This window comes from Zalophus californianus, chromosome 2, assembly GCF_009762305.2.
Source record: "Zalophus californianus isolate mZalCal1 chromosome 2, mZalCal1.pri.v2, whole genome shotgun sequence".
Taxonomy (NCBI): Eukaryota; Metazoa; Chordata; class Mammalia; order Carnivora; family Otariidae; genus Zalophus; species Zalophus californianus.
In genome coordinates this window covers 285,689-410,862 of record NC_045596.1, presented here as the reverse complement: position 1 = coordinate 410,862, position 125,174 = coordinate 285,689, and the positions used below count along the sequence as shown (strand labels likewise).

Sequence of the window (125,174 nt, the reverse complement as noted above, 5' to 3'; positions counted from 1 at the left end):
TGGAAGGAACTGGACTCACTTACTCCTTCTTTGAGGGACACTTGAGGTGCTGTGACTCTCAGCCACAGACACGGTGGCAGCCACACGTGCACCCCTCTGAGAGGTGAGCTCAGAAGAGCAGCCCCTGGTGTAAGCCTTGGCCCCTTCCTAGGGTCAGCTGCCCCACCGGAGCTCACCCGCTGTCCTGCTGCATGGCCAGCCCTCACAGGGTGAGGTATGAACTCCTGGGGCTGACCAGCACTCTTTGAGACTGAGCCTCGGGCCCCTGCATATGTGCACCCCTGAATCCCGGAGGGGATCCCTGCCCGAGACCAGAGCAGGCCAGGCTATCCTGACCAGGGCTGACGGGTGGACGAGCCTCCCTGATGGAGAAGCCCAGCTCACCACTGTCATTGGCCCTGGGTGTTCTGTCAGGTTTCTCTGTGGCTCTCCCCAAAGGCAGCGGTCTGGAGCCGGAGTCAGGAGTTGGGGACGGTGCTGGCATTCACAGCCCCCTCCCGGATGGTGTCTGGTACACCTGACCTCACCTGAAGGGATGGCCATTCTACAAGCTGGCCCCAGGGCCCCAGGAGGAGGGGTTCAGCCAGGTGTGGAGGGCAGACAATGGGGCTTTGACCACCTCTTGCTGCCGAGTAGGGGTGTCTGCAGCCCAATTTGGCTTGGGCAGGGAGGGGCCGCTTGGAGCATCCTACAGGCAGCCCCTCTCCTCTGCCAACCCAGGTGGAGACCCTTGACCAGGAGGGTGCAGGGAAGATTTCTGGCCTGGTATCTGGGCCATTGGGCTGCATCCCCGTGGGCAGGGCAGGCGGTGTTGCCCTGCATGGTAATGTTGAGGTGTTGGGTGGGAGAGGGGCATGCATGATCCCCAGCAGCGGCACCTGGGGCCTCTCTGCCTGGGAAGGGTCTGCATTCATGACATTCCATCATGCCAGGGGCTGAACTCCAGCCATATCCCCCCTGCCCAGGTGGACCCGGTGCACCCTCTGGGCTGTGGGCAAGGGCTCCAGGCTCAGGATGGTCCTCTTTCGCAGCCCCTCCAACCCTCCTAGGGCCCGACTCCTTCCCCTCCTTCTCTACCCCCCTCCCTCCCCCGCCAGGCCCACTGCCATGCCCTCCCCGGGCTGGAGTCCAGGTCACGCCCAGGTGTTTGGTGGCACCTAGCTTCTCTGCCTTTGGCTTCCACGTGGGTTCGGTCTATGCACAATCTGGAAGGAGTCCAAGGGCAAGGTCAGAGGTCTGTGGGACATGCCTCTCTTCCTCCCTCACACCTGGGAAGGGTAACAACCATGCCTGCTGCCCTGGCTCCTGCAGGAACCTCCCTTGGGCTCTCTGCTCCCTGACCCACCTCTGCAGCTGGTCCTGCACTAAAGCTGAGCCGGAGTGTGTGTGTGCTCCCTGCCAGGGTCCTGACCGATGGGGCCATCAGCACTTGTGGTGGCCCCAGGACACAGACCTTCCGCATGGGCTCCTGGCATCGGGCGACTCAGATCTGAGGAGCTCGGGGCTGACCCTGTGGATGGGAAGTGGCGTCACGGGTACTCAAATTCCCCGGGTGGTGGCAAGGGGCTGGTTGCTATAGCAACAGCACTTGTAAAGACTGGGCACCTCTCCCTCGAAAGGGAAGAAAGGAAGGTGAGCTGAGGGCACATGGGACCGGGGCCTCTCTGGCCACAGGGCAGGTGTACAGGCCTCACTCTACATGCCACAGTCCGACTCAAGGCTGGACCTGCTGAAGCCTTTATCTGCTGAGGAATAGCAGTTTTCAAGAAGAGGGACACCCTGAGACCTGGGAAGGACTCAGGACGGATGGGCAAGAGACCAAGGCTGCTGGGTCCTCTAGCCGGAGCCGTCATGGCCCCGTGTAACCATATCTTCCCTCTGCCTCCAGAAACAAACGGAGGCTAGATCCTAACATGGCCTCCAGGGCAAGGGAGCATGGAAAGCCTCACGGAGTGCGTCTCAGTCCCCACACAAGTGTGGGACATGCAGCCACCAGGCTGAGCCGCCCTGAGCCCCTGGAAGGGGCCTGATTCTGACCTGCTGCTCTCGTGCACGCTCCTGGAGCCAGCAGCGCCTGAGGGCCCTGGGAATGCTGTCCTGGCCCCCGGCCCAGACAGGCCAGTGAGTCAGAGTGAAGTTGCGAGAAGACCAAGGTGACGCACATATGGGTGTTTCTGAAGTGGGGACCCTCAGGGGTCTTCTGCAAAGAGGTGATGGTGGCCAGGTGGGCAGTTCTCAGACACAACCTGTCACAGCGAGGCTTCGGGGCCTCATGTTCAGGCCCAGAACCCCTGATGGAGCGGGGAGGTCAGGTCCCCTGAAAAAAAGAACTCAGAATCCAGTTACTGTTAGTGTCCCCAAGTATGTAAGGGATCCTGTGGCCATTTTCAGACCTCCTGGAGGTTACTGGATAACGGCCCTGAACTGATAATGACCCTGAAAACCATCACAGTCGCCAACAGGAGCTTGATGGGGGCTTGGCAGTCTGACAGTATGGGGCCCTGGCTGGAGCCTGCGAGCCAAGGACTTTGCAGACCCTTCCTGCCAGTTTCTGTAGTCCCCTGGATGTAGGGAGAGAGGGTTGACAGCATACCACATCAGTTCCCTGACCTGTGCAGGGACCTCCCTGCAAGCCAAAACCACATTTCCAGGGAAACTGCAGAAATCTGCTCCAAGATCAGACACTTGGAAGCTGCCGGAGCGGGGGCGGGGGGTCCTTATGTGTTCCCATAGGACTTTGCCAGGTGCTGTTAGGACAGGTGATCACAATGTATCCTGTGGCCACGCCAGTCATAGCTGAGACTATGTTTCCTGCAGAAAACCACACAGTGTGTCTCTTGATATGCAGCTAACCTGGCAAATGCTTCCTTTTCTACCCTCACGGAAGAAGAGAATCAGAAGCAGCTTGCTTGATGGGGACATCAGCATACTTCCACGGTTTGTCCCGATGGCACCCCCTCTCCCTGGCTTAGTAGGATCCTGGGGCTCTTGGTTTTCTTGAGGACATTATGCTGATCGGACTGGGTGTGGGAACTGACAGGCGCCCCGGATGACTGAGTCAAACCCATGTTGACCACAGGGTGGAAGATAAGCCCTGTCAAAGGCCAGAGTTTCCAGGGGAGTTCTAGAGATCTGATGGGAAATGCGGGGACGTCCTATAAAGTAACATCATGCCACTTGGGAGGACGGCCCGTCAGGCCATGGTGCCTGACACATCTGTGGCAGAGATGTCTCTGGCAAGTGCCAACAAGAAAAACATCTCTGGTCCAGCCTCCTAGCATCCCAGAGCAGGGCCATTTCCTCCTCAACCAAAATCCGTTATCCACTTGACAACAGCTCTGGGCTTCCTGCTGAGGTCTTGGTAAGGTCTAACTTGACTGACCCAAGTGCCCTGTGAGAACCAAGTCTGTTCGGTCTTCTGTCCTCAAGTGTGAATACTGGAGACGGGGCCCAAGCGCATCTGGAGGTGAGCTGTATGAACAAGAGGGTCCAGCTCCCCTTCTCCCTCACCCAACCTGGGGCTTTACAAGGATGCTGGCTGCTGGGAAACATGAGAAGCCTGCAGACACGGTTCATGGGCAAACGTGTACATATACCAGTGTCTCTCAGTAGGCCAAGCCAAGGGGGCACCTAGCCCAAGCCTGGCTCTACAAAAGGTAGCATCCAAGAGGGTGACCAGTTGGCCAGACTCATGAAGACCAAGATGGGAAGCTTGAGGACAAGATCTGGGGAGAAGCACAGAATGAGAGTGCTGTCCCGCAGAAACACCTCCATGGATCTATGGGGTGTCCTCTACATCTGAGACCGGTAAACGGGTCTCTCTGCCATCCCAGTGACAACGCCACGAGCCCAGATACAAAGAGGCCTGCAGCAGGGGCAGAGGCTGTGTGTGGGCCAATCACGTGGACACCCCAACTCTCAAAAAGCCCAACCCCAAATCAGCAGACCAAAGCTAAGCTGTCAGCGTGGTCAGAGAACAGGGATGCATCAGCGAAGTGGTGACAGGCTGGTTACATGGACATCACAGGCATGGTGGAGATGGTGACTGAGCCCCTGGGGGCCGAGGGGTACAGCACAGATGCGTCTCTGCTGTCCTGCTGAGATACCAGCGCTAACTCCCCACTGAGCCACAATCACCTCCAGAGAGGGACCCATCCTACCACCAGGGCAATGGCAGTGGGCTTGTGCCAGGAACTCACAGCGCAGAGGCAGACCACGCGTGGGGCTGCTTTGCCAAAAGCCAGAACACACAGGGCCAGGGTGGAGAGAGGGAGGCAGCCTCACTGCCTGAGGGATCTCTGCTCCGCGGTCTTGAAGGTCTTGGCATCCAAGGAAGGGCCTAGTCCACCAGGGAACCCAGCCCCCCTCCCGTAAGCTGGAAGCTTAGATGGACCTTCAACCATCAGGGGTCCTACAGCCACTAAACCAGCAGGTAGAGAAGAGGCTGCTTTACTATTGGGGTAATGGATCCCAATCACCATGGAGAAATGGAGTCCATGCTTATAGGAGCTGAACTGTATCCCCCCCCCGCCACATTCTTATGTTGAAGTTCTAACCCCCAGTGTGTCCGAACAGAACTGTATTTGGAGACAGGGCCTTTAAGGAGGTGATGAAAATGAGGTCCTGAGCATGGGCGCTACTGGCATCCTAAGGAGAGGGCAGTAGGACACAGAAGGCAGGAGAAGGCCTTCGTCTGCAAATCCGGGAGAGAGGCCTCGGAAGGATCCAACAGTGCCCACACCTTGATCTCAGACTTCACCTCCGGGACTGGGAGAGAACACACTTCTGTAGTGGGGGAGCCTTGGGGTCGGTGGTTCGTTCTACTTCATCATGACGGCCTGGGCTGGCTGAGACAGGGCTTCGTGATAGGGCCGGAGGACCATGCAGGGCAGGGCACCCCCTCTGCCCCCTGTATACTAACGGCAGTCAGCAGGGAACGGCGCCCCACAGAGACACAAGGGCTGGGTCCCCCGGCATCAACTGCGGTACCCACACCGGGAAAGAAGAAAAGCAAACGGGGCTGAATGTGGGGTCCACATGGAAGTGTGACCAAGGTGACTTCTCCCACCTGTGGTAAGGCAGGTGGTGAGACTTGGCAGTCCTTGAGTTTTTCACAGAGACAGGGGGCTGGCAGGTTTGGGGAAGCCAGAGGGGCTGACTGGGCCTTGTCTTCCATCTGCCCTTTCAGACCCCCCTCGTCGCCTCCCCAAGCCCTAAGCCCAAGGTAGCCCTGGAGGTCAGCAGAGGAGGAGAGTGGGGATCGGGGCCTCCACACCCCCCTCCTGCTCACAGGGCCCCCCAGACTGGCTGTACCCCTGGACTGAAGGTCTCTGCTCCTCACCAGGTGGCCTCTCCATCCTGTCTGGACCGCTGAGTGCTCCCTCACCCGTCTGTTGGCCCTGGGGTGGGGGTGGGGGTGGGGAGGACCCTGGGTCCTGCACTTCCCCGTGCAGTGTCCTGCCCGCCGTCACCCCTCTGTGAACAGTCCCCAGTCACTCTCAGCCTGCCATCTGTCTCCCTCGGGCTCCGATAAGGAACCAGGATGGCCATGGGGGCAGACACGGCTCACAGTTGACACTGCTGGCCACAGTGGGGGCCAGACAGCCTGCAAGTCCCACCCTACCCCCCACCTGGTGGAGTGCAAGGCTCAGCCTGCCTGGGCCTCAGGAAGTGGGTCCCCACCTGGGCTCCAAGCTGACCCAGGCGAGCACCCTCGTGCTCTGCAGAACGGGCAGGGGGTAGGAATGGGGCCCACTGCACCCAGCAATGAGGCCAGAGACCCCAGGGAGGCAGGGCAGCCATCTATTTGGCAGCTGGACCTCAGTCTCCCTGTGCCCAGCCTGCTCCCATGGTGGGAGAAAGCACTCTGAAGAGGAGGGAGGTGGGGAAGGCCCCGCTCTAGCCAGGTCCCGAGTCTGCCCTGGGCCCATCCACAAAAGCCAGCCCCAAGACTGATGAGTGAAAAGGCACTTTAACGGCATGAGCAAGAGAACAGGAGAGAACGACAGAGTCGACTGAGGGGCCGTTGGTGGTCCAGCCCATCTCAGCTCCTGACCACCCAGGCTCACGGGTCAGCACAGGCTCATGGTCACTGCACAGTGGGGGCCCTCATGGTGCAGGGACCTCCAGGTATCGCACAGGGTTCGAGAAGGGGCCTGGCCGGGCCCAGTAGTCCACTGCTCGAACCCGGTAGGAGCCGGACGTGACAGCGGAGTCTGAGGATGCAAACATACACATGTGTTCTGGAGTGCCCCCTTGAACCTACCGCAAACTCCTAGAGCTCCCTGGACCCCACCCCATGGGACACGCGCTGAGGCCCAGAAATGGGGCAGCTGAGGTGAGGGCAGACGGTGGCAGGCACACCTGGGCTGAACACAAAGAGGTTAAACGTCGATGGCCTCCTACTGACAGGAGCGTACGCCTCACCATCTGCGGAGAACTGGACCTCATACGTCCACAGGCACCTGGGGAGGGTCACGTGGGAGGAGGGCTGGCGTCCAGGTGGGCTGGGGGGCAGGGCAGACTCACAGCCCCTTCTCTGAGCCCTCCCCGGGTCCCTGGCCCTCTTCCTGCACACCCGCTGCAGAGGGACGAGGGGACCGGAGCCCAGGGCCAGCTGTCAACGTTCCCGACAGGGACCCCCACCCCCGATCAAGTAGGGGGGGCTGCCTCGGGCTGTTTGTGCGGCTGTGAGGGGGGGGCGTGAGAGGCGGAGGTGGGGAGGGGTTGGAGGACCAGAGCGGAGGGACCGGGCACAGGCGGGGACCAACAGCTCCTACAGGATGGGGTTTAGGAGTGAGAGCACGCACGCACTTGGAGCCTACGCGCTCATCCGACCACACCAGAAGCACCTGCCCGCTGGTCAAGGGCAGAGAACGGAGCCGGGTCACCTGACGGGAGAGAGGCTCCGTGACTGGGGGGTTGGAGGGGCCTGGGCGGCGGGGTAGGGGGCTGCCACTTGCCTGGCCTGGCGGCTTCTCAGGGCGTGCGCACACGTGCACCAGCAGGAGCGAGGGCAGCCGGAGCTCTGGGCTTAGTGTCAGGCGGCCACTGGCAGGGAAGGGGCGTGGCGCCTCGGCCACTGGGTCCTGGGGACAGGGACTGGTACTCAGGGCTTGGGATCTCGACAGACGCCCTGCCCCATCCCCCACCCGGCCTCAGACCTCGGCGGCGCGCATGCGCCGGAACTCCTCTGCCGAGGGGAAGACCGGCCGGCCGAGGCGCTGCCACTCGCCATGGGGGCTGCAGAGCTGGTTGTCCAGGTACAGGGTGACATAGACGAGCCCTGCAGAGGTGGACGTTGGAGCCATGCCTCGCCGGGCCCACCCCCTCCAGAGCCACCCCTTCCCCAGGACCCCAGCTCACTCGGGCCCGGGGGCACCCCATGCAGGCGCAGGGTCAAGGCGATGCTGCGATTGGCGTGGTTGCGCGTGTCGTCGCTCGCGTAGACCAGCACCGTGGCGCGCCAGGCGTCAAGGGGGCCAGCCGGGCTGTGGGCGCTGGCTAGGACGCCCACCGTGTGGTTGCTGTCCAGCACCGTCCCGGCTTGCGACACCTCGGCCCAGAGCTGCTCGCTGTCTGCAGGGCAGGGGTGGGTTGTCACCAGGCAGAAGTCGCGGCCTCCCAGGGCTGCTCTCCCGAGGCCTGGCTTCCCACCATTCATTCCCCTCCACGAAGGGTCCTGCACCAGAGGGCCCCACCACACCACAACTTCTGTGACCCACTGAGCTGGGGAAGCGGGGCCGGGAGGGGCAAGGAAGTCCCCCATCCCCAGCAGGGCACATACATCTGCACCTCCCCTGCCATGGGGCCTGGAATGACACCCCTGCCTGACCGAGACCCTGGTCCTGGTCCTGGCCCTGCCCAGGGTGCAGGGGGCAGCCTCGTCTGGCTCTAGTCTGGGCTGGCGCAGAGAAGGGGGGAGGGCATACCCAGCAGGGCCAGCAGCGCCATGGCGGTGAGCACGGGCTTGCGCAGCAGCTGCACGTGTGGCGGACGCGTGTTGTTGACCTGGAAGCGCGCAGTGAGTGTGCGCTGTGTGAAGTAGTGCGGCTGGTAACTCAGGAAGGCGTTGTCATTGCTCAAGAGCGCGTAGCGCACAGCAGAGCTGGAGTTGGCCACCAGCAGGTTCTGGTGCTGGGCAATGACCTGCAGGCGTCCAGGTGGTAGGATCTTCCAGGCCATGCGCCCGGACCCTCCTTCCCCTTAAGGACCGCCGCTCCTGGGGTAGGTGCTGGGGTAGATCCTGGGGGCGGGCCTACCTTCACCACCATGGCTGCATAGGTCACGTCAGCTCTCCAAGGCTGCGGCAGGGACCAGCCCACCAGCGGGTCCGCTTCATCGTTGTAAATGGGGATGTCAGCAAACTTGGGGAAGAGCCGTTGTATCTGCAGCACGGTGGCCTTCTCCTGCTCCAGGATGTAGATGGAGCTGCCCGCGCCCTGCGGGGGTTGGCCTCAGGATGACTGGGGTCAGCTCCCGTGACCGGCTGAAGAGTGGGTGGGGCTGCGGCGGGGGTCCCCTGGCGGGCAGAGGGGCAGGGGGCGTGGGGGGGGGGTGCAACTGTACCTTCTTGTGGAGGGAGATGTAGTCCAGCCGCACACCCAGCTCCCCCGTGAAAAAGTTGGTGCCATTGTGGCAGTGCCCCAGGAGGCCCCAGCACAGCGGCGAGTGTGGCCAGGGGTGGAAGGAGTCCCCGGGGCCGCCCAGGCGCAGCGCCGGGCTGGCAACCCGCAGCCCCTCGGAGCAGGCGTCGTAGTAATTCAGGAAGCCTGGGCGGGCGGGAACTCGGGAGTCCACACGCTGGCGCCTGAGGGGCTGCTCCCGCCCCTTGTCCACTCACAGGACCCGGGAGGCGCCACCCACCTTGCATGGTCATGGACACGTTGTCAAAGTCGTGGTGGTCTGGCTCATTCCATGTCTCGAAGTTCCACTTGGAAACGTGTGAGAGTCCATACCTACCTGCAGAGTGTCCCCTCACTGTCACACATGCCCCCCATGGGGAATGCCAAGCCTATCCCCACTCACAGGGAGGCCTGCCTACGGTTGGACCATGACAAAGATGTTGGTCTCCATATGAGCCCAGTGCCCCCTGCCCGGCCTGCTTCCCCCATCAGGAGACCCTGGCTCAGGGTTTGTGACACAGAAGTCCAAGGAGGTGGCCTGTGTGGGAGGAGAGCCTGCCCAGGAGCACCCCCCCGCCGTCCCTCCAGGGCCTGTGCCCTGCCCACCAATGTATCTCCTGGCCACAAGGGAGACCAGCTTCTTCCACTCAAACACCTGCTGCTTGTCCTCGAAGTTGGTGAAGCGTTTGGAGGGGCTGCCCATCAGCTCAAAGCCTGCAACACATGAAGGTGGCTATCCGCCCGGGCCCCACCTACCCGCACGGCGCCCACGCTCTGCCTGCCCTGGGCCCCACCTGCCCCGCACAGAGGCCAGTCCTCTGCATCTAACCAGTGAGGACCCAGAGGGGGCAGGTCATGGGGAGGGGACAGGACTAGAGGGCAGAGGGCAGGGCTGCTGCTTACCTGGGAGGAGCTGGTTCTCCCTGAGAAGATCCAGGTACCTATCCAGATGGGTGAAGTTGTAGCTCAGGCCTTGCCCAGCTGACTCCCTGTAAGACAGTGAATGTCAGGGCGGAGGAAAGTGGGCCCGGGCTGGAACTGTGGCCATACTCAAGCAGGTAGAGAGCCTGCAAGATACCACACAGGTCTCAGATCCAGACTCCTCAGTGGGTCCCTCCCCTCGAAAACACCAGTGATAAAAGCCTATCAGTCATTCACAGCCTAGTATGAACCAGTGTGCCTGTACTGGAACCCCACCCCCAGGCCTTCAGGAGCTCGGACCAGCCTGGGGCTGAGGGGTGGCACGGGGCAGGTAGATCTTTTGGGAAGGGTACGACAGAATGGAGTAGGGGGGAAACAAGGCACCCTGAAGACAGCTGACTGTGGAGTGGGGAGCCATGGAACGGGAGCCTGGCAGGACCCGGGGGGTGCCACAACCTGCTCCTTCACACCTCCCGGAGGCCAGGACTCCAGATTTGTCTCAATAGTACTCCTCTCCCCCTCCCACACTCCGAAAATGGAGAAGGGCAGCCTCCCCACCCTCTTGTGGCCCAATTTCCTCCAGGTTCACATTCTGGGAGGAGACAGAAATCAGGCAACTATGTGAACCTCGAACGTGGGTACATCAGATGTACCATGCAAGGGGAAGGGAGCAAAGGATCAGGCAGGGAGGGCCTCTCTGAGGTAACATCTAGGACCTAGCATGTAGTGAGACAAAGCCAGCAATGGGAATGCCAGGGAGAGCAGACAGAACAGCATGTGCAATGGCCCTGAGGTAGGAGTAAACTCGCAGTGATCAAGCAGTAGAAAACACAGTGTGGACCTGGGGCAGAATAGGGTGCCGGCTGTGACAGACTAGGTCACAGGAGGCCTTGTACCCAAGGTGAGGATAGGACCCTGACTCAAAGTGAAATGGGGAGCCCTGTCAGAGACCTAAGGAGAAAACTGCCATGACTTTGTTTTTAAGATTTTTTTTTAAAGAGATTTTTTTTTTAATTTTATTTATTTGACAGAGAGAGACACAGCGAGAGAGGGAACACAAGCAGGGGGAGTGACAGAGGGAGAAGCAGGCTCCCCGCGGAGCAGGGAGCCCGGTGCGGGGCTCGACCCCAGGACCCTGGGATCACGACCTGAGCCGAAGGCAGACGCTCAACGACTGAGCCACCCAGGCGCCCCAAGACTTTTTTTTTTTAAACAGTTTTAGGTTTATAGGAAATTGAGAGGCAGGTGCAGAGATCTCCCATTTCCCCCCCGCCTGCCCACAGGCACAGCCTCCCCCACTATCCACATCCGCACCAGGATGGGACATCTGTGACGGTGGACGGGCCTCCACGGACACGTCATCACACCCAGAGTCCACAGATGACCGCAGGGCCCCCCCTGGTGGTGCACATTCTGTGGGTTTGGACAAGGGCATCAGGACAGGGGCCCACCACCGCAGTACCACCCCGAGTTGCTCCCCGGCCCCCACATCCCCCGTGCTCCACCTGCCGATCTTGGTGCTGTCTCCATAGTTTTCCCTTTGGCCATGATGGTTGGAAAGGTCCGCCCGGGGCCGGTGTAAGTGCCAGGACGGGGCAGTGGCTACAAAGGCAGCAGGAAGGAGCCAGAGCAGATGGACTTATGAGGTAGGGTGGGCAACATCTGCGGATGGAGGGGGCAGGTCTTGCACAACCCCTCATACTTCGCTTGAGCAGCGAGGTGGGCGGGGGTACAGGTGGCATCCGAGGGTGGACCCGGCGTTGGGGGCTGGGTGGGGAAGCTGGTGGCCTTCCAGTCAGGCGCAGGCAAGGGGCCGGGGCGGGAAGAGTCGTGCAGGGATGTGCACAGAGCCCGGGGTGGCCCGGGCCGGGGGTGCTGCCTCATGAGGAGCACAGGCCAACGGGCTGGCAGGCCTCTCAGGGCCTCCCCTGAGGACAGGCCTGCTCCGTCTGTCCGTCCCAGGGAGGAAGGCAGCCAAGGGCAGGAGGGCCTGCGGCGCATCCTCTTGTGGCAGCTGGGGCGGAGCCGCGTGGGCCACCACAGAACCTGGCCCCGAACAGCTTTTCATGTCAACCTCCCCACCCCACGCCACCCTGGACACAGGGAGGACATGGAGAAGCCAACACCTCCCCTCTACACCCTTCTCTGCCCCACGCCTCACTTTGCACAGGGTCAAGGCTGAGCCTGGGCCTGGCGTTGAGTCCAACCCAGGGGCCAGGTCAAGCCACCACACACAAGTTCCTCTGCCCCCCCGCGCCCTGCACTCTGCTTTCCCTTGCTGGCCCCTCTGTGCAGGGGCTGCGTCCTTCCATCTCTGGGGCCCAGCAGGACAAGCTTGTGGGCAGTGGGGATCACCTCCCTCACCCTTCCCCTCCCATCCAAAGGTCACAACTCGTAGCAAAGAAAACTAACAAGCCCTTGGGTAAAAATTAAATGTACACAGCAGAGGGTTCCAAAGTCCCACTACTGTGTGGGAGGAGGGTGGGCAGGGGTGATGGGGTGACCAAGTGGAAAGTGAAGGCATGTGCAGGGGCTCCAGGCTTTCCCTGCAGCCCCTGGCGGTGATAATCCCAGCCTGCACACATTGGGTGCACAGCAGGCCTCAGATCCACGCCGCTCCTATGGGTGGTGTCCTCTGCCAGTGGGGTACCACGGGGGAGCCCTAACGCAGCGGCATCCCCAGCCCGTCCCCCTGGATGGAGAGGAGTGTCCCCTGGCCCAGCCAGCCTCCACAGCTAAGGATACCCTGGGGACCAATACACGGGTCCCAGGGGCCAAAAAAACCCACCCCAGAGGTCCTTAGGCACCACTGTGGGTGCCTTGGTCTCCCTCTGCCTGGCCCAGTCAGAGTGAGGATCTGAGAGACCTCATTTAGGGAGGGGGCTGAGCGCTGAGGTGAAGTGCAGAGAGGCTTGGGTCTCCACCGACAAGCATCCATTCCGCGGCCCTGGAACGGTCCGAACCTGGGCGCGAGTCCTCTGGCTCTGGCACGTGGGCCCGGGCTGCGGCGGCGGCACAAAAGGCTCATTCACGCGCGCCTGCGGCTGTCCGGCTGCGCCAAGGCCCCCCACTGCAGGGCCTAAGCGCGTGCGCGGGAGGACAGAGCTGCAGCCGCCTGGGGAGTGCTCGGGTGCGCGGAGAGGGACCCGGCCTCACGTGCGCAGGGGAGTGAGGACGAGGCCGCGGCCGCGGGTGCTCGACGGTGGGGGTGCCGAGTGGGGGGCGCGCACGGAGGGTGCGCGGGGCGAAGACGCGGGGCGCGCGCTCCCGGAGCAGGAGGATCCGGCGGGGAGCGCAGTGCGCGGCCAGCCGGGGGCCATGCGCTCAGAGAGGGAGATGTGTGGGGGCGCGCGCGGCGAGCTCACAGGCCCGCCCCCCCAAGGGAACCCGCAGCCTCGGTAGGAGGGTGTCAGGCTCAGGGCCAGCTGGCGGGAGAGGCCGGGTGCTCTCCATCTTCCCATCCAGCACCCGGGGCCCGTGCACCACGGCGGCGTTTCAGGGCCCTGGAAGCAATACGGGCCATCAACCCGGCAGCCCCTTTGCACTCGGGGTCGGGATACAACATTTCCGTACCAAATAAGCGTATTTGACAATTTAAAACGGGGATTTAAAGACAAATCATAAGGAAATAACCATGTGGCCTAGGGCTGGGCAGAAGCCCCCAGAGGGAGGTTCCAGCAGGGTGAACCCCAAGGCCCCTGCGCGGGTGAAGTCTGCAGCTCCGTGGGCCCACCGCAGTAAGGGGCTGTGGGCCTCAGCAGCCCCTCTGGCAGGCAAGCGCCCAGGGCTAGATACCCGTGTGCGGGAGCGAGACCACAGGTGCCCGATCGCCAGCCTCAATGCAGAGAAGCCGGGGAGGGGCATGGCAGGGGCCGGGGTGCCCTGCAATTCTCCCAACGGTCAGACGTGACCTCAACTGTTACTCCTTCACCTGGTTTAGACACCCAGCCTGGGCAGAGTATGAGGCCCAATCCCTGCTGGCAAGGGAGCCAAAGCCGGCCCCCGTGCTGCATCTGACAGGATAGGGGCTGCGGGTAGGCCCAATTAGCCCCTCCCTGAATATCTCCATCTGCCTCGAATCTCACCCCACCCAGGTGCTTTCCTGCCCAGAGCCTCCAGAAACCGCTGCCCCTCCCCTTCCGAACTCAGAGGAAGGGCCCCTTCCCACACTAGGTCCCCACCCCGAGGAACCCCCTCTCCTACACCAGCACCCAGGCCCCGAGGCCCAGCACCAGCACACGTGTGTATCTGCCCCCTGGCCACCGCTGCTCTGGGCACCAAGGAGTCCTCTGTGTCACAAAGCCCCAAGGGCGCTGAGGTCACCCAGGCAGTTCTGGGTGCCCTTTTGCCAGTGGCTGGGGTAGGAGATAAACCTATATACCCCCCCAATAGCTACCCTCCCCTCTGCACCCCGTGCTGCACCTGATCTGCCCCAGGGAGGGGCCTGAAGCTCCTGATCCGGGCAAACAGCTCCCACCGGGGGCCAAGTGGGTCCTGGGCTGGACTCGGGGGGGGGGGGGGTCAGTGGAGGGAAAACCCTAGGCTGTGTCCTGGGGGGACAGGAGAGCAATAGGGGCTATGGGGCTACGGCGGGACGGGCCCCTTTCCACACATAACCCTTCAAGATCCCAGTGACAGAAGTTCACCTGTTACTCAGTGTAAAGGTGGGGGGTCAGAATAGTCACTGTATCATTGGTGGGTCACGTGGTTAGTCATCTACAGCCATCATGTGCCTTCAAGCCAGTCCTTGCCCACGCCGGGCACCTGCCAGTCACGCAGGTGGTCAGACCCCCACCCCCCACAGCAAGAAGGGTGCACCTGGCTGGTAGCATATCGCGATGCCTGCTGGCCCTCCTGCCCTCAACAATCCACACGCGTGCACACACACACACACTTAGCGGCAGCCTCACACCTGCTTTCCACACAAGGACACACAACAGACGCCAAGCATACAGTGGCCCAGTGCCACTCAGGCCGGTGCTCCAGCGTGGACCAGGCCTGTCTCACGGCACAACAGGGAGGGTGACCAGGGATAGGATGAAGAGACCAGCCCCACCCCCAGCACCGACCCTGGGTTAGTTGTGGGGACCACAGCAAGAGGCCCCCAAGCTGAAGGGTCCCCTCTGCCTGTGCCCTGTCCCAGGACTGGCTGGGCTCCCGGGCCCTCCGCCTCCCCAGGGACCCCAGAATCCAAGCATCCTGCTCCAGCCACTGGGTGCCCTTGCCCACCCTGTCCCACACCTGGGGCCCCACTGGGAGGCTGGGAGCTTATCAAGAGGCCCACACAATTGTTTGTGAGCCTCTGATTACAGTACAACTCCCTGGATTAGCCGCTCAGGTAACACTGGTCTGGGGGAAACCCATGACTCAGCAATCTTTGGGGTAAATAATTTAACTGCAATCCCAGCTGGCCAAGCAGTCAGATGGTCACCACGGAGCACTGCCCGCGGTGGGCGCCAGTTCTGCCGTGGCCTGGCTCCTGGCTCCAGCTCTGAGCCAGAAGCCTGCCGCCCACACTCCCCCACCCGCCAACAAAAGCCAGAGGGCTCTGGAGGTCCAGCTGGCCGGCAGACTCTGGCCCCAACAGGCTGACAGGCCAGCTCCCTCGCTACCCTCCGGTCCTCCAAGCCTGTGAGAGGCCCCCTCAGGTAAGATCATCTCGGAGCCCTGCAGCAGGACCGTGAAATCCCCAAGGCGACAGGAGAGGCCAGCTCCCTGGGTGAAGGGGAGGGCAGGGCGGTTCTAGGGTCTCCTTCGTGGACCCTCCGGCACAAGGCAGATGCCACTTAAACAGTCCTCACTCTACGCACCTGGACTCTGGGGGCTCGGGGGGACCCCTGTGTGCCGAGGTCGTCCCAGGAAGGAAGCACAGCTCAACGTCCCCCTGGAGCTCATGAGGGTTGTGCCTGCCTGCCCCCCGACACACACATGCCATCCTCCACAGCCCGGGGAGACCCCAGGCCCTATGTCCTGGGCCTGGGGTGACAAGGCAAGAGAAGGCCAGCTGCCCTCGGGACACAAGGGGCAGTTGTGTTCCACGGTGCACCTGTGTGGTCTGAGACCCCGACCTGCCTCAGGAGTGTGATCACACACCTGGGAAAGGGTACCCCACAATCCCGGGGGACCGGGCAGAGGACAGATGCCAGTCACCCCAACTTCCCTCCCAGCTGGCCCCCAGAGATCACCCTCCCAAAGCACGTCCCAGGAATTCTGCCACAAGGAGCAGGGAGTGGTCAGTGCTGCCGTCTGAGCAGCCCTCCAAGGTTCAACAGGGGGCATCGGGAGGCCCTCGTGCTCCAAGCCCATGGTACAGAGCTGACTTAGGGGTGCCAGAGGGGACCGTGGTGGTTGGGATGGGTGGTGGAGGGGCCTGTGCCCGCATGGGGAGGTGGACAGGGAGCAGCGGAGCGGGGTTCAGCCACACATAGGTCTGGGTCTCTGTGCGGCCCTCTGACCTCGGCGCTGACGCCCGCCTCCGTTGCAAGTTTCCCCCAGAAGCGTGGCGGGCCGGATGGAGGTGTCCCCTGAGTGCGTGCAGCGGGGCGGGGGGCCGGTGCTGGTCCGCCGGCGGTCCCCAGCGCCCCTGGGCCTGCGTGAGATGCTCAAAGCCAGGCTGTGGTGGAGGTGCGCGTGCAGCCCGCAGAGGGCCTGGACGCTGGTGCAGGACCTGCTCCCCGCCACACGCTGGCTGCGCCGGTACCGCCCACGGGAGGCCCTGGCAGGTGACGTCATGTCCGGGCTGGTCATCGGCATCATCCTGGTGCCACAGGCCATCGCCTACTCACTGCTGGCGGGACTACAGCCCATCTACAGTCTGTACACGTCCTTCTTCGCGAACCTCATCTACTTCCTCATGGGCACCTCGCACCACGTGTCCGTGGGGATCTTCAGCCTGCTCTGCCTCATGGTGGGCCAGGTGGTGGACCGCGAGCTCCTGCTGGCCGGCTTTGGCCCCGCCCAGGACGGCGCTGGGCCCGGGGACAACGGCAGCAGGGTCAACGCCTCAGCCGCTGCCGGGGGGCCCGGTCCGCAGGACTGCGAGCAGGACTGCTATGCCATCCGCGTTGCCGCTGCCCTCACACTGGTAGCCGGCATTTACCAGGTGAGGGGCCTACCGGCTGGGCTTGTGCCAAGCGAGGCGCAGGCCCCTCGGGTGCTCACCGCCCACTCAGAAGGGCCGGGCCCAGGGCAGTGTGGGCTCAGGGCCTCAGAGAACGGCGGGTTTAACCGGCAACGGCAGCACAGAGCAGGCTGAGGCAGAGGTGGGCACGGGACGGCAACCCAGGATGGGGGCCCCCGAGGGCCTGAGGGTGCCCAGGAACAGGGGCCCCGCCCAGCCAGCTGTGGCCTGGACAGCAATAGTTGGCTGGAGTGGGGCCTCAGCTCCAGACACGCCTGACGGGCCCACGCAGCTCCCCTGGGTGTCCCGTCCAGGGGGGGATCCCGAGAGGCTGCCTCCCTTCCTGCAGCGTCCCCACACCCAGGGGTCTCCCGGACCAGGCCTGTCCTGTCCACCCCAATGTCACACCCTCCCAAGGGCCCCGGGTCTCCCGGGTGGGGGGCAGTGCCCCTCGCAGGACAGAAGGGAGCTGCTTTCCGATGCCCAGAGCCGGCATGCGTGAAAGGACCAGAAATGAGCATAGGAGGCCACGTGCGCACCTCCAGCATCCGCTGTGCCTGTGTGCGCACACGTGTGTGCAGGCACTCCAGAGTCCACTCGGGAAATAAGGGTATTGAGCTCTGTGCTGTGGCCACCCCCTCTGCTGCACCAGGCAGCCCGTTGCCCTGACCACACTCTGTCCACAGGTCCTCATGGGCATCCTCCGGCTGGGCTTCGTGTCCACCTACCTCTCCCAGCCGCTGCTCGATGGCTTTGCCATGGGGGCCTCGGTGACCATCCTGACCTCCCAGCTGAGGCACCTGCTGGGCGTGCAGATCCCACGGCACCAAGGGCCGGGCATGGTGGTCAGCACGTGGCTGAGCCTGCTGCGCAGTGCTGGGCAGGCCAACCTCTGCGACGTGGTCACCAGTGCCACGTGCCTGGCTGTGCTGTTGGCCTCTAAGGAGCTCTCAGACCGCTGCCGGCACCGCCTAAAGGTGCCACTGCCCACGGAGCTACTGGTCATTGTGGCGGCCACGCTGGTGTCCCACTTCAGCCAGCTCCACGAACGCTTTGGCTCCAGCGTGGCCGGTGACATCCCCACTGGTTTCGTGGCCCCCCGGGTGCCAGACCCTGGGCTGATGTGGCGTGTGGTGCTGGACGCTGTGCCCCTGGCCCTCGTGGGCTCTGCCTTCTCCATCTCTCTGGCTGAGATGTTTGCCCGGAGCCACGGCTACTCCGTGAGGGCCAACCAGGAGCTGCTGGCCGTGGGCTGCTGCAATGTGCTGCCTGCCTTTTTCCACTGTTATGTCACCAGCGCCGCCCTGTCCAAGAGCCTCGTGAAGACGGCCACCGGCTGCCGCACGCAGCTGTCCAGCGTGGTCAGCGCCGCCGTGGTGCTGCTGGTACTGCTGGCCCTGGCGCCACTGTTCCGGGACCTGCAGCGGTGCGTGCTGGCCTGCGTCATTGTGGTCAGCCTGCGGGGCGCCCTGCGCAAGGTGAGGGATGTTCCAAAGCTGTGGCGGCTCAGCCCTGCTGATGCGCTGGTGTGGGTGGCCACGGCAGCCACCTGTGCGCTGGTCAGTGTAGAGGTGGGGCTGCTGGCCGGCATCCTCCTGTCTCTGCTCAGCCTGGCTGGCCGCACCCAGCGCCCGCGGGCTGCCCTGCTTGCTCAGATCGGGGACTCTGGCTTCTACGAGGACACTGCGGAGTTTGAGGGCCTGGTCCCTGAGCCTGGGGTGCAGATATTCCGCTTTGCAGGGCCGCTCTACTACGCCAACAAGGATTTCTTCCTGCGGTCACTCTGCAGCCTCACGGGGCTGGATGCAGGGCACGTGGCCACCAGGAAGAAGGAGCGGGCCCTGGAGGCGAGGGCCAGTGAGCGAGACCCTGTTGAGGGCGTGGACCTGGGCCCAGTGACCAGCACGGCTGCACTGGTGACCACGGCAGCCAGCTTCCATGCTGTGGTCATCGACTGTGCCCCAATGCTATTCCTGGATGCAGCCGGTGTGGCCACGCTGCAGGACCTGCGCCGAGATTACGGGGCCCTGGGCATCACCCTGCTCCTGGCCTGCTGCAGCCCCTCGGTGAGGGACACCCTGAGGAGAGGTGGCTTCCTTGGGGAGGACCAGGGGGACGCGGCTGATGAGGGGCAGCTCTTCCACAGCGTGCACAGCGCCGTGCAGGAGGCCCGAGCCCGCCGCAGGGCGCTGGCAGCCACGGACTCTGCCCTCTAGCAGCGTCCCAGGAGCCCTCAGCAGATACGCTCCCACAGCCGGTCACCGACCACTCACCACACCCCTCCAAGAATGGCACTGGGCCCCTCCACCCTGGAGGAACCAGGGAGCACACAGAAGCCCCAGACACTTGAACATCCAAGAGCGGCACCTTTGAAACAAACTGCCACGGAGACACCCTGGGCCCGCGTGCTGTGCGTCCGTGGTCCTGCAGGGTCGATTTGACACCAGGTGTCACCTCCTATTTGAACAAGGGCCCAAGGCAATCAGGATGCCTCCACGATGCCCACAGGATACTGGTCCCTTGGCCTGCCCAGTCCTGGGCCCACTGGTGAGAGGGGGCAGCTCTGGCCGGGGGCCTGAGGACCTCCGTGTCTCTGAAGTCTTCCAAACACACACCCAAGTGTTCCTTTGTCCCACGCCTTGGCTGGGCGGAGCGTTGCAGGGCCGAAGTGGGGTGGGACCGACGCAACTTCAGCCCAGCCCTTGGGCAGCGTTCCTGCAAAGCCTGACCCACATGCACATCACATGAGGTATGTGGGTGCACACTTGCTGGTGCTGGTTCAGCCACAAAGCTGGCGCAGTGGGACACCAACCTGCCCCTGTGCCTCTAAGTGATATCCAGCGGGATGTCAGCTGTGCCCAGTGCAGGGGCTGCCCAGCACCCACCAGAGCCCCACACAGGACACTCTGCTGGGAAGTGCGAGGGCAACAGCTCCTCAGAGCAGGATTCCTCTCTTCTGCCCCCGCCACGGCCCTCACACTGCCCGGTCCTGCACACCCCAACACAGTTCTCCCCTTAGCCTCGGTCCTGCTCTCCATAAAGGGGGCTCTGCCGGCTGCCCCATCACTTACCTGGCTGTGACGAGCTCCAGCAGCCAGTGGGTCCGGACCTGCTCAATGCCACCGTGAGGGACAGCGCCCACATAGGCCAGGTTGAGCTGCTGGTCCCAGCTGAGGTCGTACTGGTCAGCCTGGCTGTGAGGCAGTGGGGGGCTGGGGAAAGAACAAGGGGCATGAGTCCCCGTGGACAGGGCCTGGGATTGCCCAGGACACCCACCTCCAGCAGCTGGAGTGGGGAGTACCTGCCAATGAATGTTACCGTCCCTGATGTAATAAAATGACCCCCAACGTCAGGAATGTTATTCTGTCTCACGTTTATGGAAATCAGGGGCACCCTGAGAAGAGAGGACCCCATCCCAATACCCTGCTCCTTCCCCTTCAGCCAGGTGATCTCAGCCAGAAGCAGGCCACAGAGGGGGTTGGAGACACGAGGGGGGCGGGGTCGGAGCCACGGGAGGGGGGGTCAGAGACACAGGGGGGTTGGGAGATAGGTCCCATGACAGGGCTGTCTGACATCACTGTGGCCGCCCCCTTGGGAGGGTCCTGGGCCGCTGCTCCAGGTGACCGCCTGGACGGCCCCAGGTGGCCACCGCGCAAACTCAGGGCCTGTCCGCAGGTCTCCACCACACCGGGCACCCACTCAGAAAACCCCTCGGGGCACCCAAAACACCGCCTGGAGCCGGCCGACAAAGAAAACCCCCAGTCTGACTGAAGGCGGACCCCGAGAGGAAGGAGTAAACCAGCCAGGGAAGGGTGAGGACTTGGGCAGCCTTCCTCACATCAGAGCGCCCGAGCGGTGGGCGCGGGAGCCCAGGGGTCTCTCCAATGCAACCAGGGGGTCCAGGAGCGCGTCCCGGGTTCGGGAGGAGCGCGCGGCGGGATGGAGGGGAGATGGGCCTCTCGGGCCTCCGTTTCCCCGCGTGCAGCGCTCACCAGAAGCCGGTGCTCCTCCAGAAGGGCCGCAGGGGCCGCAGCGCACGCGCCGCGTCCACGAGGACTAGGTGCGGGGCCTCTGCCAGAGCCCGGGGCGCGGCCAGCAGCGCGGCCAGCAGCGCGAGCAGCGGGGTGCGGGAGCCCGGGGGCTGCATGGCTGAGCGCGGGGGGGCGCGGGCGCACGATCCCCGCAGGCCCGGCGGCTCCTCTGCGCTCCGGGAGCCCAGGTCTGCGCCGCCGGTTCCGCCTCCGGGTCGCACGCCACGTGACCGCCGCTGCGGGGCGGGGCCGGGTCTGGGTGGGTTCTCGGAACCCGGGAGGGGCGGGCCGGTGAGTGGGCGGGGATTGGGGGTTCCCCGCCCCCCTGCCGCCGGGCTCCAGACTGGGGAGTCCTGGACCGCTGCCCCTTCCTGGCTCGGTCCTCCCCCGCTGGACGGCGGTACCCGCCAGCCCTGCTCACCGGCTGTGCTCGGACGCCTCCTGTAAGAGCGCTCCGCTGTCCCGGGGCCCGAGAGTGAGCCGTTGCGGCTTCATGCTTCGGAGGATCGCCCCGGAGGCCGGGGAGTCGCCTAATGTACGGGTCAGGCGGCTACTTGATGGCTCCGACCTGCGATGGCTGGACGTGGGCACAGGTGGTCGGATGTGGGACACATTTGGAGGATGAGCGCTAGGACCGCAGGCGGCTTGGATGCAGGGGTGGGAGGGAAGGAGCGGAGTCATAGGTGAGCCGCTGGGGTGTGGGCTTGGCAAGGCGAAGCGACAAGGAGCCGGTGTGGTCGGGGCACAAGCTGGCTTGGAGAAGGCGAGCGGACCTTGCTGACAGACAGCTGGGTGGCCTGGCCTGGGTTTACACTTCACGTTGTACACACGCCAGGCAAGTCGTCCAGCACCGCGTCTTCCACAATCAGACGTTTCGCCACCCTGTGAAAAGTCTCGTGCCTGCACCCTCCTGCCTGAAACAGCACAACCCCGTCCCTGGAGGCCGCCAACGGACCAGTCAGTCCCCCAGGCTGGTGACAGAAACAGGATTTGCAGAGATAAGGGCGGGCGATTTTCTAGAAGTGTTGGAAGATACCCAGCCACAGAATCAAGCAGTGCCGCGAAGCCCACGAAGAAAGGCATGAAGAAAGCCGAACCCAAGCACATCGTGGTGAAGGGCTGGAACCAAAGACCCACAGAGTATCTTCAAAGCTCACTGACTTTTCAACAGAAGCAATTGAAACCAATACACAGTGAAATGAAAACTTCAAAGTCCTGGAAGTACACAACCGGTAAGTTAGAATTCTGAATCCAGCAAGAATTTTCCTTCCAAAGAGAAGGTCAGATGAGGACTTTGCGGAGAACTGGACTCTGGGGACTTTGGTCCCCATTGGCCCTCACCAAGGAGATGGTAACTGGTACCTCCACGCAGAATGGTCCCACACAGCCCAGAGGTACAGAAGACTATGTTGTACACGAATCTAATGAAGAGTGATATATAAAAAAAAAATATTGTAATGTATTCTGGGGGCTTAAATACACCAGAGAATCGAAATGTGTGACAGTTAACACAGAAGTTGTGAGTGGAATAAATGCACACTGATTGGCTGGCCACAGTGGTGTCCGTGGTCCTAAGCCCAGGACCTCTGAGCGTGACCTTCTGTGCTGAAGAGACTTGCAGGTGTGATTAAGTGAAGGGTCTTGAGAGGGGAGATAATCCCGGATGATCTGAATGGGCCCTATATGTCATCACGGCATCCTCGTGAGGGGGAGGCAGAGGGAGACTTGACACGGGAGTGGCCACGTAAAGACCTCAGAAGAGAGAGAGATCTGGAGACTGTTCCAAAACGTGTACTCAGGATTTGTTTTAACCAGTTATGGTGAGACACACATACAGGAAAATGGTTGCCGTGCAGGAAGAAGTTCATACTCAACCGATCCCAGGAAACAGGAGGCCCGGCACTCGGTCCGGGGCCACACAGGGACACAAGGGGTAGGGAGACATCAGCAAAGGGCCTCATGACCAGTCAGTCTCCATTACACAGAGGCTGAGCACATCTCCCCTTCAGTACAGGGAAGGACCGTGGGAAAGCTTTTCAGGTTGGTGTGAGGTGAGAGTTGGGCAAAGGGCCCTCAATTAAGGGAGCGTAAAGCCTAGGGCAGGATGGAGACTCAACTAGGGGCCCATTTATTGGACTGGGATATGAAGAGGAATTGTTCAAGAAGACCAGTATGTCCCTCAGAGAAACGGTCGTGGAACGTGTCGGGGACATGGTGGTTTCAAGTGACATGTGTCTTGGCTACTGTTAGTAACGTTTGTAACTCCAAAGGGTAAGGCTGTCTTAGTCGGGACTCGTATTGTGGCCTTAGTGTATCCAGAGACATGTGTGATTTTAAGTTATATTTCTGGCATCTGTGAGGCAAGAGATTTCCAGCGTTCTTTACTCTGAAGGGGACAGTTTTTAGGCGATGGCCTGACAGTGCATCATCAGTGTGAGGATGAGCCATTATTGCCCAGAGCATCCACCGCTCAGACACCTGCATGAAGTTTGGCTAAAGTGCTAGCCTTGGGTCCTGTCCATGTTCGGGGACATCCTGGCAGTAGGACTCCACTGGGCTCGGTCACACGCGGTGGCTGGTGGTGCTGTTCACACGACCTGCCCGCTCTGAGAATCCAAGTCCCAAGGGGCTCCCAGGCAGCCAGGGGCCTGAGGAGGAATGCGTTGCCAGTGGGACCCAACAGGACTAAAAGCTGTTGGACCCCCGTGTCCTAGTGAGTGTGTCCCAGGAAGCCCCTTGGAGGAAGGCGCCGTCTTGGAGAGAGGAGCCCGGGTCAGGATCTCGTCTGGGGGATGGTGCTGTGGCACACCCACGGGCAGCCTGCAGAGGTGCACCGTGTCCTTCCAGGTGTGGAAGTAGCTGCGGCGGATAGACTGCCAGAACAGGCGCAGAGCTGGACATTTCAGCCCACCAGTAAGAGCAAAATATTTACAAGTTGGTTGGACACAATTTTAATGATCTTGGGTTCTAGGTGTGGGGCCTCTAATGGGTGGCACCACATCATGGGGTTGTGGTAATCTACCACTAGTTGCTCCTAATTTTTCCAGGCGAAAGAACAGGCAAAATCAGGCCTGTATTTTCTCCCGTTTTCTTTTTTTATTTCTTTCTGGTTTTAGGCTTTTCCCTCCTGCCTCTGTCTGATAGGAGGAAACTGGGAGGGAAGGGCCAGCAGGAGCCTCCCCTGGGACAGCTCCAACCACAGCAGCATCCCCTCACCCTGTGTCTTCTCTTAGGGCAGGATCTTATTTTTTCCCTCTTAAACAAAATCTGGCTTATATCTCTAGGCAGGTAACAACTTTTTCTCCCCTGCCTGTATTTGCTTATTTTCTTCATTCTTGATGCTCTGGCATCTGGGGCCTTGGCCCTGGAGAGAGTGCCCCTCCTAGGGCTACACAGTTCCTGGAGAGAGCCCACACCCCCGACCCAGCTTTCAACGCTCTCACACGCCAAGCCAACACCCCCTTGCCGCACATCACCCCAAGGCCAGACACTGGACAACCAGGGACCGCCACTATAGCCTAGGCCTGCCCGATTTTTTCAAAGTACCCGATCCTAAACTTACTCCCTGTGCCGGCTGCTCACCCGTTCCTTCCCGTGGAAACCCCAGTAAAGGCTCTGGGCCACATTCCCTTTGCTCCTGCTTCTCCGTTCTGATTCCGACCGGTGTTTCCCCCGTGGCCCCACATGGTGCGGGGTATCCCCTTCTCCTGGGAAATGTAAGTAATAAATTATCCTTCCAAAGGTGGGTGTTTCCATTTCTGTCACCTTACCATATCTGAGTAAAACAAATCCTGGGGGTGGGGGCGCCTGGGGGGGCGCCGTCGGGGAAGCGTCTGCCTTCAGCTCAGCTCATGATCCCGGGGTCCTGGGATCGAGCCCCGCATCGGGCTCCCTGCTCGGCGGGGAGTCTGCTTCTCCCTCTGCCTCTCCCCCTGCTTGTGTTCCTGCTCTCTCAAATAAATAAATAAAATCTTTAAAAGAAAATCCTGGGTACACATTTTAGAGTAAAGATGCTATGCTCTGATGATCGAGGAAGGGATCATGAGCACAGAACTGCCGAGAGCACGGCTCCAGAAGACCGAGAGGGCCAGCGGCAGGCCTCTGAAGGGAGCACGTCCTGCCCACACCTTGAGCCCCTGCAGGGGCCTCTGCTCTCTTAGATCAGGACTGTGGAGCCCGAGGAGCAGACCCTGCAGCCTGGCCAAAGACAGACACAGCAGGTCCACTCAATGGCACAGGCTCCCGCGGGGCCTTGGTCATATGGTCAGATGTTTTTGTAAACTTCGCTAAAGGAAGATACTAGGACCACAGCAATTCCCACACTGCCTCAAACTCCTCCTGTCACATTTCCCCTCTTGCTGGGGTGGTTCTGGGGAGGTGGGGGGCCCTTTTCAGGACGGAGCCAAGGGGAAGCTGAGTGGTAGAAACTCCAGCTGGGGTTTAATGGACTATATTCATGTTGTCCCCAGTCACTTCCTCGCGAAGTTCATGCCAGACAGCCTGGCACAGAAAACGGCTTCCAGGAACTGCCATGGCAATTAGCCAGAAGGAGTGAATCACACTGGACTTTTGGAATGGGATTAAACATTCTGCTGATTTAACAGGAAATGCCGACATCAACAAGATAATGGAGAACCCCTCACAGCCGATGTGACAAGGACGCGACAGAAGAAGGTTCAGGAGATCTGTAAGGGCATTTGAGATGAGTCACAGCACGAGAAAATGCAATATCCCAGCCTCCCCAGCTTATAAATGAAACAACTTGTCAACGTTCTCTCCAAACCTGACAGCAGTCCTAACAGGATAGGAGTTCTGAGTAGTGAGTGGTCAAGAGAGGACTTTGGTGAGAGATAGTAGTCACGACGTTGTTTTCAATCAACCTTGTTAGAGATACTAAGTTCTCCTCTTTTCCCCTGGAAAGTAATGTTGAAAAATTGTTATAAGAAGAGACGATAAAAGACGTAGATGAAAAACACATCCTAGTGGAGTACCATGCAGTTATGAATAAGAATTGTGGTATTTCCTTGATTTTGTAATGTTCGTGCTATTAGTCAATCTTTTAAAAGATGATGATTTCTTATCTCATTCTGAATACATGTGCACCTAATTCTATGATGACTTGCATTCTTTCTTGAAGAGAGAGGCTGCGGGTCCCTGTGATGGGACCCTGCCTCACCCACACCACCAAGGCGGGCCAGGCAGCCTCAGGAGATAGAAATGTGAAACCAGGAGCACTTCCATGACCTCAGGGCAGGCAGGTGCTTGAACAGGACACAATGGCCCTCCCCAGAAAGGAAAGGCTGATCAGTTGGACGAGGTGAAAACGTAGGAAGGCCTGTTCACCCAGAGCCACACTGAGAGCAAGGGGACCGTCCTGGTGTGGAGGAGGCTGTGCTGACGCAGGAAACTTCAATATTCACAGATTTGCGAATTCACCTGCTCACTGAAACTTGTTTGTGAGCCCACAGTCAACACTCCAGGCACGTCCATGGTCGTTCGGGGACGTGCCCAGCGCAGCGAAGACGAAGCGTGGCCCGAAGTCCCCGGCGGAGACAGGAGGAGGCGGCGCCCTGCCTTCTCGGTTCAGCTCGCTCTGGAAACAAGTGTCCTTTCTGTTGTCGATCTGGTGCCACGTGTCCCGCATTTTTGTGCTTTTGGCTGGTGACTCCGTTGTTTATAATGACCCCCCAGGGTGGTCCTGAGGTCCCACCCAGGGCTCCAAGCACCAGAGGCCGTGATGGGCCCGCGGAGAAAACCGCGTGCTGGGTGGGTTTTGTTGACGTGTGAGGTTCGGTGATGCCGGCAGGATGGGTCCTTGATGACAACTGTATAGTCGATGAGATGCCTTTGAACAGAAGCCACACGACACACGGTTCTGTGTTGATCCGTTGATGAAAACGTGCCCAGAGCCTCCCAGGAAGCTGACCCTGCATTTCCCCAGGAGCCCTGGTTGTGTGTTCACGGACTCCGCAATCCTGCGTTCGCGGTTCCAGAGCTTGGCAGCCGCGGACAGCGAGAATGGACGGTAGTTCACAAAATAATCATCTCCAGAGTATGTGAATAAGCACAAATCGATAAGGAAAAGATGCTCAACAGAAAAATGATCAAGGCACTTAACAAACAGGGCCTTACAAAAGAGCTGCAGAGGGCAGGTGGATCTGTGATAAGGATCTGGCGACTTCCTCACCACCAAAGGACAGAAGTGAAAAACCATACCAAAACCTACCAGAAAGGCTGAAATTGTGAGACCGTGGTTGTCACAAACGTGCAGCAGAGGAAAATCTCCTACGTTGCTAGTGGACGTACACATTAGTATTTTGGTGAGGGTGGGTTTATTTTTCTTTGGGATTCTCTTCTAGAGGTGAACACAGTCTGTCCTATGGCCCAGCAAGGGTACTCCCGTGGACATGTGTATACGTGCACCAGAGCTCCTGGAAGCATTTTTCCTAACAGCCCAAGTCGGGCACCAACGCACAAGTCTGTTCACAGGAGAAAGGATAAACCATGGTGCGCCCACGTCGGGGCAGCTGCTAACGCGCACTGAATGTGCACCAGCGGGAAAGAGACACATCCGTGGCACTCAGAACAAGATGTGGGGCGTCGGAAGCTACTTGCCAGATAACGCACAGCTGGCTTGTTTCTGTGCGAGTCTGACAGACGGGGGTGCCTGTAACAAAGGACCACAAACGGAGGGGCTTGAACAACAGATGTTGATTCTCTCACTGATTCATATGTTGAAACTCTAACCCCATGGATAGTATTTGGAGGTGGGGCATTTGAGGGTCAAGAGCATGGGACAGGGTTAGTGCCCTTATAAAAAGAGACGCTAGACACCTTCTTCTCTCTCTTGCTGTGAGAAGCCAAGTGAGAAGGCCCCCGTCTGCCAAATCAGGACGAGGCCCCCACCAGAACATGACCATGCGCCACCCCGATCTCAGACTTCCAGCCTCCGGAACTGTGAGAAGTAAATGTTGGTCAAGCCCCCCAGCCTGTGGAGTTGTGTTAGGGCTCCTGAGCTTACTGAGACCCGGAGAGAAGAGAAGGGGAGAGGGACAGCCTGTAGACCCAAAGCTCTCTGCAGGAGCAAGAGCGCAGAGCGGGCCACCCAGATCCTCGAGGAGAGCCATGCTCCAGGCAGATGTGTTCAGCATCAGCTAGAAGCTGCTAACTATTTTGGAAGGTGTCCCAAGTTCTCGGGAAGGTTTGATGGCAGTGTGTCTGCCATTTCCGTTGGCATGCCACATCAGAGAGCAGAGTTACGTTTCTGCAGAAATGCACACAGGATACCCCTTCTCCAGGTGTTTCCCCTGCCCTCCACTTTCTCACGCATGGAGAGATATGTCTTTAGGTCCTGTTTCCTAAGAAGTCAGCTGTAGTTTGCATGGTGCGGAGTGGTCTTCCATAGAAACCTGTGCCTTCTCAGGCACCATGGCTATAGATTAGAACCCTCCCAGGGCCAGGAGGCCGGTCGGACCTGGGGCCTGGCCCTCACCTGTGACTTGTGACCTGGCTGAGGGCAGGTTCGGGGAGCTGGGTGGGTTGAAGCCAGAATGGGGGTGCTGAGGAAACAAAGAGAGAGGAGTGGCCCCAGGGCCTTTGCACCCTCTGTTTCCCCTTGCCGGTCTGTTTTCCTGCTGCCCACAGCCCAGCTCCTCCTGGGCACTCAGGCCTGACTCCCTCCATCCACAGCGGCACCAAGACATTAAGTGGCATTTCCAGGCTTGTTTGTTTTTCAGTTTGTTGTCTGTCAGCCCCAGAACTCAGCTCCAGGAGGGCAGACATGCCAGCCCAGTGCTCTGGGTGCGCAGTGAACGGTTTCTGGACAATGAAGAACCCTCCTGGGGAGTGAGGGCGAGAGTCCTCCGGCCTTCTCAGGACCCCGTCTCTGGCACTGCCCTCTCTCGCCCTCTGCTGTCCACACCCGGAATCCCCCCTCAGCCAAATAAGGCACTGTAACCCTCCCTGTCTCTCCCTCCGCAGGCCCTCCCAGCAGGCCCAGCCCACTTCCAGGCATTGCCTTCGTCGCCTTCGTGGTCATTAAGCACCCCCACCGCGGACATTATTCTCCCCTGGCTGCATCCTCCACCCTGTTTTTCTCCTCCTCTGGGACCCTGGGGCTCTACCCTTCCCCGCACGCAGGGGAGCGAACCCCTCCCTGCAGCCCCTGCTTTTCCCTTCTCGGTCCCCCAAGAAGCCCGTTGGGCCACGATTCCCATTTCGGCCACTGGCATCGTAGCCTGCGCTCAGGCCCACAGAAGTAGGGAACCTGGAGTGATTTCTGGCAGGCTGTGGGGTCAAGGTGACCTTCGTGGACACGTCCCCTACCCCCCCAGTGCCGCCTGGACAAAACAAAGCGGTGCGTGCTGGCGTCGCCCCTTTGTAGAGCCAGACATCTCAGCCCGGCTGGCTGGCTGGCGGGCGGAACTCACTGCCTTCCCCGGGGGTGCGGTGGGGGCCGGTCTTTCCTAGCATGGGGGGGTCGAGGATGACCTGGGGACCGTCGCGACAGGCCAGCCCCCGACGGGAACACGAGGCCACGACCCGGAGGGAGGGACGCTGGCCCCTCGGGCTTCCCACGAGAGAGCTGATGGTAGAGGGCACCATCTGCGAACAGGCAGGGCAGCAACGTTGGCGTGGGGTTGGGAGCACTCCCTGGCTATCGCTGACCCGGACCCTCATGACTTCCTCATCCGTGGTGAGGACAGGGGCCGGATTTGCGGGTACTCGGGGGTAAGGCAGGGCCCACGCGTGCGAAGACCGCGCACCCGGCCTTCTACGCACGGCCGGGGGCCTGCAGGGGAGGCGGGCCTGGGTTCTCGACCCCACCCTCGGGCCCCTGGGATGTGCCGCGCGCTCGCAGGGCCTCCCCGCGCAACCACGAACCACCCGTGGGATCGGCGTGTCGCGTGGGAGGTGTCCGTCTGCGCAGGCGCGGGTCTGGGCGCCGCAGGTGCAAACGCCTTGCGCCGGCGTCATCGGGAGGCTGCGTGCGGGGAACCCGGTCCCGATTCCCGGCGCAGGCTGTCGGCCGGAGGCCAGACCCACCCCCCTGCCCGCCAGGTCTCCCCAAGCGGCCCCCAACTCGGCCCGGGCTCGGACCCCGGCTCCGCAGGCCTGCCCGCCGGCCTCCCACCGCCGCCCCGCCCCAGCCCAGGCCCCGCCCCGCCTCTCCAAGCCCCGCCCCAGAAGGCCCACCGCCCCAGCCCGCCCCCAGGCCCCGCCCCCCGGCTGCTCGGCCCCCGCCCCCGAGCGCGCGCCTGCGCAGTGGCGGCGGGCGCAGTCGGAAGCCCGGCGCGGACCGCGGGGTCGGAGGGGAGGCGGAGGTCCCTCTCCTCCGCAGCGCGGACCCGGCTCCTGCCCGCCGCCGGGGCTCGGGCCGCCCGGGTAGGGATGGCGGCGGCGGCCGAGCCCCGGGCCCGTGCCTGGCTCGGCGGTAGCTCGCCGCGCCCGGGCAGCCCGGCCTCCAGCCCCGAGCTAGGCGGCAGAGGCCGCGCGGGGCCGGGGCCGGGGCCGGGGCCGGGGCCGGGGTCTTGTCCGGAGCGGGCGGGCGCCAGGCCCCCAGGCCCCGCCGCGTCTGGCCACAGCTTCCGGAAGGTGACGCTCACCAAGCCCACCTTCTGCCACCTCTGCTCCGACTTCATCTGGGGGTTGGCCGGCTTCCTGTGCGACGGTGAGCGCCCGCGACCCCATCACAGACCCCGGCCCCTGGCCCAGGATGGGCTCCTCACCTCTCACCTCTGCACTCTCAGCAATGGCCTCCTCAGGACAGAACCGCCTGCCCCACGGGGCAGGAGTGTGCTGGCCTCAGACCTTCTCCAGGGAGGTGATAAGGACTGGCTCTTCCAGGGGCTTGGGGGCACCAGGTGGCTTCCCCCAGGACTGTGGGCCTCAGGAAAAAACTGCTCCCCGTGCTCCCTCACTGGGGTTGGGATTCAATGGGGGAAGAGCACTGTGGGCGGCGTGGGGCAGGTGCAGTGGCTGGGGGATGAGTCCAGCCCACCCCGAGCAAGTGGGACTTGTCTGGGCTCCTCAGTCCAGCCGCTGGGGCAGCACGGGGCAGCAGTGTGGTCAGGCAGGGCTGGTCTGGGCTACTGGTTCCTGTAGCCTAGTGCTGGGCCTTTTTTGCCCTGCATGCACACTGCTGCCCGCAGGGCCAAGTGTGGCGTGCCCCAACAGGGCTCCCACCTAGCTGCCAAGCTGGCTGGCCGGGCGAGGAGGCCTTCCCTCCTCTGGCTCATGGGACATCGAGGGTGCAGGCTTCCAAGGCCTGCCCTCTTGTAGTCTTGCTCCCTCTGGCAGAACAGGTGGGTGGGCCCTGGGGACCAGAGCTGCCCAGGGATGTGGAAGGTGGCACGTGGGGAGCCTTTTTTCCACTTGGGGAGACAGGCTTTTGTCTCTGGGGACAGAAGGACCACTTAACGCCAAGCTTTACAGAGAAGGCTTGACCAGGTCTGGGTGGAGGAGGCTGGGTCCTTCACACAGGATGCCTTCTACCAAAAAAAAATGGCATGCTCGATCTGACTCCTTAGTGCTGCACCAGGTGGCCTGGGGAGAGTCACCCCTAGATTCTCTCATATCAGAAACACTGCCCTTTCTTACCGTCTCCCATGCCAAGAGGCTCACCTGAGCAGGGAGAAGTGCTTGTGCAGGCTGAGTCAGCTTTAGGTCTGAGGCTAGACCCAGGATCTCTGCACAGGTGAGAGGTGGTGAAGGCAAGGCTCCAGGTCTGAGGCTAGACTCAGGATCCCCGCACAGGCGACGGGTGGTGAAGGCAGGGCTCCAGGTCCTCCTCACTGCTGTGACCTTCTGCAGGTGGGGCTCTAGGTCTAAAGGGCGAAGCAGCTCATGGAAAGAGGCTGGGCTTGGGGGATGACGTGGAGGCCATCCCTGGGCATCTGTATGGACCTTCTCCCCACCTCCGTGGGGAAGGGGTGGTAATCTTGGCAAGCAGAGGGGCCTGACAAGGGTGTGGGAGGAAGAGCCTCCCCGCCTGCCCCGGAGTACCCGGGATGTGGGATGTGGGATGTGGGGTGATCAGGCCCTATCTCCGTGGGCCAGAGGACTGGGTGCCACCTGCCCGCCACCGCTGCCTTCCGGGACAGAGCTAGTCTGGGTGCCCTGAAGGGGAAGCTAGCTGGAGTGCTCACCCTTCCTCTCTGCCTCCCTGCTGCTTCCATCCGACCCCAGCCTACTGTAGTTCTTCTGAAGCAAAGTCTCAGGCTGTTCTTGCTAGCCTGTGGAGGACCGGTCTGCCTTCTCCTAGGGACGCGTGGGTAGGGCTGCAGTGGGTGGGAAGGGGCTGCCTCAAGGCCCCCCGGGTCACACTTTTCACCAAGGGCTATGTTGCAGTGAGTTCTTCTGCCCCCTGCCCACTTCCCAGCTTCTTGCTGCCTTGTCTAACCCACCCCACCCCAGTGGGGCTCTGCCCAGGCCCCTGGCCCCCTCCCCAGGCCCACTCAATGCTGTATGTGCTGCCAGAGGGCGCTTCCTCTTGGGCTCCTCCTGTCATCATCGTCTCTCGGCCTCCTTCTTAGTGGCCCTCAAGGGCACAGCGTACGTCTGAGTGCTCACTGCCTATAGAGCCTCTGGGCTGTCTACTCCTCTGGGCGGGGGCAGGTGCAACCATCCCTGGGCTTGCCACCCTGCCTGTCTCGGGAGGCCCTGGCCCATTACAGACTGGCTCTGGTCTCGGCAGGCACACCACACGGGAGGGGGTAGTTAGGGGTCTTTAGAGTTGTGGGGGAGTGAGGGAAGGGTTTCTTGGTGAAGCTGGTCTTGGGGGGAGATGCCCACTTACCTGCCTGCACCTCAGGGCCAACAGATTGGAGTGTGCCCCTGTGTGCTAGGGGCAGGGGCCACTCTCAAGACTCCAGGACACAGCATCATCCCCACTCCGGGCTCTCGGGATGAGAGGTGGCGTGGGGCAGAGGATCAGGGTGTCTGTGGCGCTTCTGTGGAGGGAGGCTGTGGCCATGCCCTCCCTCTGCCCCCACGACGGTGGAGACGGTGGGAGTCACTTTCTCCATTGCTCACGCGGGATCGGAGCTGGGGTGGGGGGGGGTGGGCTACAGCGACTCACCCCATGCTGACTCCCCTCCAGCTCTGGCAGAGCGGGCCCACCGTGAGAGGCGCGCTGCCCTGTCAGAATGCTGGCATCCGGCCATGGCCCCTGGTGGTTCTGCTGGCCAAAGCCTGGGGTCGGACGGGGGCCAACTCATGCAGCTCTCATTCCACAGTCTGCAACTTCATGTCCCACGAGAAGTGCCTGAAGCACGTGAAGACCCCCTGTGCGGGTGTGGCCCCTAGCCTGGTCCGGGTGCGTATGCAGTGTGGGCAGAGGGCTTGGGGAAGCTGGCTCTTGTGGCAGGTCCTGGGCTGAGAGGCTGGCTGGTTGGATGGGGTGGGAGTGTTCCATTGTGCTGCCTTGGGTCCCCAGGATGCTGAATGCATCCCTGCTTGTGAGCCCCTCCCAGGACAGCAGTGGGCCTCACTTCCCACTGGTTCTGACCACTCCTCCTTGGGGGTCCCTGGCACCCAGCACTGCTCGTCCTGCCTGTTGGTGGGCCTCTGTCCCTGTGTGCTTTGTCCAGCTTGCCCCAGATGTGTCATGAGGGCAGGGGAACAGGTCTGGAGGAAGCTGGACTGGACTGCACAGCTGAATCAGGCATGGGCAGAACCAGCCGGGGTGTTCCCTGCAGAAAGGGCTGCCTGAGATCACAGCTGGCCTTGGTCCTGCAAGGACTCTGAAGAGAACTGGGCAGTTTCAGCAGGACCCCTAGGAGGCACAGAGGGGCGGGCGAGGATTTAGGGGGACCGCAGGGGTCAGGCAGGGGGTGTGGGTGGCAGTGGGAGCTGTTGGGGATGTAGAGAATGAGGCCTCCCGGCCCCAGATGGGCGCTGGCAGGTAGGCCCCAGGCTGAGGGGGAGCTCTGCTGCTCCCTGCAGGTCCCCATGGCCCACTGCTTCGGCCCGCGGGGTCTCTACAAGCGCAAGTTCTGCGCTGTGTGCCGCAAGACCCTGGAGGCCCCTGCGCTCCGCTGTGAAGGTACTGCTGAGCCCCCCGCCCCCCCCCATTCTGCACCACTCACCAGGGGCCTGATCTCTGCTGCCCAGGGCAGCCCACACCTCGCTGTGGCCAGGCGGCTGGGCAGGAGGTGGGCTGGTGCCCTGGGCACTGATGGGGGGGCGTGTTTGTGGATCCCGAGCTGCCCTCACAGGGAAGCAGGTGCAGGGGGCCACACAGGTTGACAGGAGAAGCCGGCTCCCATCCTCTGAGAGGGGGGCTCCCCTCCTGAGAGCTCCCCACCCCAGGAAGGATCAAGGAAGTGTGGCCAGGACTGGCTGGCCTTGGCAGAGATGCCCGAGAGAAGGGGGCAGGGCTGTGGGGAGCGGCGAGAGGCCCTTAACCCTGCCCGCCCCCCAGTGTGTGAGCTGCACGTTCACCCCGACTGTGTGCCCTTCGCCTGCAGCGACTGCCGCCAGTGCCACGGGGACGGGCACCGGGACCACGTGAGTGCACAGGGCCGGACGCCTGCGGTGGGGGGCCAGGCGGGGGCGGGGCTTGCTGGGGGTGCTGGCTGAGCCACCGGTGACTGCCCCCTCCGCAGGACATGCACCACCACCACTGGCGGGAGGGGAACCTGCCCTCCGGTGCGCGCTGCGAGGTCTGCAGGAAGACGTGCGGCTCCTCCGATGTGCTGGCGGGTGTGCGCTGCGAGTGGTGCGGCGTGCAGGTGGGGCTTTGCGGGGGAGGGGGAGCTCTGGGGGGCGGGGGTGATGCGGCGTGCAGGTGGGCTTTGCGGGGGGGGGGGCGTGCCCTGGGGGGCGGGGTGGTGCGGCGTGCAGGTGGGGCTTTGCGGGGGGGGCGTGTCCTGGGGGGCGGGGGTGATGCGGCGTGCAGGTGGGCTTTGCGGGGGTCCTGGGGGGCGGGGTGGTGCGGCGTGCAGGTGGGGCTTTGCGGGGGGGGCGTGTCCTGGGGGGTGGAATGGGGCAGTGGGGTTCCTGGGGGGGTGGGGTGTCACGGTCCTAGGGGGTGGGGCGGCGTGGATGTACTAAGCTTTTGGAAAGCAGGATAGAGGTCCTGGGAGCAGGTGTGGTGCGTCCTTCCGCTCTCACCCGTCTGCATCGCACTCTCTGGGGCGGTGGGTGGTCCCCGTTGTACAGAGCTGGGGATCCTTCTGGTCTGAGGGTGGTGCCACCCGCCAGTGTGCCCTGTCGTGGGCTGGTTAGGGGCCATCAGTCCAGCGTGGGCCCCTGCGGAGTGGCTGAGGGCCAGTCCATGCCCCCATCTCCAGGCCCACTCAGTCTGCTCGGCGGCGCTCGCCCCGGAGTGCACGTTTGGGCGCTTGCGCACCATGGTCCTGCCTCCGGCGTGCGTGCGCCTGCTGTCCCGAAACTTCAGTAAAATGCACTGTTTCCGCATCTCTGAGAGCGCGGCCCCAGAGCCAGGTGCGTGACGGGCTGTGCTGGGGCCGGGCGTGGGGGCTGGGGGTGGGCCCCGAGTACGAGGTCAGCTGTGCCCCTCCCGCAGGTGAGGGGGACGATGGTGTGGACGGAAGCAGCCCCACTGGCCTGGGCAGAGAGGTGCTGGCCCCGGAGTCCAGTAAGTGCCCCTAGCTGTGGCCTGGCCCGCCACCCTTGTGCCTCCTCATCCCTCACCCCATCCCCTGTCCTGTGCCCAGCCCGTACCCACTCCACAGGCCCATGTCCACTTCTCTGGCCCAGGCAAACTGACCCTGAAGGTCTTTGACGGCAACGATGCTCTGCAGAGAAACCACTTTCGAGTCATCACTGTCCCCCGCCTGGCCAGGAGCGAGGAGGTCCTGGTACGAGAGAGCCCCCACAGGGGCTGCGGGCAGGGCCCACTCCTGGGGGCGCTTTGTGGCATCCGGCCTGGCCCTGGCACCTGTCCACATGTGCCGCCCCCACCCCCCGCAGGAGGCGGCTCTCCGGGCTTACTATGTCACGGAGGACCCTCGAGACTTTGAGCTGCAGGCGCTCCCCCTGCCTGTCCACGCTGCGGACACTGGGGCTCGGGGCAAGACCCGGGCCGGTGGGAGTGCGGGGGGGGAGGACAGCAGAGGCCCTGGATCCCGAGAGGCTGCACCCGAGGCCTGGATCATCCGCGCTCTGCCCCGCACCCAGGAAGTCCTGAGGATCTACCCTGCCTGGCTCAAGTGAGACCCAGGCCCAAGGCCCGGGGTCTGCCGGCGGGAGTTGGGAGGGGTGGGGGCCGTGTGACCCAAGCTCCTGAGATTGTTCCCTGCAGGGTGGGTGTGGCCTACGTGTCCATCCGTGTGACCCCACAGAGCATTGCCCGGACCGTGGTGCTGGAGGTTCTGCCGCTGCTTGGACGTCAGGTGTGTGTGCCGCTGTGGTCCCGGCCAGTCTGGGGGGAGTCCTGGGGGAGTCAGGGGTCCAGGCCTCATGCCTCAAACTCCGCCCCCCACAGGCCGCGGGTCCTGAGAGCTTCCAGCTGGTGGAGGTGCTCATGGGTAGCAGGCAAGGTGAGAGGTAGCCCGCGGTCGATGTCCCCTGATCTGCACCCCCGGGCGCCCTCAGGTCTTCGGGCGGCAGAGGTGGGCACGGCACCGGGTGCCCACAGACCTTGCCTTTCGTTCTTGCAGTCCAGCGGACGGTGCTGGAGGACGAAGAGCCCTTGCTTGCCCGGCTTCATGACATCCGGCAGGTCATTGGGTGTGAATGCTGGTTCCCTGCGGAGCCACCAGCCTTTGGCCGTGGCCGCTGCCTCCTAGTGAGGGAGCCTGTCCCCAGGACACCACGTCCCTCTTGGTTGGCAGTGCCAGCCCTCCTGGGCCTGGCGGGTCTGTCTGCTTACTAATGTCCCCTTTTCCCGGAAGGTGGGGTTGTGAGTCACAGACCCCACCCCCCGGAGCTCCCTGAGTGCAGTTGAGGAGTTTGTCCCAAGGGAGGAAGGCTGTGTTTCCCTTTCCATCTCGGTGTGGTTCAGCCTGGGGAGCCTTTCTGGATGAGGAGGGTGGAGGGGCCGGGCGCTGCGGTGCCCTCCCTGAGTGCTCCGCTCGGTGTCCTGCCTCCCCGCAGACGTCCCTGCGGCAGATGACCCAGGTGCGGTTCTACGTGGCTGAGAGCAGAGTTGTGGTCCCCCACGTCTCCCTGTATGTTGCTGGCCTGCCTCCCGGCCTGTCTGCCCAGGAGTATGGCAGCCTGCTGGAGGAGGCTGTGGCCACCAAAGGTGTGACGGCCTGGCTGACCTGGGAGCAGGGGGAGGAAGGGGGGCCTTCTGAGAGCAGGCCGCGGGGGCTGGTTCTCCTCCCCTCCTCCCCCGCCACTCGGTGTTTGAGCCTCTGCCAGCCTGGTGCCCACTCTGTGGTCTGTGTTCTCGCCTTCTCCGAGGGGCTTCTGAGACTCCTGAGGTCTAGCCTCTGCCTTTTCTGCCCTTGGCTCTGGGCTGGGGAGGGACGGGTTAGGGGAGCTGCCCCTGCTGGGTCGTGGGCCCAGCTACAAACAGTGGCAGCTGGGCGGAGGGGAGGAGGCCATGCCCAGACCCCGTGCCTCCCCTGACGGCAGCCTGTCTTTGCAGCTGGCCTGGTGTCCGTGAGCCACGTCTACTCCTCCCAAGGTGAGCCGCCGCCCTGGGCCGCAATCAGATTTGGCCAAAGGTCGTTCCCTGGAGTTAGCTGGAAAGGCCTGCCCTTCTTGCCTCCATGTTTAGTGTTCCATTTTGTTGAGGACCTGACCTTTTTCTGGGGGAACCCCACGTGAGGGACCCGTTTCTGGTTTTTTTCCTGGCTCACGGCTGTCGTGCTTTTACTAAAATGTGACTGAGTTGCAGAGGACTTTTCTGCCAAACCTGTTCTGCCCTTGGGTTTGCATCTTTTTTTCACGGGAGACTTCAGATCTATCCAGAAGCGGGAGGACATTCCCATGAGCCCCAGGTCCCTTCTGTGGGTTCCCAGCAGTCATCAGTGTCCTCCGTTCTTGTGGGTGCGTTCCTCGCCCCCCAGGGGCCCCAGGGATGAGGGTGTGCCCAGCCACACCGCCCTTTTCCATCCACCTCCGTATCCTGTCTCCGATGTTGGCCGTAAAGGCTCCACGGGGTCGGTGGTCCTGCATCACGTGGATGCCGCTGGATGGCCAGACCCAGGGTCCCTTCTGGCAGTGGGATGAGGGGAGGCTGCGGTCTGAGCTTACAGCCCACCTGCTGCAGGTGCAGTGGTGCTGGACGTGGCCTGCTTCGCAGAGGCTGAGCGACTGTACATGCTGGTCAGGGACACAGCTGTGCACGGCCGGCCACTGACTGCCCTGGTGCTCCCAGACGTGTTGGTGAGTGGGTGCCGTCAGGGACACAGTCCACAGCAGGGGAGGAGCCTCAGGTCCGGGGGTGACAGGCCTGTACCATGGCTGATGGGTGGAGGACCAAGGGTCACTGGGACCTGGCCCCACTCCCCCTGCTTGGGGGGCCTGGGCCACCTCTGGCCAGGAGGTGGGGCTCCCTGACTTTGGACAGCATCTGGAAGTCTGAGCTGGGGGCGAGCCCAGGGCCAGGGTGGACACCACGTAGGTCAGGGCAGGCTGAGTGGCCAGAGCCCCAGGTCCTGCCCTACACTCCATGCCTTTGCCAGCAGCCTCTGGTCCTCAGCCCTGCGGGCCCCCAAGGTTTCACCAGAGCTGTCTGTGACTACTCTGTCCCTGACCCTGGGCCCCTGTCCAGGTGAAACAGAATTAGAGTGGATGAGTTCACTGTCTGTGAGCCACCGGGTGGGCGATGCCTGGCCTGGCCGCCCCCTCCCATCCTGAGCCGGGTGCCCTCCCGCTGTCCTGATGAGGATGCAGCCCCGGGCAGGTCAGGGCCCCGGGCAGCTGGCCCTGTTGGCAGAGCCGGGTGGGCAGTGCCGACGTCCAGTTTTTCTCTCCTGGCAGCTACCTGCTTTGGGGTGAGCAGGTGAGGGATGACTGTAGGAGCTCTGCCCCGTGGGTCACGTCACCCCAAGTGTGTCCTTGGCCTTGAGCCGTTGCTGAGCTTGCGCCTGTTACCCAGCACCGCCCACCATGGGACCCCAAGGCCCCCCGCCATCCTCACCATTGTGGGGGCCTGAGCCCCTGGCTTGCTGTCTCTGGGCACCGTTTTGAGGGTTGTTGGGGAACGGATGACTTCTGCCAGGGGAGGCGTGGGGCCACTCTGTGAGCCCGATTGCTCCTGCTCGCTGCAGTGTGGGTGGGCAGGGGCCCTGAGAACTGCAGGAGGGGCAGCCGGAATCCCGCGTGGGTGTCCAGCCTTGGCGCCTGGGCAGCATGGGTCAGGTAGCGGGCGTGGTCAGGCCACGAGGGTCGCGGTGGACGGTGGCACGGCCCGTTTGCTCAGAGCTCCAGGCCGGCCGGCCTCATCCCCGCCCCGTTGGCTAGCGCCTATGGATGCCTCTTCTGCTGGGGGCGGGGGGTGCCTTGAGTGGTCAGTGGCAAGGTGGGAGTGGCCAGGTAGCCCCCCTGGGCCCCATGAGTGCCTTCCTCGGGCGGGGGGCTGGCCCCAGGTGGGCTCAGGCTGTGTGGGCTCAGGGTTGGAGGACTTGTCACTGCCCCCGTGGGGTGGCCTTGAGAACCTGCACTAACCCAGCCCCCCATCTGTCAGCACACGAAGCTGCCCCCAGACTCCTGCCCCCTCCTCGTGTTTGTGAACCCCAAGAGTGGAGGCCTCAAGGGCCGTGACCTGCTCTGTAGTTTTCGGAAGCTGCTGAACCCTCACCAGGTCTTTGAACTGACCAACGGGGGGCCTCTTCCCGGGTGAGTGTGGGGGCGCCCGCTGTGCCGCTCACAGCCTGACGAGCCTCAGGAGGGGTGCTTGCACGCGGCTGTCGAGAGGCCAGAGGGAACAGACCCGTCCAGGCCGTTCTGTGTGGGGTTCAGGTGCTGCCCCTGGCATGCATGCGTACAGAGCGCTTCCTGTTTGCCTCTCGCCAGGTTCCATGTGTTCTCTCAGGTGCCCTGCTTCCGGGTGCTGGTGTGCGGTGGGGACGGCACCGTGGGCTGGGTGCTTGCCGCCCTGGAGGAGATGCGGCACCGTCTGGCCTGCCCAGAGCCTTCCGTGGCCATCTTGCCGCTGGGCACAGGTGGGGTCAGCCAGCAGGTCGGGGGACAGACCTGGGGGGGGCGGCGGGGGGTAGGTGGGTGTGGAGAGTCAGTTTTCGCTTGTCCCTGACCCAGGGAATGACCTTGGCCGGGTCCTCCGCTGGGGGGCGGGCTACAGCGGAGAGGACCCATTCTCTGTGCTGATGTCGGTGGATGAGGCTGACGCTGTGCTCATGGACCGCTGGACCATTCTGCTGGATGCTCATGAGGCTGGCGGTGCAGAGAACAGCGTGGCAGATGTGGAGCCCCCCAAGGTACCAGGGTGGCAACTCCACACTTCTGTCCGGGGATTCATGCGCATCCCGGCCACCACCTGGTGTAGGTCCCAGGGCCACCCCCTTTATGGGGAAGCCGAGGCACTGTCAGCAGTGGCTTGCTGGGGACGTCCCAGGCTGGCTGGCTCAGATGGTTGCCTCCTCTTGGGTGAAGGGCAATTACAGAACAGAACAGAAGCTGCTCTGACAACGGCGGCAGAGTCGGGTTGGAGAGGAGGCCGGACCCAGCTTGGGGGACGCAGGAAGGACCTGGTGGGGGCCGACCAGGGTCATGGGAGAATGTGTCTTGTCTCTAGATTGTGCAGATGAGTAACTACTGTGGGATTGGCATCGACGCAGAGCTAAGCCTGGACTTCCACCAGGCACGGGAGGAGGAGCCTGGCAAGTTCACGAGCAGGTGACAGAAGATCAAGGATGGGGGCTTGGGAATGCTCTGGACAGCAGGGCTGCCCCCTGGTGACAGCGTACTCCCAGGGATTCACCAGCAGGAATTGGTGGATGGGACTGACACTTGGGGGGTTGTCTTAGGGCAAGGGCTCCGCCTTGACAGTAAGCGTACACCTCCCCTGCAGGTTCCACAACAAGGGCGTGTACGTGCGAGTTGGGCTGCAGAAGATCAGCCACTCCCGCGGCTTGCACAGAGAGATCCGGCTGCAGGTGGAGCAGCAGGAAGTAGAGTTGCCAAGCATCGAGGGTCTCATCTTCATCAACATCCCCAGGTGCCAGTGGGTGGGGCTCCAGGGGGCTCTGGCCTCAGGTGGGGCTCGAAGCCCTGGTCCAGCCTGCCCACTTACCTGTGCGCCCCTCCCTCGGTGCAGCTGGGGCTCGGGGGCCGATCTGTGGGGCTCCGACAGTGACTCAAGGTTCGAGAAGCCACGCATGGATGATGGGCTGCTAGAGGTGGTGGGGGTGACAGGCGTCATGCACATGGTGAGTGTGGGCAGGCGGGGGTGGGCCCCCGGCGTGGGACCGCAGCCCGCTGAACCCAACCGGCCCTCTCCTCTCTATCAGGGCCAGGTCCAGGGTGGGCTGCGCTCTGGCATCCGCATCGCCCAGGGCTCCTACTTCCGCGTCACTCTCCTCAAGGCCACACCTGTGCAGGTGGATGGCGAGCCCTGGATTCAGGCTCCTGGGCACATGATCATCTCAGCTGCGGGCCCCAAGGTACCACATGGGGTGAGCGGGGTGGGGCCTGAGAGCCTGCAGCAGCCTGTTCTTCCTCAGGGGCCCCCTGGGTACACGGACGGGAGGGGCCCACAGGCTGAACCGCCCCCACCCCCACCCCTTCTGTCAAGTGGGCTGAGACCGTGCCTGCAGTATCACCCAGCCCTCTGACCTGACCTATCCTGGGACAGGTCCACATGCTCAGGAAGACCAAGCAGAAGCCCAGGAAGGCAGGGACCCCCAGGGATGCCCGAGCAGATGGGGTGCCTGTCCCCGAAGGGGACCCCAAGTAGAGGAGGGCCCTGGAGCAGTGTGCCTGTCCAGCAGCAGCTGCCGCCAACCAGTGATGGATGGACTTGCCTGCGGCCTCGACTGGGGGCGTCTCCCCCCACCCCCATGCCACATGGAAGCTGCTGGGTGGGTGGCAGGTGTTCCCCCCCTGGCCTCCGATCCAGCGACAGGGTGGGCGCGGGGCTTTGGCTGGCCAATCGTCCCACCCCTGCAGCCCAGGCCACCATCCTGCGTGGCAGGCACTTCTCCCTTTGCGTCCCCCACCACCTCTGAGCCTGTTGAGCTGGGCAGCACTGAATCCTGGGCCAACCCCCCAGATGCTCCTAACAGAGTGTGCCCAGTACAGACCCTGAATGCCAGCCACCAGGTCCTCCGGCCGACTGTCCCACTGAGGGCTGGGTGGGGGCACCTATCGCTTGTGCTGGGAGAAGTTGCCTTCTCTCCCGGCCCACCACTGTGGAGGAGCTGCTTGGGCTGCACCTGGGGGGTGGAGGGGCCCGAGGCCAGGTGGGCTTGGCCAACATCCTGACGGTGGAGCAGGAGGGGAGCTGGGCCCTCACAGGAGTGGGGCAGAGCGTGCCCAGAAGGGACCAGAAGCAAACCCATGGAAGCCTGGGCTGGGAGGCCCAGAGGAAGTTTACAAGGTGTGACGTGGGGAGGAGCCAGCTTTAATCACCTGTTTGTCAACAATCAGCATGCCCGTTCCCAGCACCTGTCGGGCTGACCAGACACCCGGGCCCCCACTACCCTGAGCTCAGACAGGCCCCAGGTCAGTCTGGTGCATCTCCGGAGTCCCCCAGCGAGAGGCCCAGGAACCACGTCTCTCTACTTGTCCTGGCTCTTTGCTTTTGGCACCGTCTGGCTGGGCTCCACCCTGCCAGCCCCGTGTCCCCCAAGCTTCTGCCCAAACTGCACAAACGCACTGCTGTGGCCATTTGTGACGGGACATTCCTACCCTGTGCCTCCAGCACACAAGCGTGTGTCCGCCGTGATGTCCCCGGTGGTGCAGTTAGTGTTTGCTTCGCAGGCCTTGGCGCCGGTTCTGGCCTGTAGCTGCCTGTCCTTCTGTATTTAAGTGAGTCTGTGTGCCCAGAGGGGCAGTGTGGGCTCGGCACCCAGGCCCTCGTGTACCTTGTCACTACCTGAATGTAAGCCTAATTCATGTCCAGGACAAATACAGTGTGGGCACTGCTGGCCTGCCATCTTCTCTGTGCCTGGGGACCCATGCCCCGCCCAGGGTTGACGCCGTGGGCTCCCAGCGGGAGCTCGAGCACCCGCGCGGCTCGGCTTCACGAAGATAGAGAATGTGGGCCCAGGACAGAGATGGACACGCAGACGCCAAGCTCCTGTCATGCTGTCTGCAGAAGCAGAAACCCTCCCGAGGGCTCTAGAGCAGGGCGATGGAAATAAGAACCAAACGGGCCAGGGCGGGCCGGGGCGGGCAGGCACCCGGAGCTAGTAGGCAGAAGGCAGGAGCGGGGCCCGTGCGTCGTCCTCGCTCCCCTCGCTCCGGTGTGCTGGCAGGCTGAGGCCCTGCAGGGCATGCAGTGGGGCCAGGGCCAGGCGTACGAGGAGACGGAGCAGCAGGAAGGCGAAGGGCACAGCAATCTGGGTGAGGTGGAAGATGGCCGCGCTGAACCGGCTCAGGAAGCAGGTGGAAGCGAAGGCCAGCAGGCTGACGCAGGGGTACAGCGCGAGCTTGGCAAACATGAACGCGTGCTCACGGCCCCCGAAGCGTGCCGAGGGCTGCAGCGTCTCCCCCTCGTGCAGCAGGGCCGTGGTCCAGATGGCAAACTGGAAGATGCTGGCAAAGAAGATGATGGCACAGCTGACGCGCACGCTCTCGAGCTCCCGCTGGGGCTGCTGGGCGAAGGCTGAGGTCTGCTGGTAGGCCAGTGGGAGGCCGCCCACGAAGGCTAGCGAGAGCGTGTTGAGCAGCCCCATGGACTGTGTGGCCTTGCGGATGTGCAGGAAGAGCGAGTGGTGGGCAAACCAAAGCAGGCCCACGGTGGCGAAGGAGCCGAAGTAGGCCAGGAAGTGCGGCCCGTACTCGCTCAGCGCTGCCACCAGGCTGCCGTGGAACTTCTCCTTGACGTCCTTGGAGTCCGGAACGTTGTCCTCACTGAGGATGGTCAACACACAGCATCTGTCACAGCCTCGACGCGGGGCGTCGGGTCAGGGCTGCACCCCCACCCCATCCCAGCCTGGACGAGCACACGTGCGTTTCAGAGAACGACATGGAAAAACTGTGGTCAGCACACAGACACCAAGCAATTCCATGTTGTGCCTCTGAAGTGCAGATGTCCCGGTGTCCTATCTCTGCCCAGGCCGGGTGCGCAGCACTGTCCCCTCAGCCCCCCTGGCCTCCACAGCTGGGTGCGCGTGAGGTCTGTCCACTCCCCCCGCAGCTGCCCATCCACTTGGGCGGTGGTCCTGCAGATGGGGCGGGGGGGAGGTCAGCCTCTGTGGTTCTCAGGTTGCTGGCCCAAACGTTGCTGGAAGGAGCAACTCTAAGGCACATCTCGGGATTCTCCCCCCAGATGGATGTCCCCGACTGCACGGCCCAGGGAGCCCGTCCCTGTTCCCAGGCTGGGGGGAGGCACCTGAGACACCTCTCAGCTCACAATGGTGGGCTACCCATGTGTCTGGGGGTGCGTAGGGAGAGCTGCAAGAGTCTGAAGGTATAGGGGCAAGTGCCCCCAGGTGCTGGGGCTGTGGCTCGGGGCAGAGGCCCCCAGCCTCCACTGCTCCTTGCAGCTGGGCCCTGGCGGCAGAAGCAAAGCCGCAGCATTCTGGAACCTTAGGTTCAGGCCTCCGAGATCGGCACCCATGAACATTTGCTCCCAAATTTTAAAAATTTACAAATTACAGTAGGAAAAAGCTATCAAGAGAGAATTAGAAGAACTAACACTTTAGACCATCAGATACAAAAATATAAAATCAAAATGGTGTAACCTGTCCGACAAAATAAGAACACACTGAAACAGGATCAAAGAAACAAGCGGTTCTAGAAAAGAATGGAAAATATGAAGAAAAAAAAGCAAATGAAACACCTAAAAATAAAAATGCAGTAACTAAAATGAGAACTTTGACAGAGACGAGGTAGATCAGGTAAAGCAGAAGAGCACAGAGTGAAGGGAAAACTGAGCAGAAGGGAGGACGCAGGGGAAGCGGGGCAGGGAGGCCTGGGGGGGGGGGAAGGGGCTGGGGGGGTGGGGGCGGGAGGGAGGGGCAGTCCTGGGGGGGAAGGGGAAGAGGCTGGGGGGGCGGGGGGATGGGAGGAGGGAGGCGGGGGGAGGGGTTAGGGGGAAGGAGGGGAGGGTGGGCCTGGGGCAAGGCGCAAAGGGCGAGGCCTGTCCACACCCATCTACCCAGCTTGGGGAAGGGAGAAGTGACCGCTGATGCCCACCCCCCTTCAGCACAGGAGACCCTGAGCTCTGGGGAGCTCTGTCCAGGTCGGCATCAGGAAACCTCGGCACCTGCCTCTGTAGGGCTGGATGATGACAGGCAGGCCGTGGACCCCCTCCCTCAAGACTGGGTCCTTACCAGATGTCCAGAATGAGGAGTGTGGCGACAATGGCATAGACCCCGTCGCTGAAGGCCTCCACCCGCTCCTTGCTGAGAGGTTCATGCAGGTCAAAAGTGAAGAATTCCACGCTGTGAGCTGGGGGCTCTTGGGGGCCTGTGGACGTGCGGGAGGGAGAAGCTGGCCAGGGGAGGGGGCTCTGCAGGGACACCTGGCTGTCATGGGTGCCTGGGCCCTTCCCATGCTCCACGGGCCTTAGGGAGCAGTGCTGAGGCCCCGCACACCAGCCTGCCCGAGCACCTACCCACAAGCCTGCCCTTGCACCAGCTGGAGGCCTTGCTGACGTAGGGGAGGGAGATGACCATCGCCATCAGCAGGTACGACTGTGAGAGACACAGGACGTGTCAGGAGATGATGTGGTGCCTGGAATCCCACCCAGAAGCCATCCGCGCCAAAGGGACGGCAGCACCAGCAACAGAAGAAAACACAGGTGAATTCTACCTCATCAAGCTGAAAAACTTCTGTGCATCAGAGTATTTCCAGAGGAATGTAAAGGCAGCTCACAGAATGTGGGAAAATACCAGCAGGCCACACAGCTGATGAGGCTGTGGTACCCGGGGCAGGCGGAAAACTTCACCTCCACAGCAAAGACACAACACCCAACCCAAAGTGGGCAGAGGCCCTGAGCAGACAATTCTCCGAAGAAGATACATACACAGTGGCCGACCCGCACAGGGAAAGGTGCTGAGCATCACCAACCATCGGGGAAATGCAGGTCAAAACCACGGGCAGACCCCACCCCACACCCCACAGGACGGCTGCTCTCAAAGGAGCGGAGACCGACAAGCCTTGGCGAGGACGTGGGGCAACCGGAACCCCGTGCACCGTGGGGTGCAGCCGCCATGGAGAACACCGTGGAGGGTCCTCAAAACACTAAGCACAGAATGAGCCCGCGGCCCAGCCATTCCACGTCTGGGTGTGCTCCCCGGAGAACGGAGAGCAGGGTCTGGATGAGAGGCCGGCACCCCCGTGTTCACGGCAGCATCATGCACAGCAGCTGAGACAGGGAAGCACCCCAGTGTCCGTGGATGAATCAATGGGTAAGCAAACTGCGGTCCTTCCCATGACCGTCCAACAGGAGGGTGGATTCCTGACTCCTGCTACCGCACGAACAAACTCGAAAACATTATGCTGAATGAAAGAAGCCAGACATAAAAGCCTCATGTTTTATGATTCCATTTACACAAATTACCCAGAAAGACAGTAAGTAGATTAGGGGTTTTCCAGGGAGCAGGGTGTGGTGGGGGTGGAGACTGCTAATGGGGGTGGGGTTTCTGTTGCGGTGACGAGAACATTCCAGAAGTAGGTAGAGTGGTGGCTGCAGAGACAATGCCTCTGGACCAGACAGGTGGCAGTGGACCCGGTGATATAAAGTTTATGCTGTGCGTCCACCATGTTACTTGAGAAAGGGTGCAGGGCTGGGTCCTGGGGCGGCTCAACAGATCTCCTGTCCTGGGCCCTGGCAGCATGAGCCCTGAAGGCCCCACACCACCCAGCCGGCACCCCTGCAGGGACGGCCCTCCTCCTGCTGCCCCTGCCCTGTCCCATACCAGGCCCTCTGTCCTGCACACCCAGTACTTCAAGGTCAGCTGATGTGGGGACATGATGGCCATACACATGGCACAAGCAGGGAGACAGCGGGACATTTCAGATGCGTCATAGATCTATCTGTAAGCCCGTTTTCCATGCTTCAAGAGACCGCATCGCAAGCATCATTCAACAGACACCCTGAGGGAGGTGCCGCCCAGCTGTGACGCAGGTACGCAGGTGGGAGGCGGTGGACCACTGCAGGATCGGCAGGAGGGCTGCCCCAGGAGACGAGGGATCTGAGTCTGGTGCGGGGCTGGGAACACAACACAAGGGGCATCTAAACGGATGCCAGCAGGTGAGGCCCTGGGCCCTGTGGGCATCAGCATCAGAGGAAGGTGGTCCACAGGGAGGACAGGGTGGCCTGGACCAGGCTGGTGAGAAGGGCTTGGATCTGGAAGGTGGACCCGACACAGCATCTGGCTGAGGGAATGTCTGGAAGGACGGAGGCCATGGGCTTGCTGAGGACGCTGCAATGGGCAGGACCTGGGGGTCAGGACGCTCGGGCGTGTTGTTTCACAGGTGGCGGTGGGCATGGGGCTCCAGGTGAGGAGGTGAGGGGGCAGAGGCAAGTGGTCAGAGGGAAGAAGGCTGATGGACAGGTGAGTGGAGGGCGGATGGAGAGCCGACTGATCCATCACAGAGCGCCACGGCCTGAGTGACCCCGTCCTCTGAGGCCCCTGCCTACTGACCACGGGGCCCTCCCACAGTCTCCTCTCCCCCAGTCTGGTGGCTCAGGTGTCCCCTCCCCCACTGCCTTCGTCCCACCGGGGCATGGTCACTGCCCAGCTCTGCATGGACCCGATGCTGTGGCACCTGCTGTCCCCCAGGACACACTGGACACCTGCCCATGCAGCTCGGGCTCCTGGCCCAGGCCCTGGCAGTGGGCACAAACTACCTTGGTCCTCCGCTCGGCTCACCCAGGCCACCCATTCCACACAGCCCAGCTGTCCCTCCGAACCTCCATGCAATGACCTTTGTCATTGCTCAAGCCCTGACTCGGTGCAGCCAATACGTGCTGTCGGCCACCCTGAATGCACAGCCAGGAGAGACTGTCCCAACTTGAAACCAGGACGTGTACACGGCCTCAGACCCTATGCCCTTACTGCTGACTCCTGTCCAATGCAACCCCCTCTGGCCCTGCCCTGTCCACTGGGAGCAACCCTGCTAGAGGCCACGGCCAAGGACGCCCTGCCCGACCCCAAGCACCCCTGCAGCATCCCTCCCACCAGCACCCCTGCACCTCAAACATGCTCAAGACTGAGGAGACCAAGCAGTGTCCTGAGGCCTGCCCTCACCTCACACGCCAGTGTGCACCTTCCCCCGCTCTACCTGCCCGGGCCTGACCTCTGGACGTCTTGGCCGCTCAGCCCCCACCAGGCAGCTCCATCCTCGAGGGAATGATGCTCGGCAGTGGCCCTCGCTAGCCTATCTGTTTCAAACTTGGAGTCTCTTGAAATATTTACTAGACATTTGAAACAACATCAACCATTTTTTCACAGTTACGATGCTTTGGGCCTGAAACTTGACTGCGCTTCACGAGAGCTCAGGTCCAGGTAGGAGCCACGCATAAAGCTTCCACAATCAGCTGTGAGACGGTTGCTTGTTTGTATTTCTCTGCATTCCTGGATGATGGAAGTGTTCTAGAACAACATGCCTATTAAATTAGCTAATGGCTAAGAGGGGACTAGCCGACCTTGATTTCTGTGACCCGGCTGGCACAGCTCCAAGTTCTGGCATTCCCGCGCGGGTGGTAGTGTGGACAGAGCTGTCCATGCGAAGCATCCCGACCTCTGACCTCAGCTGGGTGTCCCAGTCCCCGGCTGGGTCCCCCTCCACTTCTCAGTGGGATCTTCTGCGTTCCCTCTGGGCCGCTCGTACCCTCCATGTGGGTCTTTAGGACAATTCCCCACGGTTTATCACCGTCCTTCCTAAGGCGCCTCTCGCCTGCCGTCGCGGCAATGCTGCTGGACCCTCCCCCCAGAAGCCATCCGGTGCCGGCTGCCCCGGTGGCTTCATGTAGACCGCTTACTCGCCCAGGGAACAAGCACAGCCCAGACTCCGGGCATCTGAGTCTCTCCCATCTCGTCTTAAAGCTTCATCCGCTTGGGGAAAACGTGGGTGGTCATGGCCCGCTGGCTGCCCCCATCGGACCCTGTGTCTCTTCATGCAGGCCTGGCTGACTGCGGTGCCCGTTCACCTGCACAACAGGTCCCGCTGGTGGTGGGGAGGCCCTCTCTCCGGCTGTGCTCCCTGGCACCCTGGGCACCAGGCCACGTGCTGGTGGTCCCCCGAGACCTCTGCACAGCTCTCTCCCCCCAAGGCCCACCCTCCCGGGGGCATCAGTGAGACAGTCCCCCCTCCCCGCCCCTCTGCTCCCCCCCACTCACCAAAGGGTAGAAGAACAGGGAGAAGCCGGCAGCCACGAAGCACAGCGCCGGGCCCCTGAGGACGATGCCCAGGATGTGCTGCCGGTAGAGGGCCCTGTGGGCGGAGCGCTCTATCTGGGGGTGCAGGAGGTGCGGGAAGTGGAAGGCATACACGACAACCAGCGCCTGTAGGAGAGGCAGGCTGCAGGCAGAGGCAGGGGCCTCTGGCCAGGTACCCCTGCCACCATGTCCACGGACAGAAGCCCCGCATGGGTGAGGCTCACCATGCCGTGCTCTGGGGGGTGGACAGGGGACAGGAGCCTCTGCTTGGCTCCCTGGGCCACGTGGGGCGGGGGTCTCCGAGAGGCTTGCCCCACCAGGCACCACAGGGCACCGACCCTCTCTCCCGGCCAGCACAGGAAGCCCAGGCTCTAAGAACCTCTGCATCTTCTGCTGCAGACGTGGCAGGTGGCCTGGGCGGTCACTCTACAGCATGCCCCGTTAGCACAACCCTCGCCACACGTGCGGACGTGTGCTCCAGGGGGACAAGCGCATGGGGGAGGGGAGGCAGGCTGGGGTGTCCTACCTGCACAGCCCCAATGGCGATCACGCACATACAGAACAAGAAGATGCCCAGAGGCACCTCGGGGAAGGTCACCATTAAGGAAAACTGCAGCCAAGAACACAAGACAAGACAAAACCAGGTTCTGCAGGGCCCTGGAGCCCATGAGCCTCCTGCTCTCAGCCGGGCACACACATCTGGCAGTAGACCCGGAGGGTGTGCCTCTCTACCAGAGCAATTCCACAGAATGCTTTAAGCCTTTAAAGCCGAAATGTCATCAAATTCATGAAGAATTCCGTGACACACGGCCCTGCCCACCCAGAGCACAGTTCTGTCCGAACTGAGAGTGGGGGCAGGCATGAAGGGGCTGCTGGGGAGGAGCCTGAGACAGCAGCAGTGGGATGGGGGCCAGGCAAGAGCTGCGAGTGTTGGGGGGGGCACGGACGGGATGCCCCTCGTTGGGCCCGCAAGAGGCCAAGCTGGTGTTTCTGCCATGGCAGGCCCCTTTTGGGGAGGCTTTCCCTTCCTCAACCAGCCTGGGGACCCTAGGTATGCCCCACCCTCAAAGCAGCTGTGACTGTAACTCTGTGCTTGGGCCCTGGATCACCCAGCTGGTCTGAGAGTTTCTGAGGAAGCATCCTGGATCTTGAGTCCTCTTGCCCAGGGGAGGGCAGGCTGGCCCCGGGGAGGAAAGTGCAGGTACTCACGGTGAATGGTAGGAAGGTGATGGTCATCATGCAGGCCTAGAGAGGAGGAGGAAGGGAAGGAGGGGAAGGCAGGCAGGTGGCTCCGGGCCCTGCTGCCGAGGGTGACCTCTGGCAGTGCCCCACCCCAGAGGCACGTCACTGTCTACCTCCTGGACCCCAAGGAAGCTCACACCCTCGCCCGCCCAACAAGGAGGGGAGGGGGCTCATCTTGTCAGGGGTGCCCCCGGGGGAGGACGTGGGAGGAGCCCGGGAGTGGGTGGTGGGTTCCAGGCTCCGTACACCAGAGGTGCCAGAAAGGCCGAGCCCCTGCTTGCCCTCTTCAGAGGATGGGCCTACAAACATACTCGTTTCTCAAGAAATGAAAGGACGACTCACCAGGTTGAGCAAGGCAAGCGTGTCGTCTATTTTCCCAACAACCTGGAACAGTCTAAACCGTGTAAGAAAATCAGAAAGATGTGCTGTCAATAAAGAGACTCTAACTGCATCATACACATGCTCCAGCATTTGCTGATTAAAATGTCAATAAAAGATGTCATTTTGGCAGAAGGGGGAGGGGCAGGGGCAGAGGGAGAGAAAGAATCTTAAGTAGGCTATAGGCCCAGTGTGGAGCCCGACACAGGGCTCGATCTCACAACCCTGAGATCATGACCTGAGCCAAAATCAAGAGCCTGATGCTTAACGGACTGAGCCACCCAGGTACCTCAAATATATCATTTTTAACCAAATTTAAAATTCTACCTACTGTACAAACTTTGGAAGACACTGAAAATATAAACAGGATACCCTAAGTCCCTAGAAACTGCACTGCTCACATTTTCACGGACTCTTGTAACTTGGGGTGCATGGTTTCCAACAGAGCCGGGGTGGGTATGCAGAAGCCACGGAGAGAGCTGCAGAGGGAGGACATGCCCTTGGGAGGCGCCCCAAGTTCTCTGGGAGACTGGAAACCTGAGAAGGAGGAGTTCAAACCTCCAGGGAACTTGTTCTTCAGGTCTCGTGTCCAAAGGCCACTTTTAAAAAAGGAAGTCCTGGACACTGGGGTGGCTTAGTTGTTAAGCATCTGCCTTTGGCTCAGGGCACGGTCCCAGGGTGCTGGGATCGAGTCCCGCGTTGGGCTCCCTGCTCAGCAGGGAGTGTGCTTCTCCCTCTGCCTGCCATTCCCTCTACTTGTGCCCTCTCTCTCTGACAAATAAATACATAAAATCTTAAAAAAAAAAAAAAAAAAAAAAGCAAGTCCTTCCAGGGATGCCATTCACTAAACCTGCTGTTGAAACACCCCACTGAACAGAGAGATGGTTTGATATGGAGGCAGGAAGGAGTGACAGAAAACTAAACACAGGGCCAGGGACCACAAGCAACTGAGGAACTCGCCCAGCTCCTCCGTGGAGACCCCGCAGGGCTCTGACCCTCTGAGGACAAGACCTTCCCCGGGCAGGGCTCAGTGGGCCTCAGTAGCCCCTACCTGGGGTGACTGCATCCAGCCAGGGGCCTAAAGGGGCCCAAGGGGGCCAATACTCAGGGCTGCATCCCCTCGGGACGGCAGCCCCACTGGCGACCCATGGAGCCTGGGGGGACGCGCACAGCTGTGAGGGCCCCGGGCGGATCTGTGCCGCTCTGGGCACTGTGGCCAAGGGTGGCCATCGATGACCCAGCGCACACGTGAGGCTCTGTGTGGCCCTGTGCATGCTGCCGGAGCGACAGGAGCTTAGCCACATCGGCTGCCTGCACGGCCGCCAGCAAAACCAGACAGAGGGTGGTTGTAGCTTCTCACGCTCCGTGGATAATCGAGGTGGAAGGGAAATGCCCTTCCCTAAGCCCTTACGAAGGGCCGCCTGTCCCCGCCAGAAACGGTCAACTTGCTGAAAACAAGTCTGTAACGTAAAATGTTAAGACACTGTCAACGCGAGCGCCCACGTCTGAAGGGCTCCAAGTCTCCCTGTTCGCCCGGCACTCCCCAACCAGAAGTGTTTCCTCTGCAAGGGCAGACCGATAATGGAGGGCATCCGTGCCCACATCCCACCCCAAAGCTCTTCCTGAGAGCCCTCCTGCCCCACCTGGGGGTCAGGGGTCCCCTGCAGCCCTGGCAGATCCCCAGGAACCTTTCCTCCCGAAAAGAAGGCTCTCGCTTGGGAGTGTGCATGGCACAGCCTCTTCCTCCTCGCTGGAGTCCCGGGACCGGGCAGAGGGAGTGTGCATGCATGGTGCAGCGCCACGGGGACGCATAGGGCAGTCTGCTTGCAGTCCTGCCCTTGCCCTGCCCCGTGCTCGGTCGAGGCCCAGCGTGTGTGCCCGTGGGAGCGGGAGACGCTGTGTCATGTGGAGGCAAGCAAGCGGAGGCCTGTAGCCACGGGGCACACACATCCAGGGAGCCACAAAGAAGTGGATCTCGGTCTGGAAAAAGCCCCCAGCCTGACCCCGTACCTTGTGTGTGCTGCCCAGGCCACAGTCACGATGAGAAACGTCATCAGATAAACAGCAATTCTGGTTGCTAGAAGTTTCTGTATACTTTTGTCAAACTGGCAGAACAGAAGAGCGTCAGCATCAGAGACTTGACTTTGCGGCAGCCAGAGGGCGGCCCCATGCAGGGCCTGTGAAGGGTCCTTGGATCGGCCTCTACCCCAGCCCCTCCCTGCTGAGAAGAGGCCCCTCTTCGGGGTAGCCTCCCAGCCCCCTCCCCTTGCTCCACACCACCCATGCCCCACATCCCACAGGTGCCTATTGGGGGATCCCGTGTGGAGCTTCCCCCTGAAATGACAGCTCTTGAGGCAGAGACTCTTTGTCCAGAGCAGAGAGCCAACCGAGCTGCCAGGTATCCCAATCTGACATAGCTATAAAGCCTGGGGAGGTCGTGGAGGCACCTGCCCCAGGTGGGAAGTGACCTGCAAGCATGATGGGGAAAATGGAAATGAGCTGGACACAAAGCTTGGACTTTATCAGCAAAAACTCCAAGTGGAAAACTAATCACTCTACTCTTTTCTCTGGTTCTTTACCTGCAACTGGGCGTCTCACCCAATATCCCAGTACTTCACTGAGGACTCAGAGTGTCTGAATTGCTAGGTTTTCTTGGCCTTGACTGGTCTTTCCCTTCAAGTCGGGAGGAGTGCCTGCTAGCTGACACCTGCCAGCACTGTCCTCTCTGTGGGCGCCCCCAGACCGCCGCACAACTTTCTGGCTCAGAGCTTCTCCACGAACCAGCTAACACACACAGAGATTTCACAGCGACAAGTACTGCTCTCCAAAAAGATGACCCCAACTGCAGGGAAGTGAGGTTTACTGCATACACCTTCCTGTGCCACCTGGCATCTCGTCACACATCCACACCCCAATCTCTCTCTTTTTTTTTTAAAGATTTTACTTTTTTAGAGAGCGAGCACGCGCAGGATGGGAAGGGCAGAGGGAGAGAATCTCTAGCAGACTCCCCCACTGGGCGCAGAGCCCGACGCGGGGCTTGATCTCACCATCCGTGAGTCAGGACCTGAGCCAAAACCAAGAGTCAGACGTCCAACCGACTGAGCCCCAGGCGCCCCTCATCCACACCCCATTCTGAAATTGGTGGCATTGAGGTCTCTGACCCGGCCCAGGCCCAGGCCCTCCCCAGAGAAGGTTCTGGGGCAAGCACAGCTAGGTGAGCACCAGGGCCCCAGTGGGCAGCAGGTCGCCTTTGAAGAGGGCAGCTAGGGAGCAGAGTGGCACCAGGCCCTCCACCTGGCCGCTGCTGCTACCAGGCTAGACCTGCATTTCTACTTAATTCTCTTCAAAACCCTACCAGAGGTACCAGTCACTCTTCCAGAGATGCAAAAGACAAAGTCTAAGCAGCTCCTGTGATTCCCAACAGCATCCAGGCTAAGCGTGCTAGGCTGGGCCTGGAGCCCAGACGGCAGCTGGCGGGCCCGGCAGCCCCAGCACCTCCTACCCTCACTCCTCTGTGCCCCAACCACGCCCCCGTTCACACTGAGGGGCTGAGCGAGGCACGCTCACACAGGCATGCCCGGGGACTTTCAAGAGTTTTCTGAAATCGTGTCCAGCTTTTGAGGTGCTGTGTGTCACCACTTAACTTATAAAACAGAAGTATTCTCTTAATACAAATGGAAACTCTGCTTTAGAAAACCGTTTCCCACTCACTTCTATGATAAAACCCATGTGCCCCTGTGCACTGAGGAGGCCCCTGGCCCAGTAGTCACCAACTACCGTGACAGACACTCCGGGGGAGCAAGGAACAGGTTTCCAGGCCCACAACCAGATGGGCTACTGCACTTTCTATTCTCAGCCCACCCTTAAGGCTCACTTTGAGGGCACTGACCCTATTTGCAGGCCAGGATTGGGGCCAACCAGGGTGGCCAAGGGAGCAGAAGACGACCTCGCCCCAGCCCTCCCAGCCAGGCACATCTTGGGTGGAGCCTAGAATTGAGCTTATGGACTGAGTCTCCTGCACCCTCACCCTCACCCTGGATGCTGCAGACTGTGGTCCCCAAGTACCTGTTCTGGGGAGATCTCCGTGTGGGTCACAGGCAGGATCTATGAGCAAAGACACAAAAAGAACCAAGGGACATTTCTTGGGCCATGCACAGACCACTCCTTGGATGCCATGGTGTCAGGAACTTGGGCCAGTGCTGGACTGCTCCCCCCACCCACCCAGCTGCCTGAGTGGCCGGGAGACCCCAGGACACTGCTGAGACGGGGCAGGGTCTGCACTGGGCCAAGCTCTACCAGAAGACCGTCTTAAGAGGGGGTGGCCAGGGGTCCTGCTGTGAGAGGGGCTCTGGGTGGGGCCCCACACGGACCATCACAGTGGCGATGATGGACAGGAGTGCGTCACTGAAGCTGAGCATGCGGTGTGAGTGCTGGATCCCGTCGGCAGCGTCCTCATCCCTCGTGCCCGTGGGGGAGTCTCCCTGTATAATGAGGGCCGGTTCTGGGCTCTGGGGCTCGGACATGGTGGGGCCTGGGAAGAAGCACAGGTCTGAGCAGGCCAGAGTGCCACCGGGGCCTACCCCTGCTGCCTTCTGCTGCGACACAGGGTGGGCTGGTGCCCGAGAGCAGGATGCCCTTCCCGACGGGGGCTGGGTGGTGGTTGCAAGGACCCACTCTGCCACCAGTCCTCTCCCAGGAGGCCCCTGTATTTCCAGCCTGCAGGAAGAGCACCACTTCACTGCTGAGCACCGTCATCTAGGAGCCACCACGCTCAGTGCCTGCCTCCCCTCTAGAAATGGGAGAAACGAGAGAAGGCACATAGACACATGGTAGGCACTCTACACGCTGTGTCACCAGCCTGAAACTCATGACCCCAACACCAGACCACTGCACTGTTAGACACTTTCATCCTAAATGTGGGATATTCTTGCATCCAAGTACTAACTAGGCCCGACTGTGCTTGGCTTCCGAGACCAGACGAAACTGGGCGTGTTCAGGGTGGTACGGCTGTAGCCTAATGTGGGATGTTCTATAGGACCAAGTCCCAGAGGCTTGGACTAAAACAGAGTGCCAGCCCGTCGCAAGGACAAGACAAAACAAAAATGAGCCCCGCCTCCAGAAATAGATAAAGGAGAGGCTTACTGGCAATTTCTGGACAAGAAAAACAAACTGAGAACAAGCATGTAAGATATTCAGCTTCATTAGCAACTAGGGAAATGTAAGTGAAAACAATGAGGTACCACTAAGGTCTACAAAAGCCTGTCAAGAGTGATGAGGTCGTGGGAATGTAAAGGACGCTACACTCATATGAAGACAAAAATTTTTAGTGAAGTGTGGTGTGCACATCCCTTGTACAAGGTGGGAACTCCATTTCTGGGTGTAGCCTCAGGCGTGTGGACAAGGGAACAGAGACGCACAGGACAGGCACTGGTGTAGTTTATTTTAATAAATGTCAAAAACGCTCTATTATTAAACACTAAATGAGTTGTTTAAATGTGCTAAGAACTGAATGCGTCCCCCAAACTCCTCCGTGGAAGCCCTTACACCCCGCGGGATGGCATCAGGAGGGGGGCCCTCAGGCGGGGGTGAGGTGAGGGATCCCCGAGGTGGGATCCGTGTCCTCACAGAAGAGGAGGAGAGGGGAGAGGTCGCTGGCCTCCTGGCGAGGACACCGCGAGAAGGTGGCCGTCTGCAGGCCGCCACCTCGATGTCAGACTTCAGCCTCCAGAACCGTGAGAAACAACGGTCTGTCGTTGAAGGCCCAGTCCGCGGGGTTTTGTGATGGCGGCCGAGCGACGGAGACAGGAAGTGAAGATAAATGAAATAGATCTAGGCATGTATCAAACTCAGAAACACAATATTGAGAGAAATAAATCATGCTGCAAAAACAATACACGTACTCTTGTACCATTTATATAAACGTTTAGAACACAGCGTGATTATACAAACATGCACGGTAAGAACAGGGGAGCAAGCAAGGCTGGCACTCACCAATTTCATGACAGCACTGCCATGACCTCGGCAAGGAGGGGTGGGAGCTGGGGTGAGAATGGGGCTTTAGCTTTCTGATGTTTCTAGAATTTATTTCTCACTTTGTTCACTTCCTAAAGCTTACATAAAGATCGCCCCTTCTGGTGTACAGGCCTGTATTTGACAAATGCACACAGGTGTGTAACCATGACAAAAGTCACAATGCAGTTCTGTCCCCCAGCACGCCCTCGGTGGTCAAGCCTTCCTCCACCCCAAATCCTGGACACCATTCATGTTTTCTGTTACCATCAGTTTGCCCTTTCCAGACTGTCCCATAAATGGACTCATACCCCATGGAACCTTCCGAGTCTGGCTTCTTTCAATCAGCATGATGTGCCTGAGATTCACCCATGTTTTGGGAGTATCAATAATATATTTTTTACTGCTGTGTAGTTAATTCTACTATATGGGTGGACCCCTTTGTTCATCCATTCACTAGCTGGAAAACGTGGGTTGTTTCTAGTTTTGGGTGATTATAAATAAAGCCACTATAACTATTTGCACACAAGTATTTGTGTAAACATGTTTTTATTTCTCTTGGGTAAATACCTCAGAATGCACCTGCTGGGTAAATGCATGTTTCACTTTATAAGAAACTGCCAAAGTACTCATCCAAGGAGCTGTGCCATTTTGTACTCCTACTGGCAGTGTGTGAAAATTGCAATTGCTCCTCATACTCCCCAGCAATTAAGTTTGGTAGGATTTTTTAAAAAGTTAACTTTTAATTTTAGCTGTGCTAATAGATGTGTAGTGTATCTTGTGTGGCATTTCCCTACTGATAATCGGGTATTTTCATGTGCCTTTTATCTGTGCACCTTTTGTGGCAAAGTGTCTGTTAGAATCTTTTATTTTTGAGGGAGTTATTTGTATTGTTGAGTTTTGAGAGTTCTTTATATATTCTGGTTAAAAGTCCTTTGTCAGGTATGTAATTTACAAATGCTTGCTTGCAATCTGTGAATTGTCTTTCATTCTCTTACCATTGTAGGAGCACAGAAGTTTTAAATTTTGATGCAGTCTAGCTCAACTTTTCTTTTTTTTTTTTTTTAAAGATTTTATTTATTTATTTGTCAGAGAGAAAGAAAGAGCACAAGCAGGGGAACAGCAGAGGGAGAAGCAGACGCCCTGCTAAGCAAGAAGGCTGACATGGCACTCGATCCCAGGACCCTGACATCATGACCTGAGCTGAAGGCAGACGCTTCACTGACTGAGCCACCCAGGCGCCCCTCACTTTTCTTTCATGGATCATTCTTTCGGTGTCATATCTAACCATGCTTTGCTTAACTCAAGATGACAAAGATTTCCTGTTTTCTTCCACAAGTTCTAAATTTTTGGTTTTACTTTCAGTGTACGATAGATTTTTATGGATTTTATAATTTTTATAAATTATTTATTACTATTATATAATTTTTAATATAACGTGCAAGGTATATTTGAGCTTCCCTTTTTTGCAGGTGGATGTTTGATTATTCCAATACCACTTGTTGAAAAGACTATCTTTTCTCCACTGAACTGCCTTTGCACTTTGGTCAAAAGTTAATGGCCACATCTGTGTAGGTCTACCTTGGGAGCGTCTATTCTGTCCAGTTGATTATTATGTACCTATCCCTCTGCCAATATCAGTCTTGACTACAGCTTCATAGTAAGTCTTGATATCTGATAGAGTGAGCCCTCCAACTCTGTTCTTCTTTTTTCCCAAAACTGTTCTGAGTATTCTAGTTCTTTTGCCTTTCCCTCACATGCTTCTGCTTACAGGGGCCCCTTTCCACAGTTCCTCTAGGCAGAAAGGGGTTTCTCAGAGTTTTTGCTGTATGTGCAGCAATTCTCACAGCACAGCCCCATAGTGGATAGCTGGCCCATGGTCAAAGGTCAAATGGGAAAAAGATGTTAAAAAGTGGAAAACTCATAGTTATGTGGTCACTGCTCCAAGTTTCGAATACCCTTCCCAATCTATTGGCTTTGCATTGTTTTTAATATTTTATCCCGAGTTTTTACCTGTCATCAGCAGGAGAGAAAGCCTGTAGGCGGCTTACTCCATCATGGCCAGCACTGAACTCTTAACACTTTACTTCTCAGGAGAGAGGGGATAAGAGAGAGGAGGGAGTAGAAGGGGGGGTGAGCAAGGAGGGTGAAAAAATTCATGCCAAAAAAATAAGACAAAAAGTTACATGTGATTTTTAGGCACTGGCTAAATTCGGAAACATATATCTGTTATATTGTTTTTTAGATTTTTTTATGTTTAAATTTTCTTAAATATTGTTTTTAAATAATCAGTGAATACTGAATATAGACACAAAAATCCTCGACAAAATGTTAACAAATGGAATCCACCAATGTATAAAAAGGACTATACATCATGACCAAGTGGGATTTATTCCAAGAATGCAAGGTTGGTTTAAAATAAAAAATTAGTGACTGTAATACACCACATCAAAGGACCAAAAGACAAAAACTACACAATCATCTCAACAGATGCAGAAAAAGCATCTGACAAAATCCAATACCTCTTCATGATAAAAACAGTCAACAAATTAGGAATGGAAGTCAATTCTGTCAATCTGATAGATGGCATCTACAAAAACCTCATACCAAAATCATACTCAATGGTGAACAACCTCCCCACCCCTGCCCCAGATCAGGGACAACACTATTTAACACTATACTGTCAAGGTTCTAGCCAAGGCACTTAGGCAAGAAAATGAAATATAAGGCATATATACTGGAAAGGAAGAAGTAAAACTATCTCTATTTGCAGGGGATGTGATTTTACACAAAGACAATCCTAAGGAATCAACACAAGAAAACTATTACATCTAATAAATGAGTTCAGTAAGGTTGCAGGAAGCAAGATCAATATATAAAAATCAACTGCATTTGTATACACTAGCAAAAAAACCAATCTGAGAAAAAAACTTATGAAAACAATTACACTTATAGTAGCATCAAAAATAGTAACAAATTAGCAAAGGAAGTGCAAAACATTGTTGAAAGGGATTATTAAAGACTTAAGTAAATGGAAAGATATCCATGGACTGGAAGACTTAATGTTGTTAAAATGGCAATACTTCCCAAATTGATGTACAGACTGAATGCCAACCCTACCAAAATCCCAACTGCCTTCTAATCAGAATTAACAAGCTGACCCCAAAATTCACATGGAAATTTAAGGAACCTTTGACTATTTATGGAACACCCAAAACAATCTTGAAGAAGAAGAATAAAGTTGGACGACTCTCACTTCTCAATTTTAAAACTTACTTCAAAGCTATGGTAACCAAGATAGTGCAGCATAGGGTATACAGATCAATAGAGGAGAACTTAAGAGTTCAGAAATAAACCACTACTTTTATGGTCAACTAGTTTTTGCTAAGGCTGCCAAAACCACTCGATGGGGAAAGAACAGTCTTTTCCACAAATGGTGCTGAGACAACTGGATATCCACATGTAAAAGAATGAATTTGGATCCTACCTCATACCACATACAAAAATTAATTAAAAATAGGTCAAAGACCTAAATGTAAGAGCTAAAACACTGGGAGAAAATCTTCATGGCCTTGCATTTGGCAAAGGACTCTTAAATATGACATCAAAAGCACCAACAAAAATAGAAATTGGGGTTCATCAAAATTTGAATTTTCTGCCTCAAAGGACACTATTACAAAATTGAAAAGATGATCACAGAATGGGAGAAAATATTTGCATATCATATATCTGAGAAAAGTTTAGTATCCAAAATATGTAAAGAACCCTTACAGTTCAACAGTAGAAAAAAAACAACACAATTCAAAAAATAGCCAAAGGATGTGAATATACATTTCTTCAAAGCAGATATATTATTAGCCAACAAGCACATAAAAAGGTGGACAACATCATTAGGTTACATTAGAGAAAAGTATATCAAAGTCAAGAGGTAACCATCCTCCAGGATGGCTATAATAAAAATAATGAAAAATAACAAGTGTTGGGAGGTTGTGGAGAAATTGGAACCCTTGCACGCTTTTGGTAGGAATGTAAAATGGTGCAGCTGCTATGGAAAACGGTATGGTTCCTCCAAAAATTAACACAGAATTACCATGGGATCCAATAATTCCACTTCTAAGTATATATTCAAAAGAATTAAAAGCAGAGACTTGAAGATATATTTGTACACCAGTGTTCATAGCAATATTATTTGCAATGACCAAAAGGTGGAAGCAACCTAAGTGTCTATCTATGGATGAATACCTAAACAAAATGTGGTACATACATACATACAACATATCGTTCAGCCTTAAAAATGAAAAGAAATTCTCACGTTACAATACGGATGAGTCTTGAGGACATTATGCTAGCTAAGTGAAATAAGCCAGTCACAAAAGCATAAATACTGTATGATCCCACTTATGCAAGGTCTCTAGAGTAGTCAGATTCACAAAGCAGAATGGTGGTTGCCAGGGGCCAGGTGGGGCAGGAGGAAGAGTTACTGTTTAATAGGAATAGAGCTTCCGTTTGGCAAGATGAAGAGCTCTGTGGATGGATGGTGGTGATGGCTGCACAAAAGTGTGAATGTACTTAATGTCACTGAACTGCACATTTAAAGCTGGTTAAGATGGTAAATTTTATTGTGTATTTTACCAGGGTTAAAAAAAACCAAAAACCAGTACCCAGCATATAGGTTCAAAACATGTTAGTTACATGTTACTTTCATCATGTTTTTAAGACTCATGGTAATTAAAAAAATACAAGACTGAGTAATGAAGTAAATACAAGACTAAGTAGAGGAACATGGAGTTGAGGGATAATTTTTTTTGTTTAAAGAGACTAAAGAATTTCAAAATCCTGATGGGAATAAGGAAAAGCTGAAATTTCATATAAAAGAGGGGAGGTAACTGAAAGCTTATGACCCCGCAGGGCATTACGCACTGTGCTCGGCATTAGAGGCAAACGTGAAGAGGATAATCTTAGCCGACACACATTAGGGCGCGTAGGGGAACTGAGTCTGGGAAAGCTCTAAGAACGGGACGTGCCAGAGCTGAGTCTGGAAATATTTACGACAAGACGACAGCAAGAATAGGTGACATTGTCAAGCAGTAACTATGTGCCGAGCACCGTCCCAAGTACTTCATTTGTAATGTCTCCTAATCCTCAAAGAATGCTGTGAGAAACAGACAAAAAGGGAGTGGCTGTGTGTGTGCCTGCTTGGTGTGCAGCGAAGTGCAAGGAGTGCGACGAGGCTAGAGCACAAGGTTCAAACTAGGAGGTGCCCCTAAAGTAAGCGGGGACTAAATCAAAGAACCTTGTGTGCCTGCCTGTTCAGGAGTTTGTAAATTACTGGAAGATTATGCAGAGATGATGCACTTTTCTTTATATATCCTCTATATGTGTGTGTTCTGTGTAGATACACACACACACACACATACACACACAAGTAAAACATATATTTTGGATACAAGTCCATTATGTGGTTGTAATACTTTCTCTATTCTGGGCTGTCTTTTCATTCTCCTGACAGTATATTCACACATACACATTTGCATATACTTATATATATGTATTTTAAATTCATAGGCCATTTTAAAATAAATTTATGTATTTTTAGTAGCCCCCCACAACCAATGTGGGGCTTGAACTCACAACCCTGAGATCAAGAATTGCAGGCTCTACTGACTGAGCCACGCAGGCACCCCTCATGGGTTATTTTTTTGAGCAGTTTTAGGGTTGCAGAGAAACTGAGCAGAAAGTAGACTTCCCATGTATCTTTTCACCACTCCCCCTCCAGTTTCCTTTTTTTAGGATTTTATTTATTTATTTGACAGAGACACAGCCAGAGAGGGAACACAAGCAGGGGGAGTGGGAGAGGGAGAAGCAGGTTTCCTGTGGAGCAGGGAGCCCGACGCGGGGCTCGATCCCAGGACCCCGGGACCATGACCTGAGCCGAAGGCAGATGCTCAACCGACTGAGCCGCCCAGGCGCCCCTCCAGTTTCCCATTATTAAGGTCACATTAGTGTGATACAAGGGGCCCCTCCAGTTTCCCATTATTAACATCACATTAGTGTGATACAGCTGGTGCAACTGATGAGCCGTACTGATCTATCACCAACTAAAAGTCCATAGTTCACATTAGCGTTCTACAGGTTTTGACAAAGATATGACTTGTATCCACCATTACACTATCATCCAGAAGTTTAACTGCCTTAAAAATCCTGTGCTCCCCCTTTTTATCCCTCCCTCCCCCAGAAACCCCTGGCAACCATTCATCTTTTGACTGTCCCCATAGTTTCTCTTTTTCCAGAATGTCATGTAACTGGAATCATACAGTATGTGGCCTTTTCTGACTTTCACTTAGCAATATGCATTTAAGGCTCTTCCATGTCTTTCCATGGCTTGACAGCTCATTTCTTTTCACTGCTGAATAATAATCCATTTTATAGATATACCACAGTTTGTCTGTTCACCTATTGAATATCTTCAACAATATATTTTGAAGTTTTTAATTTTGATTAAATCCAGGTTAACTGTTTCTTTCACTGATGTGCTTTAGTGTCATACCAAAATACCTCACTTTTTTAAAATAAGTTTTATGGTTTCAGATCTCACATTTAGATTTATGCTTTGAGTTAATTTTTGTATATAATGCAAGATATCGATTAACATTTTTAAACATATGGATATCCAATTTTTCCAGCAACATTTTTTGAAAAGACTCTTTTCTTCAATTACTTTTATTCCTTTGTCAAAAAACAACTGACCTTATGTGTACTTGTAAGCCAATTTCTGACTATCCTGATGCACTGATTTACTTATGTACCTTCAATCAGCACCATACTAACCTTGATTACTGTGGCTTTATAATGAGCCCGGAAGTTATACAATGTAAGCATATAACTTGTCCTTGTTCAAACTTGTTTGGAGTATTCTACCTCCTCTGCAGTTCCAAATTAATCAGTGTGTCAATTTTTACAAAAAGGCTGCTGGGGTTTTGCCAGGAATTGCACTGAATCTATAGATCAGTTTGAGAAGAATCACTCTGACCCAATCTCCCAATTTATGAATATGGTGTGTTCTCTCTCCGTTTATTAAGGTCTTTAATTTCTCCCAGCCATGTTTTTTAGTTTTCAGTGTCTAAATCTTGCACATCTTTTTCCAAATTTATCCCAAGCATTTAATATTTTTTGATGCTGTTGTAAATGGCAGTTTCCCCTCATTTCAACTTCCACTATCTTGCTGGTTATCCAGAAATAATGGGACTTATCTTTTGCATATTGATCTCGTACCCTGCAATTTTGCTAAATTCACTTACTAGTCCTAGTAGCTCTTTCTGTAGATCCCATTTGTTTTTTTTTACATAGAGCCGTGTCAACTGAGGGTGCTAATGTCCCTCGAGGGACATTTGGCAAGGTCTGGAGACACTTCTGGTTGTGGCAAGTGACATATGTTAATGGTATCTAAGGGACAGAGGTAAGGGTGCTGCTAAATGTCCAACAACGTACTAGACAATGCCACCCCTTCACTTCAACAAGGAATTACCTGGCCCCAAATGTCAACAGTACCAAGACTGGGAAAGTAATATAAACAATTATGTCATCTTCATAAGATTATGTCATCTTCATTATGTCCTCAACCATTATGTCATCTTCTTATTTTCAAACTGGAAGCTTTTTTTTTTTTTTACTTGCCTCATTACACTGGCTAGAATTTCTTATACAATGATGAACAGGAGTGGTAAGACCTGACAACTTTGGCTTGTTACTGATCCAGTCTTTTGTTATTCTGTATGTCAGCTATAGGCTTTTCATAAACGCCCTATTTTATTTGAGAGGGAGAGAGAGAGAGAGAAAATGCACATACACATGGAGGGGAGGGGCAAAGGGAGAGGGAGAGAATCTCAAGCAGGCTCCATGCTCAGTGCAGAGCCAGATGTGGCCCAACCTCATGACCCTGACATCATGACCTGAACTGAAATCAAGAGTCAGATGCTCAACCAACTGAGCCACTCAGGAGCACCACAAATGCCCTTAATATGCTGGTGAAGTTTCATTTCATTCCTGGTTTGCTGGCAGTTTTTTTTTTTTTTTAATTAGGAATAGATGTTGGGTTTTCTCATGTTTTTTTCTGTGTCTAGTAAGATGATCCATTTGGTTTTCTTTTTCACTCTGTTAATAGTGTAAATTACATTGATCAATCTTCAAATGCTAAGCTAACTTTGCATTCCTGGGACAAACCTCACTTGGTCATGTTGTACTATGCTTCGCAGTGTTGGATTCAACTTGCTAAAAAAATGTTTTAAAAGAATTTTTGTATCTAGGTCCACAAGAGATATTAATCTTTTTCTTTTCTTGTAATGTCTTTGTCAAATTTCAGTGTCATAATAATGCTGTCCTTACAGAATGGGCTGGGCTAGTTAATACGTCCTTTCTTCAATTTTAAGTTTATGCAGAATTAGTAATATTTCTAGTTTTTAACTGTAAATTCAATGCTTTAATAGATATGAAGCTATTCAAGTTATCTATTTTTTTTCTTGAGTGAGCGAGCGAGCCATGGTAGTGGCTTCCAAGGAATTTGTTCCTTTAGTCTAAACTGCTGAATTTGTTGGCATAAAGGTGTTCATGTTCTGATTATCCCTTTAGCACCGACATCATTACTCTTATTCATGATATTGTTAATTTGTCTTTTTTTTTTTTTTTCCGGTTCAATACGGTCAGGGATTTCTCTATTTTATTGATCTTCTCAAAGAATCAGCTTTTGTTGTCACTGATTTTTCTCTGTTTTTGTTTTATTTCATTGGTTCCCATTCTGACACTACTTCCCTTTTTGAACTCACTTTGGGTTTCATTTGCTCTTGTTTTTGTTTCTTAAGATGAATGGCTGAAATTATTGGTTTGAGATCTTCTAGTATGGTTTTGGCTACATTCCACAAATTTTAAAATGTCACATGTTTATTTTCTCACTTCAAAATTCTAATTTTCCTTCTGATTTCTCCTTTGACCCATGGGTAATTTAGAAGTGAGTCATTCAGTTTCCAAATATTTAGATTTTCCAGATATCTATTACTGATTTTCTAACTTAATCACATTGAGGTCAGAGAACATCTTTGTTTTGTAGCCCAGAATATGATCCATCTTGGTAAATGGTAAATACACTTGAAAATGTGTACTTTGCTGGTATTGTGTAAAGTGTTCCATAAATGTCCATTAGGTCAAGCTGGCTGACGGTATCATTCAGCTATATTCTTGGTGATTTTCTCAGTATTTGTTCTATCATATATTGTGAAAAGGGTACTGAAACCTCCAACTACAATCTACAACACCAACTTACAATTGGGTTTTGATTAAAAAAATTTTTGGTTTTGCTTCATGTATTTTAAAGCTTTATTATTAGGTGCAAAACTGTTTAAAATTGTTACAACTTTTTGATGAATGTACTGCTTCAATCTTACGAAATGACCGTCTTAATTTCTGGCAGTATTCTTTGCCGTGAAATCTACAGAGGCTTGCAGAGGAAGACCATAAATTCAGTTGTAAACATGTATACACAACATGAGATATCTAACAGCGAAGGTCTAAGAGTTCAGGAGAGAAGCGTGGAGATACAGACTGAGTTAACACGGTCCGTGCGGTGCCAGGATATGAAGGTGCTCCATAAATACTTATGAAATAAAAAGTCTGCGTAAACTCTGGTCTCCAAAGTAAGTACGCTACTTAAAACTCTACCTGATCCTAGATCATACGAGAATAAATTCCAAATTCAAAGGAATCCTGAAACTCCAGCATGCTTTCTCGGGAGTTATGCACGAGGTTTTCCACACCAGCTACTACATATCTTTCCCACATTGCTTAAGCCTCAGCTTTCTTATCTCCCTTCTTGTTTTCAGTAGATGTTTTGTTTCCCTCATTCACGGTGAAGACAGAAGCCACCCGAGAGTTCCTTCGCTTTCACTCCAGTGAACACATAAGCTCACCTGCAACTACAAGCCATCTTCCCTCCCTCCCTCTGCTACGAAAAGCGCGTGTCTTATCCCCAAAGCGATCGTCGCTCTCCTGACGCTCCGCATGTCACTCCCGGCTCTTCCAGAGGGCTTCATTCGTTACTCCTCTCTCTCCCGTGCGGGCGAACTTTCTCGCCCCACTAGCTCCCGCCCATCAGCTTCAAGCCGCTCAGAAATCTCCCATCGTAAAGCACCTCAACCCCCCGCCGTCCTCGGCTCCCACGCTCCCTTCTTCACAGCCCAACCCCGAGCCAGCTCCAGCCCTCCACCCCTTTCCTCTCCTTCCAGCCCACCGCTGCAATGAAGCTGCTGTCGCAAGGTCGCGCGAGAACCTCACTGCTGCTGAACCCGAGGCCCGTCTCGTCCTTCTCTCCCACGTCCCTCTTAGACAGCTTCTTGCCCCGGGAACACCTTCCTCGGCCCTGGGCCACACGGCTCCCTCGGCTTCCTCCCTGTGTCCCTGGCTGCTGCCGCTCCCGTCGCTGGTCTCCTCTCCGAACGTCCTAGCGCCTTCCTAACTCTGCTTTCCGCTCTCCTCAGCTCCTAGGACGGCCGGCGGCCACCGACCTCTGAGGCCATCAAAGCCCGCTCTGCGGCTTGCGCTCTGTCCGGGCGCCTACCCTTGGGGCACCCGACGTGCGCCGCCGGGAGACGCCACGACGTGGGGGTTCCAGCGGCATCGCCTGCCGACGACGGCCAAGGCCTGGGACTGTGGAGCGCGCTCCCTTGTCCCCGAAGGAGGCGGCGGGGCGGGGGGAGCGGCCGTGCCCTCTTCTCCGAGGTAGCCCCGAGGTCCGTCACCGGCACGCACGGCGCGCGCGAAGCCGCCGCTACTCCAAGGGTGACGACGCGCGTCCGTCTAGAAAGAGGTCTGCAATAACCCGACACCCCGGCAGGGCTGCGGCGCCGCCTGGAACCCCCAGGTCCGGCCTCCGGTCTGGGAAGGAGCACCGAGGGGGCCGCCTGCCCGACGCCGGCCGACGACGCCGGCGGGCCGGGCGGGCGGACGGTCTGGCCTCGAGGGGCGGCCGCGGGAGACCGGCGACACGCGCGATCCTGGGTCCAGGGCTGCCAGACCCGACTTCTCTACAGAAGCTGCAGACAGGGTTTCTTCAAGTTTTCAGGCTTTTGGTAGCAACCGACTCGTGTTTTTAGAAAAGACCCTTCAAGCGGGCCCCCCCCCCCAACCGAACCGGCGAGGAGCGTGCCCGCTGCTACCGACCTTACTCCACAAGCCGCGGGGAACGTCGCCGGCTGGGCGGCCCAACGGCGCGTTTCCCAAGAGCTGCGGTCCAGCGAGCCGCTCCCGGCCGGGGGCCGACGCCACCGTAAGCCCGAGCACGCTGAAAAGGAGCCTCCGCAGACACGGCCGCCCGGGGAACGGTCAGACGCTAGGCCCGGGGCCACACCACTCGCCCGCGCGTCCGCGTTCGGGTCCGCCAGGCGCCCGAAGCGCGGCGGCCGGAAGCTCGTCACGAGATGGGCGGTGCCGCGCAGGCGCGATCCGCGACCAGGCATCTACGCACGCGCACGCGCACCGGCCCGGCGCGGCGTTTTCCGGGTTGCGACGCGCCCCCGCGAGCCTACGTCACGGCGTCGGGGCGGAAGATGTTGCGGCTCGGGGCCGGCGGTTGCTGAGCGGACCCGGACGCAGCTGGACCCGAGCTCCCCGTTCCGGCGCCCGCTGCGGGGTCGCAGCCATGTCGCTGCTGCAGTCTGCGCTGGACTTCCTGGCAGGCCCGGGCTCTTTGGGCGGCGCTGCCGGCCGCGACCAGACTGACTTCGTGGGGCAGACGGTGGAGCTGGGCGAGCTGCGGCTGCGGGTGCGGCGAGTCCTGGCCGAGGGTGAGGCCCGGGCCGGGGGCGCGGGGCCCGCCGGCGGCGGCCATCGCGGGGCGGCCGGGCGCGGGGCTGGCCGGGAGGGGGCGGGGTCGGACCGGGCCAGGTGCGGAGCGGCCCCGCGGGCGTGGGTGGATGGGGGAGGGTCGCCGCGATGGGGAGCGGGGGAGGCCGACCCGGCGAGACCGCAGAGGGTGAGTGAGGCGGGGTCTGGGGCTGGGCACTTCTTTGACGGAGGCGCGGCAGATGAGGCAGGTGTGGGGCCGGCCTGCGGCCGCAGGACAGGCCGTGGCAGTGGGGGAGGAGGTGGTGCGCAGGTGAGGGGCCGCGGTGGGGCCGGAAGGAAGGGGACCCATGAGGCTGGGCAGTGCGCTGGGTGGGTGTGAGTCAGGGCCCTGGCCTCGCATCTGGGGCCGTTGTGGGGGTGATGGGACAGCCTGGATCTCTGGACATCGGGCTGACTTTTCTCAGTTCTCAGGATCCTGAGCGTGGGTGCTTGTGCCCCTTGGTGAAGGTGGTTGTCCTCCCTGGATGTTGGGATAGACGGTGCTCCTCTCGCCACCTGTTTGCCTTGCCCTGATCTCTGTTTGTGAGCCCACCCGAGTCAGGGCCTGCCCACAGTCGTGACCTGTCCAGAGCCTCGCAGGTTGGACTCGTCAGTCATGGAGGAATTTCCGGGTCATTCTTTAGTCACCTTTGTTTCTGCGCGCTCTCTCCAGCTTCCTGATGTCCTTTCTCTTCCTCACACAGAGTCTATTGCCAACGTCGGTGTGACCCCATTCTCTCCTCTGGATTTTCCTTACGTTTTGTCGGTGGCGCCCACAGGGGTATGTCACATTTTGCTAGCTGGGATGCTTACTAACTGAGCGTAGCTGGCTCTGGGGCTGGTGCTGGAGCCGCATGGTATTCCCCTGAGTTAGCGTGGGGCGAGGGAGTGGTGCAAGGTGGAACCGCGGACCTGTCGGGGGTAGCCCTCAGGACTGCAGGCTCAGCCTGTCACGCAGCCCGACCCACTGCCAAGTGTGCTCAGTCTGAGTCGGGAGACTAGCGGACCCTTCTGAAGTCCTTATTCCTAAAGGCCTGAGGGGATGTTCTGGCTGTAGCATTATCACACGCTTTTTCTCCACTTGGGTAAAAAACAGATTTTGGGTGTGACTTTCTCACAGAGGTGGGGGCCAGAACCTCTGTTAACATTAACAAGTGTGGTATCTGTTAGAACGAGAGTTCCCTCAGATCAGTTCCTTTATCCCGAAAATACCAGGCAGTTATCTTGGTGTTTTAAGAGATTCGTAGTGGACAGTAGGTGGTTTTTGTCTTCTGGGGTTTAAATTTAGACACACACTCCAATGAGGGAAAGACAGCACAGTCTTGGGGGAGCCTGGGGCAGGACAGGCAGTGGTGAGGGTTCCCACAGGCCAAACTGAGAGGAGATGCGCCCCTACCAGGGCAGGGGCGGGACCAGGCAGGAGGAGGGGTAATCAGAGATGGGAGGTGGGTTCTCTGGAGCAGGAAGCTTACTGGTCACAACACACAGGATAAAGAACAAGGAAATGGGAAGGAGCCAATATGGTTGTGCAAAAGAACCCACTCCTTTTGCTATCTAGACAAGTCAGGATATAAAAATACCCTGCACAGTCTTGGTCTTTAGAAAAGTAACAGAGTCTCGTAGCCTGTAAAGCTTGTAAAGCCTCTCCTGAACTTTAAATGGTAAGAAAGCCATTGAAGTCTTTCAGGAAAAACAGCAACCCTGGAACCTAGGCTGTGGGAGTTCATGCTGTCTTGTTATAAACCTGGGCAAGGTTCCAGACCCTAAACCGTTGGGTAGAGATGATGACAGCTTCACAATTCTTCAGGCTTTGGAAAGATGGCAGACATCCTGTATATTCCTACAAGAGTGGGGAAAGTCTTCAATAATCAAATAAATCATATATCCATAATTAGATGAGTGAGTATCCTCACTGTGGGGTAATGAAGTCTTTAAGTAGCCCCACCTCAGTTCGTGTCAGGTGTTGCCCCCGATGAAGTTAGGATAGATCAGATTTTGCTGTCAGATGGTTTGGGGAAAAAAACATTATTTTCATAGCTTTTTGGAATTTGCATCTGGAGCATGAAATGCGTTGTGGGGCAGAACTGTGGAGCCAGATGGCTTCCTAATCTTTTGAAAATTGGTTTTAAGTTTTCATTAAAAAAAAAATCAGTTACTGGGTGTAACCCCAGTGTCAAGAGATGCTGGACCCAAGCAGATTCTAGAATACATTCTTTATGATCTCTTGTTTTGGATTTTGCACATTCTTGCTTGCTTCCTACTGTCCAGAGAGGTAACAGAGGTGATTGCTCTGCCAAGACAGGTTTTGCCCCGAAGGTGAGTCCACCTCTCCAGTGACTGTTTGACTTTGGCTGCACTGCCAGTGATGTGGACGGGGTGGTGTGTGGGCAGCTCTTCAGAAAAAGAAACAAGTCCGCAGAACTGTCCCGTAACGTATGTGTAACTAGTCATGTGTGTTTGCTGGAACACCGTGTGCCATGCGTGGTGTCAGTGGCCTTTGATGAACGTGGGTCCCTTGTGTTCTGTTTGGGGTCAGTGCTGGCCCGAGAAGCTGTAAGGGCACATGCCACACTCCGGCTGTTGTCCTGGCCCTCCACCCCTCTGCCTCCTGGTCCCTGCTTTTAGAGGGCTTCTCCCCTGTCTGTGCCCAGTGTCGGGATTGGTGAGGGCACAGGGGCCGTTTGATCTCGGCTGGCAGCCGCAGGGTTGTGCGATAGGACTCTTGGCTGGAGGGTTCAGAAACCACTGGGGTTGGTGTGACGGAAGGAGAGGATCATAGGTTGAATCAGGACATCCTCTGCAGGGATACAGAGCATAGCACATCTTAAGTTGATTTGAAAAGATGATTGGGCGGTCGTTGCTCACGGACATTCTAGCCTATGGCTCTTTCACACAGGAAGTGTGCCTGAGCCCTGTGGCTTGGTGGTCTTGCTCCGAGTATCTTTACTTTCGCCTTCCGTGGCTGCTCTCACCCAGGGAGGGGTGCTGAGCGGATCTTTTCTCCAGCACGGATAACTGAGGTCTTTGCAGGAAGGGCTTGTGCCTTGGGCAGCTGGTTCTGGTATTCAGAATGGTGTGGTTCAGTCTTGTTCTGAATTGCCCTCTCTTAGTTCTCCTAACCCCATCCTGTAAACTTGCACTTTGGCGACTTTAACATCAGCCCCTTTCCCGTCGTGACTGACACCTAGTATGAAGTAGTAATGATAACCAGCGCAGCAGCATTTGTGGAGTTTTGACTGCTCGGCGGGCACAGTCCCTGGTGTTTCCTGTGGTCTGTCCTCCTGACGGTGGCTGACAGCACGGGCCATCAGTAGCTTGCCAGCGCTGCCAGCCAGTGACTGGTGGAGTTGGGACTGGTAGGGCGTATCTTCGGTCGCCCACATGGTGGCGCAGGTCCCCCTGTAGCGTGTGTCCTGCAGGGAGAAATGTCCAGAGGATGTCACGGTGAGAGCAGCAAGCAGCAGTGGACCTGCTTGTGGAGCCGCTGGACGTGGGCGCTGCTGGGGGGCCAGGGTGGGAGCTGTGCGCAGGCTCCTGCTCCTTCTTGGTCTGTGCCTCAGTTGACTGCAGGTGCAGGTGGTATGCAGGTGCCTGGAGTGGGACATCATGGGGAGGTCACCGTGGAGGGGACATTATTGTGGGAGGAAGTCACCCTGCGGGGAGGTCCTGGGGGGGGTGGTGTTGGCGCAGGTCACTGTTGCGGGGCGTGGGAAAGGCTGCCCTCTCTCTTTCCACTGGCCTGTTCTTCTCTGTGGACTACTGCCGCCCTCATGGGCACGTATCCCTGAAAGATCTGTGGTGATCACGTGAGGCTGGAGAGTGGAGGTGATGAGGTGTCTGTTCCGTAGAAACAGTGTTGGTTGATAACACATCGTACGATCTCCCCGATTGCTCCTTGTGCTGGTGTACCACGTTTCCTGGTGCTCACTGTCCCCCCCACCCCCCCACCCCACCCCTGAGCCCGTGACCCTACATAGAGGCCTGCCAGACCCCACTGTCCCCACACCATCCTCATTGCAATGGGCAAAAACTGTGTGGGCTTGTGTTGATTTGCGTTTCTCTGACTCATGAGTTTGAGCATTTTTCAGTGCTTATTCAGACTCCTGTTCTAGAATCGTGCATGGACGTTCTATGCCCATTTTTCTTTTTAATTAAAAACAATTTATTTTTATTTGTTTATTTATTTTTCGAGATTTTATTTATTTTTTGACAGAGAGAGAGAGAGACAGCGAGAGAGGGAACACAAGCAGGGGGAGCGGGAGAGGGAGAAGTAGGGAGAAGCAGGCTTCCCGCCGAGCAGGGAGCCCGATGCGGGGCTCGATCCCAGGACCCTGGGACCGTGACCTGAGCCGCAGGCAGACGCTTAACGACTGAGCCACCCAGGCGCCCCTGATTAAAAACAATTTAAATTGAGTTATTGACATACAGTAAAATGTACAGAATTTAGATGCTCTGATAAGGGATAAGGGGTTATGCCCATGTAGCCAACCAGCTGTTGAGATAGAGGACAGTTGAGTGACCCCACACAGCCTCTTGTGGCCCCCAACAGCCTTCCCCGCCACCAGCCCGCCCCGGCTCTGAGTCTCTTTCCCAGAGCATCGTGCACGCGGCAACCCACCCCAAGTGCTCTCTCCGGTTCCGAAGTGTGTTCCCTCCATTGTAGTGGCTTGTTCATCCACTCGCCTGCTGGTGGACACTTGGGTGTTTCCGCTTTGGCCTATGATGCATAAAGCTGCCAAGAACATTCTTTCACAAGACTTTTTGTGGCCGTGTGTCTTCTCTCAGGTGAAATACCCAAGAGTGGTATTTTTGGGTCTAGGTTGAATGGAGGTCTCTGCATGGAGCAGGCTGCACTGGTGTGCATTCCCAGCGGCCGCACGAGGGCTCCTGTCCTCAGGCGGCACCTGTGTTAGTATGGTCTGTCATTTTGATTCTGTCTGCTCTTGTGTGTGTGCGGGGGGTATCTCTCTGGCTTGGGATTTCCACATGCCTGATGATACTACATGGGACACTTTTTCTCCTGCTTATTAGCCAGTTATATGTCTTGTTTTGTGTGTGAAATGCCCATTCGAGTCTTTTCCATTTTGAATTGGGCAGGAGTTTTGGGAGTTTTTTATTGCAGATATAAGTCGTGTATTTTTATATAATACAGAGGCAGGTGTGTGAGGAGGAGGAGGAGGAAATAAGCCATAGATGAGGTCACTGCTGTCCCTGGCCAGGCTGCCTTGGGGAGCAGGGGGCCGGCCTGGGCAGTGGAGGTATCTGTGCCTGTCTCCAAATTCAGAATGTGTACAGTAAAATGTCTTAGTGCCTTCCCTGTCCTTTCTTTATGTTCCATACAGCAGTATTACTATTTTTGTTGAAGACTTATTTTATTCGGCAGCGAGAGTGAGCAGGGGGAGCTCCAGAGGGAGAAGCAGGCTCCCTGCTGAGCAGGGAGCCAGACATGGACCTCGATCCCAGGAACCTGGGACTCAGTCCCAGGACCCAGAGATCATGACCTGAGCCGAAGGCAGATGCTTCACCAGCTGAGCCAGCCAGGCGCCCCAGCAGTATTACTGTTTTTATTTAAAAACTTTCAGTTTTGAGAGAACTGTAGGTACTTATTTGTAGTTTTAAGAAATGACACCGGCACACTTTGCGCATTCCCTTCAGCGGTAACATCTTGAGAAACTTGAGAGTCGGTGTCTTGACAGTTACGTCGTCGAGACTCAGAAGTGTGATCCCCACAGGGACCCCCCCCGTCCCTTCACAGCCACGCCTACGTTCTTACCCCTGGAAACCACTGATTTGGTCTCTCTCTCTCCAGTCTTGACGTTTGGTATCCTTTTGGGAGTTGGCTTTTTTCCCTCTGGAGATCTAGCCAGGTGGTTGTGTCCATGATGTATTCATGTGTATTGGTGACGAGTATTCCATGGTGGGGATGGACCCCAGTTTATGTAATCATTCCCCAAGTGATGGACATGTGGGTTGTTTCCAGATGTTTTTGGCTATTAGAAATAAAGTTGCTGTAAACACTTGTGTACAGGTTTTTGTGTGAATGTCATTTCTTATTTTTCTGGGAGAAGTGCCTGGGAATGCAGGTGCTGAGTTGTGTGTTTTGTTTTAGGAGACTGCCAACCTCACGTTTCTCACCAGCAGTGGATGAGTGTCTTAGTCCGCTCAGGCTACTGTAACAAAATGCCACAGACTGGGCCATAAACAACAGGAATTTATTTTCTCAGCTCTGGAGGCTCCTAGTCCCAGACCCAGGTGCCGGCAGTGCTGGTTGCTGGTGCGGCCTCTGCCGTTGGCCGGCAGATGGCGCCTTCTCTGTTAACGTGTGGAGTCTGCGGCCACACAGCTGAGTTCTTGACCGAGTGACCCAGTGTCTCTGGCCCTTGGCAGCGTTCCGTGCAGCGTTTTTATTTGATCGTTCTAGCAGATGTGTAGTGATCCCTTATTGTGGCTTCAGTCTGCACTTCTCTAGAGGCTGACCATGCGCCTTCATGGGCAGAATGTCTCTGTGTGTCGTGTTGTTTGCCTGTTTTAGAATTGTGTTTTCTTGCCCCTGAGTTTTGAGAGTCCTGTATGTATTCTGGAGAGAAGTTCTCCATCAGACGTGTGGGTTTGCAGGAATTTTCTCTGTCAGCAGCTTGTGTTTTTATCTAAACAGGGTCTTCTGCAGACCACCGTTTTAACTTGATGAGGTCACCTTATCAGCTTTTCCTCGTGTGACGTCTGCTTTTACTGTCACATCTGGGAGCCCTTATGCCCAGCTCGAGATCATGGGGGTTTCTCTCCTGCGTTTTGTCTAGGAGTTTCCTACTTTTACATTCATACTCTTTGAGTTGTCATATAAAGCGTAAAGTTTAGATCAAAGTTGGATTTTGTTTTGTTTCTTTTGCACTGGTCATTGCACATGTCTCCATTGAGTTGATTTTGCACCATTGCTAAACATCACTTGGCACATTTGTGTGACTGTTTTTGGGACTTTCCTATTTTGTTGCATTGGGATCTTTGAATCTTTTCCTCTACCAGCACCACACAGTCTTGGTTAATGTAGCTACAGAACAAGTCCTGAAATTGGGAATTCTCTTTTAGGAAAAATTTCAAAAACAAAAGTAGAAAGAGTAACAGAACAAATATCTATGTTCCTACGATCAGAATTAATAAACGTAGCTTTTAAAAAAGGCTCAGTCGGTTAAGCATCTGCCTTCAGCTCAGGTCGTGGTCTCAGGGTCCTGGGTTCAAGTCCCGCGTCAGGCTCCCTGCTCATTGGGGAGCCTGCTTCTCCCTCTGCCACTCCCCCTGCTCGTGCTTCTCTCACTCTCTTTCTCTCTCTCTCCCAAATAGATAAATAAAATCTTAAAAAAGAGAAAAGTCGTGAGTGGTTTTGCATGTTGACACATGCTTTCTGTGTGTCTGTCGAGGCAGTCTGCTCTCCCCGTCCTGTGTGTGTCCTTCGCCACAGGGATTGTTTTTTGGTGTCGAACCACCCTTGCATTCCTGGAGTGGATCCCACTTGGTCATAGTGTATCATCCTTGTTAGGTGTCGCCAGCCTCGCTCTGCTGGTATCTTCCTGATGGTTTTTATATCTGTGTTAACGAGTGCTTTCGATCTGTGATTGTGTCTTTGGCCTCACACAATGGGTTGGTAACTATTTTCTCCTGTCACTTAGGAAGGACTTTGTGCAAGATTGCTGTGCTCATTCTTTCTTAAATGTTTCATAGAATTCACCAGTGAAGCCATCTGTTTTCTATTTTTGTTACATGGATTTTCACTTAACTTCTTTTCATCTGTTTTCTTATATGGACTTAATTTTTTTTAGCAGATCTGTTGAGATAAAAATGAGACACAAAGTGCACATGTGGATGTCAGGCACATTCAGTATGCCCAGTACATATACACTGTGTACCTGTCACCGTGGCAAGGCAGTGAACACATCCCTCCCCTCCAGAATGTTCATCCTTCCCCATTACAACGCTTTCCTTCTCGTCGCCTCCACCCCCAGGCAGTCACCGATGTGCTTTCTGTTACTGTAGATGAGTTAGTGTTTTTTAGACTTCTCTGTAGGGGAAATCACATGTCTCCTCGGCTTCCATGTTGCTGCTGGTAACAGTAGTCCATCCTGGTTATTGCCGAGTCACGTTCCACGTAGGGATGATTGGTTTGTCCATTCACTGCTGATGGACGTGGGGGCTATTTCCAGTTTGGGCAATTACATATGAATCCACTGGGATCATGTGTGTACAAGTCTTTGTATGGATGTGGCCTCCATTTTTCCTAGGTAAATGCCCAGCAGTGTGATGACAGACAGGACCATTGAGCCAGTTTACCTTGACCCTTTTTTTTTTTTTAAGATTTCATTTATTTATTTGAGAGAGAGAGAATGAGAGATAGCACGAGAGGGAAGAGGGTCAGAGGGAGAAGCAGACTCCCCGCTGAGCAGGGAGCCCGATATGGGACTCGATCCCGGGACTCCAGGATTATGACCCGAGTCGAAGGCAGTCGCCTAACCAACTGAGCCACCCAGGCGCCCCTTACCTTTACCCTTTGCAGAAACTGCCAGACTGTTCCCACAAGCAGTGTGTAAGCACTCAGTGGACCCACATCCTAATCAACACTTGGTATGGTCTGTTCAAAAAACTGAGGCCTTCTAATTAGATGGACAGCTGGATTCTTGAGTTGAAGTGTGTGTTTCTCTAATGTATGATGATGTTGAATATCTTATCATGTGTAATTCACCACTGATGTATCTTTGGTGAAGTGTCTTTTTGGGTATTTCACCCATTAAAAATTTTGTTACTAAGTTTTGGATTTTCTTTATATTTTCTGGATAGAGTCCTTTATTGGGCAAGTGATTGAAAGTCCAGCTAGTGCCCTGTGTTCTCACCCTCTCGGTGGTGTGTCTAAAAAACCAGAAGTTCTTTACTTTGATGAAGTCCACCTGTCGTTGTTTTCATTTGTGGATCATACTTTTGTTCTTATGTCTAAGAAATCTCTAGGGTGTGTAGAAATATAGTTGATTTTTTTTTTTGAGAGCGAGAGCATGATCCTGGGTGGGGGCATGGCGGGGAGGGTGGTGCAGGGGGAGATGGGGAGAGAGAGAGTTCTAAGCAGGCTCCATGCCCAGTGCAGAGCCCAACACGAGGCTCGATCTCACGACCCTCGGATCATGACCTGAGCTAAAATCCAGAGTCAGACACTGAACTGATAGAGCCACCCAGGCGCCCCTGAAATACGGTTGATTTTTGAATGTTGTGTATATAACCCATGATGGCCCTAAACTTTATTAGTTATAGTAGCTTTTGGGGGTAGATTTCACAATATTATATGCACAGTCACATTGTGTGCAAAGAAAAACATTTTTACTTCTTCCTTTTCAATCTGGATGCCTTTTATTTCTTTTTATCGTCTGATTGCGCTGGCCGGGCTTCCAGTGCAATACCGAACGGTGGTGGTGCCAGCGGCTGTCCTCACCCTGTTCCTGGTGCTGGGGGGAAGCACTGGGTCCTCTACCCCCAGCACAAGGCTGATGGTTAGTCTCTTGCGGACACCTGTTACTGGGCTAGTGAGCGTCCTCGTGTTCTGAGTCTGCTGAGAGTTCTTTTCATGATGTAATTTTCCACCATGGGAAACTAGAAAAAGCTAAGTGAGTTAATCCTGAAAACAAGAGAATTAAATTATTTTCAAATGTTTAACCAGCTCTACTCAGTCATGATGTATTATGTTTTTGTATATATTGTTGGGTTTGTTATGCTGACATCTTATTTTACTCAGAATTAAGAATTTTTGCTTTTTCTTTTTTAAGATTTTATTTATTTATTTGGCAGAGAGAGAAAGCACAAGCAGGGGGAGCGGGAGAGGGAGAAGCAGACTCCCCGCTGAGCAGGGAGCCGGATGCGGGGCTCGATCCCAGGACCCTGGGACCAAGACCTGAGCCGAAGGCAGATGCTTAATGACTGAGCCCCCCAGGTGCCCCAGAATTAAGAATTTTTGAAGAGGGGCGCCTGGGGGCTCAGTCATTAGGCAGCTGCCTTTGGCTCCTGGGATCGAGCCCCGCATTGGGCTCCCTGCTCAGCAAGGAGCCTGCTTCTCCTCGGCCTCTGCCCCTCCCCTGCTTATGTGCGCTCTCTTTCTCTCTCTGACAAATAAATCTTTAAAAAAAAGAATTTGTGAAGAATTCTTTGTGTGTATGTAGGATACTGGATGTACTTCAAAGTCTTTTTTGGGCATTGGGTGCTGCTGGCCTCTTTTATTCTAGATGCTGGTAATTTGTCCTCTCTTAATTTCTCTTTCTTGCTCTTACTTTCTCTCTGATCAGTCTATCTAGAATTTATGTTTCATTTTCTTGTTTTCAGAGAATTGAGAATTTTGGCTTTCAGAGGCTTTGGTGTTACTGATTTTCTCCATTCTTTTCCTCATTCATCTCTGTGCCTGTGTTGATTTCCTTCCTGTCTCCGAAGCAGGATATTTAAAAGGATCATATCAATTAGGGGCCATTATGTTTGTGGAAAACAAATTGCTAGCCACAAGTCCAGTTTGTGTTTCACCTAGTGAAGGTATTTTTAAAGCTTACTGTCAAAGTCATAGCACTAAACTGATTATGTCTATTTTTCTAATTTTCAGGAGGGTTTGCATTTGTATATGAAGCTCAAGATCTGGGAAGTGGCAGAGAGTATGCCTTAAAGGTAATAAAGGATGACATTTATGTGGGTTTTTGGATCATTTTAAGGAAATCTCTAAATGACACTTTCCAGAGATTTATTCCTATTATGAGGAATATGTTTCTTTTTTACAGTCTGTCCCGTTGGTTCCTTCAGAGGGGAGCCGTCAGCCATTTTAGGGGACTTTAAAGTTGTGGCTTCCAAGTTCGGGGCACAGGGTGACCTTAGTGCCAGAATAATGAGGGATCTGCAGATGGCGGGATGTTGAAAGCCACCGGTGTGAAATGTGCCTGCATAGCTTGTCTTAGATAGGGGTCACGGGGGGGCACCTGGGGAGCGCAGCAGGCCTTGTAGGGGCCAGGCGGGTTTTGTTGGCTGCTGCTGAGGCGCTGACTGACCTTGGAGATCAGGAACATAGGCCCACATCTCTGCCAGTGTCTTCTCCCATTTTCCTTGATTGTCTAACTTTCCTGTAGCCTGTTTGGAGAAAAGCCTCCTATTTTTAGTTTTTCTTGTGCCCTTGGATCATAAAGGACCACGTTCAAGGGTCTTTAACCTTCTCTCAAGTTTTTACACAGGCCAGATGTTAAAGTACAGGTAAGCAGGTTATGCTTTTCGGTGGCATTGCATTTATTCTCTGGGGTGTAGAGTAGACAGATGAACACTCCTTAATCTTTCTTTGTTTGTTATTTCCTGATACAGAGATTATTGTCTAACGAAGAGGAAAAGAACAGAGCCATCATTCAGGAAGTTTGTTTCATGGTATCCTTTTCCCAGGCCTGCGAGCACGTGCGGTCACGTAGGGAGGCCTGCCTCACGCTATGGCTGCTTGCTGCCGTGAGCTACTCTGCAGCTCTTTTGGATGTGCTAAAATGGGCCTTCTGCTTTTACTGGACCTATCTGTGGAATATTTTTAGTAGAAAGGAGTTTTCTTCCTTGCTTTTCGCTCCCAGGGTAACAGCAAGAGGTTCGGTAGCTTTGGGAATAGAGGTGTTCTGACCCAAGAGGTCTCTGTGCCCACAGGGTGGGCCGATTCCCCACCCTCTGCCCCTTAATGAACCTGACGTGGCCCACGGCGCCCTGCCACGAGCTGTGCTCCAGCGATCACCAGGGCCCCTTGCTGGGCCTGGTTCCCGTGGGCCTCAGTGTCCCTTCTGGTCAGCTGCCCTGCCCCGAGCACCCGGGAGGTTGGGTTTCTGTTGCACAGATGGTGGACGTGTGGGGCTTTTCTTGCTGGCTCTCCACTCTGGCCCATGTTCTCCCTGCGCCGGGGTCCTGCCCTCTGCTGTCAGAATGTGTTTTTTCTCTCTCAAAGCTCTGTCTACTTGAGCCTGCCGGCTGCCTGAGCCTGCGGGTCCCCGCCTTGCAGAGGTTCGCTGGATTCGTTCCCTCCTCGGGGTTCCCACACGCTGCATGTGCCCTCTGCCTGCTGTCCTGCCTGGCCTGTGGTCAGGTGTGTGTGGCCAGCACGGTGGTGGTCTTCATCCCCACCTTCCCTCTTCTACCTGCAACCTGCCTTTCTAGTCGCCCCCCCCCCCCCCCCCCCCCCCCCCCCCCCCCCCCCGCTCTCCATTTTTCTGCTCCGGTGTGCTGGGATTGTAAGGTAATTTCATTGAACATTTTGACTGTAGTGTCTTAATATCATATATATTTGTTTTTTAAATGTGCAGACTTACGCATTCTCCTTTAACAAGACACCTGCAGAAAAAACTTTCTGGCCACCCCAATATTGTCCAGTTTTGTTCTGCAGCGTCCATAGGGAAAGAGGAGTCAGACACTGGGCAGGCTGAGTTCCTGCTGCTCACCGAGCTCTGCAAAGGTAACATTTCGTTAGGGTCTGAACTGCAGCAGTGTCACGGGTTCGAGTGCTCAGCTGTAATATCAAGGGTGGGGTTGCTGCCGTGGCCCTTGAGGGCACACGACCAAATGGCGTCAGGCACTCCCTGTGTTCTTAGGGAGGAAGACTCCCTAGTTTGTTTGCAGGAGTGGGAGGGACCCAGGGGCACAGTGGTCATGTGGAATATCTGTGGGTGGTGCCAAGGGACCAGAGGCATGGGGCGTGCCTGGTTCCCGCTGTAGGGGCTCAGTCCGTCATCTGCTCCACGGACAGTCGGGGCCCACCCACACGTGGAGCCTCTGCCCTGTGGGAGCTCACCATCTCAGTGGGTGACTACAGAGTGCAGGTTCTCAGAGGAGAGCTGGGGCAGGTGCAGAGGCTTAGCCAGGAGTACCTGGAACCTGATGTAGGAGCCGCTGGGCCCTCGGGCACCGGGAGCGTGTGCTGGGAGAGAGGAAGCCTGTGCACCAAGACCGCAGGGTCACGTGCCTTGCCGGCAACAGGCGCACTCACGGGGGGGGGGGGGGGCAGGGTGCGGCCGTGAGCGTGGGCACTGGGAGGAGCGTGGGGGGGGGGTGTGCAGTCGTGGGCGTGGGCACCGGGAAGAGCGTGGGGGGGGACGGAGGCGCACTCACGGGAGGGAAGGGTGTGGGCGTGGGCACCGGGAAGAGCGTGGTGGGGGGGGGACGGAGGCGCACTCACGGGGGGGGGGGAGTGTGCAGTCGTGGGCGTGGGCACCGGGAGGAGCCATGGGGGAGGGGTGGAGGCGCACTCACGGGAGGGACTGGTGCGGCCGTGGGCCTGGGCACCGGGAGGAGGGGGGGCGGGGGGGCGGAGGCTTACTCATGGGAGGAAAGGGTGGGGCTGTGGGCGTAGCCACCGGGAGGAGCCGTGGGGGGGCGGCAGAGGCGCACTCACGGGGAGGGAAGGGTGGGGCCGTGGGCGTGGGCACCAGGAGGAGCCGTGTGGGCGCAGGTCGGGGGGCAGGGGCACAGAGCATGATGCGGACAGCAGGCAGTGCCAGGGGCCAGGGCGAGGGAACCACCCAGGGGAGTGAGATGCTCCTCAAAATAGCATTTTGCTAAATGCACTTTCCTTTCTGAGAAAAGCCTGCCACATCAGGCATTTTTTCGTGCCCAAATGCTCACTTGTTCTCTTTTCAAGGCTCTGCAGGGTCCCTTAGGTCCATACCACGAGATCCTCAACCAGCACCCCTTGTGACGCATACTTTTCCTTGACCACAAATGCTGGTGCAGGGAACTGCTGTGTGTCTGGCATGTAAGCCCAGCGATCCTGTGGACGGGGTTGCTGGGCGCCTTTTGGGGTGGGGTGCCACATGGGGGCCTGGAGCGGCATGCATTGGGCAGCATGTGTGAGGCTACAAGCGCCTTCCTGTTTGCCCTGTGGGCTCTGCTGCTGGTACTGTGTGTGCCTTGTCCAGCTTCCCACAGCTCACGCTCATGCCTCTGTTCCTCTTCAGGGCACTCGTCGTGCTTCTGGGTCACTTTCATCCTGGGTTTTAGAAGGCTTTAGGTCCACTAGGACCAATGTGATCCATCTCACGAGGGGCCCCAGGGATGGGGCCTGGCAGCAGCAGCTCCCAGCACTTCCACCCCATGAGGCGGCGTGGTGCTCCGCGGTGGAGCAGACCAGCAGAGCACACCCCTTGGTGTGGCACTGGCCTGGGACCGCCGGTCCGAGAGCAGCATGAGAAGCTCGGGGTGCTTGCAGGGCGGATGCTGAGGGCTGCGGGGCGGGGGGGTGGAGGGCGGAGGGGATCTTAGGGTTGTGGGTGCCGGTCCCACTGAGGGAGGGCCTGGATGTGTGCCCACAGCCCCCCAGTCTTGTCCTCTCCCATGCTCTCTCCAGGAGCACTGTCACCGTTGGGATTGTTAATTTTAAAAGAGATTTCCCTTAATTCTCAGGGGACACCAGAGGCCACTGAAGCACTGGCATTGTGATGCCCCTGCCATGGCCTGGCTCAATCCTGTTACCCCAGGCAGCACGGCAGCCCGTGTGTCACCCCTGCTCTGGACTCCTCTGGGGCCTTGCTTTGCCTGCATCACCGGGAGGGCACCCTGTCCCTCCTGAGCGTGGGGTGCAAGGCGGGGACGTAGGTGTGGCTGGGAGAGGGCAGCAGTGGGTTGGTCCAGTGGAGCGAGGGCCAGGTGGGCTGGTGTGCAGGCCTGGAGAGTTGGGTGGAGCACCAGAGTGGAGACTCTGTTGCAGGTGGGTCAGGGGACAGTGTGCGGGTTGTGAGCTGTAATCCCCTGTTTTGCAAACTTCAAAGGTGATGCTGTTTTTGGAGAAATCCAGCGCCCTCTGGAGTGCAGGAAGTCCATGCTGTCTGCCCAGGCACTGTGCCTTCTGCAGAGTTGTTAGAATCCATTTTACATTTAGAAGCCGTGTCTGTTGGCACTGCTGCGTGCAGGCACAGGGGTTCAGTGCCTCACCCAGACAAAGCAAATAGACCCTAAGCAAAGTCCACAGTGAGGGTTGGGTGGTCCCATGTGTCACAGAGGAGAGTCTGGGAAAGAGTGTGCACATTTATAGGCTGAGCAGCGATGGCTCCCTTGAAGGTGATCTGTGAGCCAGGAGCTGAAGGAGGCGGGAGGAAAACCATCCCAGCTGAGAATGGGGCATGTGCAAAGGTCCTGGGGCCTATGACTGGAGGGGTGTCTTTGGGGGTGTGTGTGGCAGGAGATGAGGCCTATAGGGGTGGTAAACTGTGGTTCTGCACTGAGGGGATGGGTCCCCATGGCGCATTGTGCCCAGAAGACAGAAGGAGCTGGAGGGCTGAGGCAGCCTGGGGTCTGGGGCCTAAGGCCAGGAGGGAGTAGTGCAGAACCTAGGAGGGGGTGGGCTGTGGGAAGAGGCTGTGGGCAGGGGACCAGAGGTAGGAGCAGGGCTATAGGGTTAGGGTGCTGAGGCATGTTGTGTAGGCAGTCTGTAGAGGCAGGTGCTGGGGGCATGAACATGGCGTTCCCAGTGGGGAGGTGGCGTGTGGTCACGGAGGAAGCCCTCAGCCCTGCCTGCATTGGAGGTAGCGGGCCCCACACCGGAGTCTCCTGGCGTCCCAGCTCGGGGTCCAAGGACGGCAGGTCCCTGGGCTACAGAGACCGGGAAGAACAGCTGCGAGGGGGCAGGCCTCAGGTGACAGCCCCGAGGGAGGGTGGGCTCCGCGCCCCCAGCGCCTTGGACGGGTTCTCAGACAGGTTTGTGCCCCCGCCACATGCTGTGCCGCGCTCCTTCTGTGGACAGTGTGCGCCTTCAGTGAGGAATGTGTGTTGACTGAGGTTTAAGGCTCACAGGCACGACTGTTGCCTGAGGAAATGGGGCGGTTTGAGAGGGTGTGTGTTTGGGGTCGATGCGCCTGTCCGCGTGAGGTATGAGGAGGTCTGTGGTGGATACCCGTGCGTGCTGCCAGCCGTCGTTCACCTGGCTGTGCTGTAGGCTCTGTAACTTCGTTGTGTCCTGGTGGTGGTCCCTCCGCGGGGGGGACCTGATCGCGCAGTGTCTGCCTTGGCCCCAGGAGGGGTGCCGGCCCGTGAGCGAGTGCACACGGCTGCGGTGGGCGCCGCGGTGGGTTTGGGGGGCAGCATTTATAGCTCCACGGTGATGTGAATCTAATGGTCTCTTTTAGGGCAGCTGGTGGAATTTTTAAAGAAAATGGAACCTAGAGGCCCGCTCTCGTGCGATACTGTCCTGAAGATATTCTATCAGACGTGCAGGGCGGTGCAGCACATGCACAGACAGAAACCGCCCATCATCCATAGAGACCTCAAGGTACCGCCTCCTGCCCATCCTGCGGGCTGCACCCCTGCCCCCAGCCAGGGTGTCCAGCCTGCCGGCACTGAAGTCTGCGATGGCTTTTCCAAAAGAGGGATGCAGTTGCTTCTTAACGGCAAAGCAGTTTTCTGGAAGCTTCTCCATCGAAGCAGTGCTGAGCACTCTTTCCGTATCATTCAGCTTTGGGGTCCCCTGGGCCTGGGGCTTCATACTGCCTGTGTGCCCATCACCCCACCCCCCTGCCCTTCTGCTGACTCTGGGATGCTCTCAGCTCCCTTCCTTGCACCCTCTGGCCCAGGAGGGGGACTGCTTCTCCTCTGGGTGGTCTGTACCCTTGCCCCTCGACGATCCGTCTGTGGGCAGAGGCTCTGCAGGGCGCCTGCGCTGGCCTCAGGCGGCTTTCCCTCAGTGCCACGGCAAGGTGCCCACAGGCCGCCGTACTTGGAACTGCCCGCTGGGGAAGTGGCAACCTTGGTCTGATTTTTCCCTTTTCCGGACCCTTAATGAAATGGAACGGTTTTTGCTGTGTTCGTAGTCAGTATCTTCTTCTTCAACATGCATGTTTTTTGCCCTTTTTTTCCTGTTTTTCGTCCATCAGGTTGTTTTTGATTAGCAGGAACTCCTCGGTTCTTCCAGTGGCCTTTCCACGTTGTATGTGCTGCAGGTGCCTTCTCCTGGTTTATGGCCTCCTTTTTATTTCCCCTGTTGTGTCTTTGGAAAAGTCAAGACTTGGTGAAACTTGCCGGGTATCCACGAAGCTCACACTCTGCTTCTGACCATGTCTTGAGGGAGCAGGTTGTGTTTGCTGAAGAACCTTCTGATCCCTTAATATCGTTTCTGGTCTAGTCTGTGGCCAGCTTTCCCAGATTTTCCTTCAAGTGTGATGTGCCTCTGACCTGGTGGGCCTGGAACAGCGCCCTCCCCTCCTTGGAGCCGGCGGGGGGGGGGGTGGTTCTCCCGTGTGCCTGGGGAGACACTGGCGCCCTGTTGTTTAGACCTGAACCTTGGACAAGCCTCATCTTTTCCTTTTGTCCCTCAAACCCGAGAGGTTGGCAGGTCCGTCCGTCCCCCCCCCCCCACACTGTTGCAGAAGTCTGGGGGTCAGGAACCACTGTCCTGAGGGCACCTGGGCAGTGGCAGCCCTGCACGCCAGCCATCCCTTCCCTGCTGTCTCGACGGGCCCTCCTTAGTCGACCAGGTGGCTGGTGGGTTTTCCTGTGGCATCAAGACTCCTGGTTTGCATGTTAACACTTGTGCTGGTGTGTCCGTGGTTGTTTTAAGGGGCGGGAGCTCTACGAGGGTGAAATTAGTAAAGAATCAGTATTGGTGAAGTTTGCCTGGTTTGGACATCCCTTGTCTTCTCAGTGCCCCGTGTTCGCCAGGGGACCAGTCTCCAGGGCTTGTCTGAGGAAGTTGTCGAGTGGCGCTCTGTGGAGGGGCAGGTGCGACACGGGGGATGATAGAGGCCATGGAGACATGTCTCCTCCTCGTTTGGCTCCTGTGCATGGCTCCGTCCAACAGTGCAGGCCATGGAGCGTCGTGCTCCTGTCCGGCTGTTTGCTCAGCCTTACGGCTCTAAGGTCTGGCCATGTTGTGTGGCCCACACTCGGTAAGAGTGTGTGTTGTGAGAGCTTGTGCACTTGGTTGACACCTGCTTCCTGAGTTACTCTTGTCCATGCTTTGGCCGGTGGAAGGGTGCTTGCACCCTCCGTGGGACGTTCCCACTGGCAGTGCGTGGAGGCCCCTGTGCCCGCACTTTGCCAACGACCCTGGGTGTTGGCAGATGGTGTGGATGTGACTCACGGATTTTAGCTGGATTTTCTTTCCATTAACGAGCTTCTTTTCAAGTGTGTCGGAGTTTGGATTTTCTCTTTGGGGAGGTACCTGTGGAAGAGTTTGCCTGATTTTTCTCTGAGGTGTCGCTTCCTGTTGGGTTTCTTGGAGCCCCGTGCTGGTCACGCCGTGGCTGGTGTCATCACTCTGGGTAGCAAGGATCTTTGATTGGGTGCTCCTCGTTTTATGTGGAGCTTCTGTGTCTTGCTGAGTTGTCATCCTCCAGGCATGTTGTCCTGGAGAGACCTGGAGTCCGCCTTTGCATGCAGGGGCAGGTTGTGGGCAGCCGTCCGGCTCTCCCAGCACCTTGCGTGGATGGCTGTCCTGTGCCTGGGTCCCTCGGCGCCGCCTCGCATGGGCATGGCGCTCAGCGGGTGTCCTGTGGGGCTGTGGGTCCTGGTCCCTCTGGCCCTCTGCCTTCTTTAATGGGGCTTCTCAGGGATCACGTGGCTCTTTGGGGCTTTTTGTTTCTCCACATGAATCTTTGAATTGGTTTGTCAGGTTCCACCCAAAACTTTTCCGGAATCTGGTTGGAATTGCCTTGATTGTCCCCCAGAGTGTGAGTTGACAGAGTTTTCCTGTAAAAGGCCAGGCTTTAAACCTGTTAGCTTTGCATGCCAGCCCTGCTGAATAGCAGAGCAGGAGGCCCCACGAGTGGGCAGGCGTGGCCACACCGGTCAAGCTGCCCGGGGACCCGTGTCATGAAAGGTTAGTTTCCCCAACCACCGAGGTGCGTGGGCAGTGGCTGGAGCCGGCTCCTGGCCCGTAGTCTAGGGACCTGCCCTGGGGTGACCCGGGCAGATCTGTGCCTGTCGTGTTAAGAACATGGTCCAGTTCCTTGTCTCTTTTGGATTTTAAGAGTTTATCTCAATTTTAGTTTCCTGAAGGGGGGTGTTTTGTATCTCTTTTGTTCGATTTCTTTCTAGATTCTTGATATACTTGATGATTTTGAAATGGCATGTTAATGTTTTTCATCTTTTAACTGACTTTTTTAAAGGTTCTTTGTATATCTTATATTATCGAGTGGAGTTACCTTTGATTTGTGGTTGATTTTAAATTTTTTCCTTTTGTTTTTCTGAGTTTTCTGTTCTTAAAGGTACATGTACTGACTGGGATCAGCAAGAAGTTAAGATGCTGTGTTTCCCGTTTGTGGAAGGCTCCTCACTGCATCTGGGGAGTCCTGTCGTGTCTCTTCAGCACTGCCTGGGCCTGGGTCTCTGCACCCCAAGGTCATAAGGACTGTCTTCTGGAATTCTGCAGGTGGAAAACTTGTTGCTCAGTAACCAGGGGACCATCAAGCTCTGTGACTTTGGCAGTGCCACGACCATTTCACATTACCCTGACTACAGCTGGAGCGCCCAGCGGCGGGCCCTGGTAGAAGATGAGGTGAGCGGGGTGGGTGTGTGCCCCGTGAGGACCGGCAAGTTGGACCCTGGCGTTCGCCTCCCAGGCCTGTCTTTGGGCCAGGAAACACTGAATTTGAGGGTTATGCTGTGTCTGCGTCACTCCTCTCATCCCAAAACTGCCTCTTACAGCTTTTTCTTTTACTGCATTTTTTTCGTATTGGGGTAGAGGACGTGTATCGTGAAACTGGCTGTCCCAGCCACTGTTAGGTGCACGTTCCAGCGTCTCTGTCCCCACCACTGTTAAGTGCACGTTCCAGCGTGTCTGTCCCCACCACTGTTAGGTGCACGTTCCAGCGTGTCTGTCCCAGCCACTGTTAGGTGCACGTTCCAGCGTCTCTGTCCCCACCACTGTTAGGTGCACGTTCCAGCGTCTCTGTCCCCACCACTGTTAGGTGCACGTTCCAGCGTGTCTGTCCCCAGCACTGTTAGGTGCACGTTCCAGCGTGTCTGTCCCAGCCACTGTTAGGTGCACGTTCCAGCGTGTCTGTCCCCACCACTGTTAGGTGCACGTTCCAGCGTGTCTGTCCCAGCCACTGTTAGGTGCACGTTCCAGCGTGTCTGTCCCCACCACTGTTAGGTGCACGTTCCAGCGTGTCTGTCCCCACCACTGTTAGGTGCACGTTCCAGCGTGTCTGTCCCAGCCACTGTTAGGTGCACGTTCCAGCGTGTCTGTCCCCACCACTGTTAGGTGCACGTTCCAGCGTCTCTGTCCCCACCACTGTTAAGTGCACGTTCCAGCGTGTCTGTCCCCACCACTGTTAGGTGCACGTTGCAGCGTGTCTGTCCCCACCACTGTTAGGTGCACGTTCCAGCGTGTCTGTCCCCACCACTGTTAAGTGCACGTTCCAGCGTATCACGTACATTCATCGTCGTTCGGCTGTCCACTGCCCTTCCGCAGATTTTTGTCACCATCCCAAGTAAGGCTATTTAAAAAAGTGTTTCCCAGTTAGTTACACCTCACAGGCTCCTGCAGGAGACCCCAGAGGAGATTGGTGAGTGTGCCCTGAGCAGGCATGGCTGTGGGGAGGCCCTGGGAGGGCTCCATGGCGGGCCTTCATCTGGACACCCTGCGGGCACTCTCCCAGCGGCTTATACTTTGATGAGCAGCTTACAGAAACTGCCCACGCGGACAGAACATAGGACACTGGGAACCACAAGGAATGACGAGGTAGGGGAGGTGGTGAGGCCACGCTCCGCAGGGGCGTGAAGGCAAGCCTGCTGGGAAGGAGCCTGAGGGACAGGAGTTGAGCCAGCGGGCCACCCGCTCGGCCCCTCAGGACCCGTCCCAGCAGAAGCTCGCCTGGGGCCACATCTGCACAGAGCGCCTGTATGCTTCTCCTGGAGTCTGTCACCGTCTACTGCAGGCCGCAGACCAGGGTGTCGGGTCAGAACACAGGTGCTCCTGAGCTGCTGGCTGTTCTGGACGGACTGTGCTTGAGGGAAGGGGTCTGTCCTCCCCTCACACTCCATGACTAAATCGGAGACGTGTCCGATTACCCCAAACCAGCGCATTCCCACTTGAGTGTGAGAACATTTATAAGACAGCCGTTCCCAGCAAAGCACAAACGTGTGAATGTTCTCCTTAAGGTGCTTTGCAGAGTAGTGGTGCAGTAGCGTGGAAGGGGTTCCTTGGTCCCCGTGTGCCGGGTGGTTGGTTCAGTAACCTCCTCCTGGGCTCTGAGTCCTGCCCCATTCGCTGACTTCAGTAGATCCTCGGAGGTGTGCGACCACCCGCTGTGTCCCGTGCACCCCTCTCTTGGGTGATGGTCCCTTCCGTCTTCCAGCTGCGGGGGCGGGGGTCCTTGCTGTGCTTCTCCGCCCTGCATCTCCTCCCACCGCCGCAGTGTGGCTCGCACCACACACCACACCGCCATGGCAGGAGCCCCCCACCCTGCATGTGCTGACCGTTTGGGAGGATTTGTGGCTGCCATTTTTTCCATGGTTCATAGTGAGTCCTCAGTTACTGTGGTGCCAGAATGCCCCGGATTTGCTTCCCCTTGGTCCTGTGTCCTTTGCCACGCTTCCCTCATTTTGGCACATTCGTCTGCTTTCTGGAGCATCAGGGTGTTCTGAGATCAGCAGGTGCCTGTCCTTGGAGCCCTGGCATCTGTGTTCGTCAGAGGAGAGCTGCCACCCCTGAGTTGGGGCCAAGCTCTGGGCGTGTGGGCATGTGCGTGTGTAGCTACACGCGTGTCCTTGTGTGGGAAGTCACGCACCTACGCCGGCCTGTCCCGTGGGCGTCTGCCCCCACCCCACATCTGTGTGTCCCTCTTTCCTGGCGCATGGCCCAGCAGCAGCATCCCGCGTGCGTCCACTCATCGTTCTGCTGCACATGCAAGACTTGCAGCAACCCTAGAGAACACGCCTCTCTTGGCAAGAACTCAGGGTTCATGTGCGGTTCCGGCGTGCCCTCTTCCCCCCCCCCCCGCCCCCGCAGCCCAGACCAGGTTCCTTGGATTCGGTTCTCTCCTTCCAAGTGCTTTTGGTACTCATTTGAGATATATTTGGGTGTGTCTTTTTTTAATTTTATTTTTTGATTATTGAGCAGTTACAGGTTTCCAGAAGAATTGAGCTGGATGCGGAGTGCTTCCCCGTCGCCACCCACTTCCCTCTTTGTCCTCCTGCGTTTCTTCTGCAGGGATGAGCACATGGGTGTGCGCTCCCAGGTCCCCATCCCTCTCGCTCTGCACACGCTCTTCTGGTTCTGTCTGCTTTTTCTCCTTCGTGGTCTCTGCTGGGTCCGTGCGTGCAGGCCCCTCCACGGTGCGACCCTATGCCCTTTGGCCAGTGCCTTGTGCTCACGGTCAGGCTGTGTCTAGTGTGGTGCCGTCTGCAGAGTTAGAGACGGCGGCCTGCGTGTGGGTTCTCGTGTGTGTATCTTCCGGGGGTGCGCCTGGACGAGCAGTGGCTGGGTCTGTGATTACATCCAGCTAATAAAATTGGACGTTTTAACGGAAGCTTATTGGACGTGCACAACAGCAGAGTCATAAGCGAGCCGCTGGGTGACTTCTCCCGTGTGGATGCCCCTGTCACCCCATATCTGGGCTGTATGGCGCCCCCAGCTTCACCTCCCTCCTGGTGTTCTGGGTGACTCCTGCCTGAGTGCAGGAGTGTGGTTTTCGGGAATGGCCTGCTCGAGGCCTTCATCCACTTTGATCATGTTCCCATTTATCCCTGAGGAGCTGCAGGAGTGACACACTGTGCGTGGGAGCCCTGTATCGGCCACAGGGCTCACGTGCACTCACCCCCACTGTGGCCGGCCTCTGCAGAGGCTTGCCCTTGAGGAGCAGACCTTTGGGTGGAGAATGGCTTGTTACCCTTTCCACGTGTCCCGCTGAGGTCTTGGCCGTGGCGTCTGTGGCGTGTGGTTGGTGCTGGTGCTTACTATGAATGGAGACTCCGTTCTCCCCTGGGCGCGTGGCCCTGTGCCGTGTGCTGTGCCACCAGCCTCTCTCTCGTCCGTCACACGTCCCACCCTGTATGCACGCGTGTCAGCGTTCTTCATGTAAACACCTGGACCAACCAGGTGAATTTGGTTTAGTTCTTGCTCCTGCTAGAGAAGGTGCTTCTGGAAGAACTTGTCGGGAAGCTTCTTGTAGAACAGCGCTTCCTCCTGCACATGCGTGTGACCCACCCCACGGCTCTGGGCCAGACTTCCCACAGGCCCAGACAGCTAGGATGCCCGCAGTGAGTGCTCGGCGCGGCCACTTCAGGGAGCACTGGGGCGCCAGGGCGCAGGCAGCAGCGGGGGTGAGGAGGGCGGTGAGCAGCCGGCCATCGTCATGGGACACTGGGATGTAATGAATGTCGTTGGTGAACATCCCACAGCGTGTTCTGGAAAGGGGCACGGCATCGATGCAAAGTAAGAAGCAGTGCTCGTGTGTGGCCTTTGCTCTGAAACATGTGTGTCTGTTCTTCAGATCACCAGGAACACCACACCCATGTACAGGACGCCAGAAATCGTGGACTTGTACTCGAACTTCCCGATCGGCGAGAAGCAGGACATCTGGGTGAGGCCACGCCGCCGTGGTGCCTGGGCAGCCCTGCCTGTGAGCACGCGGGAGGCCCTCGGGCACAGCTTCCTGCCTGCCCACTCTGCTCACTTCCCTTCAGTGTCCCTCCTTCCTCCGTTTTCTCCTCTGGTCGTTTTCAAGAGTCACTTGTGACTGCCGTTAGCAGAGACACACTGAATAAAGTTGGGGGGGGTGTGGGTGTACGGCGGAGTCCCGCAGGGCCCTCCGGGACGCTATGTCTGGGATACTGTGTGTGTGACAGATCTGCTGCCTGCAGGCTTGGACCTGAGCCCCCTCCGGACCCACAGACATCTGCTCTCCTGGTCAGAGCCCCTTCAGAGAGGCCGGGGGGCTCATGCCGCCGGACTGGCCACCCCAGTCTTTCAGCTCTGTGTCGGTCTGGTGCTGGCCAGTGAGGGCCAGGCCTTGATGCCTAGGTGACCCTGCTCCCTTCACTTTTCTGAAACCCTGTGGAAGTCCCCGCGTGGTGTGTCTGGCTGTGTCCCTCCTGGGGTCCAGCGTCAGAGTGCAGAACTTGGGGAGAGCCGCACTGAGTGGCCCGGGGCTGCCCCTACCTACACTGAGGCATCCTGCCCCCTACCTGGCCTCTCTAAGAGCAGGGACAGCAACACCTCAGACCCAGGCCGCCCTTGAGGGCCCAGACTTCAGGCCTCTGGGGCCAGCTTCCAGCGGACCCCGCTGTGGATGTGAGAATCTCCATCCCGAGCGTAGGTGGCGTTGATAGCAGTTTGAAGTGTGAGAGTTGGTAGGATGTGCGTGCTGGAGCCTTTTTTCATGATAGCGGCAGCCCGTGGTGTCTTCTTTCCGTACGTTGGCTGACCCCAAATAGGTGCCCTCAGCACGTCTGGGCCGGCGGACATGCACGCGTGCACACCGAGTTGGACAGGGAAGCGGACTTTGGGTGCTGAGGGCTTGGCCTCACCTGGGCACTCTTCACTGATGAGAGTGAGATGTGCGTGGGCGCTGCTGCCCAGGTGGTCCTCCGCATCCCCGTCGTCCGATGCTCCAGGGAGAAGCGGCAGTGGGAGGGGACGTCGCCCACGGGCCCACAGATGTGCTTCCTGCGTTCCTGCTGCAGCGGCTTGTCCGCTTGCGCCTCCTGTCCTTTCTGCAGCAGCGCCACCAGGCCCCAGATGCTGGCGTGTAGAACTTTCTGGTTCAGCGGGAAAATAAGAGATCGTTGTCTGTCCACAACTCAGACCTCAGAAGCTCGTGCCTAAGGAGGGTGGAAAGTGGGCTGGATGTGCGGGGAACACCGGCCGCCACTCTGTGGCCGCCTGTAACTCAGACCAGGGTGTGGCTCCGGCTTACACAGGCTGACTTGGTCCTGAGTATCCTGGGATGTGGATCCAGACCCCCTCACCTCCGCCTCGCCCCGCCCCGATCTCTCTGCCCCCGCCTCACCCCCAGGCCCCCCTCACGTCTGCCCTCCCCACAGGCCCTGGGCTGCATCTTGTACCTGCTGTGCTTCCGGCAGCATCCTTTTGAAGATGGAGCAAAACTTCGAATAGTCAACGGGAAGTTCTCGATCCCCCCTAATGACACCCGGTACTCGGTGTTCCATGACCTCATCCGTAAGTCCCACGTGCGGGGACCTCGAAGGACACGCCTTTTGTCACTTCTCGGGCCCGTCTGTCCTGTCTCTCGTGGCCGTGTGGCAACCCCCCAGTGGGGGCTTTTCCCAGCACCCAGCCCCCACGTGAATTCTCAGTGCTCTGAATGGGCCCGTTCATGGTAACTTTGTGCCGTTTGGGGGCTTGCTCCCTGTGTCGTATTTCACTCATTCACTTGTAACTTGGTGTGAGTGAACAGTGGTATGAGTGAACCGAGGGGCTTGGGGAGAGTGGGCACTGCTGTTCCCAGACCCTGGCCCGAGCTCTCCTGCCTCTGCCCTAGGCGCCACGCTGAAGGTCAACCCTGAGGAGCGGCTGTCCATCACAGAACTGGTCAACCAGCTCCAGGAGATTGCGGCCGCCAGGAACGTGAACCCCAAGTCTCCCATCACTGAGGTAGGGGCCTTGCCAGGTGTTGCCCATGATGGTGTGGTCAGGACAGTCCTAATTCTAATTCTGCCCCGCCTGCTCTGGGGCAGGAGACACGGCTCCTGACGAGGCTCACAAATGCCCTGGCGCGTCCACAGCCCAGGGCAATCTGAGTTCCCTGAGGGAGCGTCCCAGCTGACGAGAGGTTTGCTGCCCTGTGGGGTCCCAGGGGCAAGGGCAGCAAACTGGGTGTGCGGCTCTGGTGGATGATGTTTGGCACGTCTCACATGGGCCTGTTCCCAGGCCTGGGGGCCCAGGCAGGAAGGTTGAAATAAGGACCTGACGTGTCAGGGAGGCTTGTCACACTGGGCTGAGGAAGAGGAAGCCATGGGAGGGCATGGGGGTGGGACAGTGGGTCCGCTTCAGAGAGAGCCCCTCCTGTGGTCCCCCACAGAAGATGTATGCTCCCCGAGACTTGGCAGAGGGCGGGCTGGTGGTGTGGGGAGCTGTCTGGTCTGTGGGCCGGCCGGCCCGCGTGTACACCACCGGGAGCTCACCGGGAGCGGGCTGGGCAGAGGTGCTGCGGGACGGACGCAGCCCCGGTGGGCGGGCTGCTGTGAGTGTTCTGACCCCAGTGCTTCTGGGACCTGGGGCCTGCGTGTGCAAACGTTAGACCCCTTAGGGTTCTTCTCTGGGCCGTGCGGGGCTGAGTGTGCAGAAGGCAGCCTGCCGCAGTGCAGCAGACCAAGCCCCCAGAGAGAGAGAACAGGAATGGAGTCTGAAACCCAGGAGTAGGGCTATATGAATAGGTGCAGCGTGTTGTTAAATAGGAGGTTATAGAAACAGAATTTAAAAAAAAAAACAAGTACCACCTACACATCTTTCATGACACAGCCGCAGAGGTACTGAGCACCGTTCGTTAGGGCTCACGGGGAGTCATGGGAAGCATTGGGTCCCGGTGGGGGACGTTCTGTTTCTTCCAGAAGTCAGTAAAGCGAAGAGAGAAACTGCAAAGAGAAGATTTGGCCGGTCTAACAGACACGTGCCGCCTAACACTTAGTGGGCATGGGCGTTGTTTATACGGATTTGTAGGAGATGAGCGTTGACTATCTAGCAGGTCACAGAGACAGACGAGGCTTCATCACGTTCAGGAGAAGTGATGGCACGTATACCTTCTTTCCTGAGCTTGCTGTAGTAAAACTTTATCTCAGTGGTACTAGCTTGTACAACCCCACCAGAAATCCTAAGGCGTGCTGCCAGGTAACTTAGGAGTAAGCGTGGAAGCTGAGGAGGGCTGAGACCGGCCCCTGGTGGGGCTTCCGGCCCTGTCCTGACGTCACACAGTTGGGCTGTGCACCTTGCCCAGGGGCTGCAAGCATCTCTTAGCAGGCTTAGGGGTCAAGGCCCCAGCCGGCACTGGCCTTGGGCTCAGCTCGTGACAGACACGGCCCCCCGCCCCCCCGCCTTGCTTCTGTGGCAGCCAGAGGGCACCAGCTGACTGAGGGCGCAGATGTGTCACCCCGAGGGTCTGCTGTTCCCACGCCCCCGCTGTCCTCGGTCACTGCAGAGCCTGGCACGCGGTGGGGTGTGCGGTGAGCACTTGCACCCCGGGGCAGAGTTACAGCTGCTCCCTCTGTGTTACGAGGCTTGTGTGCGGAAGAGCATGTGTGCAGATCCCTTGTTGGCGTGGTCTGTGTTTTGGTTCAGGTGGGCCGTTCAGGGTCTGGGAGGTTCTTCCCTTGGCTTTCATAGTAAGTCAGGTAGAGGCGGGTTGACCTGGTAGCGGACGTGCCTGGGGCTCACCGTGTGCCACTGTCCGTGAGGTTTTCTGCGTCTGTGGAGGTTGACTGTTTGCATTTTGAATCAATGCAGCTCTTAGAGCAGAACGGAGGTTATGGCAATGCAGTCCCGTCCCGAGGGCCACCCCCTCCTGGGGGCTCCAGCAGTGGTGGTTACAGTGGAGGTGAGTACCCCCTCCCTCGTGCCCACCGTTTGTCCCCTGTGGTTACCCTGTCCCTGCTGTGCACAGGGCACCCAGATCCTGCTCTCCCAAGGCTTTTGGCCTGACAACAAGAGACAGGCTACACGTTTGCGGTCACTAGGATCACCCTCAGGTTTGGATTGCCTTGGGCTGCCAGCACTCAGTGGGACTGGCACACCGGGCCACGGGGAGCTGGGGAAGAGCATGAGCATCAGCTGTCCTCTGTCTCTACCGTCAGGACAGCACTGGCCCTCTGCAGCATGGAGGGACAACCAGGGGTGGCCACACAGGTATTGCTGGCCACCCCTGTGGGTGGCTGGTCTCCAGCCCCGCGGAGGCCTGGGGGCCCTCCGTCAGTCACTTGTCGGCGTGGCCCGTGGCCTGGGTGGATGAGGGCACGCCTCGAAGGGCAGTGACCAGGAGGGCAAGCACATTAGAAGGTGGGTGTGTGGGGCAAAGAGTGGCCATGATGGGAACTGGGGGGCTGGAGGGCTCCACGTGGGGGTTTTGACCGGGAGGCCTACAGGCCCTGGTGTGGTGGGGCCGGTGGTTTTCATCACAACTCCCGTCACATTTGGTGAGCAATTCGTGCTCTTGGCCGGTGTGTATCGGGATGGGTCGGGTGCCCAGCACTGGCATGGTGGAACGGTGTCCCTAGGGGAGCCCTCAGCCTGAGCTGTGTGTGGCTGTGCCTGGGAAAGTTCTGGAAGCCTTCTGCCACGTGCCCCGGTGCTTATCCCCCAGCTCTCAGTGTTTGCGGTGGGAATCCAGGTCCTGGCTCCTTCAGCTCTCCCGTGTCCTGGACACTCCACGTCCATGCACTGTGGGCCCTGGACGCCCCCCGAACGTCCCGTGTGTGCGGCGCCTCGCCTGCCATGGGGGAGGTTCCCGAGGCACTGAGATAAGACCGTGCCACATGGAGGCTGCGGGGGGTCCTGGCAGACGACCCCCATGCAGCCTGTGGATCGTGCTGATCTCTGTTCACGCCGGCTTCTCCCACCAGAGCCCCCTTGACGACCGCCCCCTGGGGGCCCTGCATCTGTTGCTGCTCTGTTCACATCCAGGCAGCGTGTCTGCAGCTGCCTGTGTGGAGTCCGGCTCCGTTCTGGCAGCCCTGCCCCCGAGAACGACCAGTTTCTGCCCCAGGCGTGCCCGAGGTCCAGCCATGTGGCCTTTCTGTGCCTGGCTTGGAGCTAAGCAGGCCTCCCCGCTGCACGGCCCACTCTGTGTTCTCCCTGCATGTCCTTCCCCACCCTTTCCTCCTCCAGGTGTCAACGGCTTCTGTGTCCACGCATGTGCCCTTGCCTCAGAGCTGGAGGCTGCCTCCCCTTTGCTGGTTTCCTCAGCATGAGTTGGTGTGACGGCGGCCTCCCAGCTGGCGTCCAGTACATGCTAGAAGTGGGTTGGGGTGACGTCCTGGAGATGGGAACGGAGGGCTGTGTGTGCCCAGAGGGTCCAGCTCTTCTTCACAGTGCCCAGGTTCTGCCCTCGAGGGAACCACTGGCTGGGCACTCTGGTGGTGCTGCCCGCCAGGCTCACGCGGCGGTTGCTGGTTTCATCTCTGCGCCTGGACGTGGTGTGCCGACAGTTGGGGCCGACAGGAAGCGGCGCTCCTTGCTGGTTCTGCTTCTCGGCTCGTGTCCCCATGGGAGCTGGCCCCACGCTGTGCCCTGGTCTGAGACTTGTCTCTGCTTTCAGGCCTGGCACTTGCCGAGTACGACCAGCCCTACGGCGGACTCCTGGACATCCTGCGGGGCGGCACTGAGCGCCTCTTCACAAACATCAAGGACACCTCCTCCAAGGTCATCCAGTCCGTTGCCAAGTGAGTGAGGGTGTAGCTTCTAGGTGACAGCACGTGGGCTCTTCGTAGTGGGGATTTCCCGACCCTTGGGCTGTTCCCTCTCCAGACCTGGTAGGACCCACACTCGAGGCTGTTGGTAAGTGTGCATGCCCCGTCTGCACGGGCTCTGCCATTGGGCCCACAGACCCTGGGGCGGGGGGGGGGGTTCTGCGCTCTGTGATGGAGGTGGCCGCTCATTTCCACCCCGGCCGTGGCTGGCACTGGGCCACATGGGAGCGCCTGAAGCCGCGGGACTGTGTCCCTCTCTCCCCCAGGGGGGCCTTTTCCACGGAGACCGTGAGCCCCCCCCCCCAGACCTCAATGTCTCCCTTGCACTGTGACGACACAACCTCACGTTTGTGTGGTTTCTGCTCTGTGGTGTGGAGTGAGTGGGACAGTGGGGGCGCCCAGGGACGCCTCACGAGTGCAGCCCGCTGAGTTAAAACACTGAAGTACTTGGGCTGGGTGGGCTTGAGTGTGTGGCTGTGGCTAAAGTCACTTTATGAGCGCGTTGTTCAGGGGAGCACAGTCCTGTCGTGCTGGATGCTGGCCTGTGGCTCCTTGGCCAGAATGTGCAACCTGCATTTGCTGGGTTCTCTGGAGGCCCCTCGGCTCTGACTGTGGAGCTCTGCGGGAGCAGCAAGCAGGGTGACGCTGAGCCCTCCCGGGCACAGGTCTCCAGCACGGACCCAGGCCTGGGCCAGCTCAGGGACGTCCACGTCCACGTCCGTAGGCGCTCCCTCACTGTTTGACAGTTTTAGGGGATGGTTCGTGGGTGTTGGGTCCATGAATCTCAGTTCCGGGGTCAAACGGTCGGTCCCCCGTGGTCACCGGGGGTCTCTGACAGCGTGAGGGCTGCTTGGGGTCAAGTGGTCGGTCCCCCGTGGTTACCGGGGGTCTCTGACAGCGTGAGGGCTGCTTGGGGTCAAGCGGTTGGTCCCCCGTGGTTACCGCGGGCCTCTGACAGCGTGAGGGCTGCCTGGGGTCAAGCGGTGGCTCCCCCATGGTCCCCGGGGGTCACGTGAGGGCTGCTTGGCCTTGTGTTCCCTGTTCTGTGCGACGGCCACTGCGCTGTGTGTGCGCCGTTGACACAGGTTAGGTCCTGCGCACGTGGCGTGAGTGTGTGCACGCGTGGGGGGGCACATGTGTGGGCGCACGCGTGTGGGCGCGCGTGGGGGCGTGCACATGTGGGGGGCACGTTGGGCACACGCATGTGGGCGCGCGTGCGTGTGGGGGGGCGCGTGTGTGTGCGCGTGCGTGGGGGGGCGCGCGTGGGGGGGCACGCGTGTGTGAGGGTTGTGCTGTGTTGGGCAGCGCAGCGCCGCGTGCTCTTACCTGTTGTGACTTTGTGGAATGAGAAGAAACTGGGTTTCCCCTGGATGTCTCAGCAGACGGGGCATCCGTTCGCACCTCCACGAGCCTCCGTGACATCACAGGCCACACCTTGTCAAAGGAAGGTCTGCGCGCTTCTGTTGCGGGTTCTCCAGAGTCCTGTGCCCGGAGTCGGGCATAATCCGACGGGCTGTGGCTTGTGTTCTGCTTATGGAGGCAGAAGGGTCGGGCCGCCGGCCTGGACAGGACAGGTGGGCCTGCCAGTGACTCTGAGACTCAGCTGCCTGCTGGTGTGCTTTTCCACCCGTGCTTCTGACGACAGGTGACGTCGCGTCATGGTGCTGGGTCGTGGGCCGCTCCGTGTGGTTCACCCCACAGGCTGCCGTCCCCTGCACTGTGTGCCAGCTGCAGGTCTGTCCTGCCCCTTCTCCCAGCAAGGGATGTTGCAGGGGTCTCCTGGGGCCAGAGGGCTGTGGAGTTGCAGCTCCCTGGGGATGACAAGCAGGGGCTTCTGGGACATGCAGGAAGCTACTCAGCCCTCCCCTTGGGAACACACACACCGACTGGGTGTGGACCCCCTTTTTCCTTGGGTCTCTCAGGTGGGCCCAGCGTTTCAGGCCTTCTCAGCGAGACTCGGGGAGAGCAGACGCCAGGCCGCGGCCACATGGACGTTGTCTGAGGCCTCAGCTGCCAGCCCTGGGGTGTGGGTGTGGAGGAGGGGGTGCTCGTGGCCTCCCATGTGGCTGAGATGCTGCAGCCCCCACAGGGCTGGAGGGAAGGGCTGGATGCTGGCCCGTCTGTTCAAGCTCTTGAACACAGTTTCAGTGAACAAAAGAATGTGAAGTTGTCTTTTGTGAGGGTGCAGACAGTGTTGGTGTGCTCCCGGATTTAGTTGATTTCATGGCTGACTCTGGGTTTGTGCGACTATCTTACACTGCAAATGGGATATCAGTGGGAAGAAATGACCCTAACAGCGCACATCAGTCTGGCAGCGCGAGCAGAATTCCGCTGGTGACTCGGGCGTGGTGGCCTGCAGACACCATTGGATGCGCCTTAGGGCGGGAATGACGCTGAGTATCGTCCTAGTGTGACGTTGAGATCAAAGCGTAGATGAGGGTAGACCAGGGCCGTCACCTGGTGTCATCAGGATCGAAGTTTCTAGAACAAGAGCAAAAGGATTTGTGTCAGGGTCCCAAGCCCACCCCCGGCTTGGAAGTTTGCTGGAGGGTACCCAAGACCTGGTTCTTGCCTCAGGGTCCTGGGAAAGGGCGTGTGGTGCAGAGCCTGGGGGAATCCGGCACGGCTTCCCGAGTCCTCCCCACCCCGTGGAGTCACGTGGGATGCGTGTGATTTCTAGCCCAAGCCACTACGGCACATGTGACGTGTGCTCATCCAGGGAAGCCCCCAGACACCCAGCACCCAGGGTTTGTGTTCGGCTGGTCACAGGCACCCTCTGCCTGGCATGCACCAGGCTCCAGACTCTCAAGGGAAAGCAGGCCTGAGCATAAACCACATCTTGGTACAAGCAGTCCAGGCAGAGGAGGCCATTCTTACCAGTTCTGGGAACAGTGAGGATCCTCCCGAGATCACCGTGCCATAGCCGAGGACCAGCCCGGCAAGCAGGCTTCTCTGCGGATATACGGTTAGGCTTGCGTAACTGTCTTTTGTCCGAGGTTCATGCTTAAAATGTGATTCAGAGAGCATGTCTGAGACTGAGAAGCATCCAGGCTGGAGGGGAAACATCTGAGGTACTGACAGACTCCGGTTCACAGTGAGTCTACCCAGAACCCTTGCTGGTGCTTTGTTTAGCCAGCCCACGAACAAAAGCGGCGCGTTGGACAGGGAATGGCAGAAGGCATGGGTCCTAGCCCTTGTCTCAGCCGTGACATTCATGCTCATGACCACGAGTGCCTGGCAGCCGTGGTGTGGAGGGCCAGGCACACCTCTGCCCCTTGTCGGGCCCCCTGGCTGTGCTCACGGAAGGAGTCCCCCAGATGCAGTCCTGGGTGGTGAGCTTCAGGTCCTCTGAGGGTCTGGGGTGACCCCGAGGCTCAACGTGCCACAGGAGGGCCCAGGGAAGGCCTTGGTGGGGGATGGCCTTGGTCACTGAAGAGCCCTCTTTGGTGCAGGCAGAGCCCTCACGGTAGGGTTTGTGGACCCAGGAGTCCCGGGAGGCCTGCCCTTGGAGGAGGCCCAGGCCCGGCAGCCTGTGTGTGAGAGCCCACGTCTGGAAGCCAGGGCCTCAGCGGCCTGAGCCTGCACGTGTGGTCTCATTGCTTCCTCGTGTATGTGTGCACACCCCTCGCACACATCCTGGAGCCAGAGCGACCAGGTGCCCTGAGTTCCTGACTGTGCACATCGTTCTGACCATACCCCACGCGGGGTAGGGTGGCCAGGGCCTGTGGATGTGCACCTCTGGCCACGGGTGTTTCTCTTCCTCTGGCCTACACGTTCTAATCCTTTGCCTTTTTTCTGAGTTTCTGTTTTTGTTTTACCAACATTATGCTGTATTATGTGTATCGTTCTTTTTGTGAAGAAAGTAAATATTGGCAAACACTTTATGTGTTGCTCATCTCGTTTGTTTTGTTCTCCAGTGGATTCTTTTTGTTTTATTAGCACGTGTGTGCGAGACCGTGGGAGGTGGGGAGGAGCAAAGGGAGAGAGAGAACCTCAAGCAGACTCGCCGCTGAGCGCGGAGCCCAGTGCAGGGCTCAGTCCCACAACCCTGAGTTGGTGGCCTGAGCCGAAAGCAGGAGTCAGACCCTCATCTGAGTCCCCAGGCACCCCCGTGCTGCAGGGGTCGTTAGTTAAAGTACAGCGGGTCTGTGCTTCCCTTAGGTCTGTCGGCCTTCATGTTCAGCGTCCTTCATAGCCCAGGCTTGAGCACGCTTAATATATTTTGAAACAGTTATTTAAATGTGTTGTAAATACAATTTTTTGATGGTTGTACTGTTTTACATTTGTGTTTTTAATCCATTTAGGGGATTTTTTACTTTGGGGGATTTTCCTTGCCCCAGTCTCCCCCGAGAAGAGCAGCCCCTCTGCTGATGGCCAAGCCAGGCAGCATTCCAGTCCTTTCTCTGGGCCCCCTTCCACCCTGCCCAAGAACATCGGCTGTTGTTACACATCAGCTTCTTGGAATGAATTCTAGAATCAACTTGTCAGGTTGCCTGAATGGTCACTTTAGGATGCTGTTGCACTTTATTCACGTTATGATCATTTCAGGGCAGTTGGTCTGCGCAGGGCTGGCTCTGGCTTCCAGCAGAGAGGCATCCCCAGGTCCAAGGGCTCCTTTTCCTGCCCTCCTGGATGCCTGCCAGCTGCAGTCAGAGGATAGGCATGTGGGGCGGCGGGCGTGCGGGAGGGGTGGCGAGCCTGGGCTGGCCGCTTGCGGTGCCTCTGGGCCTCTTGCGGCCAGAGCCAGCGGGACGGACTCGGCTGCTCAGGCTGCGTTGTGCAGAAGGCGCCCCACACTCTTAGCTGAGTCTGACAGAAGCCTTCCCATTAGACCACTTGAGTGGAGAAATACACCGTGTTTATGTTTAGGAGAATTAATTTTTGAAGATGGTATCAGTCAATTTGTAAATTCATTGCACTGTAAATAAAAATACTGATGCTTCTGTCGGTTTTCATCTTAAAGTTCGTGTACAAGTTACCCACAATTGCCAGCAGCCTATTAAAAAAATAAGGCTGGGAGTGAACCACATTGTATGTCACTTTTCTTCAGACATGAGTGCTGTGCCCATTTGGTGAAATGGTTGCTTGTGTGGGACTCGTATAAAACCAGTGAAACCTAGGATTCTGGCTAATGAATGGTGCTGTGGCCATGGGTATCTGTGTGGGGGAGATAAAAGTTGGGTCTTCATCCAGTAACGGCCAAGAACATTCATCCGATTAGTAGGTAAAAGATCTCGTTGTCAACAGCAATTTTTTTTTAAGATTTTTTTTGAGAGAGAGAGCACCAGCAGGGGGAGCAGCAGAGGGAGAGGGAGAAGCAGACTCCCCGCTGAGTAAGGAGCCCGACACGGGACTCGATCCCAGGACCCCGGGATCACGACCTGAGCCGAAGGCAGATGCCCAACCAGGCATGCCATCAACAGCAATTTTTTAGAGAAAATTAAAATAGGGGCATTCTTGTGACGCCAGAGTGAGGTAGATTTCTTAAATGTAATAAAACTGTACCAGCCATGGGAACGAATGGTTAGTAAATGTAATTTAAAAAACCCTCTATGCATCAAGGCACACTTCTTTCAAGTTTCTAAAAAAGTACGACCCTGATTGAGAGTGTGTTTGGATCATAAAACTCCCAGAGGGACGGTATCTGTTACATGAAATAGGTTTTGGAGACAAGAAGCAGGCGCGGAGGCAGCTAACAGGACAGCTGGTGAATAAACTATTAAAAATGCTCAGCTTCGGTGGTGTTCTGTAGACATTGGAGAGTGGAGTCTTGATCTGCTCTCGCCGTCTCTGTCTTGTAAGGGGTTGTGTGCAGACCACGGACATGCATCACTGGGTGGGTGCCCAGCGTGTCTGTCCCCACCTCCTATGCTCTGCCTGGCCTTCTGTGGTCGTGACTGAGCCTTTCATGGGAGCCCCTGGTCTCTCCTTTCCTATCTGTTACATTTCTTCTTCTTCTTCTTTTTTTTTTTTAACTTTTTTACTGGCTGCTCCAGAGTTTGCAGTACATATTTCCAGCTAATCCAAATCTTGCAAATAGCCCCTGTACCACTAGCCCTAACCCTCTGGACACCACGGGGACCCTGCTCCCCGCCACTGGTACCCAGTGCCGGCATTCACATCGTCAGTGCAGAATGTGTGCATAAGCGTGCTTGTCAGATGTCTCGTTGCCATTATTTGGAACAAACTGGCATCTGTTAAATCAGCTAAGAATAAGAAAAATAAAAGTTGGTGGGTTTTTTTTTTTTTTTAACCTTCGCTTCCTCTTTGATGTTCTTCTGTTCTTTATGTAGATCTGAGTTTCTGACCGAAGCGTTTTCCTTCTTTCTGGAGAACTTCTTTTAACACGTCTTGCAAGGCAGTTCTGCTGGCAACAGAATCTCCCAATGTTTGCCTGACAAAGTCTTTATTTCTCCTCACTTTTGGAGGATAATTTCACAGGGTGCAGAATTCTAGGTTTTTCCTGGGTGGGTTTTTTCTCTCCATATTACGTATTTTACTCTCTTTTTGCTGGCATGGTTTCTGAAGAGATGGCTCCTCCCTGGTGTTCTCTGAGCATCCTGGGTCCAGGGTCTGGTGTCTGACGTTAGTTTGGGGAAATTCTCAGTCATTATCAGCTCACGTATTTCTGCTGTTTTCCTCTCTGTGTCTCTTGCTCCTGTCACATGTACGGCACACTTTTGCGGCTGTCCCACACCCTTGGAGACTCTGTTCTGGATTTTGTCACTCTTTGTTCTCTTTGCTTTTCATTTTTCAAGGGTTCTGTTGCTCGATCTTCCAGCTCAGAGATTCTTTCCTCAGTTGGGTTCCGTGCAATCAGCCCGTCAGAGGCATCTTGTCTTTCTGCCACTGTGTTTTTATCTCCAGCATTTCTTTTTGATCTTTCTTGGAACCTTTGTCTCTGTTCGCACTGCCCGTCTGTTCTTGTCTGCCCTGTGCTCCCTCAGTTAGAGCCTTTAGCATGTTAGTCACAGCTGCTGAAGTTCCTGGTCCTCTGGTTCCAACACCCCTGCCATGTCTGCTTCCGATGCTTTCTGTGTCTCTTGAAACTCAGTTTTTGCCAGACATGAGTGCCGTCTTCCGTTTTTGTTGCCAGCTCCCGTGGCCATATGTCTTTAGAGTAGACTAGCAGGCAGTTTGCCAGGGTCTGTGCCTCTCCATCACGTGCAGTTTATAACTTCTCGTCCACCTCCACTCTCAACGTGCACGCGTGACGCTGAAGGTGCTCAGTCGCATACACGACGTTCCCATGAGCCGCAGCCTGAGCCTCTCCACGACTCGCTCCATTTAAGCTCTCGTGACTTATCTGTAGAAATTTCCTGTAATAACCGAGGCTCTTCTTTTTAATTCCAGTTATGCAAAGGGAGATTTGGACATATCTTACATCACATCCAGAATCGCTGGTACGTTTGCCTCCACTAACCATAAGGACGTGCCTCAGATTCTTTCCTGTCCGAGGACGGCTCATGGGATGCAGGGCCAGAGGCTGTGGCTGGTGGGGAAGGAGAGGGCGGCCCTTGGGCAGCCACTCACTTGCCCAAGATATGGCCTGGGGCACCTGTCCTTGTATCTCCAGGCCCTGCCGTGGACAGTGCCACTGTCGACCCACCTTCTCCCCCTGGTCTGGAACTTTCCGGAACTCTGAGATCGTGAGGGGAATGATGCAAAGCACATTTAAAACTTGGGTCTCCAAACACCGAAACCAGAATCCAGACACTTGGAGACTGCCGTGCATCAGGCTCTCTGGCTTAACTCTGTCCCAGAAAGCACTGTGTGGAGATCCCAGAGGGTTGGTGGGGGTGGCAAGGTCTGTGTTCTGTCCGATCCTGGCGGCCATTATACTGATCAGTCAGCAGCTGTGGGGAGATGAGCAGGGGCCCAGGTGGCCGACTGTCCTGCCCGTGGCTGGTGAGGCTGCGGAGGCCAAGTGCCACCACCCTGTGGTGGCTGACGTGGGCTGCTCTCTTCCAGTGATGTCATTCCCAGCGGAAGGTGTGGAGTCGGCTATCAAGAATAACATAGAAGACGTACGGTTGTTTCTGGACTCCAAGCACCCAGGACACTATGCGGTCTACAACCTGTCCCCGAGGACGTACCGGTCCTCCAAGTTTCATAACCGGGTGGGTGGCCTGGATGCTGGCCTCTCAACTGCACGCGGCTTTCTTCCAGTCGGCCCTCAGACCCACGGGTGGCATTCCCCAGCAGCAGTGGTAGCAGGCGGAGCCCACGGCTCTGGTGGGGGGGGGGGGTGGCCTTGGGTGTGGCGACACGGGGCCCCCGTGCAGCACACGGCGGGGACAGGGGCTTTCTCTGGAAGATTCTGTAACGTGACCCGTGAGGAGACAGTCAGATGGGCTTCAGTATGTTCCTTGGAGATTGCTAAAATCTAGGGTGCCTTGTTGCTCCTCACCAGTGAGGATGTGAGAGGCCACGTGATTTTCTTAGTAAATGACCACGTGGGACACAGACACTTTCATGGTATTTGGACTGAACCAAGCATGGGAAAGGGTAGACTCTCCGGTCTTTGCCAAGTCTGCATAGCCGGGTACACATCCTGGAGCACGAAGCTCAGGAGCAGGGGGCCTGGTGGCGTCTGTCCAGAGCCAGTGCCCGTGGTGGGGCTCCCCCCATCCCCCTGTGTCTGCACCCCCAGCTGGTGCAAGGGAACCCAGGCTGAGCCAAGCCCTCTGCCCACAGGTCTCCGAGTGTGGCTGGGCGGCCAGGCGGGCCCCAAACCTTCACAGCCTGTACAGCGTTTGCAGGAACATGCATTCATGGCTCCGGCAAGACCACAAGAATGTCTGTGTTGTGCACTGCGTGGTGAGTGTGAGGCTGCCCCATCCCTGCCCTTCACCTTGGGGGTGGGGTACCTGAGAAGAAAACGGAAACCAGGGAAAATAACCCACGCACTGGGGAAGCTCACAATCTGCTGAGGGAACGGAAGTGAGATCTGGGGCACTGAGGAGGGAGGCTGGCGGGGCAGCTGGGGTCCCCCACACAATCACAGGCCTTGTCCGATACTGGGTGAGGCCCCTGGCAGCACGTGGGAGCACCTGTGCTGGAGAGCGGGGGTCTGTTTGGGACACGCTGGCCTAACACTTGGACTCGTGGCAAGTCCTGTGAGGAGTGGGTTCTGCCCTGGTGTCTGGAGCCGGTGACCCTAGGCCTAGCTGCCCTGGCGTGGCCCCTGTCACTTCAAGGTAGACCCCAGAGGGAGCAGCAGGTGCCTGTGCCTTGTGGGACCCACGCCTTCTGTGGGTCCCCACCGCTTCTTAGGGAAGACCGCCCGTACAGGTGGTCACCCCTACTCCTCTTTACAGAACACAGGGGTCCCCACGGGTCATTCTCTCCCTGCAAGGCAGCACGCACATGAGCCTCAACAGGCACTGAGGCCACTCTGACTCATGGGACCCCCGTCTCTGCTCCTCACTGTGGCTGAGGACAAGCCTTATTTCCAGTTTCCCACCTGCCCAGTGAGGTGTTTTTTTTTGTTTGTTTTAATTTTATTTATTTACTTGAGAGAGCGAATGAGATAGAGCATGGGGGTCCGAGGGAGAAGCAGACTCCCTGCTGAGCAGGGAGCCCGATGCGGGACTCGATCCCGGGACTCCAGGATCATGACCTGAGCCGAAGGCAGTCGCTTAACCAACTGAGCCACCCAGGCGCCCCAACAGTGAGGGTTTGTTAGGAACCTCTACTAATCTTTGTGGACTCTGAATTGTTTCTCCGTCAGGTGTGTTTTCCTAAGTTCCCAAGTAGGTTTTAAGACGGGGGGAGGCCCTGTGGCTGTTGTCTAGGGAGGTGTGTGATTAGGAAGCCGCCTTCCTGCAGCCGCGGCTGTGTGAGCCCGGCTTGTGCCGTTTGTCCTAGGACGGGAGAGCCGCGTCTGCGGTAGCCGTCTGCTCCTTCCTGTGCTTCTGCCGGCTCTTCAGCACCGCGGAGGCTGCCGTGTACATGTTCAGCATGAAGCGCTGCCCGCCGGGCATCTGGCCGTCCCACAAAAGGTACGTGTGTCCCACTTTGCAGATGGCGTCCGTGGCATCACCCTCGGCTGGCTTGTAGCCGAGGGTGCTGGGAGGTAGGAAAACTTGAGGGCCCATGTGCAGACGTGGGCGAGGCCACCCAAGTTGGGGGAGTCGGTGCCCTCCTGAATCCTGGCTGGCCACCGGAGAGACACACAGCTTCAGGACAGGACCCCGAGGTATCTGACGGGAGATTTAAAGTAACTGATTAACGTGTTGAAGGTGCTAAATGAAGAAGGTAGGCAGGACCTAGGAGCACGTGGTCACTTCAGCAAAGACAGGAACTGTAAGTCTCGAACACAAATGTCAGACGTGAGAAAGGCAGTGTTAGTGGAGGCTGCCCCCCGCAGGCTCTCTGGCAGCTGAGGGAAGGGCCTCAGCCTCTTGAGGGCGGGGCAGGTGGCATTACTCAGACCAAAGCACAGGGAGGGATCATGGGAAGGGACTGAGCAGCCAGGCCTGCCAGGCCATCTCGGGCCGTTGCGGGAGGCAGAATGATGGGGAGGGCAACGTGCAGACACAGTTGCCAAGGAATTCCCAAAATTAATGAGACACCAAACCTCCAAAGCTCAGAGGACACAAAACAGGGTGAAACACTAAACAAACGTGCAGAAAATCCACTCAGATGCACCGTACTTCGTCTGCTGGAGACCCCACACACAGCTCAAAGGTCACCAGAGGGCAGAGGTACAAACCACATCAGAGTTGTTGTTGGAATCCCCAGGGCAACCAGTAAAGGTTCTAAATACGAGAGTTAGTAAGTCAGCAGAGGAAATGGACAGAGTTATAAAAAGCGCTCACTTACTTGAGGAAAAGACCAAAGAAGAACAGAAAGCAGTTAGCAAGACAGTGCGGTAGAACCTGGCCACAGTAGTGGTTGAGCTCTGAAAGTGCCCGTGAGGATCATCAGAGTGGATAAGAGAGCAAGACCCAGCAATGCCCTGTTTGGAGGAGCCCCACTTCTGCCGTCAAGACGGAGGAAGCTGGCATCAGCCGTGGAGGAGGGCCGTGGCACAGGTGCCGGGTGACTGATCACCACAGACTTAGCAGCTCAAAGAGCCCGCGTGTGCGTCCCCACCTCTGTGGGTCGGGTGGCCAGGCTGTGTTGTGTGAACCTCCCTGAAAAAGCCCGCTGCTCCCTCTCCAGTCCACTTCCGTGCTTGCTCGGGTTGTTGGCGGGACTCGTGCTGGGAGTGAGGTGCATGCAGGCCTCCTGTCATGTGGGCGAGAGCTCCCCAGGCAAGTCTGCTAGCGCAGTGCAGTGTGTGACCCACGCTCAGAAGTGGTCGCCCTTCCCTCCTGCTGCTTGGGAGCCAGTCCCCACTCCGTCCCCGTCTCGAGACAGGGGTCATGCCACGAGGGCAGGGACAGGTGCCTGGTGTGTGCGCCCCGCAGGTGCCGAGAAGACCACCCCGGAGAGCTGGAGGAGTGAAGCGCGTGAGAGCAGATTCCAGATTGTAGAACAGAGAGCAGACTTGAAGGGAGAGATGGGCAGTCACGGTTGTAGCACAGGCCTCAGTATTCCTGCCTTGGCGGTGGATGGGACGAGTACTCGGTCAGCTCGCGACAGAACACCGTGGGCAGCCATCTGGATGACATCTGTAGGGCCCTCCACCCAACAACCAGAATAGACCCGTTCCTCTCAAGTGTCCACGGACCATTCAGTAAGAAAGATCAGATTCGGCCTTAAGCTGCAGGCACAGAAGGGTAGTGGTCACGTAAAGTGTGTTCGTGATAGAGTTACACCAGAAATTGGTAACAAACGGGGGCGCCTGGCTAGCTCAGGGAAGCATGCAGCTCTTGCTTGGGCTCGTGAGGATGAGCCCCGTGTGGGCTGTGGAGATTGCTTTAAAATATTAAAAAAAACAAAAAACAAACATAGGTGGAAAATTTCCTAAACTTTTCAAAATTAATCCACTTCTGTATTACCCATGAGTCAAAGAAAAAGTCTCAAGGGAAGTTTAAAAACATTTTAAACTGGGGCGCCTGGGTGGCTCAGTTCGTTGGGCGTCTGCCTTCGGCTCAGGTCATGATCCCGGGTTCCTGGGATCGAGCCCCGCATCGGGCTCCCTGCTCCGTGGGAAGCCTGCTTCTCCCTCTCCCACTCCCCCTGCTTGTGTTCCCTCTCTCGCTGTGTCTCTGTCAAATAAATAAAATGTTAAAAAAATTTTTAAACCAAATGAAAAGTACATCAGATTTGTGAGATGAAACTAGAGCACACTGCTCCAAGGAAAGTTAGTCACACTGAGTACTTGTGTCTGTGGAAACCAGGTGCGGTGAGCCGACTGTCACAGTGAGTACTCAGGTCTGTGGAGACCAGATGTGGTGAGCCGACTGTCTCACTGAGTACCCAGGTCTGTGGACACCGGGTGCGGTGAGCCGACTGTTTGTCGCACTGAATACTCAGGTCTGTGGAGACCGGGTGAGGTGAGCTGACTGTTTGTCGCACTGAGTACTCAGGTCTGTGGAGACCGGGTGAGGTGAGCTGACTGTTTGTCGCACTGAGTACTCAGGTCTGTGGAGACCAGATGTGGTGAGCCGACTGTCTCACTGAGTACTCGCGTCTGTGGAGACCAGGTACGGTGAGCCGACTGGAGCTTTGGGGACATGACAGGCGGGTGACGTGGCATGCCTCTGGCCCTTGCAGGTACATTGAGTACATGTGTGACATGGTGGCAGAGGAGCCCATCACGCCCCACAGCAAGCCGATCCTGGTGAAAGCCGTGGTCATGACGCCCGTGCCGCTGTTCAGCAAGCAGAGGAACGGCTGCAGGCCCTTCTGTGAGGTCTACGTGGGGGACGAGCGCGTGACCACCACATCTCAGGAGTATGACAAGATGAGGTGAGCTCACAGCCTCCCTTGCCCCATGGCCGTCAGATTCATTCACTTTCTCTCCTCTGGGAGACTTTTAAGGAGAAAGTCTGCCAGAGCTGCAGAAAGGTGCCGAGGCCCTACCCGCGGTCGAGGTGGTGAGCAGGAACAGGCTCTGTAAGCCAGTCCCGCCCAGTGGGCGCCAGGTGTGGGAGGTTCCCAGGACCAATGTGCTGAGGAGTAGCTTCTTTTTTTTTGTTTAAGATTTTATTTATTTATTTGACAGAGACACAGAGGGAGAGGGAACACAAGCAGGGGGAGTGGGAGAGGGAGAAGCAGGCTTCCCGCGGAGCAGGGAGCCCGATGTGGGGCTCGATCCCAGGACCTTGGGATCATGACCTGAGCCGAAGGCAGACGCTTAACGACTGAGCCACCCAGGCGCCCTGCGTAGTCAGTTCCCAGAGCAACACCCCCTCCCAGAAAAATCTGGCAGGAAGACCAGCAAAATAAGAATGTGTGGATCTAAGCGTTGGTGCTTTAGGGGAGCTTGAAGTTCTTGCCAGGGTGCCGCAGCCTTCTAGGACCACTGCTCTCTGGAAAGCTGTGTGTGTGACTTAACGGAACCTTTCCTCATCATTCTGCTCTTTAGGGATTTCAAAATCGAGGATGGCAAAGCAGTCATTCCCCTGGGCATAACCGTGCAAGGGGATGTGCTTATTACAATTTACCACGCCAGGTCCACCCTGGGAGGAAGACTGCAGGCCAAGGTACGTGGGCGCTCAGACCACCCTGGGCTGTCATTCTGTGAGTTCTCGTGGAGGGTTCTCAGGCCCGGTGTTCAGTGAGAACTGCCTTGTGTAGCCCAAGGCAGAGGGGATTTTAGCCCAAAACACCCGGAGTTCCCCATACTGCGGGATGCTGTCTGCATGGGGCGTCTGCTGAGTTATGGCTTTGGGGCTGCCCTACCTCAGACCCCGAGAAGCTGCTTGTCGGGAGGGCGCTGTATATGAGACTGTCAGAGCCTGTCAGCTGTGAAGTGTGCATCTGCAGTGTGAGCGGGTGGTGTCCTCTCCAGCTCGAGGGTCTCCTGTCTGCACTCTGTCTGCAGGTGGCATCCATGAAGATGTTCCAGGTCCAGTTCCACACGGGCTTCGTGCCTCGGAATGCAACTACTGTGAAATTTGCAAAGTATGTGGGTGTCACACGTGGGAGAGGTTGGGAGGGTCAGGTGCACGGTGCCTACCTGCCGTGCACCCTGTGTAAATGAGTGCCGTGCGCTGGACGCTGGTGGGGCGATGTGGTTCACGCATGGCTGGGTCACCACACTGAACTCTAGTCCTGGGTCTTTCCCCACTTCTGAGCGTGCCCCGTGTCCAGTATGTGGCACTTCCATTGGGCCATGGTGGCTGCCACTGTGCACCTTGGTGACCTGGGGACTGGCATGGTGCATTTCTTACTAGAATTTAGTCATCTGCGCCCTGAACTGTGGTATAAACAGCTGAATGGGCATTTATTGCTTTTTTTTTTTTAAAGATTTTATTTATTTATTCATGAGAGAGAGAGAGGCAGAGGGAGAAGTAGACTCAAGGAGCAGAGAGCCTGATGTGGGACTCGATCCCGGGACCCTGGGATCATGACCTGAGCCGAATGCGGACGCTTAACGAGCTGAGCCACCCAGGGCGCCTTGTTTATTGCTTTTTAACATGTAGAGTACTTAGGATGTGCAGAGTACTCTGCTAAGCACTGAGGTTGGAGGTTAATTAAGAGAAGTTCACCATCTGGGGTTAGAGATAAAAGCAGAAATTCATACAGTCGGGGATAATCCCCTTGACTTACCAGGGCTCTTTAGTTTCTTGCATTCCCAGATTCATCACCTTGTTAGAGTAATGCATGAGGGCCTCACACAGCACACCCGGCCCCCAGTCCATGGTGCGTATGCAGACCTTCTATTTGAGGTGGAGGTGCCTAGGTAGCGGGACAAGTCTGCATAGCGGGCATTTGGGACAGAGAATCCCAAGCAGACTCCCCGCCCAGTGCGAGCCCAACTCAGGGCTCCATCTCACCACGCTGAAGTCACGACCTGAGCCGAAACCAAGAGTCAGACGCTTAAGTGACTACGCCCCCCAGGTGGCGTTCTTTCCGCTTTGTCTCACACCTGCCACCCGAGCAGAAGTGTTGTTCCAGGGGTGAGAGGGGAGCTAGTGGCGCAGCTCTGGAGACCACTGCGTGCAGCTGCCCAGGACCCTGTGCCCCTCTCCTACCCAGACACTAAAGGGAACATTAGGACCCACCCCCGCAGCCCTGGGAGGCCTGGGGGCCGGAGGAGCAGGGGTAGTTACTTCTGACTTAGGGACTTCTGTGAGGGCTGGAAAGAGAGGGCATTTTTTCCTGAACGTCCCAGTATGCAAGCACAGAACTTGGCCGAGCTGTGTTTTTGGGCCGGTGCATTACTGTGTGCAGTGCTTCCAAACATGGACTATGTAGTTAAATTAGAAGAAAGCTATTGAGTGCCTGATTGATGCAAAGTGTGAGTCTCCTGTGGGCAGGATCCATTTTGCAGAGGTGGCTGAAACAGGACAGCTTGAGAAAAGAACTTGGAGCAGTGTTAGCGGGTCCATCCTCGAGACCTTCTGTCACTGAGGGAGGGTCCCCAGTGTGTTTACGTGGGCAGAATTGCAGTTCGTGGCACAAGGCAGCATTTTTGTTTCTAAGCCAAGCATGTTGGCCCCTGGTGCCCCCCAGTGAGGCCTGGGCCTTAACGCCCTCCTGAAGTGCAGGGCGGGGTCGCAGGGGTTGTGGCCCTGCTCGCAGACCCTCATTGTTCCCTCACTGACTTGCTGGGTCAGCTGGGCAGGCCCGGGCCCGGAGGCCATCTTTGGGGACCAGCCAGGGGGGCGAGGTGGGGGATGGGTGGCCACCAGCGTGGTACCCAGAGCTACCCCCAAGGTCCTGTGGCCGCTGGAGCTGAGCCGGCAGAGGTCATGTGCTCCTTTATGTGGACCCCTGCCTCACTCCTTCCTTGGGGATGGGGGTTTGGGCCTCCTCTGGTCCTTGCTGGACTCCCCCTTGACTGACATTGCTGCCTCGGGGCTTACCACCGCGGTTCCCACAGGAGCCGCTCCTGCCTGGCGGTGCGGTGACCTGCGTCATCTCCTTGTTGTGGGTGTCTGACCTAGAGAGGAAGAAGGTGTGGGGTGGCCTGAGAGCCTGAGGAACTCCCCTCCTGCCCACGTTGCCCCAGCAAGAGGAGCTCGGCTTCGGGCTATTGTTGCCCACACAGCTGCTCTGTTGGGTTTCCTCCCCTTGCGCAAAGGTGGTTTTGTCTTTGGAGGAGTGGGAAGGACTGAAACCAGTGGACGTTCCACATTAGGGTCACGCATGCTTGCTGATTTTATTTCGTTGGATCCATGGAAGTAAGACTTAAAAGGCTGCCGGGCTTTTCCTACCCAGACTGACCACCCAGTCTGCCCCCACGTCTGCGGCCCCACTGCCCGGTGGCGGTGGTTCGTTTTGGGGTATGGGTGCCACACGGACATCACAGAGGACCGTGGGCCCCTCCTTCCACAGCTTGGGTCACTAAGGAACCCGCTGCCCCTTTGGAAACGATAAGTAACCACCCAGAGATGTTAGGTGGCATAAGAGAAGATGAAGGCTGGGAGCCTGCTGCCCAGCTGAAGAACAGGGCTTAGCAGCGTGGTTGTGAACGTGTTATCAGAGGTGATCTTAGGGAACATGGGGGAACACGCTGGAACCCCTAGAGAGGGACAGAGCCCCAGAATTCAAGTTCAGTGACCCGGCAGCCGTAGCCCCCACCGCCAGCCCCGCAGGCGACGCCGGCACACCCGCTCTTGGCATCCTTACCTTTCCCCTCTCCCGCCAGCCATGGGCCCTGCTGCCGCTCCCCTGCCGCCCTTCCCCCTTCTGCAGGGTGTTCCAGAGGTCTTGGTTTGACGGGCACTTGTGAATAGTTGGGGATTTTTGCCAGGGTGGACAGCGTCGTTTTATGGAAACACGCATTTAAGGTCCCTGAGTGCCCTATCCGGATCACGGGACCTGAGGGGTGAGGGCCGCCAGTGCTCCCTCGGCAGAGGGCCAGGGTCCCTGCCCGCGCACCTGCCCCGGTGAGCACACGTGCCGTTTTGTGCTCACTTTCTGGTTCATGTGGGCTGGCTGACCCGTGAAAGTCCTTCCTAACTGGCGTCTGGTCTCCCCCTGCAGGTATGACCTGGATGCGTGTGACATTCAGGAGAAATACCCGGATTTATTCCAAGTGAACCTGGAGGTGGAGGTGGAGCCCAGAGACAGGCCCAGCCGGGAGGCCCCACCCTGGGAGAGCACCAGCATGAGGGGGCTGAACCCCAAAATCCTGTTTTCTAGCCGGGAGGAGCAACAAGACATTCTGTCCAAATTCGGTGAGATCCTTGTTTTCCAAACACACAGCAGGTGGTGCTGCCACCACGGGAAACTCCCGGGGGCTGGGCTTGCCCCCGTCCCCGTGTCCGGCTGTGCACCGGCGTACGGAGACCCAGAGCCCCCACTTGGGACCTTCCCCGACACCAGCTTTCACGCCTAACGTGCTCGCATTTCCCGGGTTCACACCGCCACGGCTGCTCCCAGACCCCCAGGACCGTGGGCAGCCCCTGTCCTGGGGGTCATCATGGGCCAGCTGGGGGGGTGGTCAGGTTGGAGTCGTTTGCTGTTTCCAGCGTACCTGGAAGAAGTCAAGGCTTTGTTCCAGACCCACAGGGCACAGCGGGGCAGACCGTCCCTCTCCGGGTTGGTTATCTCGTGAGCAGTTAGAAAGGGGCACGTGCAGCCCCAGGTGGGCAGGACTTGAGGTCTCGCTTGCTGACTGCGACAGAGTCGTCTTCGTGTCTTTGGTTTGCGTCTTACATTCCCTTCCCTGAGAAGCGTGTGTGTCTGCACGCATGGTACGGGGCAGCAGCTGAGCCGACACGGAGCTGCTCACACACTGGATCCTCTTTGGTGGTCAGTGCAGGTTTCCCCGTGCTTTGGAATCGGGCGTCCGGCTGTGTGGCCTGGCCACTGCACGAGACACTTCGCAGCCCAGGGCCTTGGCCGCTGCAGGCGATGGAGGCATTCTGGGCCGTTCCTGATGCGCCCTTCCTCCCGCAGGGAAGCCAGAGCTCCCCAGGCAGCCCGGCTCCACCACTCAGTATGACGCCGAGGCAGGATCTCTGGAAGCTGCGCCTGCGGAGTCTGAGTCCCCACAGGGCAGCTGCACGGACTCCAGCCACTTCCTCCACACGCTGCATTGGCACGGTGCGTGTGGGGCCGCGGGTGTGGGGGGGGTGCGCCCTGGGCCTCACTGTGCATCTTCTGCCTCCCACTCTTTCCCGGCCCTCCGCCCCGCGGCCTCCACCGAGGCCTCACCCTGCCGTCCGGGCTGCTATGCTTCTCTTTTCAGAGGAAAGAGACACAGAGACAGGCCCCGAAGGTCACTTTGCCAAGGAGAGCGCGTCAGCCCCAGCCGAGGACGCAGGTGGGAGTGAGCCTTCTGACGAGGAAGCAGCGACGCTCTCAGCCGAGAGCAGGGATGCGGCTGACGAGGACACGCCAGGCCCAGCAGCGAGGACGCAAGAGCGAGAGTTGATTTTTGACGCGGCCACGCCGGCCACTCCAGCCACACTGCAGGAGCCCACGCTGCAGGACAGTGTCGACCTCCTGGGGCTGAACTCCGAGGCCGGGCTGGCACCCCCCATGCAGGCCTGCGGGGCAGCTCCCAGTACCGCCGACCTGCTCAGCCGCCTCCTGGGGGCCCCTGACACGGCTCCGGAGGTCCCCCGCGGAGATCTGCTAGGTGGCGAGGCCCCCCTGCTCTTCGCAAGCCCGGCCCCTTCCTTGAGCTCACAGAGCCCGCCCCGTGAAGGGCCGGCTGCAGCTGGTATGTTACTCCATCTGCCAGGGGAACAGAGAATAGCGTTTTAGTAGTTTGGCTTTGTTGTCAAGATTACCTGGGAGGGGCTTCTGGGAATGGACGGGGTGGGGTCAGTGCCCGGCCCCTTGGCCACCCACTGGGGAGCAGCCCCGGGCCTGCTGGTCAGACTGCAGACCCAGGCCAGCCGCAGACCAAGGCTGCTCTGCGGGGCAGGCTCCTGAGGCCCCTCCGGCTCTCCCGTCCCAGGAAGACGGGACCCTCCCCTGTCCCGGGGGAGTCTCAGGCGAGGGCATCCTAGCGTCCAGCACCTTCTTGGAGCCGATGCTGTGGCCTCAGCCTGGGTCTGAGGGGCTGTGGTGCTAATGGGACTTGCTCAGCTTTCCGGCTGATGCTTTGGGCCGAAGGCGCCTACACAGAGCCTCACCTCTGCCCACTTCCTGGGTGTCCTTCCGCAGCCGACCCGTTTGACCCTCTCCTGCTGCCATCTGGTCCAGACACCCAGCCCTGCTCCAAGCCTGACCTCTTCGGTGAATTTCTTAATTCAGAATCTCCTGCCGCCGCCCCCGCGTCCTTCCCCTCCACCCACAGCGCCCCACCCCCAGCCTGCAGCACCGACTTCCTGCACCTGGGTAAGCACTGAAGTTGGGGCCTGGGAGGTGGGCGGTGCAGTCACCTGCTGTGGACCCTGGGCTGATGGAGGGCAGCTGTGGGGTCCCTCCTTCCCTGGCAAGGTGACACAGCCTGCAGCTGTCCACCCGTGCACTCTGCAGGGTTTTAGAGGAGGCAGAGGCAGTTTCTGGGGGCACCAGCATGCAGCCACAAGTCCATGTGGCTGGCCACGGGGTGGGAGGTCTTCGAAGACGTGTAGACCCTTATTGTTGCTCTGAGCAGCGGCTCCGCTTGCTGACCCCCCTTGTCCAGTTGGTTGGTTCGGTGACCACGGGATGTGTCCTTGGGCCCCTGAGGAAGAAGGAAGCCGGTCGGTGTGGCCGAGCCCAGCGCAGCTCCCAGGGACCCTGGGGATGCGTGTGCTGAGCCCTGCTCACATGAGGGGGACGGAGGGTGCTCTCCCAGCCTCCCATAGGGGGACTTATGGCTGCCTACCCCCACCAGGGGGTACCCCAGATAGCTCTGCTGTCTTTCCAGGGGATCTACCGGCAGAGCCCGGCAAGATGACGGCCTCCACCAGCCACCCGGATCTGCTAGGAGGGTGGGAGGCCTGGGCCGAGGTGCCGGCCCCCACGCCTGCTGCGGAAGGTACGTCTCAGGTGGGACCCCACTCCCAGAGAAGGAGTGTGGGCCAGGAAGGCTCAGCGGAAGGTGGTGGAAGGGGTCCCCGAGAGTGCTCCGTCGTGTTGTCCTGTGTCCCGTGGCTCCTTTGCCTCCTGGAGGCCCCTGGGCCTCACGGTTCTGAGGTCTGAGATCATGACCTGAGCCAAAACCAAGAGTCAGACGGTCAACCAATTAAGCCACCCAGGCACCTCTGGAATTCAAAGTTTTTTTTAATTGATTTGTAAGAACTCTGTATATAGGAACAGCTACACTTGAAACGACCGTATAATGTTCCGTCCTGGGGCGCACAGTGGTGACTCATTCTGACCCTCAGTGTCTCACGTTCAGAATACCCTCCAGCTACGCCCTCGTGAGGAACATCGTAAAGCACGTTCACACGTAACATGGGTTCTGGGAAGTGGGCCTCCAGGGTCAGAGCCGTGTGAGTTGGTAGACTAGCTTCTGTAAGGAGGCCGTGGACGTGGACAGCCGTGTCTGGGGCTGGTGTGGGCGCGCACACTAGCTGAGTGCGGCCTCAGGAGCGTCCCGGGGGTGCATCTTATACCTTCTGCCCTTCTCCAGGTCCCTTCTTCCCTCCAGGAGGCCAGCCTGCCACCCCCGGCCCCCCAGCCAGCTGGACCAAGTCTCAGAGCCTGGACCCGTTTGCAGACCTCGGTGACCTCAGTTCTGGCCTCCAAGGTGACGTGTGGGGCCCCGAGCACTGGCCCATGGCAGGAAGGTGCAGTCTGTGTGGCCCTGCTCCCTTTGCAGGGGTTGGCAAACGAGCCATCAAGCGCGTGCGGGCCGTCTGGGGAGCAGGGACTTGGAACCCTGGAGGGGTGGACAAGACGCCCCACCCAGCGCCTGTGTCTGCTGCCCTTGGCCTTGAAATCTCCTGGGGAATGGGTCCTCCGGGTCCCTCGGTCTCCTCCAGACGCATGTGGGGCGTTGAGTACCACGAGTATCTGGACGGGTTCCTTATCCTTGGTGATCAGCAGGCAGGTACAGCTCCAGGCTGCAGATCGTGTCTGCTGGGAAGGCTCATTGCTCAAGCAGGCCCCCGGGGCCCCAGGTGGTGGCGTTCTCCTCCCACAGCCCCTCATGGCGCCTTAGCTAGCCTTCACCCTGGTTTGGAGACTCATGTTCCTCGGTGCTGGAGAGACTCTTGGCACCTTGTACTTTCTCGTTCCCCTCTTATGACGCGCACTGGGTCTCAGGACCGCCTCCCGTCCCCTGCCCCTCGTCTCTGCTACATTGGGGACTCGCTCTGCGTCTGTCCGTTGAGCCCTGTGGCTTTCCTTCTTTGAGTAGTTCCTGGCGTTTCAGGTTGCGTCGTCTCTCTCTGAGGGCATTCCTGGGAGTTTGGGTTTGCCCTTGGCCTTCTGCACCTGCGTGGCCTGTGTCTCTGGCCACTCACACCGGGGTGGGCTGCCCAGAGCCTCCTGTTGGGGGGGGCAGGACCTCTCAGGTCCCAAGTGACCTGTCGTTGGGCTGGAGCCTGGTCAGGGCTGCACCGGGGCCCCAGGCCCTCCATCACACGCCCTCAGGAAACGGGATCCTGACGAAAGCTGATGGAAAGAAAGGAGAAACAGACAAACTCAGACCCTGGTTGTAGATGTCAGACCCCTCTCGACAAGTGATCCAGCTGCTGGACCTGAGGTTGGCACAGCGATGGAGTTGCTGGGGGCACCCCCCGCCCGGCCCCACCGGCAGGGCCCCACACCCTGCGGTGTTCTCGGCCCTCAGCACCGCCCGCACAGACCACACCCCCTCCCAGGCACCTCTGGGTCTTCGTCGAGACTCTGATGGTCCCCTGACCACATGGACTGGAAACCAGGAATGGCAGGATAACCGTCCGTCTTCACGTGCTTCGACGATGAGGAGTGAGTGGGTTATTTAGGAAACAGAATGGCGCACTGAACCAGGTGAACGTGGACGCGGCTCGGCCAGGGGTTCGCAGCCGCAGTGGAGCCTTCTGGTCAGTATCAGGAACCTTCCCTTCAGGGCGTCTGAAAAGATAGCAAAATAAACCCAAAGCAAATAGAAGGAAGGAAATAATAACCAAAATCCATGAAATAGAAAACTGATGAAACAAAACCTGGTTTTTTGAAAAGATCAGGAAAGCTCAAAAATCAGTAAAACTGCAGACAGAGCTCTACTAGAACAGATTGAAAAGGACGACCACCCAAGGATGGGGACGTCCCTGCGGGGACAGCGCGGGCGCGCGGGCCGTGGGCACGGACATCGGCCGCGTCCTCGGGGCTGGCCTACGGCAAACCCAGTCAGCGCAGAGCCTGTTGTGGGAGTATCTTTGTAACTGTAAGGAAAACAAATTCACACTTGAAAGTCTCCCAAAAAGGGAATCTCCAGTCCTAGATGGAGAATTTCATTGGAGAATTTGACCAAATGTTTTAAGAATTCATACCGATTCCCCAGGGTCTTCCAGAATATGGGAAGAGGAAGGAACATTTTCCAGTTGATTTTAGGAAGCTAGCATTACCCTGATACCAAAACCAGAGTCTGTACAGAAAAAAAAACTGCAGGGCAACGTTCCTCATAAATATAGACGCAGACTCTGAACAAAACACGAGCTTAGAGAACTGTCCTCACACGGGGAGTTGTGCACCACAACCAGGAACGGGGCTGGTTCACCGTCCCACAGCCGGGTAATGGTCTGCCACACCGTGGGCCCAGCAAGAGCGGTCAGCACCCCTGTCAACAGTGCAGGGAAGGCTGTTGGTGGTAAGCAGCATGGACTTGTGTGCTGGGACTGCAGGCGCAGAGCCGGTGAGGGCGGCCCAGGCCGCGGCAAATGGAGGGGCAGACCGTGCTGACGGGTCTGTAGGTTCACGGTTCTTACCAGAAAGTCCAGTGAGGGTTTTGGTAGACACGGACAAGCTCGTGGTAACATTTATTTGGGAAATCAGAGGACCTCGAGTGGCTGAAATATTTCTGTAATGGAACAGGAATGTGGGAGCGTCGCTCACCCCCACCCCCGGCTTTGGGCTTTTAAGCTGTAGGTGCTGAAATCAGCACTACCTGGTGTTGGAGTCAAACAGAGCAGGGGACCCACAAGTGGACCCACACACGGGTTTGTGATGGAGGTGCAAACCCACCACAAATGGTGCTGGAGCGATGGACCATCACAGGCAGAAAAGTGACCTCAGCCTCTAAAGCTCAGCCTCACACACCGGGCGGCTCCACATCGGCTCTAGATTAAGGTGTAAACATGAGACACTTCAGCGTCTGTGGGAGGGTAACATGGAGGAGGAGAAGGTCTCTGGAACCCAGGGCATGGTTTGCGTGTCACACGAACCACAACGGAGAAAACGATGCTCGTCGTCATCACGGTGTGCTTCGCTAAAGATTGAAGGGTGGGAAGACAAGCTATGGATGCGGAAAACACGTTTTTGAGCCCCGTGTTTGCCCTGGAACTGACTCCTGGGATACATGAGCACGGCAGCGAACAAAAGGCCATCCACTCAGAACACGGGAGGCGAGTGTCTGTGCCCAGCGCGGGGGCCGCCTGGCTGGGGGCCACCCCAGGGCGTGGCGTGGCCCCAGGTGCTAGTGGGGGTGCGAGACGGCTCAGCCGCTCCACCACAGAACTGGGCGGTTTCCAACAAAACTAAGTGCAGCAACTACTTATCCCAGAGTCACGGCAAAATTTCGTACGTGGTGTTGATAGCGACTTTGTAACTGCCCAAAACTGGAACCAGCCCTGAGGTCCTCCCAGGGGTCAGGGATTAAACAAACCGCGTTGCGTCTTTACCACAAAATGCTGCTCAGCAATAAAAAGGAGCAGGTCCTGCGTGAGAAGCACCAACTGCAAAGCTTACTCTCTGATTCCGTCTCTAGAACATTCTTCCCCTAGGACGGGGAACCAGATGAATGTCGTGATCTGGTGCTTATGCGCGTGTGTGTGTGGTCGCCGTGCACACACGCACACGCTCACGCTGGTGTGCACGTGGCAGCTGGTGCAGCCGGGACCTGGGGGCCCGGAGCTGGTTGTACGGCTGTGCGTTGGTTTCAAAATCAGCAGTTAAAGAAGCAGCTGTGCGTTCTGAGGGTGAGTGGGGAGGCGGTGCCCGCGCTTGTCTCCGCGCATACCTGCTGTCCCCCAGCCCCTATGGACGTGAAGTCCCGGAGACAGCAGTGCCCCTGTTCGTAGCAGCTTCACGGGGCGCAGCAGCCATCACGCGTTTGGACACTCAACCCGCTGTGAACTATCTCCCCAGGCTCACCTGCTGGATTTGCTCCTGGGGGTTTCAGCTCCAAAACAGCCGCTCCTCCCACGGGTGGCAGCTCCTGGCAGCAGACAAATCGGTTCCCGACCCAGGGCACCCCGCGGCCCCCCCAGTCCAAGCCACCCCCCAAAGCCTGTGCACAGCCAAGGCCTAACTATGCCGCCAACCTGAGTGTGATCGGCAGCCGAGAGGAGAGGGGGGTCCGCGCCCCCAGCTTCGGTAAGTCCTGCCTAGGTCTCCTGTGTGTGGCTTTTTCAAGTTTCCTGTGAAGCGGTTAGTAAAGCGGCGTCCTGCTTTGTTTCTCCCACTCATGGCCCGACCTGGGAAGGAGTGCTCAGCAAGGCCCAAGTCTGTTCACTCGGCGGGGGCTCCCGCGGGGTGGCAGGAATTGCTGCGGCCAGGCCCACGCCGTCCGGGAGCCCACAGCTGTGTCTGTGACGGGGACGGCACATCCGCGTTGACCCCAGGAGGTGACGGACGAGGCTGTCCTTCGAACCGAAAGGGTCGTTGAGCTAGAAACTGTTCTGCAGGCTGCAGACTTGGATGTATGCCAGTTGGCAGGCTGCCCATTTCTGACGAACTTTTCTTCCAAAGCGTTGGGGCAGCGGTGGGTCTTGCCCAGTGTGCGCCCACGGGCAGAGCCCCCGGCGCATTGTCTGTCGGCCAAGCCTCCGTTCTCCTGTAGGTCAGAAGCCGAGAGTGTCAGAGAGCGACTTTGAGGACCTGCTGTCCGACCAGGGCTTCTCCTCCAAGGCTGACAGGAAGGGGCCAAGAACCATGGCCGAGATGCGGAGGCAGGAGCAGGCGAGGGACACGGACCCACTCAAGCTGAAGGTGAGGGAGGCTGGGTGCCCCGGGTCTGCAGGTGGGGGGGCTCCTGCGGACATGATTGGCCTTCACTCTGAGCCAGCCAGCAGCCGCCTCGTGAGGCTCCCGACTCCCGGACACGAAAGGGTCTTGGTCCAACATGTTTGCAGAGACAGACAGCGTTTCTGTTTACACTTACGTGTGTTTTTGGACATGTTTTGGGGTGATTAAGTGTCTCGCTGCTCTGGAGATGGCTTCGTGATACAGCTCTGCGGGGCTGTCTCGTTCTGTGTGCGGTGTGGTCAGGCCCAGGGAGTGGTGTCCACCGTGCCTGGGTGGGGTCATCACAGAAACTGGGGCATCAGGTCTGGGTCTAGGCCGAGCGTCTCACGGTCAGAGCCTTGCTCCGTGCGGTGGGTGGTTTGTGGAGCCATTGAAGGGATGGCCAGCGGCTTGGGGGGCCAGAGGGGGCAGAGGCCCCGATCTGCTCTCCACAGCACCTGTGCATCCTGCAGCTCCTGGAGTGGACCGAGGGCAAGGAGAGGAACATCCGTGCACTGCTGTCCACCCTGCACACTGTGCTGTGGGATGGCGAGAGCCGCTGGACACCCGTGGGCATGGCCGATCTGGTGACCCCCGGGCAGGTGAAGAAGCATTACCGCCGTGCGGTGCTGGTGGTGCACCCGGACAAGGTGAGCGCTGGGCGGGGGCGGGGCATGATCGGGGCAGGGGCGGTGTGCCCGGAGCAGGACTAAGGCCTCCTCTCCCTGGTCCGGCCCCCAGGCTGCGGGGCAGCCCTATGAGCAGTACGCCAAGATGATCTTCATGGAGCTGAATGACGCGTGGGCCGAGTTCGAGAGCCAGGGCTCCCGGCCCCTCTTCTAAGCCTTTTGTGATCGAGGCTGCGTGTGTGGCTCACGGAGCCCGAAGCTGCTGAGCTCAACCTCCGGGGGCCCGTCCGTGGCCGTCACGGCGTGGGCTAGTGTGGCCACCCCGGATCGCTGTGCCCACTGTCCTTGGTGGACTCGACAGATGCCGCTCCCCGGCATGAGAAGAAAGAGCATTCCAAAGCCTCTGATTTTCCTTTTCTTTTTCTGGTCCAAAGGAAACGTTGATTACGCGCCCCCCATAACTGTCACGGTTTGTGATTCCTTTCATTTTGCCCAGTGGCCAAGGCCTCTGCCTGCGGTAGAGTGCACTGCTCAGCTGTCCTGCCCTGAACCCCGTGCGTGAACACTCCTCCTGTGTGTGATCAGCCTGGCGGCTGCCTGTACATATTAAACTATTTTCTCATGACGCTTGTCTTGGCGCCGTGTGACCTTCTCTGGGCAGTGGTGCCATCGTCAGGCTGGTCTCGGCCCTGACCACGGAGATGAGCACAGGAACCCGCCGGCGAGCAGTGGACTCAGGCCTCTGTGGGCCTCTGGGCAGCGTGGCTCTGGGTCTGGGGGTTGGCCCTCACCGTGAGCACTGGACAGGCCCCACGGTCACTGCTCATGGCCAGAACAGAACAATGCTGGCCCATGTTCACGTCCTGCTGGGTCCTTCCTCTGCAGAGGGGGGCGGACACGGGCTCTTCGGACGCTGTTGTTGAAATTCAAAGCAAGAGCTTGCTTTGATGAGAAGCCTGTTGAGGAAGTGCCGGGTGTCTGGTCCTGCGTGGTCAGTGTGTGTGCGGGCTTGTGGCGGGGGGGGCACCTGTCAGCACGAAGCTTTGGTCAGAAGTGACTTTACAAGCTCCTAGGGTCATCCTGCTTCTGTCCTGGGCTGGCCTGGGCCGAAGCTGCCCTGCAGTCTGGTCAGTGCTGCAGGCCTCGGGGAGCTCGTGTGTGGTCCCTCCTTGCGAAGTTCAGTGTGATACCGAAGAGAAGGAAGATTCCGTGGACTGGAGAGGGGCAGCCTGCGTCCCGCGGCCCATCGCATGGGTGGGATGTAGGAGTTGGTGTGGACTTGAACCATTGATCAGTAAGGCCTGAGTGTCAGCAAACACCAAGTGGATGGCTCTCATCCAGGCTGCCGCGAGCCCAGCACCGATGTCCCCAGATAGAGGCCTCGCCTAGAGTTGGACACTCTGACCAGAAGCTCAGACCCCACCTTCCCCTGCCAGTGACCACGTTGGCCCGAG

At 57.6% G+C, this 125,174-nt stretch overlaps 5 protein-coding genes across 15 annotated transcripts; 3 read left to right on the top strand and 2 right to left on the bottom strand.

Annotated features, from left to right (window-relative positions):
- Positions 1-5,952: 5,952 nt before the first annotated feature.
- Positions 5,953-20,909, bottom strand: IDUA (alpha-L-iduronidase). Its single transcript, XM_027597737.2, has 14 exons — positions 20,658-20,909; positions 19,737-19,877; positions 9,528-9,613; positions 9,231-9,338; positions 8,866-8,961; positions 8,569-8,771; positions 8,262-8,441; positions 7,932-8,148; positions 7,366-7,578; positions 7,164-7,285; positions 6,963-7,088; positions 6,814-6,890; positions 6,364-6,464; positions 5,953-6,215 (listed from the first exon to the last, which is right to left on the bottom strand). The coding sequence occupies exons 1-14, from the start codon at positions 20,810-20,812 to the stop codon at positions 6,109-6,111; spliced, it is 1,932 nt and encodes a 643-aa protein (XP_027453538.1). The 5' UTR covers positions 20,813-20,909; the 3' UTR covers positions 5,953-6,108.
- On the top strand, positions 14,078-19,729 carry SLC26A1 (solute carrier family 26 member 1). 2 transcript variants are annotated; one of them, XM_027597735.1, is made up of 3 exons: positions 14,078-15,193; positions 16,315-16,647; positions 17,352-19,729. In XM_027597735.1, exons 2-3 carry the CDS (start codon positions 16,399-16,401, stop codon positions 18,879-18,881), a joined length of 1,779 nt encoding a protein of 592 aa, XP_027453536.1. In that variant the 5' UTR covers positions 14,078-15,193; positions 16,315-16,398; the 3' UTR covers positions 18,882-19,729. The 2 variants fall into 2 exon arrangements, with proteins under 2 accessions (XP_027453536.1, XP_027453535.1); XM_027597734.2 differs by having other exon boundaries at positions 16,031-16,647.
- A 9,097-nt stretch (positions 20,910-30,006) lies between the features above and the next one.
- Positions 30,007-42,724, top strand: DGKQ (diacylglycerol kinase theta). Of its 2 annotated transcripts, XM_027597732.2 has the most exons (23): positions 30,007-30,366; positions 32,933-33,012; positions 33,642-33,741; positions 34,120-34,205; positions 34,304-34,429; positions 34,991-35,144; positions 35,227-35,298; positions 35,421-35,521; positions 35,634-35,872; positions 35,965-36,055; positions 36,148-36,202; positions 36,323-36,384; positions 36,759-36,909; positions 37,258-37,296; positions 37,885-38,000; positions 39,304-39,455; positions 39,633-39,781; positions 39,876-40,054; positions 40,372-40,472; positions 40,648-40,794; positions 40,894-41,005; positions 41,087-41,239; positions 41,431-42,724. In XM_027597732.2, exons 1-23 carry the CDS (start codon positions 30,087-30,089, stop codon positions 41,530-41,532), a joined length of 2,847 nt encoding a protein of 948 aa, XP_027453533.1. In that variant the 5' UTR covers positions 30,007-30,086; the 3' UTR covers positions 41,533-42,724. The 2 variants fall into 2 exon arrangements, with proteins under 2 accessions (XP_027453533.1, XP_027453534.1); XM_027597733.2 differs by lacking the exons at positions 30,007-30,366; positions 32,933-33,012 and having other exon boundaries at positions 34,166-34,205.
- On the bottom strand, positions 42,178-68,220 carry TMEM175 (transmembrane protein 175). Of its 2 annotated transcripts, XM_027597740.2 has the most exons (11): positions 67,967-68,103; positions 55,123-55,283; positions 54,818-54,856; positions 52,763-52,857; positions 50,717-50,768; positions 50,342-50,377; positions 49,659-49,742; positions 49,094-49,258; positions 45,361-45,439; positions 45,077-45,212; positions 42,986-43,652 (listed from the first exon to the last, which is right to left on the bottom strand). In XM_027597740.2, the coding sequence occupies exons 2-11, from the start codon at positions 55,273-55,275 to the stop codon at positions 42,986-42,988; spliced, it is 1,506 nt and encodes a 501-aa protein (XP_027453541.2). In that variant the 5' UTR covers positions 55,276-55,283; positions 67,967-68,103. The 2 variants fall into 2 exon arrangements, with proteins under 2 accessions (XP_027453540.2, XP_027453541.2); XM_027597739.2 differs by lacking the exons at positions 52,763-52,857; positions 54,818-54,856; positions 55,123-55,283 and having other exon boundaries at positions 42,178-43,652; positions 67,967-68,220.
- A 104-nt stretch (positions 68,221-68,324) lies between these two features.
- Positions 68,325-124,345, top strand: GAK (cyclin G associated kinase). Of its 8 annotated transcripts, XM_035726019.1 has the most exons (29): positions 68,714-68,777; positions 69,334-69,410; positions 79,242-79,303; positions 79,982-80,041; positions 80,984-81,098; positions 84,760-84,902; positions 87,999-88,124; positions 92,065-92,154; positions 93,617-93,752; positions 94,075-94,187; positions 96,033-96,123; positions 97,840-97,963; positions 105,344-105,393; positions 105,962-106,110; positions 106,688-106,810; positions 107,861-107,994; positions 110,660-110,854; positions 111,474-111,591; positions 111,933-112,012; positions 115,043-115,236; positions 115,961-116,107; positions 116,253-116,729; positions 117,179-117,352; positions 117,837-117,980; positions 118,578-118,694; positions 122,234-122,461; positions 122,928-123,076; positions 123,565-123,741; positions 123,833-124,345. In XM_035726019.1, the coding sequence occupies exons 1-29, from the start codon at positions 68,719-68,721 to the stop codon at positions 123,932-123,934; spliced, it is 3,954 nt and encodes a 1,317-aa protein (XP_035581912.1). In that variant the 5' UTR covers positions 68,714-68,718; the 3' UTR covers positions 123,935-124,345. The 8 variants fall into 8 exon arrangements, with proteins under 8 accessions (XP_035581915.1, XP_035581914.1, XP_035581913.1 ...); XM_035726022.1 differs by lacking the exons at positions 68,714-68,777; positions 69,334-69,410 and adding an exon at positions 68,325-68,589 and having other exon boundaries at positions 117,870-117,980; positions 118,596-118,694; XM_035726021.1 differs by lacking the exons at positions 68,714-68,777; positions 69,334-69,410 and adding an exon at positions 68,325-68,589 and having other exon boundaries at positions 117,870-117,980.
- Positions 124,346-125,174: the final 829 nt, after the last annotated feature.

What these genes read in the sequence shown, in the direction of transcription:
- SLC26A1 (XM_027597734.2), top strand. Translation starts at nt 16,057, where the DNA reads ATGGAGGTGTCCCCTGAGTGCGTGCAGCGGGGCGGGGGGCCGGTGCTG. An exon ending in TGGTAGCCGGCATTTACCAG is followed by an intron (nt 16,648 to 17,351) that starts GTGAGGGGCCTA and finishes CTCTGTCCACAG; the next exon opens with GTCCTCATGGGCATCCTCCG.
- DGKQ (XM_027597732.2), top strand. Translation starts at nt 30,087, where the DNA reads ATGGCGGCGGCGGCCGAGCCCCGGGCCCGTGCCTGGCTCGGCGGTAGC. An exon ending in TGCCGCTGCTTGGACGTCAG is followed by an intron (nt 36,056 to 36,147) that starts GTGTGTGTGCCG and finishes CGCCCCCCACAG; the next exon opens with GCCGCGGGTCCTGAGAGCTT. An exon ending in ATCTTCATCAACATCCCCAG is followed by an intron (nt 40,795 to 40,893) that starts GTGCCAGTGGGT and finishes CCCTCGGTGCAG; the next exon opens with CTGGGGCTCGGGGGCCGATC.
- GAK (XM_035726018.1), top strand. Translation starts at nt 68,445, where the DNA reads ATGTCGCTGCTGCAGTCTGCGCTGGACTTCCTGGCAGGCCCGGGCTCT. An exon ending in ACTACTGTGAAATTTGCAAA is followed by an intron (nt 112,013 to 115,042) that starts GTATGTGGGTGT and finishes CTCCCCCTGCAG; the next exon opens with GTATGACCTGGATGCGTGTG. An exon ending in GGTCCGCGCCCCCAGCTTCG is followed by an intron (nt 122,462 to 122,927) that starts GTAAGTCCTGCC and finishes GTTCTCCTGTAG; the next exon opens with GTCAGAAGCCGAGAGTGTCA.
- IDUA (XM_027597737.2), bottom strand. Translation starts at nt 20,812, where the DNA reads ATGCAGCCCCCGGGCTCCCGCACCCCGCTGCTCGCGCTGCTGGCCGCG. An exon ending in ACATCTCCCTCCACAAGAAG is followed by an intron (nt 8,442 to 8,568) that starts GTACAGTTGCAC and finishes CAACCCCCGCAG; the next exon opens with GGCGCGGGCAGCTCCATCTA. An exon ending in GATGAGCGCGTAGGCTCCAA is followed by an intron (nt 6,465 to 6,813) that starts GTGCGTGCGTGC and finishes GACCCTCCCCAG; the next exon opens with GTGCCTGTGGACGTATGAGG.
- TMEM175 (XM_027597740.2), bottom strand. Translation starts at nt 55,275, where the DNA reads ATGTCCGAGCCCCAGAGCCCAGAACCGGCCCTCATTATACAGGGAGAC. An exon ending in CGGAGATCTCCCCAGAACAG is followed by an intron (nt 52,858 to 54,817) that starts GTACTTGGGGAC and finishes CTGTTCTGCCAG; the next exon opens with TTTGACAAAAGTATACAGAA. An exon ending in TCACCTTCCTACCATTCACC is followed by an intron (nt 49,743 to 50,341) that starts GTGAGTACCTGC and finishes TCTTGGCTGCAG; the next exon opens with TTTTCCTTAATGGTGACCTT.